The 144,179-nt window shown below is 39.4% G+C and overlaps 6 protein-coding genes across 6 annotated transcripts; 4 read left to right on the top strand and 2 right to left on the bottom strand.

The window, feature by feature from the left end:
• Positions 1-676: 676 nt before the first annotated feature.
• LOC139722467 (enoyl-CoA delta isomerase 1, mitochondrial-like) lies at positions 677-15,909 on the bottom strand. Its single transcript, XM_071633759.1, has 8 exons — positions 15,836-15,909; positions 14,753-14,884; positions 11,932-12,059; positions 11,120-11,266; positions 8,134-8,232; positions 6,223-6,304; positions 1,732-1,848; positions 677-953 (listed from the first exon to the last, which is right to left on the bottom strand). The coding sequence occupies exons 1-8, from the start codon at positions 15,858-15,860 to the stop codon at positions 793-795; spliced, it is 891 nt and encodes a 296-aa protein (XP_071489860.1). The 5' UTR covers positions 15,861-15,909; the 3' UTR covers positions 677-792.
• Positions 15,910-20,023: 4,114 nt separating this feature from the next.
• Positions 20,024-24,307, top strand: LOC139722491 (alpha-2A adrenergic receptor-like). The gene is made up of 3 exons (XM_071633779.1): positions 20,024-20,398; positions 21,561-22,269; positions 24,039-24,307. The coding sequence occupies exons 1-3, from the start codon at positions 20,024-20,026 to the stop codon at positions 24,305-24,307; spliced, it is 1,353 nt and encodes a 450-aa protein (XP_071489880.1).
• Positions 24,308-36,026: 11,719 nt separating this feature from the next.
• LOC139722486 (centrosomal protein of 131 kDa-like) lies at positions 36,027-68,790 on the bottom strand. The gene is made up of 21 exons (XM_071633776.1): positions 68,638-68,790; positions 65,837-66,099; positions 65,088-65,160; positions 57,981-58,065; positions 57,287-57,389; positions 55,591-56,310; positions 54,173-54,460; positions 52,025-52,220; positions 51,031-51,259; positions 49,243-49,309; positions 48,068-48,253; positions 47,489-47,614; positions 46,733-46,839; positions 46,154-46,250; positions 44,069-44,286; positions 42,285-42,510; positions 40,813-40,887; positions 39,760-39,908; positions 38,440-38,611; positions 37,679-37,875; positions 36,027-36,162 (listed from the first exon to the last, which is right to left on the bottom strand). The coding sequence occupies exons 2-21, from the start codon at positions 66,074-66,076 to the stop codon at positions 36,027-36,029; spliced, it is 3,690 nt and encodes a 1,229-aa protein (XP_071489877.1). The 5' UTR covers positions 66,077-66,099; positions 68,638-68,790.
• A 318-nt stretch (positions 68,791-69,108) lies between these two features.
• LOC139722485 (CCR4-NOT transcription complex subunit 3-like) lies at positions 69,109-98,114 on the top strand. Its single transcript, XM_071633775.1, has 17 exons — positions 69,109-69,252; positions 73,530-73,597; positions 74,697-74,771; positions 77,254-77,343; positions 78,267-78,491; positions 79,949-80,062; positions 81,050-81,158; positions 81,621-81,785; positions 82,081-82,303; positions 83,372-83,469; positions 84,362-84,526; positions 86,167-86,417; positions 89,481-89,583; positions 90,726-90,939; positions 92,436-92,568; positions 93,425-93,550; positions 96,151-98,114. The coding sequence occupies exons 1-17, from the start codon at positions 69,228-69,230 to the stop codon at positions 96,244-96,246; spliced, it is 2,280 nt and encodes a 759-aa protein (XP_071489876.1). The 5' UTR covers positions 69,109-69,227; the 3' UTR covers positions 96,247-98,114.
• Positions 98,115-108,739: 10,625 nt separating this feature from the next.
• Positions 108,740-124,081, top strand: LOC139722466 (actin-1-like). Its single transcript, XM_071633758.1, has 6 exons — positions 108,740-108,850; positions 118,175-118,359; positions 119,009-119,191; positions 120,972-121,211; positions 121,942-122,188; positions 122,629-124,081. Exons 3-6 carry the CDS (start codon positions 119,066-119,068, stop codon positions 123,144-123,146), a joined length of 1,131 nt encoding a protein of 376 aa, XP_071489859.1. The 5' UTR covers positions 108,740-108,850; positions 118,175-118,359; positions 119,009-119,065; the 3' UTR covers positions 123,147-124,081.
• A 6,234-nt stretch (positions 124,082-130,315) lies between these two features.
• Positions 130,316-142,848, top strand: LOC139722465 (mpv17-like protein). The gene is made up of 4 exons (XM_071633757.1): positions 130,316-130,738; positions 133,183-133,283; positions 137,221-137,319; positions 142,448-142,848. The coding sequence occupies exons 1-4, from the start codon at positions 130,393-130,395 to the stop codon at positions 142,469-142,471; spliced, it is 570 nt and encodes a 189-aa protein (XP_071489858.1). The 5' UTR covers positions 130,316-130,392; the 3' UTR covers positions 142,472-142,848.
• The last annotated feature ends 1,331 nt before the right edge of the window (positions 142,849-144,179 follow it).

Genomic DNA, 144,179 nt, shown 5'->3' with positions numbered 1-144,179 from the left:
GATAATGTTTGCAATTGCTTGAGCACTGCAGGAATGCCTTTTTACCTCTGCGTAGAAAGACCTTTCTTTGTCACTTTTGGGCATCAGCAGTGAAAACACTTATGCATGATACAGTCGCAGGAACAAGCATATCATATTTCATCTGTGAAATATCAGGCATCAGTGGAACATTTAAATTCTAGAGGACAATTCATCATTACTGTCTCTCGTGAGAAGCAACATCAATCCGCCCTACCTGAGTTTGGTCGATAAAAAGAAAAAAAAAAATATTCCCACATTTCTCCACTTTTCTCTTACAATAATGAGTGTTGTGTGTCAGTGCAGTTACATTAGAGTATCATTTGAATATTCAGGCAAACTATTGTCAGCAAAGGTATTACTTATCTCCCTGATAATAAGATTATCATCTCTTTCCTCAGCCATTCTCCGAGGAAAAATGGTCTTTTTTGCTCCTTTACCTTGCATGTCTCATCTGATCACACTTTAAAATAAAAATTTGTGAAGCAGCAACTGGCACATTTTTCGAATGATGACTAACCATGCACAGCTAACATACTATTCGAAAATGCTTCATAAAACAAACACAGATTGATTGAAACGAAATAGACTAAAACAACAACATAGCTATAGTTTTAGCCCATTCACTAGCCACTTAAAACAATAATACATGTAATGAAACTGAACTGTTACAATTAATGGCACCCAGTGTTCATCATTCCCTGGCAACTTTTTTCTTGACGGATGAAAGATGTGGAGACTGTGCTCTTTGAGGGTGTGGCCTTGATATATAACCTATTTCTTCTTGAGACTGGCAAGATACCGCCCAAGGTGCTTCTGAGTCGCGTCCATCTGGATGAAGTTGGTGAACATGTTGATGTCGTCCTCCCGTACCTCGGAGAGCTTCTGCATGTTAGCATCCCGGATGAGGCGCTTGGTCGTCATCCGGGCAAAGCCTGAAACAGAAATGGGCGGGTCAGCAAGGGACGGGGAGGGCAGCAAGGGATAGGTGGCGCAGCAAGGGACAGCCAGGCAGCAAAGGATGGGCAGAGTAGCAAGGAATGGGTGGAGCAGCACGGGACGGGCAGGGCAGCAAGGGATGGGTGGGGCAGCAAGGGACGGGCGGGGCAGCAAGGAATGGGCGGGGCAGCAAAGGGACGTGTGGGGCAGCAGCAGGGAGGAAACAAAAAATACCACTGTGTCAATGCTTCCATCAATTTTAATATGAATGCATGAATTTTTGCTTTAGTTTTCCTCTTTTTACGATGTTTTTCACTTGCTCTATCCATCCCCTTTCCTATCTATCCACATAATTTTTTTTTTTCAGTTTTCCAAATTCTTTCTGTAGGCTGCCTATTGACAGATCTTAACCAATTGAGGATGAGCTGATATTACTATCTATATATAAATCCAACGGACACCTGCTTGAGTCTGGTAAGGAGTAGTCTTCAATGGGTTAGGTTGTTTCAATTACACCAATGTATAACAACGTCCTGCCTTGTACATAATGTGAGAAAGTTAACCTCTTTTGTTAACTACACATACTTAACTGTCTTAACCTCTTGAAGACAGGTCCCGAGTATACTCAGGCAGGTGTCTATGGGAAATGCATGTTATAGCAAAATCGGTCTGTCTCAAACAGGTTGAAAATGTGCATAGTGCCTCATTTTATTATTTCTTTCTTCTATCTTTCTGTTGTTGTTTTTTTCACTCAATAATGAAAGTATACCTCACCTGGTATCTTGGTCCACTTCAGTAATTGCTCTTTGGCCCGGTCAAGGATCTCATCCTCGGGGGAGATCTCATCGATGAGACCAATGTCCAGTGCCTCCTGGGGCTTGTAGAGGAGACCTGACAGACGAGAGAAAGATTCTTTACATAGCACAGCACTAAGCTACCTTCAGGAACTACTCCATACGGACAAACCAACTAGATTTCTTCGTTCATCCACTGCTCATACCCTTCGAGTTCCCTGCACCCATCATTTATGGGGCAACAGAGCTTTTACCCAGTCTGGCTCTTCTCTCTGGAACTCATTGCCTTTGAAACTGAGAATGGAGACCTCATTCCCTCTGTTCAAGATGGAACTCAAAACCTTTTTGTTTCAGTAACTGTGTGCTTTCTTTCAATTGGGATCTTTTCCTGAATGAAGCAATGTAAGAGGAGGTCTTACCTTTCTGGGCCAGGAGTGCCACTGTGTGACAGACATGGCACATTAAAAAACTCCAGTATTATTATTAAATAGCCGTACAGTATGTACCAAAAGAATTACAATCCGTCTTTCCGCAACAATAACTTTAAAAAGAGTGAATCGATGCAAATGCAATTTCAAGGTAAGAAACAATAACTTATTACCTTCATCTTATGGAAACCCCAATCAGATTTGCTTTAGTGGTCAAAGAGAAATGAAGATCTTTGCAGAGCATTTCAGGAATCCCTTCCCTACAAGTTCTGTCCCTTGTGTTCACAGTTCCAAGAGCATCCAAGTGCTGAACTTGGAAGAAATGGACTTATGACATGTTTTACAATGATCCACATTTCTTTGTGACCACTTAAAGGGGATGGCTAGTAACTGATCAGTGGGAATAAGTGGGAATGCTGGAGTATGATTGTTACAATCCTTGTGGGATTCATTTAAGAGTACATTATATATCTATTGTTGTGTGAACATTATTTGCTTCAGAATGGTCTCATATTCAAGTAATGTGCAGTTTAATGTTTCCAGATTAGCGTACCTGGTCAGTGATGGGGTATTAATCTGCACATTACTTGAATATGAGACCGTTCTGAAGCAACTAATTTTCACACAAGAGTAGATATATAATGTACTCTTAAATGAATCCCACAAGGATTGTAACAATCATACTCCAGCATTCCCACTTATTCCCACTGATCAGTTACTAGCCATCCCTCAGCATTCCCACTGATTCCCATTGATCGGTTACTAGCCATCCCCTTTAACCAAATTGAATGGGGTTTTTCTGCAAAGAGTAGATAAGAAGTTATACAGTGCACTCCCGTTATAACGAACACGGTTATAACGAAATTTCGTTATAACGAAGTAAATCTTCTGGTCCCAAAATTATCACCATTAAAGTCTATGGTAAAAAATTCGCTTATAACGAACACGGTTATAGCGAAATTTCCATTATAATGAAGTCTTTTCCGAGCGCCACAGACAAAGAAAAACAAAAGAAAAAAGCTCCATTATAACGAAATGCGAATTGCTTTCGAAAATACGTAGCGGAACAAGCATTTATAGCGTCTCTACATGGGTGAACGCTTCACACCACTGTGTGTTCGTTCCACAGTTTCTGAGGGGAACTTGCGTTTGTTATTGTGATACAGTTATCCCATCACATTTCACATAGCTTTCCAGTGTATGATGAGTATTCAGCAAACAGAATATGATATATACAGTGTATATATGTGGTTTCCTTGTTTTCGTTATATACTGTATTTGTTCGGTTATAACGAAATTTTGTTATAACGAAAGAAAACTGCCGGTCCCGAGCATTTCGTTATAACGGGAGTGCACTGTAGTTTCATTCCCTGAAATAGCATTCAGATTGTTTAATCATTTTGGAAGTTATCAATGCAGAAAGCCGATCATAATTTCTTTTTGGGGACATACTGTAACGCCTCCACCATTACATTAACCCTAACTAGGCCGGGCTATTTAGGTAGTTGATAGAGCCGGGGGGAGGGGGGGGGGGGGGGGGGGGGGGGGCCTCCCAGGCCCCCCCCCCCCCCCTCCAGATCTTGGCCGTCGACCGCGTGATCGCGACGAAAATTGGCACACACATTGCCTCACACATTGCCTATGATGTAATCTAAAATACCATGAAGTTACTTTTTCAACAAATTATCATTTATGCTAAATTATGCTAATTTATGCATAATGATGCATGAAATCAGACTATTTGGTATAAATCACAAAATAAAGCTCAAAACACGCACATTTTTTGTGTAAATATTCTTTTTAGTGTCCTTAGCAAATGTAATGAAAAAAAATTGTGATATCAGACAAAATTCTGAAGTATTTTATTGTTTTTTTAATTTCTTATGTATTTCTTTGTTTTTCGACTTTATGTTTTTCATTGTTTTTTCGATGAAATTTGTTCGTGACATCGCTCCAAACAAGAAAATATGTTATTCATTGATTTTAATCAATAAAACACCAAAATAATTATGCTTTAATGAAATTTGCCTGCAAGCACAGTTGGCATTGAAATTGTACACGAATTCACGTTTTCGAGCAATTTTTGGTCTGACATGCATGTACATATTTATGCGTAACTTCGGAACCGCGCGCCCGGGCGTCGCAAATTTGGTGTCAAAAGATGCGCGAGACTCGAAAGAAAAAAGTCATGAAACGTCGCAGCGATAGCTTTTTGCGATTGCGATACATCGCGCGGAACGTCGAGGGGGGGCCTCGGAGGCCCCCCCCCCCCCCGGCCTAGTTAGGGTTAAGTAGGGCATACTGTATTTGCATATAATGCATAAACATTAGAACGGAGTCCCCTGATCAAATAAAAAAAAAAACATTCGAATGCACAGTAAGTAACATGTTACGAGGGCTGTCAGAATTATTCTAGTTTAACAATTTGAAAACTTACGGTGCCTGCAAGTTGTATTTTTCGATCAAAAAGAACCACATTAAACTGCACAAAAATATGCATGTAATTGGTAGCTCTACTGTAGGGCCTCTGTACTATAGATCACATTGTACAGCTGTACCTCCTGTGTTAAAATACATTACATAATGAAAGGAATCAGCCTGAGATTTGAACCCAGCACCTTCTGCTTCCTACGCAGCCACACCAGCAATGAACAGAAGCCAGTTTGTGAGAGTGACATTATAAACTTCAAATGAATTCCTCAGGTCTCCACTTCTCTTCTCTCTTTTCTGATCCAAATACTAATTCATGAGTTCTTACGAAGACATCCAAGACATAAGAATGAAGAGATGTGAACAGCTACAAATTAATCACGATCAGGAAAGGAAATTTACACCACATCTTTCAGTTAAAAGCCAAACATAATCCAAAATGGCAAAAGTCTCTTGTCTGAGAAGAATTAGAAATAAACTAGAAAAGTACTCCGAGAGTGCAGACCTCTACCAAGCAGTTACTTTCCACCGATGATCTTGCTCTTCCGTAGAGATCAGTGATTTCCACCCACTGAAAAATCACCCGATTTCCCGATTAAAAGCCTTTGTTATGTCATAAACCCTCAGATGCACGGAGCGCCTCGCCAAAACAGAAACTAGAGCACGCAAAATTAGTGCGCGCATATATTAGCACATGAAAACTTTAATAATGCACAGCTTGAACTCCCAAGTTCATTGACCCTACATGGCAAAATATCGAAAATCCTTCATAAAACCCATAAAACATTCCGGATCACTACCAAAATTCAGTCATCTGTTTCTTGCATCATTCGTAACCTTTCCAGCAAGTTTCCTCCAAATCCGTGCACAATTTTTTTGAGTTATCATGCACACGGACAAACAAACAAACTACCTAAACTAACAAACAAACCAACGGTAACGAAAACATAACCTCCTCCCTTGGCGGAGGTGATAATGATGATAATGATGAAGATGATAATGATAACTAGAGAAGCACTCTGAGAGCGCAGACCTCCGCCAAGCATGCAGCTCATTTCCACCACTGATCTTGTTCTTCCATAGAGATATCAATGATTACCACCAATACATACTTATAGCATTGTGTGCTGAAAGTCGCCAGATTTCCCAATATAGAAGCCTTTGTTACGTCATAAATCCTCAGCCGCACGGCATGCCTCGCCCTAGCAGAAACTAGAGCATGCACTTTAGTGTGTGCATGCAAACCTCAAATACGCGTAGTCTGAACTCCCAAGTTCATTGACCCTACCTGCAAAAATATCAAAAATCCTTCATAAATTCCACCAAAATTCTCGGATCACTACCAAAAGTTAATCGTTTGTCACTTGTGTCATTCTAAACCTTTCCTGCAAGTTTCATCCAAATCCATTAACTTCTTTTTGAGTTATTTTGCACACGGACAAACAAACAAACAAAGTAACTAACTACATTTTGTAACTAACTAACTAACTAATGAACAAACAAACAAACAAACAAACAAACAAACAAACAAACAAACAAACCAACGGTAACGAAAACATAACCTCCTCCCTTGGCGGAGGTAAATAAAGAGGATTAGGATAAGGTTGGCTCACCGAGTCCCAGGGCTCGTTCTGTTTCCCTCTGACCTACGGTACTTAGCATTATATCTTTAAACCAGAATGGAGCCACGATTCCCTGAAGAAGAGATCCAAATAATTTGATTCAATTCATTTTCCATGCAACAACAAAAAAAAGTAAAACAGAATACAAAGCATGCATGAAATGATCATATTGTTTGATCAATGAAAAAAAAAAAATAATGGAATGTGAATCACAGAGTATACAGGGGCGGATCCAGGAATTCTATAAAGGGGAGGTGCCTTTGCAAAATTAAAGGGGGGGCACATGCCGCTCCCCCATTTTTCTTTTTATTTCTTTTGTTCTAACAAAAAATAGAGGAGGAGGCGCATGCCCGGTACCATGGACTCCCATCATAACGAAGTCCTCGGGACCGGCAGTGTTCTTTCTTTATATCGAAATTTCGTTATAACCGAATGAATAAACAATAAAAATACATAGAGTTGATAATGTTGCGGCCCTAAATTTTACTTCGTTGTAACCGGAATTTCATTATAACCATGTTCGTTATTACAGGAGTGCACTGTACACCCCCTCTGGATCCACTACTGGTATATAGCATCTATGCAAGCTTTGAAGGTTGACAGGAAAGAAAGTATGGAAAAGAGTGGTCCATTCAAAAGCGAGGCTTGTAATGTATGGATCATTCAAAAACACAATTGATAACTATACATCATCTTTAAAAACAGTTATTATTTTACAGTAAACAAAATGCAAATTCAGGCTATCAAAGTTAAGAACAACTGACTAAAAATGGCCACTACAATTCCACTGAAATGATAAAGATACAAATATAATAAATAATGCAAGATGATATCAAGATGCTTTAAGCCTTACAATGTGCACCACCGCTGGTACATCCTATGCACCGTTTGCCTACTTTAGATACCAGAATTCTACTGTCATTGGGAATACTCCCAGTTTGTAACCAGCAGGTCTGGCACCATGTATGCATTCTGACTACTAACCATGAGATTTGTTGTTGTTGTTGTCGTTGTAGCTGGGATTTTACGTCGTTTGTTCATGAAATATTTTTATATCGCTACTTAGATAGAGACTCATAATCAAACATAATTTTGTTGTTGTTGTTGTTGTTGTTGTTGTTTGATTGGGTAGAGATGCATGTACATTCTTTTTTTTCCAGCTCATAGGAAGATAAGATGGCTATGATGGAGTTTGATACAGCTCTGAAATGTGATGTCAGCACATTTAAGTGTTTAATCAATTTGTACTTCCACCTACCAGCAGATCCCATGATGAGTTCTACACTAGTGAATTTTTCAATACAGGTGAATATGACCTTATATTATGTGTGTGTTAATGACTGTCACGCAGGGGTCGCACTTAACTTTTTTTTTAACTAGCCAGGCGGACTACTTAGAATCAATTTTGACACTGAAGCAATATTTGGGCTAGCCAGACGGACTAGTTACTTCAGAATTTTATGATTTTTAGCTAGTCCGACATGATTTTGGGTGGCCAATGGCCAGCAGACCATCGCCAATTTCGAACCCTGCTGTGGGTGTTCATGAATTGCATATATGACAAGTTACAGTACCCTTCTGTAGGTACCTGATTCTACAATCTCACTAAAAGCTACAGCCAAACGAGAAAACACACCCCCCCCCCCCCCCCCCCCCCCCCAAAAAAAAAAAAGCATAAGAAGGTCAAACATTTCCATAAATTCAACTATTTGAAGGACTAACATTTCTACATAAAAAAAAAACTATCTCACAATGCACCAATATAATTTGGCCATTCTCTTGTCATTCGTGAATGCAATTGATTTATGTTTATTTGTGTGGTTGTTTGTTGTTGTTTTTTCAATTTCCTATTGGAGTGCTTGTCACTTTGTTACTTTACACTTTCCCTGAAGTTCATCTTACCAGATGGACTTCGTTGAGACCGATGGTGTAGGCACCGTCCGCCATGATGCGATAGTCACATGATGTTGCCATCAAACAACCACCAGCAGGCGAATGACCCTGTGGAGTTGAAGAAGAAGGGGGTGGGGAAGTATTCCATGAGCAGTAAATGTTTCTTGAACCTGGACTAGATCTGAGCTGGAATCCTAGCCTGATTGGTCCTGGGAAGTTTGCCCTTTGCAATGCTCTTTTTTTCTTTACAAAGAATCACTATTTTCAAACATTTCTGATGTAAATACTGCATACAACAACATGAAATAACTAGGCCTAATTTTTAGTGCTGAAATTTGCTGTATCTGGCTATAGATTCAAAGGGGATGTTTCCCTGTCAAAGTCTGTGAGTATGGATGCTGAGCGATAAGTGAAACTGTGAAACACTCACTGAAAGCTTAAGGAAATTTGGACTTGTAATCCAATTAAAAGTAAGGAAGTTTAAAGTTTCATTGAAATCTATGATATTCTGTCTAGATGGGCACCTGTATAACAATTGAAATGACATGATAGTGGAATAATACAGATAATATTTAAAGGGAAGCTCAATAAAATTCATTTTCAAGATCATCAAAAGAGTATGTATTTGACCTTGCTCCTCACAAAGGCATGTAAACTGTTTCCTAAATTTTTGGGATTTTAAACAAATTGTCTGATTTTGCTAGAATGTCCACAAAGTTGTCACTAATCTTTCTGCATTCTTTTAATCCACATGTCGGGGAAACTTTCCATTTCAGAAAAGATTTACTTTGGGGCAGTCATACATGTCATAAATTCTGATGCTGACAAATCAAAATAGCAGGCAACACTGTCAACTATTGAACCTGTATGCCGCAGATGAAAATGGCAGAATGCATTGCACAAGCACAAGGATCTCAACTGACTTAAAATGAGGACATCATCTCACAAACTAATACAAAAAACATGGAATTCTGCACACACACACACACAGATCTTGGCCAACCTTTAGAACAACACACTTGATTTTCTGTTAGTTGCACCAAGTTGCATTTACATCCTAAATGACTCTTGGGTATTTGGGAAAGTAATTTTGAATGGCCCTAGCTGAAATTAATAAACTATGATCAGAAATTGAAGGTAATGGAAGTTTATGTCTGAACAAGACACATCAATTTGTTGTGATAATGTAGTAGTATGAGGGGAAAAAAATGGCAAAACTAAGACAGTCTCACATGAACAGTGGTGTCTGCATAAATCAAATCAAGTTAAACCTTCAAGGGACTTTGGACAGGGTGTACAACAATGCTATGAAGCTTTCTGTACCTATCAGCATTCAAAGTACACACAGAATTATGTGACGTGCTTCAGATAAGGTCAGCGATACAGACAGGCAAGGCACATACGAGTTTTGAGACTCCACCCCAAGCACCTTTTCATCTGAAGATTCTCCCACCTGAAACCCCTGGCAAGCTGGAGATTCCAACTTGATGTGCACAAAGTGCACATCACGGGTGCAAAGTGTGAAGTCCTTGCGTCTGGGGTCCAAAGCCCGCTTGGGCCCTGGAAGCTCTAGGGTTCTAGATGCTCTCTCGTGCTATCTCAGGCTTTTTTCAACATACCATGGCACAGAGTAAGGAATAATTCAATGATTCATATCATATATTTTGGCTTAATAAAACTTCACTTCACATATCATATGCATTGCAGCATTGACACTCGACCTTGGATATATGAAAACTTAACCCTATTCCGACTGGGGGGGGGGTCAACACGACATTTGGCGCCATGATTCTGCAACGCTCAAAGATTTTGCAGCGTCGTTTCATGACTATTTTCATTGAAGTCTCCCGCATATTTTGAGATCAAATTTGCGACGTCCGGGTACACCGTTCTGAAGTTATGTAATGATATGCATAGCGTCGCTGGGGCGATAAGACCTCGTATCTACAAGATGTCCAATGTTCAGGAGAGCCAACAAACATGGCGGCCAAAGCACTATACCGAATGGGATAGCCTTTCCTTTGACATGCTTTGGTGGCTTCATTTTTGGAGTAAGACAATTGGGATTTGGACAGGACATCACTTAACCCATTATTTGACCATTAATCCAAAAAAGTCATTTTCACCAAAATTGCAGATACAAGGTCTTGTCACCCCAGCGACGATATGCATGTCAACCCGAAAACAGCTCAAATTCATGAAATCGTTTGCAAATAGTGTTTTTTTTTGTTAAATTGGTATAAATTAGATTATTTCAACTTTTAACCACTGAAATAAATCAATACTAATGTATATAAGCTTGAAAAAGTGCCTGCAACAAATTTTGGCAAAAAACAATAGAAAACAAAAGGTCAAAAAACAAGAAAATACATAAGAAATTAACAAAACAGTAAAAAACAAAAGAAACTAATCTTGATTGTGCTATTTTTTTGCATGAAAATTGTTGGATGTGTCTTGAGGAACTCTGACATAAAAATCTAGCAATCCTTCAGTCTTTTTAATGGAGTTATAGGTGAAAATATGATTTCATGCATAAATTTGCATTTGTAATCAATTCACTAAAAATAGAAAGCGGTTATTTTTAAATTGTATGACCATGTACTCTTGTAGTTGACATCCAGCTCTATCATCAGGCAAATTTTGCGGCGATCGTGCGATCTGCAGCCGAGATCTGAAGGGGGGGGGTTCAAATTGAACCCCCCCCCCCCCCCCCCCCCGTAAAAACTTGGTCTCAAATAGCCCAGTCAATTCCAGATTTTAAAAAGGTGTTTGGGTGGGAGAATGATCATTACAAGTGAGAGAAAATACATCTTAAGCGGGAGACACAGAGCCAGGGTGGGAGAACAAGAGATTTTGTGAAAATGGACTTTCGGCAGGGGATTTCCCATAGAAAGCCATAGAGTTGGAGTCTCTGGGAGTTGGAAGGGGGGGAGGGGGGTAAAAGAGGGGGGATAAGGTGATGGGGGAGGCAGATTATGATGTGGAGCTGACATACATTCACTGCTGCAACGGTGGCCAATCGGGTGCCATAGAGGGTCAGCCACATATCCTGGAGGCTCCTCCAGAATCTGTCAGTGGACTCACTGCTCTTCTGATACATCTCCGTGATGTCTAGGCCAGCCGAGAAGATTTTTGGGCAGGCCTGAGGAGGAGATAGTTGGCAGTGGGAGAACATGAAAATGAAACCTTAGAAAGATAAACACCATCATTTTTATCAATGTTCAAAAGGTTTCCAACATATCCGGGCAATTACCCCCCGAGGGCAATTGCCCACAAGTTAAATACTGGTTAGTGGTAAGGTTAGAGTAAAAATTAGGGTGTGGGTTAGGTTCAGGATTAGGAGATCGGCTTAGGGTTGGGATTAGGTTCAGGATTAGGATTAGGATTAGGGCCATGGGAAGGGTCCGGGGTAATTGCCCAGGGAGTAATTGCCCTAGACCCGTTTTACAAGCATACTTTACTTCCTCGAGCATTCTCACTTGGTAAGGTTATGATTGCATGAAAGTGAAACTAAAATCTGTGAAAATATGTGCTATGGAGAAAGATAGAGGGAGAGAGAAATAAAATAAAAAACACACACACACAGACACACACACCAATTGTAGATCATAAAGTGAAAGTAAACAAACTAGCTACATGTTTAATATCGTTGGAATGAATATCAATTATTGTTCCAATTAAGCCAGATTCTCCATGTTGGGATGAATAATGATTACAAAAAGTATCATTGTTGATGAATATTATTGTTATTTGGAGACATTCTTCTCGTTTCCCTGAGAGAGATCAAGAGGACTTTGATGAACTCACCGAGGTAAGGATGAGACCCTGCATGCGATTATCATCTTCCAGGTCTTGAATGGTTTCCGTGATCGCCTGAAGCATTGGTGTGTTGAGACTGTTGACTGGCGGACTGTTCAGGTGCATCACAGCATAGCCTTAATTGGAGGACATGAGACACAATGTTTATTTATTTGTTTGTTTTTAAATCCCCATTAAATCATTACCATAACACCATCAATGCTGGTTAAGGTAGAGTGTATTACATTGTACATTATTATCATCATCATAATCATCATCATCATCATATCATCATCATCACATGATTGATGATGATACTTGTTTGCTTGTTTGTTTTTAAATCCCTATTAAGTCATTACCATAATACACGCTATACTGGTACAGTGTATTTTACTTCAGATTTTTTTTTTTTTAACCCGTTCCTTACGGGAATCTGGTATACCAGGTTCCCGTGAGAGCAACTGATATACGGGAACCTGGTATACCAGATTCCTAAAATGAAGACAAGAGTGCCTGCTTTCATGGCCTAAATTCATGTTTCTTTGTGTTAAAATGCCAAGAAAAGTGGGTTTGATAAAAAGATCAGAGTTTATGCTATCAGCATTTGTTCTCCTTCTGTTTGAAAAATGCATATTTCACACTATTATTTACCTTTTTCCTGATTTATTTTTTGCTTGTTCTGCTGTAAACTCGTAAGAACATGTACACAGTGATCAAGGCTGAGATCAGTTAGATTTCTGCGTTCGCTAACCCAAGTCACCCTCGTCAGGTGCCTGGTTTTGTGTAGAACAAAAGATTCTGGGAGCTCATCAGCGCACGCTCTATTCATACCTCGCACCCGCTCAATATTTCCATTGTTCACTGGCACATGTAGTTGACCTTGGAAAGGGGGATACACTGTACCGCTCGACTGCCTTCACACAGGTGGATTACCAACCTGTCTGCCCCTCTGTCGACGGGCAAAAAGAATCTCGTTTGGGGGTATTAAAGGCACTCAAAGAATTGCGGAAGGAACAGGTTAAATCTATAATTATTATCTTTTTTTACTATTTATTTATTCATTGACATGATATACACACCAATGCCTGTATTACGGGTTGACTGAGAACATGTAACATAACAATACCAGTAATAGTGATGGTCATTATAATGATGATGATAATGATAATGATTGTGATAATAATACTAATTACAGTCATACAAGATAATCATCATCATCATCATCATCATCACAAGGTTTTATTCTACCCTTAGCTCGTTGAAGACCGGCTAATTCTGCTTTAACACACATTTCCCAAAGACACCTGTCCGAGTATTCTCAGAACTCGTCTTCAACAGGTTAAGATTGATACCCTTCAACAGGGTTTTGCCATTGTTATTACCCCAGTATGCACCTCTTACTATTAAATGATCCACTTGTGATTTTTTTTTTCCTGATTGTCTTTCTACAGGGATGCCAGTGGCAAATTGCTCTTGGGCCGGAAATTTTTTTTGTGAACGAAACTGATGTGCGAAGCGCGAAGTTCCTTTCGGCCGGGGTCCAGGGCCCGCTCAAGGGCCCTGGAAGCTCTGGGGTTCTTAGATGCTCTCTGGTGCAATCTGAGCATTTCTGAGGGCTCTTCTTCCCTCAAATCTAATCCAGAGAAATGAATTTGTAGCAAAAATACAGAAGTCCTAGTGCCGTAACTCCGTAGTTTTGCTTCGTTCAGCTGACTCGATCGACTCACCATACTCTCTCAGCGCTGTACAGCGCTGTAGCTCTAGCGAGAGCGCAGTATGATCCATGCACCGCACATAATAGTACATCGCCTAGAAACACCACACGTTGTTCGAGCGCGATCGCACGTGCTGGTATAACGCTTTCCAGACAATAATGTGGTCGTATTCTAGAAAAAAAAAGGAATTTGTAGCAAAAATAAAGAAGTCCTAGTGCCGTAAAATCCGTAGTTTTGCTTCGTTCAGCTGACTCAATCGACTCACCACACCGTCTCAGCCCTATAGCGAGAGCGCAGTATGATTCATGCACCGCGATCGCACATACTGTAGTACATCGCATAGAAACACCACACACTGTTCGATCGCTATCATCGCACGTGTTGCATGTCCCAGCTAGCAGCAGCAACATCGCGCTAGTTTTGCATGACAGTCGTTTTGTGATATTCTCATGCCCAAGTATGTGCGAAACATACTACGGAAATCGTGAAAGTGAATGTCCCGTAAGTTTAGATGATTATATGTTTTCGTTTTTCTTTCTTTCTTTCTTTGTTTCTTTCTCGTGTTTTCCGGCTTTCCCACACAGACGGAAATATCACGAAGCCGGAAATTGGACACCAAAATATGAAAAAGCCGGAATTCCGGCTATTGCCGGAAAACTGGCATCCCTGTTTCTATACAATGAGCTGTGGTGTTTTCCCTCTTTTCAGAAACACACAAATATTGAGAGGTCAGGACCAAAAAGAAATGTTTATTAACTTGTAAGACAGAGATTTAGTTTTTTTTTCTTTCTTGAGAAGACTGCCAACATAAGATAGCTTAAGACACAGACAACTTTACCATGGTTTTGAATTTCTTTTTAGAGTACCAATCTGCATTACAAGCCTTTGGGTTAAAAGTACATTACTGGTATTGTATAAGAGAACATAACAATCATAGCTTGTCATAAGATTCAAGTCCACATGTCTTCTTCTTTCCTTACAACTTCTAGACACAAAACCAATGAAACCACTGAAATTGCTGCCACACAAATGCAAAGCTCATGCCATTCAAAAGATTAAATTCACATTCAGTATGACGATAAAGAAGAATGTGAAAAAGAATGAAATAGAATTACCTTCCTCCTTATCCACCTTCACAAGTCCGGCGCCATCACTGAAAAGCCGAGAGAATGCTTGAGTTGCTGGCAGCACCCTCTGGGTAGCAGGGATAGTTGCTGTGCAACTCTTTGCATGCTGAACACACGGTCCTAGTATTGCAGAGGGACAGAAGATGTTTATTCATTGAAGCAAGCATAAACATTTCCCTGTCCACACATCAGTAGTCTTGTCCTTAAAAAAGTACTGCTCTAAATTTGGTACACCACATGCATGTAACTCATTTGGCATGCTGAAGTTTCATTAATTACTAATTGATGGCACATACAATACAACAATCATATCATGACATGACATGAATCAACAACAGCACAGACAGGACATAAGGAATATGTCTTTTCCAGGTAAGTGATAGGATTCAAAATCTAATTTATATTAGTCTAAAATGCAAATGTCATTAATTAGTACAATTAATTAGGCCTACTCTTTCTTTAAGTATCTGAATATTTCCTTTAGCACTTTCACTGATTCTCTTTGAGTGCATACTACAATAAAATGTGTCTGTCAGGAGAATGGTCTCTTTCTTCTTCGCCTTCTTTGGCACTGTCCAACACCCCTTAGTAGGGGCCAACCGGACAGCGGGTGCGCCGGTGTTTATTGCGCGGATGAGAGAAGTATCAATCTAGACTTACACTGTCTGTATGAATGAACAAGCAAAACTTCCATGAAGCCACAGCAGAGGCCAGAGGCAGAGTGACTGAAAACAGAGATACTAAAATGGGAATACCAGGGGAATGCGATTCATCCTTTTCCGGACCTACTAGGAAAATTTAGTAATTTTAAATGGAACTTAGAAGGATCGTTGCGAGCAAATTGCACATGCATGCATGTATGTGCATGCACGCTACACCGATAGCAGTCACAAACACAAAAACTAACACATGGGGCCAAGGTGTTTCTTTGCCTCGCGTTGCACAACAGTCATACTTCACCTTGCGAAACAATCTGTCAGATACAGGATGAGAAAGACACAGGCAAAAATCCTGTAGGATAGTATGTGACTACATACATAAAAAGACATATATCAAAGACTGCAAACTTACTTAAAAAACGAAGAATGCGCGACATATTTGGCCCCTTGATTCTTTCACACCACACTACGTACTAGTACCCGGTGATCTTTCTTCCTATCTCGCGAAATTGGATGTATCAAAACTGAATATTCAGTAGTTAGCTAGCCCCGCCCCCAGTCAGCTGTGTTCGGTGCGAAAAGGTGCGAAAGACAAGGGGGGGGGGGGATCTCAGCCATTTGAAAACCAATTTTCATCAAATAAACGTTGAATCCTTCTTAAAATTACATGCTCTTTCACATTTCATAAGATGTTTCTCATTAAGAAGGATTCTACGTTTATTTTATGAAAATTGGTTTTCAAATGGCTGAGATATCAAAAAAAGGGGGGAGTTGGGTGCCTATATTATATCCTTGAATTTTCCTTGGTTTCCCATCAGATTGGGTAAAATTAATGGATGTATTCCTTTAAATTTATATGCACTCAAATGGCCTATCAACATTATTAATTCTTTTCTCTAAACTGTTTCCCCTATTTAAGTATATAAATAAATGATCAGTCATGGTTCCATTCTTTTTGTCACAACAGTTGAGTCTGTATTACTGTATGGAGCAGAGACGTGGACACTTACAGCCAGACAAGAGAAAGCATTGGACGGAGTGTATACACGCATGCTCAGGATAGCCCTTAAAGGGACTGTACACTGGTGGAGGTGGGGATTCATGTTTTGAACATTCCTAAGTGAGATAATGAGGAACCTCTTATGAAATGTGAAAGAGCATGTAATTTTAAGAAGGATTCAACGTTTATTTACAGACTTTCATGTCTTTTTTTTCTGCTTCTTCATCTTCTTCTATTACGGTGATGTACATATCTTCAGTCTGTTTGCTTTGATGTACAATTGTAAAGCGCCTTGAGCATTTAATCAAAGTGGAGAACGGCGCTATAGAAATTGTATGTATTATTATTTATTATTATTATTATTATTTGATGAAAATTGGTTTTCAAATGGCTGAGATATATCAAAAAAGTGATAATAATGAAAGGCGACAAACCACGTCTTTTATTAGGATCTCTTTGTTTCACATTGTTTTTGGATATCTCAGCCATTTCAAAACCAATTTTCATCAAATAAACATTTGATACCCCTTAGAATTGCATGCTCTTTGACATCTCATAGAGCGGTTTCTGAATATCTTGCAAAATGTTAAAAGCTAAATCCTCACCTCGACCAGAACTGTACACACCATTTAATGTGTCACGGAGTGACTACGTTAGAAATGATGACTTGTATGGTACATTGCCAAAGGTGTCTGACAAAGTGCGTGAGAGAAGGATGAGATTAGCGGGACACTGTGCGCGACACTCTGCCAATTCATCTCGTTCTCTGGGAGCCCAAACAGGGAATTGCAAAAAGAGGAAGAAATAGGGCCACTTTCATCAGTGTATAGAAGAAGGACGCAGGCCTTGATAGTAATGAACTATACGGACAGTTATGTTAGATAGACAGGTTTAGAGGTGCAACTTTGTTTATGGAACCCGAGTTGGCATAGGCTGAAGCTAATACATGCTCTCGAATTAGTAGTATAATTATAGTAGTAGTAGTAGTGATCAGTCAAGCTGAAGATAGGACTGGCCTATCACGATGTAGCTCATCAAAATAAATGATGATTGTTAACTTAAACAATCATCATGATGCTGACTGTAGCGATTGATATGACCCAATGAATATGAGCTTCACTAGTAAATGAAACATTCGGCCAGTTGGTATTAAATGTCTCTATCGTCCGTCGTCAACCTTCGATATCATTGTTGTCTTCATCATCACCAGCATTGACAGCGCCTTCTACATTGTCGTCGTCTTTGTGGTCTCGACATAGTCGTGGTCATGCGGCGTGACATTGAATACAGCAGGGATTCACTTGTCAAACAAAGAAGCAAGTAAGAATGCCTCGAAATCACCGGCAACACCTAGTTGGAGCAGGGAGATTCTACGTACAGTGCCTCCCGGCCCGAGCTGGAGCGAGCGCTACCGAAACTACCAGCTAGTATGCATATGCATTTCGTGACGTCACGACTTTCAGCGATCTTGCGTCGTAGGAAATTATCAAGCAGAAACAGGGTACCCGTATATCATTTTCAATAATGACACAGCTTTGAGCTCAGGGTAGTAACCTTCATGTATCCTTCAAAAGACAAAATGATTCATCCATAACGAGATAAAGCACTGCAGCCTAACTCGTCACAACCAGGGCGGTGTCACAACCAAAATCGTCTTTGGACTTCAGAATCATCATTCGGATCTTTGCACGTAGGTAGCCTAATGTTGATCAACAAGAGATGGTCATTAATTTTGTATTGATGCGTAAGACCCCCCCCCCCCCCCCTCCCCTTTCTTCTCCCTCGCGATCCCTTCCTCTCCCGTAGTGGGTCATTGTAAAAAAACAAAAACAAAACAAAAAAAATAATAAAAACAAATGTATTTTTTCATTTTTGTTTGTTTGTTTGCTTGCTTGTTTTCGGTTGTTGGGGTTCTTTTTGTTTTTTGTTTTTGTTTTTGTTTGTTTTTTTGTGGGTTTTTTGTTGTTGTTTTTTTTTTTATTTTTGTTTGTTTGTTTGTTTGTTTGTTTGTTTTTGTTTTTTTTTGGGGGGGGGGTTTGGGGCTTGATGTCCGATGTCCTATTATTTGTCTTATTCACTCACTTTTATTTTGAGAGAAGTTGATATAATCATGCTATCACAAAGTTTCTTCTCTCCCCCTTCTCCTTTATCAGCGTCATCATTCTTCCGCTTCGCTTTCTTCTTCTTCCTCCTCCTCCTCCTTGTCATCATCATCATCATCATCTCCTCCTTGTCATCATCATCATCTTCTTCTTCTTCTTCTTTAATTCTTCTTCGTCTTATTCCTATTCTTATTCTTATTCTTCCTCTTCTTTGAGCTCCTCGAGCTCCTTCTGATATTCATCTTTTCTCTCCTTCATCATCGCCTTCTTCATATTCTTCAGTTTCTATTTCTTTTCATCCCATCCGCCGTCTTAATTCTATTCCACACATTCTGTTCCACACCCTATGCTAATTCTTATCTACCTTTCCCTGTCGCTTTAAGTTTTCATCTTATTTCAAACCGTACTCTGTATTAGGGGCTTTGGATATAGAAACGAATGATATAACATAATTTTGATCATGCGTATACAAATGCTGATTGTAGTTGGGAGAGAGCAAATAACATTTTAAAACTGCTTCTGGCTGTCTTGGGGCTTCTGGCTCCTCCATGAAAATAAGTTGTTTTTTTTTTTCTTTTCTTTTAATTGTCAAGTCAGTATTGAAACACGACGACACGAGAATGATGCTACTGTTTTTAAAGAGAGATAAACGTTCTTTGCGGTGAGTTATGATTCATATTTATCAGTCAGGTCTAAGCCTTTATGATGTACGTCAAAGGTGGCGGCGCTAGACAGTCACAAGTTATGATTACTGATTCATTGCAGTTAAGTGGAATCGAGAGTAACTGTCAAAGTATATAGCGCCCTCGCGCAAGAAGGGCAAAAACATGTTATTAAAACGAAATTATACGACTCGATCTTGTAAATCATTACCACAGTGATGATAATGATGGCTCATCTGTAAAAATTTACGGCACAACCACAATCACTATATTTATAATTCGACATAGCTCTTCCGTGAGCAGAGGACTCGGTGTTTTGGACGCAGTACGCTCATCGTACATTTCACGTTTTGGTGCCAGAAACGTATAACTCTCAAACATTTTGTGTTTTTCCTGCATGTGAGTGCAACAACATAGCATTTGTAGGATGAGTCATAGCAGTTCACATCCAGACCTTACTAATCTGCTAATGACGCTCAATCGCTTGAATCTCGTACGTCTCTTCCTTTCTACAATAAGTGATAGGAAGAGAAGTTCCCTTTTTATCTCACTGGGAGGAACAGTGTTGTTTTCAAGTATTTAGCCAATCAGCACAAACTCCTTATCACTCAATTATTGTTATCCTTGACATATGGGAGTGTGAATTTCCAGCGTATACACCTCATTCTGTGATTAGTAACTATAGTGAAAAATCTGTATAATCATATGTCTGTTAGTGATATCCATGTGCTGAAAAGAAAAGGAAACCACATTGAAATTTAAGAAAACAAGATGTGATGTTCTTGCTTTAATGTTTGTGTTTCTTTTCCGCAGCCTCGAACTATAAACCCATGACGATGTCTCTTAGCTCACACGTGGAAAACATGTCAGTGGCATCTGCAGCAACGACATCGGACTTCATCACCACCTCCAATACGTCAACATCGTTATGCTTGTCGGCACTATTTGACGATGACCACGACCCGACGTCCCTCTCCGTCATGGTAGACGGTGTGGCTCTGGCCATCATATTCGTCGGTGCTTTCTTCGCCAATCTCATGGCGATGACTACTATCCTGGGAGACAGGGGACTGAGATCCAACTGCCATAACCTCCTCATCTTGAACCTGACGATCATGGACATGGGCGTGACGATCTCGAGTATGCCTTTCTCCATCTGGTCTATCTACGACAACGGTATCCTCCTATCGAATAACCAAATCTTGTGCAAAGTAAGATGTTCACTGTGGACACAGTCTTGTTTGTTTGGGTTTTTTTTCTATGAATGGTGTGCTCGTATCTGATTACATCATCTAAACAAAAACCCTTTGTTTATTTCAAAATCTCACCAATTATGTGTTCGTCAGGTTTGGTAATATGCCTTGTATCGTTGATTTATATTTCATGTCAGTGCATCTTTCTTAAAGGACAAGTTCACCTTCATAAACATAAGGATTGAGAGAATGTAGCAATATTAGTAGAACACATCAGTGAAAGTTTGAGGAAAATCAGACAAGCCGTTCAAAAGTTATGAATTTTTGAAGTTTTTGTGCAGTACCCGCTGGATGAGAAGACTACTGCAGTGTATGAATAACTTAGATGTCATATGGGTACAACAATACAAGGAAAATATAAAGAGAATTTCACAAAATTCCATCTTTTGAAAAAAGTACACATTCCCCTGACTCGTTACCGATAAATGTTATGGGTAATATTATTCCCCCTGCCTTTAGAAAGAGGCAAGTCAATTGCTCTTTTATCATGCGAAAAAAGTGAAAATATGTTGAAGTTTCTTTTACATTTTCTTTATGCTGTTGTACGCATATGACTCACAAGCTTTAGTAGTCTCCTCATCCAGCGGTTCCAACACAAACATTTGAAAAATTCATAACTTTTGCATCGATTGTCCAATTTTCCTCAAACTTTCACTGATGTGTTCTACTGATATTGTTGCATTTTCTCAATCCTTATGTTTATGAAGGTGAACTTGTCCTTTAAACATCTTTGAACAGTTCTTTGAACATATCTTTCCGATATGATTTTAATGGGCAAGGACGACCACGACCCGTCGTGAAGTAATAGTTACAATGAAAGGATGCCAGTGTAATATCTACGGATGATAGAAACATCAAGAAATCATGATTGAATAGGAAATCAAAGAAAGGGAGGATTAAAAACAAAATCAATAATCAACGGGGCCTTGCTTATCAAGGCAAGTGGAACATCCAAGTTAAACGATCGCCTACATGATTTTTTTTTTTTTTTTGGGGGGGGGGGGGAATAAAGTTCATTATGCAATCATATAAGCTACCAATGAGTGATGTTCATTACTAAATATGCCTTATTATTTTTCTTTTTTTGATGCATTTTCATACATTTTGCTTGATATATCAGATAAACGGTTCAGGCGCGCTATTCTTCACTTTCGGAAACTTCACGACTATAATGGTGATTTCGTTCGATCGCTTTCTGACCGTCGTGCACTCCACGCGGTTTCCTTCCTCTCGACGTCGCATTATTGGCTTCATCGTCTTCTGCTGGGTTGTCCCGGCTCTCTACGTAGCCCCGGCAACCTTCGACCTCGTGTCCGGGTTCGAGTTCAGTTACATCACTCACCACTGTTCGCCCGACTGGGGCCACTGTGTCTATTTCCTCGTTTGGTTCGTATTCATCTTCTGTATCACAATCCCCATAATGACGATGTGCTACGTCTGCGTCATTCGCGCTATTAGACAGAGGGAGGCTCAGCTCAATCGCTACGTCGGGGATGCTAACGACAAGGGCCTCGGTTCCGCGTCCGCTGCGGGCAGGCGGATGTCGCTCGGCGGAATCATCAACCTCGCCATGTCCGACGGGGTGGGCTTTTCGAAAAGGACGACTGCTAAAACTCCCACCCAAACAAGCAGCTACACTCCAGACGGAGTCTGGATCGGTGGCTGCAGTTTGTCGCAGAACCCTCCGGCGGAGGAAGAAGCGACCGTAAAGGCGAAAAAGAAGAGCATTGGCGAGAGGGTCAACAGTCGGCGGAAGAGCGAGAGGAGGTCGAAGCTGTCGTCGACGAGTATTGACCGGCTGAGCGCGGAGAAGAGAGTCACGCTCATTGGTAAGATGGTTATACATTCATTTCAAATATTGATTTTGGCTTTAAGTAGAAATGGGGGGGGGGGGGATCTGAAATGCTGTGACGTGCATAACATCTCATGTCATTTGGTATTCCGCTCCGCAAGGTTCTCTGCCTGCCCTTCAAAAACCCCAGACATGCCAGAATAGAGCGGGCCTATTATCATGAAAATTGTACCTCTGATGATATTTCTCGAAAAACCTTAAATCATTTAGCGCCCCACCTATACTTCGTTCTAACCAAATCTTAATCTACTTTTACTAAATTCTAATGATTGTAAAGGAACCTTTGTCTATATGGGAATATCAATTACTAATCTATTATCCAATGAAATTCGTAATGCACCAACTCTAAGATCCTTTCAAATCTTATTATTTGATTATTCAGATTGACTATTGTATTCCAAATTTCATACACAAGAACGTACAAAACGTAACATGCAAAGCTTTCTTTTCCTTTATTAATATTATTTTCTAGGTTCATTTTTTTATTTGATTATTGCAATTTATCTCATTGTAATTGTAAATGTTTTTATTGTGAGTATTTTTTTAAAATAACATACTTGTTGTATCGCAAATGTAGAATCCGAGGGAAGAGCAGCTGTATTTTGTACATAGGCAGTCTCTGTCTTTCGCTGTATCTCCCTTTATTTATTTTCTATCATGTCTGTACCCAACTATTGGTTCACATGCCTATATGGGCAATCAAAGTAAATGTCTTTACTTCTGTGTGCCCTGACCAACTTGTTGTCACTACCTTTACCTCTATCATTTTGTGTTACATGTACAGTAAAAAATTCTACAGTGTACAGTTGGCTCATCCTTTTGTAAAGTTCGCTCTAGTTTTTGTTTTCTGTTTGTATAAGCTCTTCATCTGATCAAATAATGATAATAATAATAATGATTTATTGTGTGTGTGTCTGTTTTTTTGTTTTTGTTTAATACATTATTTCTGTATCCATGCATATATTGTATCTGCATGTATTTAGGAATATTTTATCGTATATACTATATGTGCTTTGTTAGAAGAGAATAAAGAGTATAATAATAATAATAATAGTAATAATAATAATAATGATAATGATTGTAATAATAATAATAATAATGATAATGATAATAATAATTGTAATAATAACTTTCTTAAACACATCGTAGACTCTCACACACGCACATGCACACACACTGTTACATAATAACGATACTGAAGATTAAAGGGGAAATTTCATCCTGAATTTATGTTGCTTTGTATGAAATCAGAAAAATCAGAGAAGGCAAATTCAGACACATAAAAAGCCAGGAATTATGAATGTCTATCAGAGCAAGACGAATTGGCAGCACTGTGTAATATAGGTGATGAGCAGCTTTACCGTCCTGTACACAAAATTGCAATATTTTCATTAAAAATCTCAAGTATTTTGGCACGGACAAAACTCATCCTCCCAGACAGAAGTTACATTGCTAGTATACTTATAAACCAAGAACAGGTTTAAAGAAAACTTTTCTCTGAAGAAAAATTAAAATTAGTAAATTCTGTGTACAAACGGAAAGAAGAGCTGCTCGGCACCGAAATCACACAGAGTTGCTAATTTTTCTTACTCTATAAACCTTTAATTGATTTTATTTCATGTATCCAATATGTTTTATTGTCACTGATCCACCTCTCAGATTTTTCTGTTTTCGTACACAAGCAGAATGATATCAGGATTCCATTTTTCTTTAAAGTCGCGCATATTTCTCCAATTCCCTTTGCAGGACTTCTGCTGGTGATGACGACCATCGTATGCTGGGCACCGTACTCCATCATCCACTCGTGTTTCATCACCATCTGCATCCCGCACTGGTTGGGCGTGGCGAGCATGTGGTTAGGCTACGTCGACTCCCTCCTCGACCCGCTCATCTACTCCTTCATGAATCGCCAGGTCCGCGCCCGTTACCGCGCTCTCATCGGCTGCTGCCGCATGGACTGCACTTCACGTCCACCCAGTCGGCTCATGGTTTCCAGTGATAGATCCACCAACTGAGAACTGAGCCCACAAACCACGAGGCTGTTTCCTTGCGATGAATCCGCCAAATAAGAACTGAAACTCATAATCTCATCTCATTCCTTTATACTTTGGATTGAAAAGATTTCATTTTTGTGAATGGTTATGATCATCATCAATGCACAAAGTTGTGTGAATCTGTTTCGGATGTATGTCTCTGGCTAGAAAGTATACTTTCTGCCCGTGAACGTGTTTGCTGTGTTTTTTTCTTTGTTTGTTCGTTTGTTTGCTTGTTTGTTTGTTGTTGTTTTTATTTATTTTTTTTTGGGGGGGGATGGTCACAAGCAACGCGTCTCATTCATCATAGTTCATAAAACGTGTAAGAGAAGAAAGTAATCATTATTTCAAATTATAATTAAAGGAATAACAGTTTATAGAAACGATGATGATTATTATTCTACCTGGGCTGAGATTATTGCTGTCGGTATGTGCTTATAATACCAGTGGCGGATCCAGGGACGACCGCAACCGGCGCACGCCCCCCCCCCCCCTTATTTTTTGTTGAAACAAAAAAAAAATAGAAAGAAAAAACGGGGGAGGGGTGCGTGTGCCCCCCCCCTTTAATTTTGTAAACGCGCCCCCTCTTTACGGAATTCCTGGATCCGCCCCTGAATACTTATATTGCGTAAGCATTGTTTGGAATTGTAAATATTAAGATAGTGAAATATAGGTATAAGTGCATATAAAATGTATATCTGCAAATTTATGTTGATTTTATATACGAATATGTTGATAATAACTATGTACTTATATTGTTTTAACTTTTTTAATGTGCAAATACGTACCATCTTAATACGTTGTACATAGGTATGACGGTATTATATTTACTGTGAGTATAACTGGAATTTAAAGATATGGCATGCCGTTTGTGTCAGCCCTTTATGGAGACTAGCTTTGGTTTGGTTTCATTTCGAATCTTTTTCTTTCTCTCTTCGAGATTTAGAGTTCATTTTCTTCAAGTTTGTCCTATGTTTAGGGTGATGACATTAATCTGCATTTTTGCTTTTGTTGTTGCTGTTGTTTCTGTCTGTTTTAATGCCTCTGGAGTCCCCACCCCATCGATATCTTTCGATGTTGCATAACTATTACTCCAGACAGGTTACCTATAATAGAAATGACAGCACTAATTTAATGCTTGGCACAATAACTTGTTTGATGTCGATGAGTATTCTATTTGGGTTCAAGTTTATTTATTTGTTTTTACTTGATGAAAAGAGTTGCTGTTTCCCGCGGTTCCTTTTTTTTTCCATTAAAAAAATAAAATGTATTGTGAATTGAACGTTCTCAGCTCAGCGCCTATGCCATGGTCAAAAGTATGAGTAATTTGTTTCTAGTACGCTTATTGACACGGCTTTGCAGCATTTGATGATTTGATAAAGAAACGACTTGCGACCACAGGTGATAGCAGGGCAGGGATGATAGGGAAGGAAGTGTTACACTGATTTTCAGTAAACGAGATATCAATGGAACGTTGCTGCCAATGAGGTGTCCACTTTCACCTGTCGTTTTTGTTACAATGCTTAGCTCAAAGCCTTATCAAAATTAATGGCTACCTTATGTAGTCAAAAGCTTCAAGTTTATGCGGAATCTTTATGAAAGCTATACGCTCTTTCGAAGATTTTGGTCATCTCAGAATTCCCTTGAAGAAGTTGAAAATAAAATTTTTATCGTAAGTCCATATTGCTGGGGTTTTTTTTTTCTTCCTATTGCGTTTCTTTTTAAGAGTAAGGGCAAAAAAAACCCCATCGTCGGTGATGATGATTATGGTATGAAATACAATGTTTTGACGACGAAATAGCTTGTTTACCTGATAGTCTTTCAATAAATCACATACAGGTATACATCCTCCATCATGCAGAATAACGGAATACATTTGCATCGTATCTTCTTTTTATTTTTGTTGATGTTGCTCTCTTGGAAATCACTACCTTTATATGTATATATATATATATATATATATATATATATATATATATATATATATATATATACATATACATATATAGTGAGTGTGACAGGTGTGTTTTCAGTTGCTAAACCCCCTGGACCGTCGCATCTTAGTAGTGTGTAGGTGAGAGTAAAGAAGAGGCGGTAGACGTAGCTTTTGAGATAAAGGGCAGGTCCCGAAAGCTCGAGAAATAAAATCAAATTGTGAGGATTCAAAAGCTACGTCTACCGCCTCTTCCTTACTCTCATCTTTATATGTATAATATATATATATATATATATATATATATATATATATATATATATATACATATATATATAATATATATATATATATATTTATATATATATATACATACATAGATACATATAACGTGAAATTGTTTTTGCCAACGTGATGGGTGCTGCATTGTATACAAGTAGTCGTGAAGGAAAAGCTAGCGGTCTTTGCAGTATTTCACTTACTGCCTTTAACGATACCGAGCTTTCGACGTCTTTACGGGTTTCGTCAGGTGTCTGTGTCCACAGACTCCAGAAACCTCACAGGCACACTTCCTTAACCCGTTGAAGACGAGTCCGGAGTATACTCGGGCAAGTGTCTATGAGAAATGCGTGTTGTAGCAAAATTTGCCTGTTCTCAATGGGTTAAGCAAGCCCTGACGAAGACCCGTAAAAAGATCGAAAGCTCGGCATCATTAAAGACATTAAGTGAACGACTGCAACGTCTGCTAGTTCTTCCTCCCTGCACAACTATATATATATATATATGAAATGTAATGAAGTGAAATAAGATTTATTTACCAAACAATAACACAATGATAAACATTGTCAATATAGTCAAAATATTCCACAGTTAAAGAGCACTGTTAGTAAACAAGAACCACGGTATATATATATATATATATATATATATATATATATATATATATACAAGCGTGTATATATATATATATATATATATATATATATATATATATATATATATACACTACGAATTAATGCGACGAAAGTGTATGAAAACCATACAGATTTCGGAAGATAAGAATAGAAATTCCCGAAGTAACATAATCCGCGCATTTATGCATCGTGATCATAAACATAGGGCCTACTAGTAATAATGATAGCTCTTGCAGAGCATAAGGTTATATAATGCCATATACGAGCATACGAATTTAATAAACATTGCTTATGTCATTGTATTGTATTGTCAGGAACAAAAACGAAATGCAGCCGTAAAAGAATTGTACTTCCATTTGTTCTTTATCTAAAAAAAAAAGAAAAAAAATAAGAGAATCAGTATTAATTGAATTGAACCGATGAGAGTCATGATGATATTTGGTTTTATTAACTCCACCAACACCAACTATTTTTACTTTCATGTCATTTCATTACAGGGTGTAATATCCCATTGCCTAGCGTATTTTGGTCATCGTAATGTAATTATTTTGAGAAAGGAAACCAACCAAAACGAACCTTATGTAGGAAACATTCACATACATCCACTTTACAATCACACACACATACGAAGGCGCATTTTTTTTCTTACCTTTAAAATTTCGATGTTTGATAGACGCCAGCTAGCCTATTTTGGTCATCGTAGTGTAATTATTTTGAGAAAGGAAACCAACCAAAACGAACCTTATGTAGGAAACATTCATATACACCCACTTTACAATCACACACACATACGAAGGCGCATTTTTTTTCTTACCTTTAAAATTTCGATGTTTGATAGACCCCAGCTGAGCCCTATAAATCGCATAGTTGTCAACATTCAAATTTCAGTACAGCTGTAGTTTGTATGACGTCAATTACAGTAAATTTTCATTTCATCGACTGTGTTGCTACGAATAAGAAGTGGTAATTTATGGCGTTGTTTAGACAAATCCTATTCCACGTTACAGCTATGGCGTGAAGTGTAATTTGCACTCTAATTGCGATATAACATGAAAACGCAAATGCAATAGAATGATTTTGTTTTCAACAGTACTATGGCAACATAACCAGCTGAAACTTTGCCTGGTGTTGAAGATGTATCGGAACTTTGCTTAAATCAATCACCTCATTGTTAATGATTAAATCGGTGTCTCATGTTCGTGCCTTGATAAGCCAGTTGTTTTACAGTGTTTTTTTATGGCTCACGCGTCTGCTCTTTATAACTAATGTCGGAAGCACGCACGTGCGTCGTCGCAGTCTAGAAAAAAAAAAGTCATACCCTCCTCGAGGGATAATGTATACATCACCTGGTCCGTGGGAAAACATTTAGAGCACGTTCTTCTTACTAGCTGATGAGTGTCTCAATTCCATATCTCTACCACAGAACACGACTTGAAACCTTGTGCGACGTATACAGTCTCCAGTATATGTCCGATGATTTATGGACAAAAAAAAGACTATGAATGCATTGATAACCCATCTATTAAACAAACAAACAAACCACACACACACACACACACACACACACATACGCACACATATAAGAGTGTACGGAAACATTCGAGTGAAAATTTATATCTAAACGTTGACAAGGATTTTGCTCTTCAAATGCAAGCACATCATGGGTCGGCACAGGATGATTGATGTAAATGTTGCACACGTTCAAAACAGGAGAATACGTTGTACTGTACTAGTATACTGTATTACCATGAATACGAAAAACTTAGTTCAAACGGGACGGACGGGGAGAATTTAGGAAGCACAACGCAAATAGGAGGAACATGAGTATAGAGCAAGCAAGAGGAGGGGGAGAGGTAGGGGGTGGTGGGGCGGAGGAGGGGAGGGGAAGGGGTGGTGGTGGTGGCTGACGAGGTATACAAGTGGGGTTGTTAAAAAAAGGAAAAAGAAGATAGAAACGCCATCATGACAACTGCCGCGTTCAGGAATGTTTTGTCACACTTCAAGCATGATTCCTGCTGATTTCCGCATCGCATAACTTCATCATTATTTGTGGGAGATCATAAATGTGTCGAAAGTAAAAAACCTATTTGGCCTACTTATCGTGCCTTCGTCAAAGTACTTCCTGCTCATGTTTAATTTGACGATTTAAGGAATGTCAGTCGACGCCGGAATTTATTAGCCAGTCAGGATAATCACAATGAGAAAATGTGCTTAAGGTACAACCACAAACATAAGAAAAAGCTTTTGGTGAGTTTGATTTTTAAAGGATTGTCAACAGTTTTTGAAGATGACACACTAAACTTGGTGTGTTATGAAGAAAATTAAAATAGTGATGTATGTACAGAGTGTATACATGCCTTCTGTGTGGCCATGTATTCATTTCTACTCCCTTCAACACAAGCACGTGTATACATCCACACTAACATACACACACCAGTCCTCTCCCATACATCGCACATACATACACACAAACACACATCAACGACCGAGTCTGAGCCTGAACATTGCGCTATTTCCAGAGACAAAAGAATTCCCCCAGTCTTACACAATGACGAGAGAAGTAGCATGTTTATTACATTGCAGTACACTGAATTGTCTTTGCAACTGTTGTTACACATACTAAAGTACAAATATACACAAACTGCAAAGTAGATTATGTACAGAAATCCACATTCTGAAACTGTAGCTACATTATCATGTAGTGTACTGTTGCACATTCTATCACATCAGAATAAATCTATAGTACAGTACTGTACAATAGAATACAAAATGTAAAACTTTGTGTATGACACAATGATCATAATTTATAAACACACACAAACTATTCATTAGGTAAGAATACAGTGTTTCTGTAATAGGTTTACAACAATGTTAGGAGTTAGCACACAAATTTTAGGAGATAAAAAGCATCCGATCAAACAATGAAATGAAATGAATCTGCTCAAGATAGGACCCTTGATTTACAACTGTCCTCCAAACATTTACATGCATTTAGCAATTACAGATTGTATCTTAGTTTATCAACATTAGCTTTAAATGATTGTGGTCACTTGTACATAGGAATACATCACTCTTCTTTGAGATTTTATGGATACTAACAGCCATTCGACACCCTGGCAGGCACATTGAGAAACTTGCTCTGAAGTGACAGTGCTTGAAAACTATGAAAGACACAGCATAATTTTGGTAGTTGGTAATTTTGGTAGTTTGGCGGTTGAATACACTAATTTTCATGCACTCTTGAAATACATGGAGAGGAATAACATTTAAATTACACCTATACCTAAATACTACAAGTGCAGTGAGCAACATATACGTAACAAGTTCAAACACAGACTTCGCATAGCTGAAAAAGATCTTACTTTTCTCACAAATACTTTGTCACCACTTTGATTGCCTTCAGTTTGCGCTTAGAGTGAGTTTCTAGTCATATAAACTTGTGACATAATTTCTTTTTTCAGGTATCATTCATATTTTAGCAGTTTAGATTCAAGGAGTTCTCCAAGACTAGTCAGACTATTTTTTCACTTTATTTTCTGCAGTTACAGTAACACTAACATTATCCTGAACAAACACAGAAAATCTGAATTCCTATTAAAACTAGATATATCGCTACGGCTACTGATATGCCTCCGCCATAATGCATGGTTCTCCTAATAGGTCTATAGTACAATGTCTTGACAATGTGTGATGACAGTTTCACACAATTGGCAAAATATCAAAATGACAGGTTTGACACAAATGTGCTGAATGTTCACTTTCCTAGAACTAGGTTCAATTGGATGAATGATTAAAATGTTAGAGTGCAGGTATTTGGGGAACTGATGATTTTTACTTGACTTTTGACCCTTTTATAAGTTTATGCATTGAGTAATTTTCAAGGTATTGAGAAAAAGTATAATTTCAGTATCAAATGGGAAAATAGCATTATCTAAACCTGGCCTTTGACCTTTGACCTCACAGTTCCAAAGAGAATCACTGTTAGGTTGAACATGCAGACTGTAAATATGTAAGTTTCATGATGATACCTTGAGTTACTTTCGAGATACGGAGGAAAAAGTGCAATTTAGTACTTTCACTTGACCTTTGACCTTTTGACCTTTGACCTTTTGGCAAGAAACTTCCCCAAAAATATATATTGGGTAATACATGCCATACATCAAGTTAAAAAAAAAAAAAAACCTTCAGGCATATTGCATTTTAAGGAAAGTAGTGATATTTTGAGGAGTTGACCTTGACCTTTGACCCCTGACCTTTGACCCATGACCCCCAACTTCCCTAGATAATCACTGCCCATCGGTACAAGCATATATACTAAGTTCCATGAAGATACCTTAAACCATTTGCGAGATATGGAGAAAAACATGAAATTTCAATTTTTTTTTCACAAAATAACCTGTGACCTTTGACCTTTGACCCTGTGACCCTAAAATCCACACAAAGTATTATCCCCCAAGGATATACCCTCATACCAAGTTTGATGTAAAACCACCACACGGTTCTTGAGATATCGACAAAAACAAAACGGGACAGACGGACGTACGGACGTACGGACGGACGGACGGACGACCCGAAAACATAATGCCTCCGGCCACTTCGTTGCGGAGGCATAAAAAGAAAAATAGGACTTCCATCCCTAAATATTTAACAAAATGTTTCATACAATTTGCAACCTTTCAAGGAATTTATTTCAAAAATTCAAGCATATTTTCAACATTTTTTCAAGGACGAGTAAAAAGCAAGGTCTTTTGAAGTGCATACAATTATGTTGGGACATGCCTCCTGATATCTTCTTTTACACATCAATCCACCACTCTGAGCACAACAAAAGCTGTATAAAATATCTCTTTGAAACCACCATATGTTATATTAATTTTTGGACATGCCTCTAGCCCAGATACTGGCCGATTTTAATCATCCACATTCCCCACACTAATACATGCATACACGCATGTACTCCACACTCAATGCACCAGACCGCTGATCATGACACTCCGGGCCTGTATTCAGAATTCGTCATTTTGTGTAATTCAGGCGCCACCAACTTCCATGGTAGGCACACTGCATGCATACAGTCCAGAAAGTGAACTACTGTTTACGCCGAATATTTAGTTGGGTTTTTTTTCAAATCAGGTGCTATACACAAGAAAATAATGACTCTGATGATCCTGATATGAATGTAACGCACACCTTATACATTTCTCCATTTAGTACAGCACTCCATGATCGCGAATTTAACCACTCGCAAAATTGTCGGGAAGTCCCGATTCGCAAAAATTTAGACTCGCTAAATATATGGCGGATACAGTAACATGCCTCCTGAAGGCAGGACTGGTTAACAATGGGCAGTAGAGATTGATCAACCAAAGACTGGATTGTCAAAAAAATATATATATATTTAGAAACTCCCTTCTCAAAGATTATTCACATAAATATGTCAGATTTATTTGGTATCCACCTCACAATACTCCATTGTTAAAGGCAGAGAAAAAGTAACAATCACTTAGGTCACAGCTGTGTAATAATTTAAGTATCAAGGTGAATTTTCTGGGACGGCTTGAATGCTAATCAAGGTTAGTGGATCTGAGGTGCATGGTTTGCATCTTCCATATCAATATCTACATCACTCTTTTGACAATTACTGAACCGAAACACAAAATAGATCTTTACACCACTTACAAAGAATTAAATTGAACACATTGTTTATGAAATATCTATAACAATAAAAAGCATTTCCAAACAAGTGTGACCTAAAGAAAAACAAAGATTTAAAAAAAATGCAAATGCACATGAACAACTTTACAGAAATTTTGTGGAAATACAATTTGTATGTATGAAAGAAAAGGAAAACAAGATTACCCGTACTAAGCAGTAATATGTATGTAATGCTTCTGGTACTTACAGAAACATGCAGCTAATAATTGATGCTAATAGTTGACACCAAACAACTTTGCTGCTGATTGAAAATCTGACGCAGTACATCATCAAACATACAGAAAGGTGGAACAAAAGTTTGCTGAGAAAGAAAAAGAGCTATTCGTGGGATATCATTGATAATCCCAAGCTGTCATCCTTTTAGGTTTATCCGCAAAAGACTCTACAGAACATGAATATTTCAGTATTTACACTTCAATCTCAATGTCACCAGGTAACCACACTTTACGAAATCCTCATGGAGTCCAAAGAATACAACTGTCCTTCCACATAGTTATGTCATAGATGGATGTATCTTGTTAAAATTCTTTATCTTTATCATGGCATTCTGGTTGAGTGTGTTACAGACCCATGCAAAGTGCTCCCTTTGGGCTAGTAACACATCTATTCATGATTTTCCTCTAATCCAACACAGATTATGCAATGGATACCCTCTGTTCTGCTGCTGCATATTGCTTGGCCAATGTGGTCTCGGGGAACACACTTGTCAAATTAAACCCACTGCATATGAAAACCTGGTGGAGCCTGTACAGTGTCTATGGAGACTGCAGAATATTGTAGGTAACAGGTTAATACACAGATGCAGCGCATTTGTAATAACATCACTCTTGCATTAAACCATGGCAACAGAAAACTTTTGTTCACGTGACCAACTAGAGTGACACACGTATATAAAACCAGGCGATGCCCAGTTTTCTTTTATTTATTTATATATGGCATCATTATTGAGCTCTCCAGTTTAAACTAAATGTCCCCTAAAAAATTACATCTAGTGAAAAAGCATGTGTCACATTTCCAAAAATAAACTGATCAATTATAGAAGAAGAGAGAAATGATAGATTGCACAAGTAGGCTCTATTTTCATTCAATAGTATCTGTGCCTTTGTTGCCTCAGAATGAATCTTTTAACCCTAGCTAGGCCGGGCTATTTAGGTAGATGATAGAGCAAGGGGGGGCCTCCCAGGCCCCCCCTCCAGATCTCGGCCGTTGACCGCACAATCGCGACGAAATTTGGCACACACATTGCCTATGATGTAATTTAAAGTACCATGAAGTTGATTTTTTTTTTTATTATCATTTTTGCTAAATTATGCTAATTTATGCATAATGACGCATGAAATCAAACAATTTGGTATAAATCACTAAATAAAGCTCAAAAGAGGCACATTTTTTGGTGTAAATATTCTTTTTAGTGTCCTGAGCAAATATAAGAGAAAAAAATTGTATAATCAGACAAAATTTCTTAAGTATTGTTTTTTTTTTTAATTTCTTATGTATTTCTTTGTTTTTTCGACTTTATGTTTTTCATTGTTTTTTCTATGAAATTTGTCCACAACATTGTTCCGAACAAGAAAATATGTTTTGAATTGATTTTAATCGATAAAACCCCAAAATAATCATGCTTTTATGAAATTTGCCTGAAAGCACAGTTTGCATTGTAATTGTACACGAATTCACATTTTTGAGCAATTTTTGGTCTGACATGCACGCACATATTTATTCGAAACTTCGGAACCCCGCGCCCGGGCATCGCATATTTGGTGTCAAAAGATGCGGGAGACTCAAAAGAAAAAAGTCATGAAACGTCGCGGCAATAGCTTTTCGCAATGGCGAGACATCGCGCGAAACGTCGAGCCCCCCCCCCCCCTCGGCCTAGTTAGGGTTAAAATATTTAGCTAAATGATACTTTCTGACTACAAGTGTGAACACATGTTACACTTACACTCACTTTTTTTCCTTGCAAAATCATCATAGGCTGTCCACTACAAATACATTACTTGCATCTTTACATGCAAAATGAATGCTTAAAACTGTAAGCTTGCTCTGCTTCAATAGCACAAACTGAACCATGCCATGTGCACAATGTATGCCGATTTAAAGTGCTTTTACCACACTACATGTAAAAAATGCCCCAAAAATATAAAATGGAAAGGACTGACAGAGAATTGCAGGTAAGATTTTCAAATGATGGGAATATTTCAAGCATGAACTGCTGCAATACACAATGAGCAAATGACATTTGACTATTAGAGACATCTTACAATTGTCATCAATTACAATTACTGACCAATCAACAGCTTCATTCCATATATGTCTTCTCTAGGGCTAATTTTCCAAATTCTCTTGAAATACAGTACCGACAGCGAATGATTTTCCACGCGAACATTCAGGAATTTTTCTGAATATTCGCGAATCGCACATTCGCAAATATTTACGAATATTCGGAAATAATTGGCGCTTGATATCCGAAGTGAAATATAGTACATAGGGCATTGCTACGCGTGCGTGAATATTCGCAATATATGTGAATCTTTGATGCGTGAATATGCGTGCACATGCGCGCAATGCGCAAAAATTCGCAAAAATTCGCGAATATGTGGAAAATAATTCGCTGTCGATACTGTAGATAACTAAATACGAACATTAGCATGCCAAGGCAAAGAAACTGACAGATTTTCATCTGGCATTAGTTAAATTAGCACACAGGAACTGCTACATTTATAAAATGCAAGCAAGAAAACATTTCTGATCACTAACTCCCAACAAGACATTGCAAGTAAGGATGTTACCTAATCTGGAATTGGTTCCTGATTTGTTTTTTTTTTACCAAATGCTTTTCATTCCAATGAAGGGACCTTCTCTGATTAAAAGCGCCCAAGGAACATAGCACATAATATAACTGTCTCTTTTTGGGGGTCAGTGTATGTCTTCCTGTGACTAGTTACCTTGATGAAGAAAGGGCCTTTTTCTGATGACAGTTGCATGAGATATTTACCAGATGTAGGCTTCTACCTCTTGGGGATCGTTTCTTCTTTGCAAGTAGCTGCTCCAAGTGCTGACTTGGGGCACTTTTCCGATCGAATTTGCCCGAGACACTCTGCGAAACACAAGAGTTCATAACTCTCCAAGAATCGGCCGCTCACTTCTTCTTCACCAGCTGCTTCCGTTGCTGCTCCAGAAGGGACTCCAAGTGGTCCGCCCTCTTCACGGCCGCTGCGTGCTGCTGCCTCAGCTGGCTCACAGACTCCTCCTTCTTGGCTATCGCTTGCTTCACCCTGGAAATTGTTGGAGGATCGATGAGCATGTTCTGTTGTGAATGGTGGACTGGTAACTTAACCACATTCAAATCTTACAATCCCATTCGTACAAAGGCTTCCCTGAAGCTTGCTAGACATAGCAACAACTAATGCATGCTAACTGGGATCCAAGTATAGGAATGCATTTGGTGGAACACGATTGAATTGTAAAGCTGACTAAATGTGTTTTCACAAGTGTTGTCTATGTGATGCAATATATCTTTATGAGCAAATGTATTGTGTACTCATATTCAAAGTGTCAAGATCAAAAACATTGAGAAGAAAATAGGGCAAGTATGATATTATAATTGCTCTTGATATTGAGGATGCATGCGCCTGATGAGAGAAAGATCTGTCCCTTTTATCACAGAAAGACTTTTTTTTAATCATATCATGGTCTACCGCCCCTCCTTGGAAATTTATCTTGATTGTGCATGACACACATCTGCATGTGTTGATGTATCTTCTATCAATCTCATGCATTCAAAAAGGATAGCAAAGACCAGTAGATAAAGTGACATCTTAATTAATATGAGAGCCTTGCATACAATAAATAATTTTTTTTTTCTATGTTTGGTCACTCGATGAAGGGCTTGCCCTCTCCCCGACACTACCCAGGGTGTGATGACCTCCCTCCCCCCCCCCCCACTCTCATTAAAGATAATATAATGCAATAATGGTTTCGTAAAATACGTGTATATTGATTGTCGCGGTACCGCGTCGAGTCAAACTAATGGCTCGTTCGAATTTTTCAGAGCCTGCTCTGCTCTGGTACGAAACCATTATTGCATGATTACTAAGACATGAGAGTACTTTGGGGCGAGTAAGTCTCACAGTGTTAGTTATATGAAAGGTACTTTAACCTGAAACACAAACTAAGACAAGGAAACTCAGGCTAACTTTTGAGGTACCAAAACTTTATATTATCTTTAATGAAGGGAGCAGCCAAGTGTCACATTTGTCAGTTCCACAGCCTTGCAAATGACAAATCAAGTTCTGCATCTCATGGCAACTACTCAACAACAACAACAGAAGCAGCAGCAACAACAACAGACACAAAAACACTTACAGGGATGGTACAGTATTGGTGGAGATTGAAATTGGGCTTTTAACTTTTTGCGAGATACCAAGAAAACACTTATGATATAGTACAGAGCATACCATTTTAAGAGGAATTCAAAGTTTATTTGATGAAAATTGGGTTTGGAATGACTGAAACATCCAAAAACAAAGTAAAACAAGGTGATCGTAATAAAGTGTGGGTCCAACACTTTATTACAATTGCTCTTTTTTTAATATCTCAGCCATTTCAAAACCAATTTTCATCAAATAAATGTTGAATTCCTCATAGAATTACATGCTCTTTCATATTTCATAAGAGATTTCTCATTATCTCATCAAAAAATGTTAGAAACCTGAAATTAGGTCTCAACCAAAACTACATGATCCCTTTAACCTCTCCCCTTGTCACCACAGAGGGCACCATCATCCTCACCTCTTGTGCACCTCCTCCATCTCCTCCTCCTTGCTCTCCTGGATGCGGGCCAGCTCCAGCTTGTGCCTCGCCCTCATCTCCGAGATCTCGTTCTTGACTCGCTTGTTCTCATCCTCCACCGCCACCACCCGGTCAGCGAACTCCTGCCGGATGACCTCCTCCACGTTGTTGCGCTCTTTGGTCAGGCGGTCGCACACCTGTGGTCACACACAGACGGACAGTAAAAGTGTGGCACGGGTCAGAGCATTCTCAGAGGCAATGGACTCTTCCGCACGGTGGTCCCAGACTATTGCTTTTCTGATGAAGCATATATATCACTGTGCATCCATGGCTGATTCATTTCTGCACATTTTGCAGCACTTATTCATGGGTTTCCATTCAATGTGTAAAAGGAAACACACGTGTTGGTATGTCTCCATGTTATAATATAATGCATGTGACATGTCATCTGACACCTTACCAGTCATATCACCTGACACATCTGCTGACACATCACCTGGCTAGGATGGAAAGACCTTTACACAACAAGGAGTTCTATGGTGATTCACCGCGAATCATATCTGGCATGAGTGAATTTTCACAAAAGATAGCACTCTATTATCAATTTGTTTCAGATAACTCTACATCAATACGAAATGATCTGAATAGGCCTACCAGGGACCAACAACATCAAGCAAAACAAAACAAATATGCCTTTTCATGGATAAAAAGGGAACGAGAAAAAGGGTAAATTTCTATGAACAGGTTCGAAATTGTCTAACCTTACGGACTTCAGCCACTTCATGCTCCTTTTGTTTGAGTAGACCCTGTATCCTGAGGTTCTCTCCCTCCACCTCAGCTAGTTGACCTTTCAACTCATTGTGCTTTTCTTGGGTCCGCTTCTCTGAACTCTCCACTTCCCGCAGCTCGCTCTCATACTTGTCCCTGATTCGCCTGGGGGGGGAAGAAGCATTATTACCAACAGATGTATAGTTATATTAAAATTGTTTGCAAAAATATATACTGTGACCACCACAGAATTTCAATCAAATATACTGTGAAACCAGAAATTTTCACGTGCATGAAACTTTTGCGAAATTTGCCCGGAGCAAAGATTCATGAAAGAAAATTGCATGCTAGAGTGTTTATCTACACAGTGCATTGAATGCCAGTGGTGATTTGCAAGTTTCATTCCGCAAAAAAAGGCCAACAGTTCCAATTCATGAAAGTGTCATGCCACAAACTGTTTTGGTTTTATTATACATATGTCAGGGCTCGACACTAACGGTGGCCCGGTGGCCCGGGCCACCAAAAATGAAAGTCGGGCCACCAAATTTCAGAAAAGGGCAAATTTGGTGGCGCACCTCGGGCCACCAAAATTTTTGAAAAGTGTGTCAAGAAATTCGTAAATTTTTGCGCCGGAAATGCATAAATGCATGCAGTGAGTGTGCGACTTAATAAAAAAAAGTGACTTTTATCAATGTTTTTTTTTTTCGGGCCACCAAATTTTTCTCTCGGGCCACCAAAAATTTGAAATTGATGATTTTGGTGGCCCCATCAGGCCATCGAAAAATAAAGTTAGTGTCGAGCCCTGCATATGTATATACTTAGTCTTTTTTGTGGCTAGACTATCTTCAAAGGCTGTGATATTCTCGACAAAATGTAGTGAAAATACATAACACCTTACAACAAAAAATCTTCGAAACAGTTAGGTGTCTTACCTGCTTTTCTGATTATTCCTAAGTTGTATGACATTTTCGTGTTCATATGGAAGGAAGAAAAGGAACAGGACTGTGAAGTAGAAATAGAAAAAGGACAAGAAGAGAAGGAGGAAGAGGAGAAGGAGAAGAAAAAGAAGAAGAAGAGGAGGAGCAGATGAAGGAAGAAGGAGGAGCAGGACTAGGGGAGGAGGAGGGGAAATGGATGGAAGAGGAAAAGGAGGAGGAAAAAGAGATGAAGAGAAAGAAGAAAGGAAAGAAAGGTGAAATATAGAAGGAGCAGGAGGAAAGGAGAGGGAGGATGAAAAGGAGAAAGGAAAAGATGAAGAGGACAAGGAAGAGAAGGAAAAGAAAAAGAAAAGAAGAAGAGGAAAGATCCCTTACTTGATCCTATTTTCAGCTGCTCTTTCTAGTTCCTCCCTAGAGGACTGGGCATCATCCTCCAGTCTAGTGATGACCATTTCTATCTCTTTGTCTCGATCCTTCCTTACTTGCTCTTTCAACTCACGCTCCTTGGAGAGCAACCACGTTTCCTGTCCAAGAAGAATAGACACATAGCCATCATTTCAGCATTCCGATAGCAAGCAATGCACATTCATTCAATGAAAGGTGGACATTTAGAAGGAATGTATCCCTCCTTTAACATCTAGGTGGCTATTTCATTTTCATTCTTGTTTCTCAGCAAATGGACATGATCATTTTTTATTACTACCTGATCCCATTCACACTGATTTCAATCTTTTCCACTCATTTTCACACACATATTTTACTCTTCATTATCACGGATATCAGAATAGCAGGTGAAAGGAAATAAATATATTGCCCATATTCTTACTACAGGCAACTGCAATTCTAATTATGAATGCTATCATTATGAGTCTTTACATGGCTCTGACTTACAAGTAGGTCTAATAGCCCACAGCACCATACCTTGTGTTTCATCTGTGCTGATAATTCTGGCACGGTAAAGCATTATTAAAAATATGATACCTTCTATGAGAAACACTAAACTGAAATTTAATTGACAAAATCTAGAAAACGACACCCGAATGTTTTTGTGCTATGTTATCTTAGTAAATTGTCAACCTTAATAAAATCAATTTGTAAGATCGCAACTGCTGATCTACATTTTCAACAAAAATGTTGGAAAAAAGAACCAGTGGGACTCAAACCTGTCGTCTACACGATATACTGCTTTCCAGGCAGTGACACTACCACCAGGCTATCCCTGGTTGCTGGCAATGACACAATGGACTTGGAACCAATACCTGGCATATTTTTTCAAACATGTTTGTTAATACGTAGATGAGCAGTTCTGATCTTACAAATACATTTGTACAGAGGGTGAAAATCGATGGAATCTATCATAGCACATCTTCACCCCTCTGCATCAATATTCTCTTGGACTCTCTTTATTTCTAAATTTTGACCACAAACCTGTTTCTTCATGTAGTTTTCCTCCCACGCCTCCTTCTCTATCCTCAGCCTCTCCTCCAAGTCTTTCACTTCAGCCTGGAAAGAAATGAGACAGAAAATGAGAAGACATGAAGACTTAACCTTCTCCTCATCTTGTACCCAGGCTCCAAAACAGAAAGAAAAAACACAAATAAAAGTCAATGTTATAATTCATAAATCACACATAATTTAATTGTTCCTCGATATATAAAAATTGGCCACCAATTAAAAAGTCCCTGCCCAACTCCTGGATCTATGATGAATAACCCTGAAAGTACATTCACTAATTTTATTTTCATTTTTTTTTTTTTTCGTACTCAAAGTATTTCTGGTTTTAAATATTTGTTTGTTTTGTTTTGTTTTTTTACTTTTTTTACTTTTTGTATTGTTACTGTTTTTAGATTCTGTAATGGGGGTTCTGGAGTCTTTGTACTAAATATGTATTGTCCCCTAGTCAAAATGCCTGTCAAGTTTGATGACAAATTTAACCATGTGTTTTCAACAAGAAAATGTGAAAATTAGGCTTCTATTTAGTCGCTTCCATAGGGCCCAACCCCAGAAATACCATGAACAGAGTATACTGAATTAAAACTGCAGTCACCAATCTACATCTGTACTTACTCCTATCACTAACTTATCATATCCCTTCTGGGTCTAAAGAATATTTGAAAAGATTCAATACATTTGGGGGATTTGTTCCTCCCCTCCCCCCAAGTGGGGAACTGTGCCTATTTGTACAAATATATTTTCTACGCTCTAGCAATTACACCTGTCAAGTTGATGAAAATCTGACCATTGATGCATTTTCAAGAGTTACAGATTTCATCGAACAAATAAAAAATTGTGTATGTAGATTTTGAACTTTAAAATAGTCACATTTTAAAAAATAAATTGATGAACATATGTTCATTTGTTTTTTTGTGTGTGTGGTTTTTTTTTTTTTTTTTGGTATACTCTGTATCATCAGAGGCTTAAGATGAGTACCTTGGAGGAAAGGGGGAGGGGTTGTTTTGAGGGATTGTTTTGTGATACAATATATGATTGTAAAAGATGTTTGGTATGAATTGAAGACATGTTAGCTATTATATAGATTTATAAATCTAGGTCCCCATGGACAAACACACCTACATCACAAAGATAGATCTGAAATGGGCCGTGAACCATTACATATATTATTATCATTGTCAAATATCAATTTGTTTTCATTGTGTATTGATACTTCAACCATGATTCATGTTTCAATTATGTCATGTTCAACACTGTATATATTGTATCTGATTTTACTGTTTTATTTGTTGATTCATGTTTCAATTTTGCCACGTTCAACACCGTTTATTTTGTATACGATTACACTGTTTTGGAAAAAACAAACTAACAAACAAACGAGAAGAAGATGAAAATGTGAAAATTGGGTCCCAACTGGAGAGAGCGTGTTTACGACAAGACGGACTCACTCTGTGCCTTCTCTCCTGTTCATCCCTGGCCTTCTCATACTCCTCCTTCATGGCGCTGATAGCCTTGTGGCTGTTGGATTCCATCTGCTGCTGGAGCCGGTCCACCTCCTGCCGCTGCCGCCGAGCCTGCTCGTTGATGCGGTCCTTCTCCTCCTGCACCTCGCCGTACATCCTCCGCCGCTGCTGCTGGTAGGCCGCCTCCTCCTGCTCCAGCTGTTTCTCGTACCTGCGGAGTTCGCATTGCCAATTTTGTGAACAAGTTTCTCATTCAACATGCTCTATCCAGTATTGGTAATGCTAATACAGTACTCTCTGCTTAAAGGGGTACCACTCAATTGGGTACTCCACTTAATTGGGTGAAAATGCTCTGCCAGACTCTGCCCGATTAAGCAGAAACTACTGTAGCTGTGTCTCTAGCCTTTTTCTACTCTCTCTCTCTCTCTCTCTGCTCAAAGGAGAATGAAACCCAAATATATAACATGTGAAATGAGTCAATGCAGCAACATGAGTAAAAATACATCAGTAAAAGTTTGAGGAAAATTGGACAATCCATTCAAAAGTTAAGAATTTTTTTTGAATTTGGGTGCCATTGTTGGTGAATAAGAAGACTACAACATTTTGTGACTCAAGTATGGACAATGATAAAAAATATATATATAGAAAATTCAACAAATATACACTTTTCTGCAATAATGAAAGAGCAGTTGACTTGCCTTTCAGAACACAGAGGGAATACTATTATCCTTGACATACATGTATGCCAGCAACAAGTCAAAGGAATGTTTACTTTTCATTAAAAAATGAAAGTTTGTGGAATTCTCTTAATATTTTCTTTATATCACTTTCCACACATGTGACATCACAAACTGCAGTAACCTCACCCAGCAATGGCTGAAACTTAAAAACGATAACTTTTGAGTGGAATGTCAAATTTTGTCAAAATTTCACTGACATGTTCTACAAATATTGCTGCATTCACTCAATGCACATGTATAGTTGGGTTTCATTCCCCATAAACTGTAATGATTGTCACTAATTTTGCCAAAAGGTTTCATTACCGGTAGGCTGCATTCAATCAAAACTGCCATAAAATGTTATAAACATTTAGAATCCTCTTTCACTCTATCAATTAAACTCAACTGACTTTCTCACATTATGAAGTAACCTCTAACAAGCTAATAGTCCACATTCTGATCAAAGTCTGATTTAACATTTGTCCCCATCTCTCTCCTTCCATTTCAAACTCCCATGTTATGTCCTCATTATTGTGTACTTCACTACTTGTTCGCACCGATCACTGTACACCATGATCCATCCAGCTACACAGTAAACCAAAGTCTACTTGGCTACCAAACTGACATCACACCAATTGGTTTCCACAAAAAAACTGCACGCCTGATTGATATAATACCTGCAGGATAAATGTGTACAAGCACAATTCAATATTAGAGAACAAATCCTGCCAGAGAACAAATCCTGCCACAAGAGGGCAGCATACCATAATGGTGTATGAAAAACAATGAGTGGTGAGTGACTACATACTGTATAGTGCAAAGCCAGAAACATTCGTGGCATGAGAGTTTTGAGAATTGAAGCTGACGGCCTTTTTCGCGTCATTAATCTTTCACGAACTGCCACTGGCATTTCATGCATTGTGTAGTCAAACACTTTCGCATTCATTTTACTCTTGCGATTCTTGGCTCCTCGCAAAATTTGCGAAAGTTTCCTTCACGCACACAAAAATTTCTGGTCTTACAGTATTCTTAGGATACTACGCCCCATACCTCTGCTTGGCTAGTTCCCTCTCCCTGCCACAGGCAGCCTCCTTCTCCTCGGCCAGCTGCTCCCGCACCTCCTCGATGTGCTTGATATACTTCTGGCCGGCCCGCTCCTCCGCTTGCAGCATCTCCGCCTCGTGGATTGTCTTCAGCTTCTTGATCTCAGCCTTGTGGCTGGCGATGAGGCGCTGGATCTCCGGCTCAAGTCCCTTCACCGTGATCTCCTGCAATTTCAATCATGATAATTTACTGAAAGGATAAGGCAGCGAATGAGAAACTGCTGAACTTCAGTCTACCAATGAAAAGTTTTATTGCAAAATGAGCTAAGCACCATTTTTAAACATTTAAAGGCAGCCGATTGCCATTCCTAATGGTACGTAAACTCCGAACGACCGAAGTTTGTGCATGCAATTGCGCAATGCCAGACTCGGTGCTATATCCATAAACGTGTGGGACAATGCTGCCACTGAGACACGTGTGTGTGTGTGTGCATGTGTGTGTGTACGCATCATACACAAACATTGTCACCGCGAGCTGCGGTGATTGGAGGAGAGAGGCCAGAAGACGCGCGTGTGTGTGTGTGTGCATGTGTGTGTACGCATCATACACAAATATTGTCACCGCGAGCTGCGGTGATTGGAGGAGAGAGGCCAGAAGACGCGAGGCTCTTTTGGCCTCTCTTCATGCGCATGCGCACTGAGTGTGTGCGTCCATTCGGAAGCTCACGTGGCTCGCTCGGACAGCCATTTTGGGTTAGGAGATTAGCACAGAGAGCGCTCTTGTAGCCTACGCGTTTTGTTCGCTGACCCATTGAGCCAGCGCTATTCTCATTCGGGGTCACTACATTTGATACAGAATGGGGGAGGCAGCGTGTTGTGTTCGTCTCCGTGCCGCACAAACCACTCGCCACGACTGAGTGCCTTTAAAAGTAAGTCCGTCATCAGACACAGCGAAATTAAACCTTTCCAGTAATACCTCAATCACATGACAAGGAATATTCTAGAAAGTATGATTGAAAATACCCTTTATTTTCTTATTATTTTCTTTGCTTTTTTAGCAGCTTTAATCACAAATATCTCAACTTAACAATAATGGAGTTAGACGCATCCTCTCCCTGTGTAGGTTTATCCAACCACCTCCCATGCAAATGGAGACCTTTACTTCCTGAATCTCACGTGACCATACTGGCTTTCCCTAAAATTCAGTAAAGAGGAATAACTGGGAGAAAATAAGCAAAACTAGGACATTGCACCCATCCCACATACTTCACTATTAGTAGGAGTTGACTAAGATAAGAACACAAGGCTGAATGAAGCTTCTTCTTTCCTTTAGAAATAAGGAATGTTTCTATTAAAGGAAACCAAAGCCCAAACATAAATGTGAACTGAGTGAAAGCAGCAACATTAACAGAACACATCAGTGAAAGTTTGAGGAAAATCGGACAATCCGTTCAAAAGTTACGAACTTTTTAAGTTTCTGCTCCGTCATCGCTGGATAAGAAGACTACTATATAAATTTCATGACATCATTGTGGACAACAATATAAAGAAAATATAAGGAGAATTCCACAAAATTTCATTTTTCATGAAAAGATATTATTATTATTATATTATTACTGATATATGTCAAGGGTAATATTATTCCCCAGCTTTCTGAAAGAGGTAAGTCAAGTGCTCTTTCATTATGCTGGAAAAGTGAAAAGATGTTAAATTTTCTCTGTATTCTCTTTATATTGTTGTCCATAATGACGTCATGACGTACACGTATAGCAGTCTCCCTATCCTGCGATGACAGCACCGAAACTTTAAAAATTCATAACTTTTGAATTGATTGTCAGATTTTCCTCAAATTTTCACTGATGTGTTCTGCTAACTTTGCTACTTTCACTCAATCCACATTCATATTTGGGTTTTGGTTTCCTTTAAATGGGTACAGTTGGCAGGTAGGCATATCACTTTACTTACAGTTTATGCTTTTTACTTTCTTGATGAATTGCATCATGCATGGTTCATCTGGATATAAATTCTGTTTGATACTTCTGCAGCCACTGCAAACAAAATGTACTACTGCTGGTAGGTGTCCTCCCAATACCTTTATCTTCTTCGTTTTCTCATCAATCCACTTCTCTCGGCGCATCTTCTCGGCGGCCGCCTGCACATCTTTGATTTTGGTCAGCTCTCGTCCATGGCTGTCACACAAACAAGAGAAACACTGCCTCATTCATTGTTTATTCCTAACATTACTCTTTGAGAAATCTAACATTTAAAACATCAACTTCCAAATGAAGGACAAACCATTTTCCATAGCTACTCAAAATAGAATTCTCCACATGCCTGTAGATGCCAACCAGTGTAATGTGCAATCAATGAAAAAAATACAATTTATCATGTCTTCTTCAGAAATCCCCAGAGTGCTAGTTTCACATTTCGCCCTCATTTGTTTCAGGAACATTACAGGGAGAGACATTGTAATATCATGTGAGGGCAGACTTATACTAATCCATTACTTGAAGAAAGAAGCACAACCACACACATGGAATAGTTTGTAATGAGTGAACAACCTCTCTCAAATGTAAGTACTGAAGTTGAGAGGTGGGAAGTCTTTTCATCAACTTACTTCAAATGCACAGACACATCAAACAATACTTTTGAAGCGTTTGAATTGTCTCACCCTTCCTCCAAATTCTTGATTTTGACCTGGTATTTCTTGTCCACCTGCTTCAGCTCGGTGACGACTGAATCATACTTCTCACTCAGAGCCTTTTTGTCATCTATCAACTGAGGAGGAAGACGAGGAAATAGAAAGATAAGCAAACATGGTCCTCTTTAGAGGGTAGCACAGGTTCGCAGGAATACTTTATCCTAGAGTACAATGACAGGAAATATCTCGGCAGGATTCATGGACATTTACCTAAACTATGTATTGTGAGCTTTGAAACAACTTGATGAGATTCATTCCAGAATTGGCCAAGTATGGGATTGGTTTTATTTCAGTACAAACTTTCTGGTGTTGCTTGGGGCTACTGTCTGGTGTCATCGCCGAAAGCTCTAACCCTGCAAATTGCTTGGTATGACTGTCTGACACTTCTGCCTGAAACTACTGCTTTGAGCCATTTCTGCAGAGTTTTGTGCATGAAGTTTCTGTTTGAAGCTATTGCTTTTTGTTATTGCCTTTTGCTATTGCCTTGGATGTTGCTATTGCACTGGAGCTATTGCCTGACTATCAGAGGCAAGAGCTTTTCCTGTTTGCTATTTGGCTTGATGCTATTGCATATAGTAACTGCCCTGGGCCTATTGCCTGGAGCTTTGCCCAGCTTTTTTTGACAAATACTATTCCCTGACACTATATACTGCCTGACAGCACTATAGCCCCGGCACTATTCCCTGAAGCTTTAACCCTGGAACCACTGCCTGGAGCCAGGATTACCTGATCAATGAAGGAGAGATGTCTCTTGATCGTTGACTCATACTCTTCTTTCTGGAGCTGGAGGCGCTTCTTCGTCTCCTTCTCCTGTTCCTTGGCGTGGCGGACAGTCAACTCCCTCTGCTGGTTCTGCATTCACAGCGAGACAAACTCATATAAAGGAGATGTTGTGGCTCAGGGGATATGAACATAAGACTACAAATCACAAGGTCCCTGATTCAAGTCCCCTAGCTGCAGGGAGTTGTGCCCCTAGGCAAGGCTCTTTGTGCTTATTGCCTAGTACTCTGGAGGGGACAAAAAGTACTTGTTCCCTTCGTTGGTCGCTTGCTTACAAGCATTCACTGCTCCCTACGCAACCACCTAAAATAAATCACAATACAATAATACAAAAATACAAAGAGTGAGAAGCTACCTGTGAGGTGTACATACTGCCCTGCACCTAGGGATGCCCACCCTCCCCCTCCCCCATAAACTTAAGTTTGCTAGGTTATTCATTTCTTTTCCACATGCCCCATCACAAAGTAACATGATGCATATCAGGGCAATTACCTCCCGAGGACAATTACCCACCCCCAGACTCACCAGAGCTTTCTGCAGCATCTTAACGCTGCGCTCCTTCTCCTCCAGCTGCAGCCTCTGCGAGAGGACGGTGTTGGTGACCTCCGAGGCGGCCGCTGACGCCTCCTCCAGCTTCTGGATCTCCTCGGCAGAGGGGACCAAGGCAACGGGAGGGACGCTGCGGGATGTGGGAGCATCAACATCGATGGCCTGGTGTAGGACAAAGAAGAGAGCATACATTGATAATGATCAACATCAGGTCAACTCTTTGTTTTGTTTTGGTTTTGTTTGTTTGTTTGTTTGTTTTTTTGTCTGATGTCAGCCAGTGGAGCAGTACATCTTTTTGCAACTTTATATGACTTAGGATGTAGACACTTATTTTGCTTCTTGTTTTGTTCTTTTCTTCCAACATGATGATGGTTAACCCTAATCAGACTGTGCTTTTTTGGCTATGCTAAATCCACCCCCACCCCCACCCCCCTCCCCCCCCCCCCCCCCCACCTGCCCTTTTAGGGTTAAATCTGGGCAAGTCAACGATTGGAATGGTAAACAAGGAATGTTCACGTGCATTTTAATTTCGCGAATTTTGCGAGCAGCAACATTCGCGAAATTAAAATACACGCCAAAGTTCTTGCCTACACAATATGCATTGGATGCCAGTGGTAAGTCGTGAAAATTTCATGCTGCGAGAAAGGCCGTCGGCTCTAATTCACGAAATTTTCATGCCACAAATATATTGTGTTTTACAATACTTCCACTGCTTGACATTAGAGAGTCAACAACCTTCTAATCTCAGTAGATGATTTACTGAGAATAACAATCATGAACACAACCACATCCAATGCTTGACATCTTTTTCCTCCATTGCAGCTGTCGTTTTTCAGGCCTTGTAGATTTGTTTCCATTTTTTTTCCTACTTCAACTTTACATATTCAACTAACAGCAAGATAATTAGTAAAATATCAGTCTAGAAAAGCCAATGAAAATCTCATAATTTTGTCAATAATCAACCGTTCACATCCCAACATCACTAACAACTCTTCAGTGCCTGCTCCATTTACTGACAGGAGGGTGATATATTTCTACAGCATGTTACAAAGGAGCTTCATTGCAGGGCTACGTGATACCACCATCATCTAAACAAGGATTCATCCCGGATAAAACTGCCACAGGACATTAACACAGATTTCAGTACCAACCTGTGAATATTCGCTGACAGTATCCTGCTCTGCTTTGTCCACTTCATCCAGGAAAGACATGATGTTCCTGAGGACAAACAAACAAGAAACTACAATTTTTTTTTCATTTTACTCCAGTGGTTTCAATTCATGTCAAAGCTATATGAAAAGCATGCAATAAGAAAATCATTAGGAGGACCATATCACTGTATCACACACATTTTCTTTAAACCACACACACAAAAGAAAAAGTATGTAAAGAAAATAACTTTCCTCCAAGTAGTAAAAAGTTCCAGCATGATTTCCTCCAGATGTGCGAGGAGAAGACTGTAAACAGATCTCAGGCAACACAGGAACTACAAGAAACTACAATAGGCCCGTGGATATCATCAAAGGTTGCACTTACAAAACTAGAAATATCACTTAAGGTGATTAATACCCCCGCCCCGTGACGACAGTCTTACCCAAGGAATGATCTTTCCTTGATCTTCTGCCATTTAAATGCCGTTACCATGGCAATGCAGCTTCCGACACGTCCGAAAAATATGTCTTGCACATCTTCCCACCAAGACTATTGTGTGTGCCACATTTCATAAGCTTTTGTCAAAAACTGAGGAAGTAGTTCAATCCACAAGATCTTTCCTTGATCTTCCGCCATTAATATGCCGTTACCATGGCAACGCAGCTTTCGACACGTCCAAAAAATATGTCTTGCACATCTTCCCACCAAGACCAATGTGTGTGCCACATTTCATGAGCTTCAGTTGAATACAGAGGAAGTAGTTCAATCCGCAAGATCTTTCCTTGATCTTCTGCCAGTTATATGCCGTTACCATGGCAACGCAGCTTCCGACACGTCCGAAAAATATGTCTTCCACATCTTCCCACCAAGATCAAGGTGTGAGCCACATTTCATAAGCTTTGGTCAAAAAACTGAGGAAGTAGTTAAATCCGCAAGATCTTTCCTTGATCTTCTGCCATTAATATGCCGTTACCATGGCAACGTACTTTCAGGTACTGTCAAAAAATGCGTCTTGCACATCTACAACCAAAGGCACACATGTGTACCAAGTTTCATGGAAATTGGGCAAAAACTGAGGAAGTAGTTTGCAACACAAAATTTTCCATCATTTTGGCTCATAATATGTGAGCTGTTACCATGGCAACATACTTTTTGTCACTGTCAAGAAATGTGTCATGCTGACCTATATCCTAAGACAAACATTCAATATGAATTCCATGAGAATTGGAAGAACACTGATGAAGCAGTTTTGCCATGAAGCATTTTGCCCTATATTTTACCAATAACATGCCGTTACCATGGCAACGCACTTTTTGCCACTGCGGAAATATGTGTCTTGCACATTAACATATTCAGATGAACATCTGTACCTAATTTCATAAAAATTGATCAAAAACTGTGGGAGGAGTTCGCGACGCAAGATTTGTACCCATTTTTGCCCATAATATGCCGTTACCATGGCAACGTACTTTTGGGTACTGTCAAAAAATATGTCTTGCACATCTACAACCCAAGGCACACATCTGTGCCAAGTTTCATGGGAATCGGTTGAAAACTGAGGAAGTAGTTCGCGACGCAAGATTTGCAACAGACCGACCGCCCGACCGCCCGACCGCCCGACCGCCCGCTGATTCCTATATGATATACCCCCTTCAAACTTCGTTTGGCGGGGGTATAAAAAATAGAAATTTAACAGTGAACAATGTAAGGGTGAAGATGTCTGAAGAGCTGGAAAGATATAGATAAATAGATGAGGATGCAACGACAGAGGGGCCTACACTCCCTACCTCAGCTTCTCGTCAGTAAGCAAGGCGTGGCTAGCTGAGGCCCTGGGAGGGGGGATGTCCTTACTGTCGCCCCCTCCCATACTCTTCCTCACCACCTCGTGAATGTTCTCCTCAGAGAGGTACGACTTCACCTCGCCCCGGGATGCGTTCACACTCCCTGATAAGTGGCGACTGCTTGCTTGGGGCTCTGGCTCCTCATCCTCTTCTTCCTTGTCATCGAAAATGTCCACTGTGACAGGGAAAGAAAATTTGTCTCTCAGGTTTTCCCTTTCAAAATTTGTTGGAGGCAAATTTGTTTAATACATAGGTCAAACAGGCTGCACTTTGCAGAAAAAAAAACAAAAACAAAAGCTGCATACAACTGTATATCTTTTATGACAATAATTTCTCTGCAGGCTTATGAACATGGCAAACTCTTGTTCAAAGTGCTGAAATTTAAGAAATCTCAAATGCAGTCTTCAATCATTGTGGTAACAAGGAATAGTCACATACAGACAACTTGCGTACATGTTGCCAGGACCACCTGTTCCTTTATGAAATGCATCTAGTGAAGGGAAGAACAAACTAAAACTTTAAACAAAACAGCACATGAGATGTTAATCATCATAGTGAGTAGATGAAAGATAGTCAAGTTAATTCACTGTCTCATGATGCATGGCAAATGAGAGGATTACAACATTTCAGCTGCAAGACTCGCTAGTCTTTGCCAGGCTATGTAAAACAAGTGTTGCTGCAAGCATGTATCACAGCAATGACATAGGATCATTGAACGCGGAGGCACGCTATTTTTTCGATTCGCTGAAGGGGAGGCCATGTTACTATTGGGTCAATGAGGTAATATCTGGCTAATTAGTGCATTCAAGCCGGATGGGCTTGCTCTGTTCATCAAACAAAACAACATTTCATGAATTTTTTTTCTTCAAATTTTGAGAGCACCCCTTTCAGAGGGAGGTACTAATTGCAGCTAATTCACAAAAGAATGTTGTCGCCTTACGCCATGCCGGTCCTTTCTTCTTCTCGGTCGGGCTCGGTATATTGACCGGTTCCTCAAGGAGCTTCAGGGTGTCCAGGAGGTCATTCAAGGTGGTCTTGGTGTGGGTGTTGCTGGTGGTGTCCTGCTGGACCTCACTGTCCGTGTCACCCGTGTAGCCATTGTCTGTACCACCTGTCCGATGAGTTGCTGGCTCACTCTGTTATGAAATGACCACATGATATTCATCATAACTATTATCAACTAACACCTATGGAATAAAGAAGAAGAAGAAACTAGATATATCGCTACGGCTACTGATATGCCTCCGCCATAATGCATGGTTCTCCTAATAGGTCTATAGTACAATGTCTTGACAATGTGTGATGACAGTTTCACACAATTGGCAAAATATTAAAATGACAGGTTTGCCACAAATGTGCTGAATGTTCACTTTCCTAGAACTAGGTTCAATTGGATGAATGATTAAAATGTCAGAGTGCAGGTATTTGGGGGAACTTATGATTTTTACTTGACTTTTGACCCTTTTATAAGTTTATGTATTGAGTAATTTTCAAGGTATTGAGAAAAAGTATAATTTCAGTATCAAATGGGAAAATAGCATTATCTAAACCTGGCCTTTGACCTTTGACCTCACAGTTCCAAAGAGAATCACTGTTAGGTTGAACATGCATAAATATGTAAGTTTCATGATGATACCTTGAGTTACTTTCGAGATATGGAGGAAAAAGTGCAATTTAGCACTTTCACTTGACCTTTTACCTTTTGACCTTTGACCTTTTGGCAAGAAACTTCCCCCAAAATATATATTGGGTATTACATGCCATACACCAATTTTAAAAAAAAAACCTTCAGACATATTGCATTTTAAGGAAAGTAGTGATATTTTTAGGAGTTGACCTTGACCTTTGACCCCCCTGACCTTTGACCCATGACCCCCAACTTCCCTAGATAATCACTGCCCATCGGTACAAGCATATATACTAAGTTCAATGAAGATACCTTGAACCATTTGCGAGATATGGAGAAAAACATGAAATTTCACATTTTTTTTGCACAAAATAACCTGTGACCTTTGACCTTTGACCCTGTGACCCTAAAATCCACACAAAGTATTATCCCCCAAGGATATACCCTCATACCAAGTTTGATGTAAAACCACCACACGGTTCTTGAGATATCGACAAAAACAAAACGGGACGGACGGACGTACGGACGGACGTACAGACGTACGGACGTATGGACGTACGGACGTACGGACGTACGGACGTACGGACGGACGGACAGACGGACGGACGACCCGAAAACATAATGCCTCCGGCCACTTCGTTGCGGAGGCATAAAAAAGAAACCTGGCAAGAAGCACTGAGAAATATCTCCTCATCAAAGTATTTTCTTGTTCATTTGCTTGTGTTCTTCTGGCAATTCATACAAGGCAAAACTATCACAACAAAAGCTATACGCCCATTCCTGCCAACCAGCCTGTCTGTGTCAGTCACACCCCCTAATCCCACATCTAGCTCCAGAAGTGGGTCCACTGAGAAACACATTCAGGCTGCCTATAAGGAGATAGCAGCAAAGATCATGATGACAGTGATCATCTTGCAGAAACAAACTGAAAAACAAAATCCCAAATACTTTCGAACTCTGTGGTCCTATATATTTGCAAAAAGCGCTTATAAATCAGAAATGCCTGTTTCCCTTCTCAAATGTTGTAATTACCACAGACAACCATGGACAATCTAAAAAGTGGAAGACATTTAGCTAGTGAGATAGTAATGATTTTGCAGACTTACCTGGTCTACCACACAGCATTACTTTTGGTGGACATTTGCCCGCATTACAACATGAACATTGCCCTTCACATATTATGAATATTATGAATAATATGAGTTTTGTCATTAATTACATTACACTGTACTTGATAGCATAGTCCTTTGTGGCAGATAGATGTTTAGGCAGTGTTAGGGACAGATAAGTGCATTTGCACACCCTCAACCCCAAGCATAGAAAATTATAACTTGGACAAACGCAGGGTCACTAAGAAATATACAAGAAAATGCTGTAAACGCAATGTCATGATATCATTCTACAGGGACTGTCGGTTGAAAATCTAAAATGGAAAAAACTTCACCAAATCGATGCGCTCACTTCAAAAATCTCATCTACTTTTCTCCCCACACTGCTTGCAGTTCCCGGCCTCTGTTGTGCACTTGATCCCGGCCTTGACTGGTTGGGGCTATTTGTAGTCCCACTTGCTGATTTTCTTGTAGTGTCCTGTGCGGGGCTTGGACCAGAGCCTGTTGATTGTTTCTTCACAGCTCCTTTTCTATTGCTTGGTTTCTTGCCGACTTTGCCACTTGCTTTTAGGTATCTCAGCTCTTCTTCCGCCTTCTCCTTGATTTCTCGCTTCTTCTCTTCTCTTGATCTCTGCAGGTCCTATTTATCAAGAAATATTACAGCATTTCCTTCAGCACATATTAATGAATAATTTTTACCTCTCCTGCACTAGGCATTCATGTGTACACTTTGGGAAACACAGCATTTTACATGAAACCTGGGGTAATGGGGGGGGGGGAATACAAAAATACTGCAAGAAAAAAATAAGAGTAACAGTTGGCATCTCTGACTTCTTTGAATGAGAGCAACACAAAAAAAATGACTTAAGGACAATCTTGTGTCCAGAAATGGCATTCATCAATGCTGCCAAATGAACTAGTGACTTTTTGTGACTAAAACAAACAGAGAATAAAACAGTTGGAGGACAAAATACCAGCAACTAGCAATACTGGGTCACACATCTGTTTGAATATTGGCCATCCCTGGTAATCAAAACATTTGAATTTCTTGACAGTATCAAATACAACAAACACACATCTGTTGTCATTGTGGGCATTTCAATTACGTATACGCTATAATTTTCGCGTACATAAATTTTCGCGAATTGCCACTGTCACACATTTTCGCGAGTGGTTAAATTCGCGATTGGGGGACCAGAGAAATTATGAAGTGGCAAAGAAAGTGTGAATTTTCAACTTACTAGCAAATAAGAATGATACTAGTTATACACTGCATGAAAAAAACTTACCAAACTCTGCGAACTAGTAAGTTAGAAATCAACATTTTGAAGTGGTTAAGTCCATCGCGCTAGATTTCTGACGAGTGGTCCCCTTGCGATAATGGATTGGCTCTCTGCAGTATTCGTAAGTAGACGTGAACGTGCTCAGCCGGCATGGTCTGTTCGGTAAGCCGTGATGTTTGTATCATCAAGGCAAGGGATTCATTTTGGAAGGTAATATTTTCGCGTGTTGTTAATTTCGCGAATAGCTCCCGACTCGCGAAATTCGCGAAAATAAAACCCCCGCCAAATATATAGCGTATACAGTATGTACAACAGCAAATCTCTCACTGGAAATTTGCCACTAGATTTATAGCCAGTCAGAAAGTTCTGCATGTACTTACCACTACAACGCATTCAAAGTTACAGTTACATTATATTTTTGATACTTTATTGTCAACCATCAGAGCAGCACAGCTTTCTTTTCAAAGAGAAAATGAATGGCTTTTACCTGGATTGCAGCTTGTCTTGCTTGCCGCAGCTTTTCCTCTCGTATCCGTCTACGGTCCTTCTCCTGCTGCTCCTTGGTCCTCTCCGATTCCTGTTCCTTCTGCAGCAGCTCTGACCTCTCCTTGCGCTTCTGACTCAAGATCTTCCTTATTTCATCCTCTCCCTCTTTCTGCCTGCCCTCAAGGTGGCCCCTGTACCACTTCTGAATCTTACCGGCAGCCGCATTGACAGACTCGATGTACTCCTCTGCCACGGGGTGGTCCGACGACGAGTTAGTCCTTGCCAGAGCCTTGGGGGCACTGTAAGTAGTATTGTAGGTTGGTGTCTGAGGAGGAACTGGGCTATGCCTTGGTGCACTTCCAGCGGTCGCAGCGTGGAGCCTCGAATCATCGTTCAAATTGAATTCATTCTTGCCCGTCTTATTGGGGCTGGGGGGCCGGATATTCTTGTCCGAACCATCCCGCATTGAGACGGTCCCATTCCTGAGCGCAAGACCGGTGTAGTCCGTCTCCGGCTGACGGTACGAGTTGCGGGCGATGTGGTTGGAGTCGATGTCCTTTTCCAGCTGCTGCGTGAGGGACCGCAGCGGGGACGATGGCACAGCTGCCTGGTTCTCGTCAGCCACCTCGCTTGCAGCTGATCGCGAGCTGTTCAGACGATACGAGTCCAGAGTGCTCGTGGTTCTGGCACTGATGGGGATTGCAAAAGCTCGGCCTGGCACCTGCAGAACACAAACAAAGAGACATCATTACCAACCTATTGCTTCCAACAATGTGCAGAATTTAATATTGGTTCGATGAGTGTAGTCCAGAGAAGAAACCAAACCACAAATGAACTAGAGCACTAGCAATCGAGCACATGTATTCCCCGAACCCATCTCCCATACCCCATCTGGATTACTTATTAGGCCAGAATGTTGTATAATATGGCAACTGTCGCAGGATACAATAAAATCCAACGAGAAATGAGGCTAGTATATATAGCACATACAAGGAATATGACATGTCATCCTATAAAAGTTTGAACAATGAGAGCGCTGGCAATGAAAACTTTTGTTACCTAGAATAACTCCCCATAAACCTCCATAGCAAGTTTGAATGGAATCCGACAAGAAATGCGGCTTATAGAGCATATACAAGAAATGTGACATGGCCTCCAAGTCAGAACACTGAGGGCACCGTCATCACAAACTGTTGTGTCCTTCATGTTGAATGACCACCCATACACCTGTTTAGCAAGTCTGAGTATTAAAAAATCCAGTAACAATTAAGTTATTGCCTAAAATAGGCGGACGCGGCGCAAACGAGGCCAAATCGCTAGTATCCTCCGAACTCTGTTCAGGGGATACAATAGACAAATAAACAAACACCCAAACAGTGTCATGGTCAATATGGCACAGTGCACTCCAGCTACTGTATAACCCACACGTTTATACTGAAATCCTGTTATGAAAAAGTAAAAATTCAAGTCCCGATTCCATCATTATCACCATCAGCTATCCTCACCACCATAAATATTTCATTATCAATATTCACAAAATGCACAACATGAAAATACAGCAAATGTTAGAATGTGGACATCAGGACAGCAATCTCGACATCAGGCAAAGTGGTCACGTTTTCTTCTTTTCCTGGTAATCCCACTTTGTACAAAAAATATAAATACTGGTAATTAAAAGAAAAAGAAACAGAACTCACTGTTTCCTGAGTTTTCTTCTGTGTTTTCCTCGACTTTCCTCCAGATCTGTTCTTGATGACCGGTTGATGATCAGTGTCAAACAGAGCCAGGAAGTCAGAGGAGCTATTCAAATCAAATCGTACATACTGGATTTAGTAGATGGAAATACATTGTTTTCTCTTCAACAGAAGTACATATTGTATGCAATTACACTGAGTCAACTTATTACAATCTTTAATTGCTAGGTTTATACTCCAAGAGTTGTATATTTTTGGTAGTAAAGCAATTACTATAGAACCTGAATGATACAAGTAGATGATTATTCATAGAAAATTCAGCTTAGGATATTTAGCCACTTGATTTTCTGTCATGAATACACGACAAGGTAATTTTGATAAAAACGATGGTTTGAAACCTTAAACTATAATGATTATAGTAACCTTCTAATTTGAATGAATAAACAACAAGCTCATTTTGATGTTTTTTAAAAAAGATGATGGTATGAAACCTTGAACTTGAATGATTACAGTAACATTCTCATTGAAAATGTTGACATGACAATATCGTGGTTAATGACATATACTGCACTGCCACACAATTCTGCACTCAACATTCGAGCACAAAATAATTATACAATTGTATGTATGTGTGTGTCCGTGTGTCAGCATGCTTACAAATTATGGCCGCAACAGATAACAGTGTACGTGAGCTTACGGTGGATTTTCCATGGCTTGAAGAACGGAGTCTGATTCATCTGTTGTATTACTGCGAGCTGTTGCCTCTGCATTGTAACTCCCAGCTTCAGTGGAGAGGCGTTTAGAAAAGAGTGACAAAGTAAATACGAATAATACTTGATGGAACATGATAGAACATCATGATCATAGGAAAATAAATATTTGTCAATGCATGTGCATCCTAATAACAATATTTATTCTTTAACCTTTGAGTGTTGCTTTCAGTACAGTGCACTCCCGTTATAACGAAATGCTCGGGACCGGCAGTTTTCTTTCGTTGTAACGAAATTTCGTTAACCGAACAAATACAATATATAACGAAAACAAGGAAACCACGAATATATGTCATATTCCGTATGCTGAATACTCATCATGCACCGGAAAGCTAGGAAATGTGATGGGATTACTGTATCACAACAATAAACGCAAGTTCCCCTCAGAAACTGTGCGTGACACAAAGAGCGAACACACAGTGGTGTGAAGCATTCACCCATGCAGAGACGCTATAAATACTTGTTCCGCTAGGTATTTTCGAAAGCAATTCGCAAATTTTGTTATATCGGAGCACATTTCTTTTCTTTTTCTTTGTCTGTGGCGCTTGGAAAAGACTTCGTTATAATGGAAATTTCGCTATAACCGTGTTCGTTATAAGCGAATTTTTTACAATAGACTTTAATGGTGATAATTTTGGGACCAGAAGATTTACTTTGTTAATAACGAAATTTCGTTATAACCGTGTTTGTTATAACGGGAGTGCACTGTATTGTAAATTATCATTCATCTCTGTTTTTCTACAACAAAGAGAAGGTGACATTGAAGAAGATTTAGCATTTAAAATAACATAGCTCTAACATTTATTTAACATTTCTTGCCTGGAACTGCTCAATTGCTTTAAATAGTTAGATGTATGTGCATCTAGACCCAAAGATGAAGTTCAGTCAAATCTTTGTACAGGAGTTGATCATTTGTAAGCATGCGTAAGACTGTGAAGCCCTTGTTATAGACATGTATGCTATGCAGAATCATGAGAGAAACGTAACTTTCAAAACAGGAGATTCCCATAGTAGTGGGGTGGCTTAGTGAAATTATCGTGACACGGCGGACAAAAGCATGATTTTTTCACCAAAGGTACTTCATGATGTACCTTCTCAAAAAATAGGGTGCTCCAAGAAAATTGATGCTGGGAAGGAGGTCAGAGGTCAAAGGTCAATGACCTTTATTTGTGAAATAGGTTTTTGGGCTATTTCTCAGGTCAGGAATATCCAATCTGGATAAAACTTGGCAGGAAGAATATTGAGAACAAGTAAAATATTTTGATTGAATTTGGGGTGAATTTTCCAAAGGTCAAAGGTCAAAGGTCAATGAACTTTTTCTAAAAATCATGTTTTTGTTTATTTCTCCAGGTAGGAAGATTCAATTTTCACAAAATTTGATATGAACGTTGTATAGAAGGTACCAAGAGTATAAACCAGGGGTCAAATATAATTGTTGATTTGTGCGTTGCCATGGCAACCCAAAACTAGGGTTTTTAATTGAAGTTAGTTACAGGAGGCTATTTTCCAGTTTGGAAGAGATTCCATTTGAATAGGTACAACTGATCAACGGGATGTATAGAGGTTTGAAATACTTTTCATTAGTGTTAAGTGGTATGTTGCCATGGCAACTACATATATAGATTTTGGTTAAACTTAAAGGAGACTTCAGAACTTATGAATTTGAAGAGATTTCCATCAGGGTTGGTATAATTGATCAACAAAAAAGTCGCCAGACAAAGATTTGTCACCTTTATAGCATGTGGGTTGAGTGAATGCAGCAACAATAGTAGAACACATCAGTGAGAGTTTGAGGAAAATTGGACAATCTGTTCTAAAGTTATGAATTTTTGAAGTTTCTGCTCATGCAGTCGAGGCTGGATGAGAAGACTACTATACCTTGTAATGTCACATGTGTACAACGATATAAAGAATGAATAAAGAAAATTCAACATAAATTATTTTCGCTTACAAAAGGATACTCGACTTCTCTTTCAGAAGGCAGGGGGAATAATATTACCCTTGACATATGTCAGTAGCAAGTCAAAGAAACTATGTGAACTTTATTCAAAAAGTATGGTTTTGTGAAATTCTCATTTCATTTTCCTTAGAATGTGCGCATGTGACATCATACACTGTGGTAGTCTTTTCATCCAGCCGCGACTGTGCAGATACCTTAAAGGGATAGTACAGTTTTGGTGGAGATGAGAATTGGGTTTTTAACTTGTTTCGAGATACCAAGAAAACACTTATGATATAGTACAGAACATACCATTTTAAGAGGAATTCAAAGTTTATTTGACGAAGATCGGGTTTGGAATGACTGAAACATGAAAAAACAAAGTAAAACAAAGCGATCGTAATAAAGTGTGGGTCCCACACTTTATTAGAATCGCTCTTTTTTGATATCTCAGCCATTTCAAAACCAATTTTCATCAAATAAACGTTGAATTCCTCATAGAATTACATGCTCTTTCACATTTTACGAGAGGTTTCTCATTATCTCACCAAAAAATGTTAAAAACCTGAAATTAGGTCTCAACCATAACTGTACAATCCCTTTAAAAAAATCATAACTTTTGAACGGATTGTATGATTTTTTCCAAGCTTTCTGTGATGTGTCCTACTAATATTGTTGTATTCACTGAATCCACGTGCGCATGAAGGTGGACTTGTCCTTTAAGGACAGATTCTGAAAGAGCAGACTGTAAGCTTGAAAATGACATATCACACAATTCAAAGAGATTCCCCTAACCTATCTAAATAATAATACCGGTACTGGAAAGAAAGCACACACTCTGGATAAGTATGAACTGAGAAAAGAGGCTGCATTGTCTATTTTAGCGTTTAATCTTTACCAAGCTGTCTCATGTCATTATGTTCATCTTTTCTTCCCCCCCTCCAATTTTCATTTGAGTTTGTCATTATCAATTTTTGATGATAAGAACGATGCCACAAGGCATTGTTTCTTAAAAATGCTTCAACTGCTCCTTCAGGTCCAAAATCTACATTTATATTATTTTCCTGATCTCCTCAACATTTTCCAAAAATAAAGCATACACCTTTTATGCATTGAGTCCTCCTTTTTGTGGATAATTAAAGGCAAAAACCCAAAATTAGTGCTTAAAAATTATTCTTAAGTGTGAGTTACGGATAGAAAGAACCTCTGTAAAAAATGAATCTGTATAATCAATGTTAAGTATTGTTAATAACACAAAATGTGAACAATATTTCTATGATAACATGTTTCCAGACTAAACCGTCCGCATTTATGCTTTAATGAGAAAAATACTGATATCTCTTTATATGTTTGCTTTGATTGCAAAAACTGTATATGGTAGGATGTCTTGTGATACAACAGGGGGGCATTTCATGAAGCAGTTTGGTCAGATATTTTTCTGACAAACTGTTTCAAACTACAGAAATCCTTGCATCTGATTGGCAGAGAGCAAATTTGTCCGACAACTTGTCGGACAAAATGCTTCATGAAATGCCCCCAGACCTACACATATTATGCATAAAATGTGATATCCTGAACATTTTTTCAAGTCACTCTCCCAAAAGTGTATATATAGGACCTTTAAGTTTTTCTTGTGTTTGTTCCTGGCAGATTACTAGTACACAAATGCTCCAATCCATGATGACCTAACGGAAATTAAGGAAATTAAAATGAATATACTGAAAACCAAAACTACAGATACTAATAACTTACTTCATTCTTCTCTCCCCACCCCACCCCTTCTTTTTGGTTTCTTGATATACTAGTAGATCTAGCTGACTTTGATAATTGCCATTATGTAACATCATCTTCAATTGACAAGGCGATAAAACTTAACAATCATTTCATTATGCTGCTGGACTAATGGGGTTAGTTGAACTATATTGTTTTTAATGTACTATACTTTTTCCTCCTATCAATCACATGTATTTTGGGTGGAATGTATTTTGACATAAAGCATCATAGAATCAACCGCCTTTGGGTCGGGAATTTTGTCATATTATATTGTGATTTAGATTCTGCTCTATGCCGATTTTGTTTTATTTCTATCAACTTTTTAAACTTCCCCATAGACTTTGTTCACCAGCCAACTACATCCCACCCTCTTTGGATAATGTGAACCAATCAAACATTGCTTTTACTTTTTAATAACATGTCTATACATAGCTATCAGACCAAAAATATTCAAACCGCTTTAAGTCTTTATGAGTGAAATTACAAATATCAATATATTTTTAAAAATATTCAAATTGTCTAAATTCAACTTCATCTATGAAAACAGACTTTTAACCTTTTTAAACATTTGAATACCCCCCATAAGAAATAAGAAACATATAAAGAGGGGAGGTGCGGACTATAAACATTGCTTACGGGAACCAGGTAATCCCTGCGCTAAACCTATGGAATTCACACAATCTTGGAGGAAACGGGTTAAATTTGTTAGGAAATATGTAGGGCAATACCCAAAACCTTAAGTTCTCAATGGAATATGCAGCTCTTCTACTGGTAAACTAGTAGTTCTGGGAGAAAAAATGAACTGTGACATAGTCCTACACCTGGCTCAGTCATTGCCCAAGATTTAAAGTATCTGAGCCAGAGTCACATGTCACTCTTTGCCATTTCTCTACAGGAGGTAGACAGTACTAAAAAAATCCTTTACCAGAAGTTATATGAAATTATTTAATGAAAAGGTGCTTAAGAAAACTGGACTATTCCAACACACCTCCCTCAGGTCCGCAGCACAGACTAACCACCTGTTACCATAGGAAAACCAGTAAAAATGGTGTATTACTGTAAACATGCACATAATATGTCGTATTATGGGTCTGAATTTTAAGACTAGCAACCATGTACATTGCATTGCATTGTACAGAAACCTGGCGAATGCCCTGTGTATAGTCTTTGAATTCAGACATTATTGTTATGTACAAATTAAGGGCATTTTCTCATTTTTTCTGTTAGCGGATTTCTTGGAGCACCCCCTAATTTTGATCCTCATATATATACAAATGTCTGAGGAAAAAATGACACTTTTGTCCGGCGTGTCACGATTATCAGTATATTTGTCACTAAGCCACCCCACTATAGTGACTTTCTGTACATGCAAGTACATGGTATATGCAAGTAACATTACACAACAGTCAAAGGACAAAAACAGTATTTTACCTTCAACAAGGTGTGTTACATCACATTACAATAGGCCATATTTGACTGACAACTTAAACTCTCTCAAGATTTATTAGGTATTGCTAGATAACTTTTGGATCTGCCGCTTTGGATTCCACTCCCTTCTTGCTGTGATAGCTTTTATGTTCTCAGGGTAAGTACAATCTCTCTTAGAGGACATGTCTACTAAAATTGTCACTACATTGTAATTTGAAATGTCTTAGGCTGCGTTTATCAACTTTCCCCTGTTTAAACGACTTTCGAAAGCCCTTTCGATAGCCCTTTCGATAGCCCTTTCCATAGCCCTTTCGAAAGCCCTTTCCATAGCCCTTTCGAAAGCCCTGTCCACTCCCTGTACTATTAATGTGCCGCTTGTTTTCGTCGGCTGCGTTTATCAACTTTCGATAGCCCTTTCCATAGCCCTTTCCATAGCCCTTTCGAGAGCCCTTTCCAAAGCCCTGACTGCCTGTACTGTTAATGTGCCGCTTGTTTGCTAAGAAGGGACGGCGAAAAGCAATTACCATCATAAAGACATATCTTCCTTTGAGAGTGAGGTGTCACGATACAATGCCACATGAATCAATTGTCTTCCTACTCCTATCTGTGAGGCAGCTCCAGTTTAGCACATACGTCAAATATTTCTGAGTAGCGGCATGAGACATGGGATCAAAGGGAATGAGACTGTTGTTACTTTATTTCTCAAACCTTGTTGGTGAGAGAAACACCTCCTTGTTCCAAGCATATGCGTGCATTACACACAGCTGTGTGTATACACCTGTGTACACGTACTCGTGTGCACTTTACGTGGCGCGCGTCTTTTCAGAAACTGGAAACGCATGGTTGCGCAACCGCAGTATAGGGCGACCTAAAGGGCTTTCAAAACAGCTTTGCGTTTATCAACTTCGAAAGGCTTTTACAAACAGGTTTCTGATAACCTGTTTAGGAAACCTGTTTGGATCGTCACAAATTTCGGGCTTTCGAAAAGGCTTTCCTAAAGGGCTTTCAAAACAGCTTTGCGTTTATCAACTCGTGAAAATTCCTTGAAAGCTGTTTGGATAACCTGTTTCTGCCGAGAAAGGAGAGTTGATAAACGCACCCTTTCGTAAAAGGCTTTCCTAAAGGGCTATCAAAACAGCTTTGCGTTTATCAACTCGTAAAAATTCCTTGAAAGCTGTTTGGATAACCTGTTTCTGCCGAGAAAAGGAGTTGATAAACGCACCCTTAATCTCCCAGCTAGGGGAAAAAATACATAGATAATATTTACTTCCCTGTTGAATATGAGTCTTATCTCTAATTAAGCTGGGTAGCACAGTATTGTCATTCTAATTGCTTGAATAGCGGATCAGAATTTTTGTAATATATGTGGTCCAATCCTTTACACATCCCTTGAACTACTAGTACAAGACGCTTGATTCATCAGTGCCCATTCAAAGACTTTGCTATCTTTTTATGCTGAATAAGATTTTAAAGGGATGGTACAGTATTGGTGGAGATGAAAATTGGGCTTTTAAATTTTTGCGAGATACCAAGAAAACACTTATGATATAGTACAGAGCATACCATTTTAAGAGGAATTCAAAGTTTACTTGATGAAAATCGGGTTTGGAATGACTGAAACATCCAAAAACAAAGTAAAACAAAGTGATCGTAATAAAGTGTGGGTCCCACACTTATTAGAATTGCTCTTTTTTTGGATATCTCAGCCATTTCAAAACCAATTTTCACCAAATAAACATTGAATTCCTCATAGAATTACATGCTCTTTCATGTTTCATAAGAGGTTTCTCATTATCTCACCAAAAAATGTTAGAAACTTGAAATTAGGTCTCAACCAAAACTATACGATCCCTTTAACACTGAGAGAAAGAAGCAAGATTTGGTCTGTTCTCACCTCTTTTGTGTCTGGAGTCAGAACTGCCAATACCGGAACTACTTGAACTTCTTGTTAGGCCATTTGCAGTGCCCTACAGTAACAAAATGTGAAAAGAGGGACACACATATAAAAAACACACATGCACACCAAAAACACAACACAAAACACACACACAATGTGGAATGCTTACTCTAGACAATGAATGTGAAACAAAAAAGGAATCAAACACTGATACAAACTCAGAGTTAAAATTGCATCACTGTAAATACTGTATGTAATTTTTTAATTTGTGAGTAAAATGTACATTGTCAAAAGCCCAGAATATGTCATGTGAAATCTGGCACTTGGTAAACCCAAGGTCTCATAGCAGTAAATCTCTACCATTTTTTTTTAATCATCAATCTAACTGATTTATAAAATTATAAATTTGTTAGTGATCCTGCCTATCTGTTTGACTTCTTGAACCATATCATATTGGATGAGTAAACGTGTTATAGCTGAAACATCATTTTGTTGATCAGCATTTTATCATAACAAGCTGTTTACACTGGATTGATTAGTCTGCTAAATCAAGACTTTCTGTCAGAAAAAACATTCTGATCACAAACAATTACAATATGGAGATTCAAGATGAATGAATTCACATATGTGGCCAGATGTTTCAACTTGTCTAATGGCACAGTTTCAAGAGCTTTCAGCATAAGCAAGATCTGAATATCAGAATCAACTTGAATTTTAAAAAGCTAAAAGGGGGTACAGTTTCTCACCTTGCTGTTTGTAAGCTTCGACCTGACGTTTGCCCCAAGTTCTCCCCTCCCGGGCGACCTCCCCCTGGCGGTGGACCTGCCCGAATTCGGCCTGCTGCTGCCGGCTGTGCTGGGTCTACCCGTGGTGGGCCGACTGCTCCCCGGTCTGCCTGGCGTGGTGCCTCCACTGGCCCCAGTCTTCTTCATAGAGGAGATCTGAGAGCCGCTGAGACTGAGGCTCAGTTGCCTGGACTGAGACATGGTTGACAGTATGAGTCACTCACCTATGGGAGACAGAAATAGATAGAGAGAAAATGTATTTGATGCTCACTGTGGTCTAGGAGTCTCTTAGAGGACACTTGTGGTAAATAGTCACATTTAAGATAACAGTAGGTGAATTGACTGCAAATTTAATGAGGAATATTTATAATCAACGAAACTGTTTGCAAGCAAACACAGATTTTTCTTTCTTTACGAAAATACATTTGACAGAGCCGAGAAGTATATCACCTGCTAGGCCATCCCTCCCTCGAGTATACATGTGTAAATATACAAGAAGCTCATAACAACGATACTCTGATAGAAATCGATGCAATTGCTCTTCAAAATAAATGTACACATATATTGGAGATAATATGATCTAAAAAAAGAAATGTTTGCATTAAAAGTTATTGCAAGTATTGTAATGACAGAGAATTTGATGGAAGCTGAAATTACATATTTCTCTACGAGATCTAACCCCGTGGGGTGCTCCACTGTGTACACTCTTCGCGTTTGGGCTGCGGTCACAGTTACACTGTATGTGAGATCTGAAGGTGAATACAAATTTTGAAAAGGGAAAGTTCTTGTGCAGAACGATGTGCCATGCCACCAATTGTGACTGATGTGGTTGACGTCGCTTACAGACATTCACTGCTCCCTTGGCAGGGCTCCATGGAATACAAATTTTTTTAGAATTTAATTCCATTAAATATACCATTTAGTCCATACATGATGATTTTTTTTTTTCTAGGGCAGGCCATTGGAAAGTACTGACAATAATTTGTCCTAATGGTTTTTGCTGAACAAATAAATTAGTGTATATCTCAATTAAGTAGGCCTAACAGTGTCTTCATTCTCCCCTAGTATCAGATATCACACCAGCAGAAATTGTGAAGTGCTGCTGTGGGTATAGAGGAGTGTCTACACTGTATACTGGAGGATCCAATAGCACATCATCCAATTCCAGCCAACTTCCTATTGCATTGCATCATCAGCATCATAATTATGTAAAGTCTTCAAATTGCTCAAGTTTAGCCAGATTATCCCTCAGTCTAGACAACAAATCTGATGATCTGAAGGGGAAAGGCATAAATTCAATTGATTGCACCTGTCTTCGCTCTGTTTGGAAAAAAAAAATACAGATAGGGCCCTAGGCCAAAGTAATTGAGTATCTGAATATATTACCCCAGTCCATGGAAGGCCATTTCGAGTAAACTTAAAAAAACTTCATATCTTTTTTATTTGTCCAATAATATTCTATTTAACTGTGATGGAAAGGCAACATTGTACATACAAATTAGAACAAATATTATTATGACAATTAACATTTACATTAATTGTGGAGAGGCCATTTTGTGTGATGGACTTAGGTTGTTCTTTGAATCATATGGACTTGGGTCGTTCTTTGAATCATATAGAAACGTCTACAGGATAGGCTGCTATATGAGATGAGAGAAGCGATGAGAGAGGGTGCTATAATATGAATGTAAAAATGATCCAAGTCCTGGACTTGGGTCATTCTTACATTCATATAAGATTTTACTCATGCATTTCAGGCACTTCGGGGGTAATTACGATTTATCGTTTATACACAAGATGAGTCCCCATGCATAAGCTACAATTTCCCATGTCAATCTAAATTTGGCAAAAAATTGGACTTGGGTCATTCTTATATTCAGGTCTTCAATTTTCTGAGTGTTAATGCGACCTTAAAATTTTAAAAGAACTTGTAAAATGTATATGTCAGACTGTGAAGGATAAAATTTACAGTCACATTTTGACCAAAAGATCGGTCTGTATCTTGTCGTTGTGGATATGTTCTGCGGAGACTGAGTCCGGCTCCATGGGAGAGCCATTCGCCATTAAATCTTTTTTTTTTTTTTTTTTTAATGATATGAGACTCCTCCGCAGCTCCGGACAGACAGATTTTTCTGCTCAAGTCACATTATGTTTAATATATTAGACTGACATATTTAAAGAATTTACAACTCTAGCCCTAATTAGTAAAAGAGGTGTAAAATTTTATGTAAGCCCTACATTAGACAAGAATTTTAATACAATAGTATACAAATATTTACCAACACAAGTTAGACTAATACTTAAATAGAGATTAACCTTGTTAAGTTTGTAAGACAATTTCAAACTCGAATCAAAAAATTTCACAGAATGAATGTGATATTGACAGAGATGAAGAATAAATTTTTCAGGGATCATCATGCTTGGTGTGGACTAGCAAAATTCGCAGCCAAGCTGACAAAGGCAAAGCCAAAGAGCCAGCCCATGGATTGAATGCTGAATGCGCAACGGCCACTGCACTGGATGTCGTTGTCGCTCGCAGCCAGCCAGCCCTATGGGCCCTAGTCCGGAGCCGAAGCCTATGGAACTGCCCGCCGAAGCTCTGCAGTGCTGTACATTGGTGAGGGGAACATACAAGCAAACGTGAACACCGGCATTCGACGACGTTAAAAGTGTGCTAATGATACTACTTCTCTCCTACCAGAACACTGATATTTTCCGATGGAATATATGAAGTAGAAGAGTTGAGTAAATAAACAACTTACACCATATTACAGCGAACATGAGACTTGAGAGGTGAAAATCGCCCACCAAGAGATTAGAGATTAGTAAATATGTGGGACTACAGAAAGCTCTCGCTGTGAACCTGTGTGTCACCATACAGCCAGTAGATAGTGACGCTATGCCTTTGCACTGTGTAGTAGAACAGCAGCAGCAAGTGCTACCTGCGACCAAAATATTGAATGAATGCAAGTAGACGATATCAATCCGCCAAGTCACTGTCCTGTATGTGGAGATTCAGATAATAGCCCAGACAACATTTATTACCTTTTTATGCCTAATACCCTCATGTAATACTCAGTGGAACAAAAGTGAAGAATTTTAAGGTAATATTATGGCAAAAAAATCTTTCCAGTTGTCCAGATTATAATTAACTACATTAATACGCGGACGCATACAAATCTGAAAGATGTAAATGCAGCGGGCAGCCATATTGAGAAAGGGGGCTATATTTTGTGTGTATCGGGACAGAGTGTAAACGAAGAAGGTTCCTGGAAAGTCACTATCTTCTGCCCTGGGATATCCGTTCCTCTCTATGTCTCATTCAGCTCAAGTGCATAAATAGAGGTTTAAAATGGGTGACAAAAGGAAACTTCAAGGTGAGATGAAAGACGCGAGGCAGCTTTTCAATTTTTATCGAACCCTGAATGCTGAATGAATTTAGCATCTCGAGGTGGTGCGTAGGTTATTGTATTTCGCACTGCACTGCACACACAGACCATGACCAGGAGCATACAGCAGGGGCTAGTGTGTGCATGAGAGTGTGTTGAGTGAATGGGCAGAAGTTAGAAACCCTGAATGTTGCTTGTTTACCAATAATATATAAGTTGTAGATTTAAGTGTGTAATATATTCTCCTGAAACAAAGATAATGTAGAGGAATTCTGTAATATTTCATTGTCGCAATCTAGTCTAGTTAAATTTTACAAAGTTTTACAAATTTCTCTTCTTCTTTTTTTTTTAGGACCCACCGCCAAATTCATTCTTTCTCTTGTTTCTGGAACCATCACCAGATCACAGCATGCAGCGGCAGACATGGTCCAAGTGCAGAAGTGCAAAATGGCTGTTCATAAGCTAAATTTCTAATAGAAATATTGGCTTAACTGCAGAATTCCCTGTCGTCACTTTCCAAATGTGCGTGTGTGCATCCATCCGCGTATCCATGCATAAGTTTAAGTAAGGTAACAAAACATTTTAGACAAAGGTAGCGTGCGCGTGGTGGGTATTACAACCCTGTTCCAGCACAGAAGTTGCGACAGGGCTGTAGCAATCATATGATCTGAAACATACAGTAGGTTCCAACCCTATTCCAATTGACAAATCCCATCAAAGTAGATTTTGAATTCATCAAATTGCGTTTGTTACTAATTACTCAGACCCATTTCTAGAGCTGTAGGGTCTATTTACTATCTTGATAAATTTGCAATTTAGCTTCCTATTGGTGTTATCGATTAAATTGACATGTAGAACTAGAAATCTACACAATTTACAACTAACCAAAAACGAAAATTTAGATATCGTATGCACACTGAATTCACATTTTTCTGCACAGTGTAGACCACGATTTTGCACGATTGTTGCTTCTCGCTTGCAAGAGGTTGCTTCCATTGCGATCGAAAGGGTTGTCAAAATGGCCGCCTTGCATGCAGCGGTACAAGCACTTATCTCTACAGAACAGTACACATAGGTTTGTCCGGCTCTTTTTAACGCACATGCTGCCCTCGTTATACAGAGCACTTCCATTTTTGTAGTAAGTGTCTTTGGTCAAAGCTGTTGCGATATATTTTGAATTGCTGTAAAAGTGGATATTTTCGCGCGACTAATTTTTCATGCTCGGCCAGTTAAGAAGAGTTTCGTGTGTCTTAAATTCCTTGGAATCAAGACATCAACTACTGGAACATATGGCAAGCAAAAATATTTGTGTGCTTTTATTTTCACGCTAGCTTCTGGTTGGGCGAAAATGCGCGAAATGAGCGAAAATTTCAACACAGCGAAAATTTCCACTTTTACAGTAATGCATACAGCTGTAATGGTCAGGCTTTGCTGTTAGAAATTCAAATTTTGCTCCATAGATATTGCGCAAGGGCTCACTACATATGGAATGATATATTTATACCATTTTCTAACTCCACATGAGCCTAACGTAAAATTTGTGCTAGAATGTAGAAATTTTGAACAGTTTTCTAGCTGGGCGAGGGGTCTAGCTCAGTAGGTGTGTGGTGGCTAACTGTTCACTGGGTAGTAGTGCACCTCTGGCCCTATACACCTGCACTGCTTGCATTTTATAACTGCTGGGAATACCTGTACCTACCTGCACATGACCAATGGAGATTTTCTCTAGGAATCACTACAGAACAGTTTTGTGTGTTGTATGTTGGCTATCATTGAAACTGAAGATAGTCATCATAGGCAGGGCTCGACACTAACGGTGGCCCGGTGGCCCGGGACCACCAAAATTGAAAGTCGGGCCACCAAATTTTAAAAAAGGGTAAATTTGGTGGCCCGCCTCGGGCCACCATTTTTGTTTTTTTTTTGAAAAGTACGTCAATTAATTCGTAACTTTTTGTGCCGGAAATTAGCAGTTATATTTGTTTAAAGGATGGATGAAAAGGACTGAATGAGTGCCTGAGAGTGAGTGTTGCGAGTTTGTTGAGGTTTATTTATGAGTAGAGTTATGTCCAACTTCCAATTCTTACTATGACTGGATAAAATTTAGATATTTGACTCATTAAAAAAAAAAACAGGACTTTTAATGTTTTTTATTGTTTTTTTTGGGGGGGGGGGGCACCAAATTTTTCTCTCGGGCCACCAAAAATTTGAAATTGAGGATTTTGGTGGCCCCATCAGGCCACCAAACAAAAAAGTTAGTGTCGAGCCCTGTCATAGGGCGATTTCTTCGGGGGGACTTCGGTTTGTCCCCCTACCCCTTCCCATTAATTTTGCCATGCCTCTCTACACTACCGTTGTTAGTTTATGCAAGTACATGTACGGCAAGTGATGAGGTGTTACTATAGCAGGGGGACAGCTAGCCCCGGAGACTGCGGCGGGGTCCTGGCGGCTACCCCGCAGTTTCGTTCAAGTGAGAATCACGAACAACTCCCTATTGCCGCATATACGGCAACTTCACAAATAAACCATGGCTAAATGTCCATCATAAACACAGTGACAATATAAAATGAAATATACACTACCCCACTGCCTTGGTCCTTCTCACCAATTTATCTGGAAACTGCATAATTTTCCACAGTTTTTAGGAGTAGGCGGTCTGCCCTAGTGGAGAGCTTTGCTGCTATTTTGAACGTGTATATCCATCAATACGCATCTACGCATGCGTAAACAATGACGTCAACGTTACGGACGCAAAAGGATATGAATAATGCATCATCGCACGGTGAATATGCATCATGTAGCGAGTAATACAGCTGTCAATGCACTGCACTGAATGCATTGTGTGCGCATGTGCAAGTGATTGTGAGTTTTAGTGAGCATCGGTGAGCTGAAGATATTTGCCTTATAAGACAGCATTTTCTGCATCATAAGCAATGAAATGCATCAAACAGTCGCCGATGTGAATCATTTAGGTTTAGTCGACCCATGTAAGTATTCCCAGTAGTTTTTGTTGAAAAATTAAGGAAATACAGCGCCGGAACGGCACCCGTTTGGTACAACATTAAAATATCGATGCCAAAACGGCGCAGCCCCAACACTGTACGTTGTACGTTGGGGCTGCTGGTCGCAGTTAGGGGACAGCGTGTGTCTGTGCGTAAGCTAACAAGGGCAGGGTAGTGCAGAGTGGTATGGCAAATTATTTGGGGGGGGGGGGGACTTTTCGATGTCTTCGCCATGTGGATGTACATGTGTTTGTACTGTATGGAGTTTTTCTGTGGCATCTGCTGCCTTGCATACTTAACCTAGCCAAGCGTCATGTGTAGTGTGCACAGTATGTGTGGTGCTGCCCATACATGCTGTCATTTTCTCTTTTTTTCTCATTTGATAATTAGATAACATGGTTTATGATTGTTTCAAATGCAAGTGCCAATTAAAAGTCCCTTTCATTCATAACGTGTCAAATTTGCATAAAAGTCCAGAAATGTGTCATTGAAAACGGAACTGAAAACATATTTCATGTATATGTTTGGTGGAAGTGAATGAATCTTGCCGTATGTATCACTGATATGATTAGTGATGAGATACTGTGAATATGACTGAATACAATGTATATGTAGGATTAATACCATGCCTAATCAAAATTTACATTGCAACCAAAATTTGGTGTTTTCTCATCATATCTTTTTTCTTCTTTTCTTTTTGATCAAAAAAAAAAAATGTACAGATAGATCCTTCAATTCCATATGAAACTTGTATGGCACATGTTCATCTTCAAGTAAGAACAAGCAAATAATATACATGAACCGTCAGCAATGACTTTGTAGAAGGATACTTTTTGGCCCCGTGTTTGACAAGGGAGTTACAATGTACCTCAAACAGTTCTTACAAAGGGACCACAGTACTGGCAAGTTTCTGCAATCAGCATGGTAATACAATTTACAGTTACCCTGGTGTACATTCTAAGTTCTGCCCTTTGTCTGCATCACAAGGATCACAAGACTTTTTAACCCATTGACTCTGAGGACGAGTCCTGAGTATACTCGGGCGTGTGTCTATGGGAAATGCATGTTGTAGCAAAATCGGCCCGTCCTCAATGGGTTAAGGGGGGTGATTGCTTATTCTTCCAGGTGAGATGGAAGGTTTCTGTGCTTCATGTGTCGTGTGATATTCGGGATGTTTCTTAATTCAAGATATGAAAGGATTAAGGTATTTTGTAGCATGCGTTTAAATATCTATATTCTTTTTTTCATCCTTTTTTACCATTCTAGGGGAAATAGAGAGATGTCTCAAGAAAGTCAGTGAAGGAGTGGAAACATTTGAAGACATATGGCAGAAGGTAATATGCCGAGGTTGGCTTCTGTATTATGTGCATTCAGAGAATAGTAAATGTCGTTCACAAAAGTATGTTTTCACTGTATACATTGGACAAGTAGTCCTGTAGGTACAATTTCTTTTGTGTAAAACAGTATGATACAGTTGAAAAGTGAGATATTTTTCTTGTGAATTAGTGTTGCAGCAATACTGTACAAGCTGATCAGCCAGTAAGTGCCCTCCATAAAGCATCATGTGTGAAACTGTTCAAGTGTTGTGGATGTTATGTGGATGCAATACCTTGAAAGCAAAAAGAATTTGCATGGAAATAAGATTTAATGACATTCCACAGGACTGAGCTTAAAGATAATACAAAGTTTTGGTACCTCAAAAGTTTCCCTGAATTTCCTTGTCTTGGTTTGTGTTTCATGTTAAAGTACGTTGTCTGTGAGAATTACTCGCCCCAAAGTGCTCTCATGTCTCATGTCACAAACATCTTATCCGTTGATGGATTTGAAATTTGTGCGCTTGTGATGTGTTCGCATGCACTGGCTGTAGTATTCAGCGTATGTAGCTCTCCCAAGGTCCTCTCGACCGAGTCACATTCAGTCATCAATTCGAACAGAAAGGGACTGTAGGCAGAACCAAACGTTGCCCAAAGCCTGTTTTCAATACTTCACCTTAATTGGTAAGTCTTCAAATTGAAGAATTGTTGGGATTTTAAGTTGACATTTATCCTGCGATACTAAATCTGTCATGATCCTGAATGCTACAGTGCGAAGCCCGATTACGCTATGCGTATGGGACTGCTGGTTGCTATGCGTGTGGGGCTGCTGGTCGCAGTTAACTGCATGATTACTAAGACATGAGAGCACTTTGGGGCGAGTAAGTCTCACAGTGTTAGTTATATGAAAGGTACTTTAACCTTAAAGAGAAACTAAGACAAGGAAATTCAAGGAAACGTTTGAGGTACCAAAACTTTTTATTATCTTTAAAAGTACTTTATTTGTAAATACTGTTAAATAATATAGGAAAATTGAAAAAGAGGGGAAGAATAATCTGGCTTTACATCTTGCCTTCCATGTTGGAGTGTCTAATACCTTTTTCTTTCTGTTCTGTTAAAGGTACACAATGCTACCAACAGCAATCAGAAGGAAAAGTATGAGGCAGATCTGAAGAAAGAAATCAAGAAACTCCAGGTAACGTTTGAATGATGATGAATAACACTTTCATAGCACTTAATACTGATGTTTCTAAGCGCATGTAAAAAAAAAATAAAAGATAAGTTTTAGGACTACTCAGCTATGTAGGAAAGAGACAAATAAGAGCAGCTCTTGAATAATGAACCTTGGAATAAAATAAAAAAACTGTACTGGATATTCCTTCAGCTATTGTTACTGATGCATAGCTCTTAATTAATTTTACCACATTCAGAAGTGTGATTCAATGTGTCATTGTATGTCTACTTATGTTTGGTTTACTCTAAGGTGGATGACTTAACCCGTTGAGGACGAGTCCGGAGTACAAGCGTCTATGGGAAATGTGTGTTGTAGCAAAATCAAACCGTCCTCATGGGGTTAAATTAATAAAGACAGATATTTAAAGGGGAAGGCTAGTAACTGATCAGTGGGAATCAGTGGAAATGCTGGGAGATGATTGTTCCAATTCTTATGGGATTCATTCAAGAGTTCATTGTATATCTATTGTTGTGTGAAAATGATTTGCTTCAGAATGGTCTCATGTTCAAGTAATGTGCAGTTTAATGCTTCCAGGTTAGCGTCCCTGGTCAGTGACGGAGCATTAATCTGCACATTACTTGAATATGAGATCGTTCTGAAACAAATCATTTTCACACAACAATAGATATACAATGAACTCTTGAATGAATCCCATAAGGATTGGAACAATCATCTCCCAGCATTTCCACTGATTCCCACTGATCAGTTACTAGCCTTCCCCTTTAACACAGACCTGGATGATTAGCAAAAGGAAGAAAAGCAGGGTGGAGAGTTTTGAACCACTATGCTGTCAAAGAATGATGAGATTATTATGGACCAAAAGGAAATCACATGCAGAAGTGCTGCAGATGGTATTGCCAGAAGGCGAGCTACTCGTGATCGTCATAAAATGGCATGTGCAATTTCTAGAACATGCTGTGTTGAAAAAGCAGAACAAAGTGAATCATCTAGCCTTGTCTGGATGTGTATAAAATGGGAAAAGAGCATGCGGCCGACAGTGTCTCACTGTCCTGTCTGCAGTGGCTGAGATAAATGGCAAAAGGCCATCCACAATGCTGCAATGTGCCATGACTGAAAAGGCTGGATAAAGATCACTGCATCAGTGATCGCCAACGGGCTGTGATGTCCATGCAGAGAAGAGAGGATATTCAGTATCACTAGCAAAGGCTCGAGTTTCGCCAGAGTAGAACATTTCAGTAGTATACATTCGAGAGAAATTCTTAATGATTTGAGTCTTATCATTAAAGTATCTCAGGCTATTAGACAAGACAGGTATACAACAAGCAGTCATTTGCATTAATAAGTGTTCTTGAATGTGTCATCTTAGGTATACAACAAGCAGTCATTTGCATTAATAAGTGTTCTTGAATGTGTCATCTTGGGGAACACACAAAACACATAAATTTATAGTAGATGTGTGTGCTTATAAATACTGACACGTCTAAATTTAACATCAGAAATTTCTGGCTATCTGTCAAGTTGAAAGGATGTTGTGACATATGAGACAGTTGGCTCAGCAGGATACATTATAGTTAAATGTTGTGTGTTTGCCAAGAAATCAATCAGGTTAGGCTTATATAGTGTACGTCTGTGCCCTGTTCCACCAGAGGTAGCAATTGTCTGTACAACAATAGTTCAGATAGGAACTTTCCATTGATATGAATTGCATATATAGTGTGTTTCTGAAACTGACAGTGCTTGCACAGACCATGACACTTCCGTGGTTGTGTGTTCCAGCTTTTATGATCACTGCAGATGGTTCAAATGCATCCATTTACATTGTCATTTCTTGGAACACCTAGCATAATCATCTTAAGGTACCATTGAGGTGACAGTTTCTAATGTTTGAACTGAGTGATTTATTAAGCTGAAATACTAAGATGGACATGTAGAGGATTTTGCAGATGAGCTCAATGTTTAATTTGTAACAACAACAAAAAGATAAGCAAAGATGCCATAGTAATGCTTCTTAGGGAGATGTTGGCACTTTTTGTATTACTGTATGTATTATTCACATAAAATAAGTGTGTGTGTTTTTAATCTCTCTTTGCATAATTCTCTCTCTGAACGTACAATATCTTTCATGCATGTGTTGTAGAATTTCTTCTGAAATGTTACTGCCATATTTTGCAGATGTTATCCAGAGCCTAAAAGTAAGCTACCAAAGATGAGTATCAGGTAGAAAATATCAGTTGGTGGAACAACAGTGAAACAAAAGCAATCATATGAGCTCATTAAAAATTCAAGCAAGATTTATTGAGAACTTTTTACACATGTTCTCAGAATTTTCTTTTCAATATTTGTTGTGCAGAGCAAAGTCTGAAGTACTGAGATACGATTAATTTGTCTGATTTTATGGTCTGCTGCTATGATTTGTATTGCTTTCATTCGAAGAGAATGAATTTTGTGTGAATAATGTATTTGTTCTTCATTCCCTGTGCAGAGGTTAAGAGACCAGATAAAATCATGGGCTGCATCGAACGAAATCAAGGACAAGCGGATTCTGTTAGAGAACAGGAAGTTAATAGAAACGGTAAGCCACATTTCTTCTATGTCATTTTGATTCAGAGATGTAACTTTATAAGACTAACACACATTGATATATGTCTAGATGTAAGCTGGTAAGGTACAATACCTACTCCAATGAGAATAGTATCTTTTTGTTACCTTTGTCAGTAAACAAATTAAAGAAAATTGAAAGGGAGGTCAGTAGATGCTTATTTATCTTCATCCAGATATTGAAAATTGTTCAGACTTTCTTTGTACAAAGTGGTACACAAAAGCTTTAATTACAGCCGTTTTTGTCTTTCGTCCATGATCTTGTTTAGATGGGGAGAGGGTTTGTGCTTGCGCTCACTGTAATCAGGCTCTTTCATCCATAATTTGGAATGATATGGGCGGTGAGTTGGCTCAGTCAGTAGCGCGTCTGCCTCACGATCCTCAGGGCCCGGGTTTGAACCCGAGTCTGGACTTAGCAATGTTGCGTGTCATCGTACTGTCCCCTCTAGCAAGAGGCAAAACACTTTGTCCCTCGGATAGGACATAAAATGGAGGTCGCGTGTATGAGAGAGTCACAACTCATGCACGTAAAAAATCCCGTTTCATTCATTCATTGCAAAGAGCAGGGTGTTTAACCCAGTGAAGTGTTCCCACCTCACATCCAACTGGACCCCATGGAAGACCAGCTTAACATAGCTGAATATGCGCTATCCAGCCATCATCTCTGATGGAAATGAATAAACAAACAAACAAACTTTTCCTAATGTCTTAAATTTCAGGCTGATGGAAACTCCAGGAATTCTACACAATTGATATATCTTTATTGCATGCTTGTAATATATGATGTGTTGCTGATAATTTCATTCCATTTCATACTATATTGCTGGTAGGGTGAATTGTCATTTGTAAAGTGTACAAATGCCAATTATTAATGCTCTGTTTCTTGTGCATGCACAGCAAATGGAGAGGTTCAAAGTGGTGGAGAGAGAAACGAAAACGAAAGCTTACTCCAAGGAAGGTTTGGGGCTTGCTGCGAAAGTTGATCCCATCCAGAAGGAGAAGGATGACATCTCAACGTGGATGAGGGGCAGCATCGACAAGCTCAATCTCCAAATCGACCAGTTTGAGCTGGAGGTGGAGAACATCACGTCGTCATCAAAGAAGAGGAAAATCCCAACGGATGTGAGTAATAGCTTTACTTGTGTGCTTTCCTTTATTTTCTCATTCTTTGCTCTAGTTATGTTATTGGCTACCACATTAGTTGACAGATTTTCTCCAGTCCGTAGCCTGTTGGCTTTAATATGCAATGTTTATCGCATTAAAACCAAAGCATACTGTATACGCCATACATTTCGCGAGTCTAAATTTCGCGAATCGGGAATTCCCGATGATTTCGCGAGTGGTTAAATTCGCGATCCTGTAGTCCTGTACTGAACGGAGAAATGTACACGCATACATAACATTCAGGGGATCAGAGTCAATATTTTCGCGTGTCTTTAATTTCGCGAATAGCACCCAACTCGCGAAATTCGCGAAAATAAAAACCTCGCGAAATATTTGGCGTATACATTAAAGGGAAGATAAACCGTAAGAGCAATGTGGATTGAGTGAAAGCAGCAACATTAGTAGAACGCATTACTGAAAGTTTGAAGAAAATTGGACAATCGATGCAGAAGTTATGAATTTTTAAAGTTTTGGCGTTGGAACCGCTGGATGAGGAGACTACTAGAAGTTATGACGTATGAGTGGACAACTATACAAAGAAAATATAAAGAAAAATCTACAAAAATCCATTTTTCATGAAAATTCCAAATGCCATCAACTTGATACTGACATATGTTAAGGGTAGCAATTCTTCCCCCTGCTTTCTGAAAGCGGTCAAGTGCTCTTTCATAATGCTTGAAAAATGAATTTTTGTTGAATTTCCTTTATATTTCCTTTGACGTGTAGTCCTCTCATACGTCATAACCCCTAGTAGTCTCCTCATCCAGCGGTTCCAACACCAAAACGTTAAAAATTCATAACTTTTGCACCGATTGTCCGATTTTCCTCAAACTTTCACTGATGTGTTCTACTAATGTTGTCGCTTTCACTCAATCCTCATTGCTCTTAGGGTTTATCTTCCCTTTAAGTTGGTATTAGTACATGGAGAAGATGATTTGTTCACATTTATGCGTGTGTGTCTGTTTGTATGTGTGTGTGCTGCACACATACTTTACTTTGTGTGGATGTTTATATTTATCACCATTTGATACCCGTGCCTTCAGGTTTTGATTTGCTGGCTCATGGGTTTATTGCCAGCACCAGAAATGGAGTTTCTGTCAGTTGATATTTATGTGTAGATATGTTTTAGCTGGTTGTTTTGGTTGTACTGGTTGTATGAGTCCATGCAATAATTTCTTTGTTTCAGTGTTTGATTCACATCCCTTGAATGATTTCACAAGATATTTTGCTGGTAATTTACATTAAAGACAATAAAATACTGTTTGACACACACTATAAAAAAAAATTGTGTTTGTGTGTGTGTGTGTGTGTGTGTGTGTTAGGATGGAGTTGGGATGTAATCTGGGTCGATGTACTGTTTTCCATTGTCTTAGCATTCTGTGCACATTGATGTTATGTATACACTCCTCCTACAGAGACAAGAGAGACTAGATCAGCTGCAAACGTGGTTGGAGAAACACAGGTTCCACATCAGGCAGCTAGAAATGCTGATGAGAATGCTGGACAACAGCACGATAGAGGTTGACCAGGTACGCTGCACACTTGACAGAGGGACTTGTGTGTATGTAGTGCAGTCTGGTGTTCAGACCATTGTGTGCCAAGTACAAAACTTTTAGGCAGCTTCCAAATCTCCATGATCCTGCAGAAGGCATTCTGCCAGCTTTAATTTCTCCTCATGTCCTTACAAGCGAATAAACAGGTGTGTAATTCCACTTTACGCATGAGCAGAAAAGGGTTATTTGGACCAACAGGCATTTTGGTTTGTTAATTCACTGAGATAAGCATCTGTTAAGTGATGATTAGTCATGTGATCCTTATCTAAATGGTGCTTGGTGGCACATCCACCTAACAGCAAGCTTGGTATTTGGCAGTTTCAAAAGAAAAAGGTTGTTATTGCATTCAGTACAAAACAATGAAGTGGACACCTGCTGAAATGTCAGCTAACGGATTATTCTGGTCACCTGGTCTAAACGCAAGTTCCTTCTTTGTTTGAACGTGAATTCCATAAATTGTTACGTCGGGCAAGCTTATGCATTATGCCATTTTGAAAATGAGTGAAGCACCTAACCAACTGAGAAAAGTAAAGGTTATTTGTACCAATGTATACATAAGCTAATAACGAACTGGCTTATACAGAAGTGTCCCAGATTTGAGAATCGTGTTCGCCAAGTAACGCGCAAGTCTCTCCCTGATTGCCTTTAAAATACACATTGATGTCGATGTTGAAAAATGCAGCCCTGAAACTCCTCGACTGTCCTATAATGCAGTACATTGAAATAATAAACCTTAGATAACTTGAGATTTAGATATTATAGATATGTACGGCTTGGCATGTACTCCCAAAATATATGTACTTGTAGTCTACCTTAAGACCAGATTGAGACCTGTCTCATTACCCAAGCTTCAGCTTGCATATCCTTGGGACTAGGGAGGGAAGGCTTATATACATGAATAGACGTGTATCGTCACATTGATTCTGTGGCTAATTTCCTCTGATGACCTGCTTTTGACTCCAGATAAAGAAGATCCAGGATGACCTAGAGTACTACCTCGACTACTCGCAAGAACCGGACTTTGAGGAGAACGAGTTCATGTACGACGAGTTAGACATTGACGAGAGTGAGGGTGAGTAACGGGATATGAGTTTGTGGCAGCACCTCCGCTCTTTTTGATTGAGGGTAGCCAACAAAGCACTGTATTCAGTATAATTCAGGGATATAGCCAGGTTCCAGATTTGCATTTGCTTTGTGGACCTGCAGGCCTAGATGAGAGTGTGAAATTCTTGTGATCAGTAGAAATGAAAGTCATATACATTTTGAAATGGAAAAACAAAGAAACAGAAGGGGGGTGGAATATAGGGTATATTTTACTTGATATATCAAAATGAAATATAGAAATGTACACGACCATGAGGACATACTGGAAAAAGCTCTAGTTTTGGTGCATTTTTGAAGGTTATGTGAAGGTTGTAATGTCTTCATCCCACAGGGTTTTTGTTCTTGATTTATTTGCTCGCTGGATTCTTCTTCAGATTTTTTTTTTTCTTTAATCTGTTAAAATCTCTTCGCCACTCTGCAACATTTTCAGTTGGTCCTGGTCATCTAGCCACTTCGCCGGACGACGACGTGCTAACGAGTTTGAGTGACACCCCGCTGAGCAGCTCGCCTGTTGTCAGTACCAGTCTGCCCTCCTCAACTAACCATTCCAAAGACAAGTCGGAAGATGAGAAGAAAACGAGAACGAAATCCGTTGATGCTGACGTGAGTGGCACTTTGCAAACATGCCTCGAAATTCTATATTTCCAAGTCTCTTTAGATTGGGTTGCAGGTATGCGACTCCTTCACACTTCATTATCATGCTCTACTGTCTTTCCAAGTCAGTGAAATTACAGTCAATGTGACTTTTTGTATCTGGGAACAACTGGTCACAACCAAACCTTTGTTGTTTCAGTGAGAAGTATGTCTAATCTTCTTTATGGTATTCGGTAGAAGGAAGAGTCAAAGTCAACAAACGAAAAAGTTTATGATTGATCAGTGGTGATAAGTACATTCATTCACTTGTCAACAGCAATCATCGCCAAGGAAAGGATCGGGTAAGAGTGCAAATAGCTTATCATCGTCAACATCATCAACGACAGCATCCACGAGTCAAAACAGACCAACCATCACGAGGGTTTCATCATCGCCCGGTGCGTCAACAACGAATACGACGGCGGCAGCATTCGGAAACTTATCGCAATCCTCCAAGAACAGCCTTAGCAAAGCAAACAGGTGTGTAGGGATACATCCAGCAAGGGCTGGAAGTGTTGTGAGCCATTACTTTGTCGTGATTCCTTGTCAAGAAGAATTCTAGGGTGCATTCTAGTGCTCTCCTAAAGCGAACTGAACCAAGCCAAAAGGGGACCATTTCCCAATGTGCTCCAAAAGGGTACCAAAAGCATACCAAAAGTTCGCATGTGAAGAATGTGCATATCATGCACATACGTCATAATGCAAAGAGTTTATTCTCTTTGTTCAGGACAGCTGTAAGTAGTTAAAGCACGCCGGGTGAATGACACTCTTGCTACAAAATGCACGATCCCCTCTAAAAATAACTTGTGAGGTATGCTTTCACATGTGAAGAATGTGCATATCATACTCATACGTCATAATGCAAAGAGTTCATTCTCTTTGTTTGGGTCAGCTGTAAGTAGTTAAAGCACGCCGGGTGAATGACACTCTTGCTACAAAATGCACGATCCCCTCTAAAAATAACTCATGAGGTATGCTTTCGCTTGTGAAGAATGCGTATATCATACACATACGTCATAATGCAAAGAGTTCTTTCTCTCGTTCAGGACAGCTGTAAGTAGTTGAAGAACGCCACAAGTGGTTGAACTTATGATCATGGAGTACAGTATTATCATGCACCTTGTTCTTGTACTGTGTACTGTGCACCAATGTATGAAGGACACGTTCATGTTGGGTTCTGACTTAATATTTTTACTTGTTTTAAATTCAGCTATAGCATCCAACTTCCAAAATTTTGGAAAATGAATACTCGCAGCAGTATATTACATGTGCTGTTGGCTTTCCTTGTATTTCATTGTGCTTCTGAGATTTGAGAAAATAGATGAGTTGAGTGACGATGTCAAGTTTTTAAAATGCTCTACCGATTAGAATAATTGAGTTGAGTCCTACATTCTCTTGCTTGCAAGTTGATAGAATTGTTTTGGAGATGCACACGCCCAATGACATAAATGCGTGATAAGTACGTTTTTAATGAGAGTGAGACATTCCAAAAGCATCTTTGTTTTATGCTGTAACGAGACACCTTATTGTGTGTCTGTGTTTGCGCAGTGTACCGTCAGTGACAACACCGCACACAATAGCACAGCCCCCATCAGGACCTGCCTATGCAGTGGCAGCCGGCGGCCAGACGCACAGCAGTACGCAAGGTGAGAGCCCTGTGCTCATAGTTTTGCCCCCTTTGTAGTACGTATGCGCTTAACAAGCGTAGATGTGTTTAATTTTACAAACCTACTAAGTATGTGCCTTATTGTGAACAGTCTTTTAACAAGTGATGAACGGCTCAAGTTTCTCGTAGCCAAGTGAAATTTATGTTTTCCCATAGTGAGATGGCTTAGTACCTGTAAGATAGCACTTGTGTCGGGGTTTTGAAATGTCCAGAAATTTCCAGCTGAAGTTTTTCCTTGGGTTTGGTCTGAGACAATTGTCACATTGACTCACATCCTCTGATTTTTTAGTCAGTCAGACACTCTGATCCTGTTAGATATTCAACAAGAAATATGTGTGGTATCATGAAAAACCTGTGAAGTCCTAAACAAAGATCGTAAAAGTGGTATGCTTATGTGATAGGCTGGATAATATTTTATAATAACATTCAACAGAAGAAAGTAATGTACTGTTCAAATAATGTTTTTCTGTGTTTGACAGCAATTGTTCTATAGGTTTAACTGTTCGTATGATGTGATATAACTGTTGGTATGATGTGATATAGTTATTTAATGTTAAAGAAAAATGTTTCTCTATGTGTGACAGCTCAGTTGGTCTATAAGGTGAACAATTAATATGATGCAATGTATTAATGTAATGTTAGTTCACCCCCTGATGACAATAACAGGATTGTGATTATTAGCGCAAAGCACGTATGGAAAAATTCCCTTGTCTCCCTTTTTTTTTTCTTTCTTTTTTGCTTGCTTGCTTGCTTGTGAACTATTAAGAAGTATGTAGTAGTAGGGCATAGAGTTGTGGCTGTACAGTACAGGATGTCCCCTCTCCAGTGGTAACATAGCAAAGTTGTGCTTTGTCCTTTGATACGTTTCCCAGGATCGCACCCCACCAGTCGGGTAGCGGCGCAACCGCCCGCAGCGTCGCAACACATGATGTCCAACAGTCTGTCTTCGAGTAGCGCGTCCATGGCGCAGTCAACGACAAGCGTTCAACACACCAACACCCAGCAGCCCAGACCAGACATGAACGGTCCCCACCAAGGTCAGTGGTCCCTCAATATTTGTGGGTTATGAGGAGCCCAATGGATAACATGGCAGACTATCATTCCTGAGGCCCCCTGTTCAAGTTCCTTTGAAATCATGGCTGTACCCCTTGGCAAATCACTTAAGCCCCATCACCTAGTCCTTCAGAGGGAACTTACAGTCATCAGTCGTGCGATTGCATGCTAAGAAGCATCCATTGCTTTCTCAACTGCTGCTTAGAACAGATTATCGTTCTATTAAAGTATTCAGTTAAAGGGATGGTACAGTATTGGTGGAGATGAGAATTGGGCTTTTAACTTTTTGCGAGATACCAAGAAAACACTTATGATATAGTACAGAGCATACCATTTTAAGTGGAATTCAAAGTTTATTTGATGAAAATCGCATTTTGAATGACTGAAACATCCAAAAACAAAGTAAAACAAAGTGATCGCAAGAAAGTGTGGGTCCCACACTTTATTAGAATCGCTCTTTTTTTGGTATCTCGGCCATTTTAAAACCAATTTTCATCAAATAATCGTTGAATTCCTCATAGAATTACATGCTCTTTCATATTTCATAAGAGCTTTCTCATTATCTCACCAAAAATGTTAGAAACCTGAAATTAGGTCTCAACCAAAACTGTATAATCCCTTTAAAGGGAAGTTGAGCTGCAAAAGACATTTTATGAAATCATCATGCATTATTTTCTGTTAATTGTGCATGTGACCTGTTGATTGTGGCAGTACTGGCTGTATTGGAAGTCTGTTGTCAACCCTTATGTTGCTCTTATGAGTGTAGATCCAAGATGGCATATCTTCAAACCTTTTCATGGGATGCAATTAAGTGAGAATGAGCAAGAATAACTTTCATTATGAAAGACATTTGAGATTTACACATCATCCACCACTTTGAGCTGAATTATTGCTTAGTCATAAGACTCGAGAGGATGTAATTGAACATAGCGAGTACTGTAGTGTTATTTTGTGATATTCCCCATGCACATGCTCTACTCTTCTTCTTCTGATTAAGTCTGCCTCCTTCAATAGACTGAAGATTCTTGCAGACTGGTGCTATTTACATTATAATACAATTTATTTACAGATATTTACAAGCACATAGAAAATTTGACGAAAACAACTAGCCACTGTGATCAACCGTTAGACGGTTTCGAAATGATCCCACAGATGGCGCTGAAACAATGTCTGACGACAGGGAATTCCAGTTCCTTACAGTTCTTGGGAAGAACGAATGGCGATGCGATTCAGTTCTCGAATATGGTACCTGATAGGAGTGTGGTTGCGAGGCTCTCGTTAACTGAGTAGCCTGTTTGATAATATAGTCCTGTGCTGAAAGAGGAGTAAGATTATTGTGTAATTTGTACATCATAATCAGCCTGTCATTTTCTCTGCGCTGTTCCAGAGTGATCCAATCAAGTTCTTGTAGCATTTTGGTGACACTCGAGGTGTTATGGTAGCGATTTACTCCTGTGTGACAATGTTAGTACACAGTTTTGCTTTGGCACTGTCATGTAGGTATATGATATTGTGATATGCTCATCAGAACAAGATAGTGTGGAATTCAGTGTGGTGATGAATGTTGAATTGACCGTTTTCTGTACATGTGACCCTCTAGGAGGATTCAGCATGTCATCGATAGAAAACTCTGTGGACCATATCACCAGCAGCGTGGCCAACATGTCAACCAACAGCACCTCCTTCTCCCACGCGTCCCATAGCGCGCCGCCGGCAGCCTCCACCGCCTCGTCTGTCCCTTTCATCTCGCAGCCCAAGCCCACCTCTGTGGTGGACTCGGTCGCAGCGGCGACGGCGTTAACGACCAGCGTGACTGCACCGACGAAAATTTCTGACATGATGGGCAACGGTCCAGTCAGCCCGGAAGACAAGCAGGTGAGCCCCGAGTCCACAAAGAACGACAAGATTGCTGGAATATGAAACCTCTCATGTGCTACACAAGACTTGTTTTGTCAGCACCTCCCTTGTGCATATTCATGGATTATCTTTAGAAATGAATATCAATTTCCATTGTTGTTTTGCCAGGAATGTGTATATGTCATAAAGAACATTGTAATGCTTAACATTCATGTAGAAGAAAAAATGAAAATTTGTTCATAAAGTTTTATCCTTCCACTGCAAGCAAAAGAGTTACTCTGATGCATGCACTATATACAAAAAGTTCAAGAATGGAGATAACCAGGGTGTAATGTTCGTGTTTATATTGTATTGGATGGCTATGAATGGGTTACCAGGAATTATCATCTATATAGGACGTTTTAGCGGCGCATTAAAAACGTGTATTATAGTCTGCTCAATTTTTACCGTTAAATATCAGAGCTTATTGAACGAATCGCATAGACCAACGTATTAATTCCCCATAGGCTACCGTTGTTACTTGCCGTTCAAGATCACACGATATTCAATAATTCTGTCTCATTTATTGCGTGAGCGCTTGCTGAATGCGCAAACGCTTGCTACTATAGTGCGCGTCATTTTGTTACATTTTTCACAAGCGCGCAAACATCTTGCTAGTTGGTTGTTTCATACGCAGTTTTAGGGGCTTCCCCTTTTCAGCGCTGGGATGGGACTGCCGAGTCAACTTCAAAGACGAGTAGAAGCCGGGTAATTTTGTGCAGTTTATGCTTGCTCTGCTTGATTGTATAGATGATAATAATTATATTGGATGGCCTTGATTCATGGAAAACCAGGGAATATTGCACTCGTTAGGGTCAATATTGCACTCATCTTCAATTCGTGCAATATTGGCCCTAACTCGTGCAATATCCCCTGGTATCCCATTCATAGCCATCCAATATAACATAGATATTGCACGAGTTAGGGCCAATATTGCACGAATCGAAGATGAGTGCAATATTGACCCTAACGAGTGCAATATTCCCTGTTATACAACACCTCAGAATGATGTCGAATTGTGATTGGCCAAGAACATGTCACATGACATTCAATAGAAAATACCTATCAAACTCATTGAGAGTGACAGCCATACAATAGGCCCCTGGCATGGGCCTATAGCACGGCTCGAAGGTACTATAGCACGGCTTCGCGGGGGGCTACTAATGCATGGCCGCTCACAGAGTTCTGTGGCTCACACCCGTAGCAAAGCGCCAGCAAACTACATTGTACAGTGTACGTGCTGGCCGGCTGCGCTGCGCTGCCGGTAAGTCTCACAGACCAGGCGCGGCGCCGGCGGAGTACTGCAACGTTAACGTGTACGTGCAGTTACTTTACCTAGCTAGTTGCATGTATCGCGGCCTTTACACCTAGCAGTACTGCTGTGTTTTTACTTTTGACTCTGATCTGCTACGTGGACCACAGTGATCCCAACATCAAGACTTCATTTCAAGTTGATCGAAACCGTAATTTGATTATTTTTCTGTGTTTTTATACAAAATCATTTTCGGAAATAGACAAAGTCTAGACCTACTACTAGATCTACCGACATCTCAGATCGACCTAACAGTCAGGCCTAACTCGATCTAACGTTAGCGTAGAATGGGTATAGACCCTGCGGAGTTCGTGATTCCTGTGACTGTGTGGTCGAATCATGACGAGTGTTTGAAAGCAGTACACAGGGTGGTTTACAATTCTCTGCCTAATTGTTACATTTATTTTTGGGCCTTCCTGAGTTGGCGGTCACTAATTTTGTATTGTGATTGTGGACAAGGTGTTGTATAAAACGAATAATTTATGATTTTGTTCGTGCATTGGGGCACGTAATACCGCACTCGGCGCGAGATTCGCCACTGGTCTATTCAACGCGGCGCTACGCGCCTTGTTGAATAGACCAGTGGCTCATCTCGCGCCTCGTGCGATATTCGTGCCCTATGCACTCACAACTCATAAATTATTCGTATAGTATTCCATGAATCAAGGCCATCCAATATAATTATTATCATCTATACAATCAAGTAAAGCAAGCATAAACTGCACAAAATTACCCGGCTTCTACTCGTCTTGGAAGTTGACTCGGCAGTCACATCCCAGCGCTGAAAAGGGGAAGCCCCTAAAACTGCGTATGAAACAAACAACTAGCAAGATGTTTGCGTGCTTGTGAATTGTAACAAACTGACGCGCACTAGTAGCAAGCGATTGCGCATTCAGCAAGCGCTCGCGCATTAGACGAGACAGAATTGATTATGGTGTGATCTTGAACGGCAAATAACAACGGTAGCCTACGGGGAATTAATACGTTGGCCTATGCGTTTCGTTCAATATGCTCTGATATTGAATGGTAAAAATTGAGCGGACTGCAATACGCGATTTTAATGCGCCGTTAAAACATCCTATGTAGATGATAGTTTTGGTTATTGAACATGTAAGACCAGGTTATGTCAACAATAGAACCTGCCATTGTGATGAAATCCATCAGAAGCTTATTACCTTCACTTTATTGTGTTTACCTCCACTAGCAAATATACTCATCAAGGCTCAACATTTAACTTTTTTTTCTCTGGTAGACCATTTGGGCCACTAAAAGCTGTGAATTTGAAAATTTTGGTGGTCTGAAAAAGAAATGTAGTATCCCGAATCAAAAGAAACGATTTATTTTGAATTTTACCTGCCTGATCGAGCCTCCAAAAGAGAACCTTTGGGAAATTTGGTGGCCAGATATCAATTTTTAGTGGCCCTGTCAAACGGGGCCACCACTACTGTCTAACCCCGTAATGATACCTGAAAGTAGCTTTTCATGCCATGCAAAAGTCATCATGCACACATGTAACACACACACAATTTCTTATTTTGAGCCAAATGATGTAGCAATCACTTTGTAGAGGGAGGAACTGAGAGAGAATATATTTGGGTAGGTTTTTTTTTTTCAGTTTGTTTCATGTATGGACTGTAGCGATCCAGGGTTTGATTCATTTGGCTTTTTTGTTCCTTTGTTCCTTTTCCTGCCTGAATCTGCTCCCGATGTCTCTCATCGTACCTCAGGAGGATGACAGCAGCTCGATGTCCACGCTGAAAATCATGGCCCAGAAGGTCATCATGAGCTCGGGGCTCGAGAATTTCCAGTCGGATCTCATTTCAGAGAATAGGGGTGAGATATTCCTAACTGCTCACGCACAATTGTGAGTGGTGTAAACCTCACATATCTTCCCTGCAAGATAGGCGAGATGTGTGTTGACTTGTAGTGGCAGCAACAAATGGCAAAAGTACATTTTGATGCTGCCATTTGAAAGGGCGTCGGAGGCATTTTTTTTTTTTTGGGGGGGGGGGATTGTTTGTCAATCCATCTGTCCAGAATTTCTTTATTGTGATTAAAGACAAAATGCTAAGAATAAATTGTCTTAGTACCTTGCCCAGGGGTGTCGGTAAGTGGATAAGATTTTTGGCAAAATCCCTGAAGGTCAAAGGGCAATTAAAGGTCACTCAACTTTTGCCAAACCTGTCATGTTTCAGTTTCAGCTATCAATGTCCAGTAGCAGTGTGATTGATTTAAAGAAAGTATAAAGAAAATTCAACATATTTTTACTTTTCTTGCATAATAAAGAGCTCTTGACTTGCCTCCTCCAGAAGGCACTGGGAATGATATAATCCTTAACATATGCTGGCAACATGTGGAGGGGAATGTGTTCTCTTTCAAATAATGAAATTTTGTGGAATTCTCATTCTATGCATATGACATCATACAATGTAGTAGTTTTCTCATCCAGCAGTGACTGCACAGAAGCTTGAAAAATTCATAACTTTTGAATGGCTTACCTGATTTTCTTCAAACTTTCACTGATGTGTTCGACTGATACTGCTGCATTCACTCAATCCGCATGTTTATGAAAGGTGCACTCGTCCTTTAGGACTTAAGTGCCACTCAGTGCATATGGAATCAGCACCTGTACCTGTGTCTGGATGTGCATATAAGCTGTTTGCAGTCTCATCATTCTTAGGTTGGCTAGTCTCTTACACAAAGACTACCTGATGGACGGTATTCATAGAAGTCATCTGTAACGCACAGGTGTGGTTCAAAGAATGATTAGATTTGTTTCCAGATGTGAATGAATTCCTTTGTGGTGTTTCTTCAGCAGAGGGAACTCGCATGCATTCCCAAACTTTTAAAAACTTCTGAAATATACTATACTCATGGAGCAGGAACATGGTTGTTTCATCCATTTAGGATATAAGTTGAGTGTCAGTCTTTCCTCGGGTAACTAACCTCTGCGTCTCCTCCTTTTCATTTGTCAGCAGTATACAACAGTACTTCCAGGAGTGAGAACCAGGGCCAATCCATGTCGCCGGCGAGTAGCACGCCCCAGTATCAGGAGACCACCATCCCGCCGTTACTGGGCGTGGCACCCCTGGGACCAGTCACCCTCACCAAGGAGCAGATGCTGCAGCAGAGTGTGATGGAGAGCTGCTACCACCACCTACCGCACCCCTCAGACTCAGAGAGGCAAAGGTAAAGCAGAGATGGCAGGCGCAGTGACTTGAGGTCTGGATATTGTTATGAATATGCATATATATGCTAATTTACATACTCATGAATAACCCACATGGTGACAAGTTTTGAGAGATCGGACAGATTGCACTCGAGGAATAAAGTTAGGTCTTCCTGTTTGCTCCTAACAATATCGGTGATGATGTGACCTCATTATTGTCCTGTGCTACAGTAATGATGCATTTGCAGTCAATTGTCATCTCCTCCTTGAGGTCTTAACAATATGTTTGATGTCAGCATGGAAACAGTTAATTCATGTATTCATACTCTTCCCTGTAAAAAAAAAAAAAAAAAAAAAAACACTCAAACAAGAAAAATTAAAAAATAAAAAGATACCTAATCAGAGAAGACTGAAAGAAAGAGACTTTTGTTGTTATTTGTGTTGAGGTACACTGGCAGCTTCTGCTAGATCCAGATGACACTATTACCGCCAGGCCCTAGACTGGTACTTTCTATTCTAAATCAAGATTATTTTCCATATTTTCAAGGATCTCGGGCATACATTTAAAATGTTTCAAAGGAAGCAGATAAAATGGCTTCTAACATGTAAAATCTTACTTTTTTGGGCCGTAGAAATGCATCGAGAGTTAGATGGCAAGCATTATATCATGTGGAAATACTGCTTATTTTTGTAAAGCATCATGATTATTATTTTCTATTGGAGCAGTAGTAGTATTACTGATAGTAGTAGAAGTAATATTACTGATACAGACCTCCCAACCATTCTGAATTTGGAGGAAAGAATCTGAATTTTGACCATTCCCAGCTCTTGTTTCAATAGGATTTTCTTATTTTTCTTGATAACTCTACTACACACTCCTCTGGGAACTGCTCTTTCTTTCCTAATTGTGAGCCAAATCATCCCGATTTTTCAGTAGGAAAGGTTGGGAGGTCTGCTGATAGTAGCAGAAGTAGTTATTAGTAGACATAGAGTGAAATTGATACAATTTTGAGTATTGATGATGCCAACATTTGAATTTGAATGGGAAACATTCATCTGTCTTGATATCAACAATGAGTGTAAAATAAGTTTCACTTTAAAAGAAAACACACAAAGTCTCATATTTAAAAACTGTGTTCCAGTGTCTGAAATCACTCTTTGTAGTTTGATGCTGATCTGTTGAGGAGTTTCTTTTCCAATGTATTAACTTTTCCAATGTATTAAGAATCTGTGGAAATCACCTTATACAATATAAGTCACTGTTGTGAAAAAAACATAAATAAATGAATAAAAAATCTGATGAGCAGTGATTCTGGACTGCAAGATTCAGCTGCAATCAGCAGTTCTTGGGATTTTTTTTTTTTTTTGCAACCTTTCAATGGAAAATAAAAGTCTGAAGTAAATCTGCCACTTTTGTCGTATACAGCTGTCCTTATCAGATCAACCATCTGCACTGCGGCTCTGAGGTCTGTCATTGTTTGACTGTTGTTTTTGTTTTTTTATTGCGCTTGGACAGAAATTACCTGCCAAGGAATCCGTGCCCAACTCCCATCTACCACTGTCAAACAATGCCCCTGAAAATGGGAAATTTGGAATTCTTCATGCGCCTCTCAACGGAGACGTTATTCTTCATCTTCTACTACCAAGAAGTAAGGGCTCTGGCTTTGAGAGGGACAGCTGTAGGTCAAAATCTGCTGGTGGTTGATATAACTCAGAACATTTTAGTATGGACATTATGCAAAATTAAGAATCAGGTTTGACAAAACCATTATCAAAATATGAATGCTAAAAAAAAATTTACAACTGTGTTGTGTATAATCTGAGTACATGAGACATTTATCATTGCTGAATTATAATTTAGAATTTGTCTTTTATACTTTAATGTCCAGTACTGTGAATACTGCCCAAAGCATCTCAAGAGTCAAGTGATATCATTTTGTACCCTGACAAATGTTGTGAGAGAGATGAGAGAATGAACGCTCCTAGGCATCAGGACTGAGTGGCTTGGATTGAGCGGAACTCTGGCGTTGAATGTTTGCTGTTCACATTTCTATCATTGTGACACCAGTTCTCTGCTTAATAGATATAGTAATAATAATAGTAATTATACAATACATATATTAGGTGCTTGATACGAATGTTTCAAAGCACATGGTCCATTGGAAAATTAAGATTTAATCCAAAATAATACAAAAGTACAAAAAATTGGAAACCTTATGTAATATAAGCAATAGATACAGTGTATATGTATGATAAATAGGGTAGAACACAGAATGTACTGTAAAATTAGACATTCTCTTGCCATTGTATTTTTACATTCGGTCACGAAAGAGGGACTTGACATGTTTTTGAGTAAGAAATTGCTGTTGACAAAAGAATTTTAAAAAAGATACATTAACAAATCACTGTGTGGAGGGGGGGGGGAGAGAAAAAAAATATTCTCTGAAGACTTCGTAATTTTGTATGCTTGTATTTTTGCCCTGCTTGTATCACCACTCCCCAAAGGGAACCAAGGCTCAATACCTGGCAGCCAAGGCACTGAAGAGGCAGTCATGGAGATTTCACACCAAGTACATGATGTGGTTCCAGAGGCACGAGGAGCCCAAGACAATTACAGAGGAATTTGAGCAGGTGAGCTTTGTGTGCAGCAAACTAAGCTAAACTAAATTAAACAAAGCTAAACTAAACCAAACTAAACTAAGCTAAACTAAGCTGAACTAAACTAAACTAAACTAAACTAAACTAAACTAAACTAAACTAAGCTAAGCTAAGCTAAACTAAATTAAACAAAGCTAAACTAAACCAAACTAAACTAAGCTAAACTAAGCTGAACTAAACTAAACTAAACTAAACTAAACTAAACTAAACTAAACTAAACTAAAACTAAAACTAAAACACCTCCAGAGGCATGTGACACAGCATGATGAAGAGCCGTAGTGGCTATATTATTATAGATTATGTTACAGTAACAGTATTACATTTATACACAACAATGCAATACTGCTCCTACATACGAAGAAAGGCAGCACATACAGTATTACATCGCTGTGTATAATCAGTATAATGAATATCATGATGGTCACATTACTGTAATTTTCATCATCATCATCATAACCATTATTACCGTTATCAGCGTACCATTGTTATTGTCCCCGCCGAACGAGTTCGAGCAGGGACTATGAAACGGGCTCCGTACGTGTGTGTGTCCGTGTGTCCGTCCGTGTGTCCGTCCGTCCGTCCGTCCGTGTGTCCGTGTGTGCGTCCATGTGTGATCAAAATCTTCAATTTGCTACTTCTCTGTCATTTATGAGCCAATTTTGATTCTGTTTGCTTTATATGATAGCACTACATGGGAGCTTTGAAACTTCTACACAGAATTTCAGTCGTGACCTTTGACCTTGACCTTTGACCTATATTGTACATTTTGCTACAAAATGCTACTCCTTCGCCATTTCTAACCCGATTTCGATTCCGTTTGCTTTATGTGATGGCACTAGGTGAGGGCTTCAAAACTTCTACACAGAATTTTGACCTTTGACTTCTTTGACCTTTGACCTTGATTTTTGACCTGTATTGTACATTTTGCTACAAAATGCTACTCCTTCGCCATTTGTAACCCGATTTCGATTCCGTTTGCTTTATGTGATGGCACTAGGTGAGGGCTTCAAAACTTCTACACAGAATTTTGACCTTTGACTTCTTTGACCTTTGACCTTGATTTTTTTGACCTGTATTGTACATTTTGCTACAAAATGCTACTCCTTCGCCATTTGTAACCCGATTTCGATTCCGTTTGCTTTATGTGATGGCACTAGGTGAGGGCTTCAAAACTTCTACACAGAATTTTGACCTTTGACTTCTTTGACCTTTGACCTTGATTTTTGACCTATATTGTACATTTTGCTACGAAATGCTACTCCTTCGCCATTTTTAACCCGATTTCGATTCCGTTTGCTTTATATGATGGCACTAGTTGAGGGCTTCAAAACTTCTACACAGAATTTTGACCTTTGACTTCTTTGACCTTTGACCTTGATTTTTGACCTATATTGTGCATTTTGCTACAGAATGCTACTCCTTCGCCATTTCTAACCCGATTTCGATTCCGTTTGCTTTATGTGATAGCACTAGGTGAGGGCTTCAAAACTTCTACACAGAATTTTGACCTTTGTCTTCTTTGACCTTTGACCTTGATTTTTGACCTATATTGTACATTGGCTACAAAATGCTACTCCTTCGCCATTTCTAACCCAATTTCGATTCCATTTGCTTTATGTGATGGCACTAGGTGAGGGCTTCAAAACTTCTACACAGAATTTTGACCTTTGACTTCTTTGACCTTTGACCTTGATTTTTTACCTATATTGCACATTTTGTTACAAAATGCTACTTCCGGCGGGGACATATGTTACGCACCGCGTAATTTCTACTTTTCCTTGTTGCCATTGTTACAGGATGTACAATTATGTGTAAGTGTACCAGGTGCTTGTAACAATGCTTCCAACCGTGCAACTGTGATTTTGGTGTCACATACTTTTTGTCATTTTTTGCCCATTTTCTGGTGATTGCACCTCTGGAGTTGGTGATAGTACTGACGTGCAAAATATTATTAGTTACCCCCTGCTTGTTCACGAAATACGGGCAAATATCTATGGTCTGGTGCCATATTCCATGAGGCCGGAGGCCGAATGGAATATGGCACCAGACCGTAGATATTTCCCGTATTTCGTAAGAACAAGCACGGGGTAGCGATTTTATCTTTTTATGTGTAAAGAGCTAACCTTCTTCTCGCTGATTTCCTCTCGTGAATGATGTTGAAATCACCGGCTGTCAGTCATGTTGACTTACGTCTCACAAGCTGATTACTGTATGCGCGCATCGTACACGCGCAGCTAGCTGTAAGACTCAGGCAAAGACGCACATCACCTGAGACACGCTGTCTTTGAAGTTGTTGTTGTTGTTTATCAAGCGCCTTTGAGTGGTCTCAGGTGATGTGCGTAATACGCTTGAGGACCGCGCACTGTCCATTTGTTTTGTACAGGATTAGTGCGCACTTTCCCGTCTTCTCATTTAAGCGTCTTTGCTGCGTAACCTGGAATGTCATGACGTCATATCACGGAATACAGAAAATATTCAGTGGTTGGTCTGAGTGTGATTGACCAATGAGATTACAGACTTCACGATCACTAAAAGATAAATATATATATTTTTGTCTCCCCATTTTCCTGCAGGGCACATACATTTACTTTGACTACGAGAAGTGGGGACAACGGAAGAAGGAAGGGTTCACATTTGAGTACCGGTACCTTGAGGACAGAGAACTCTGAGTGTTGCTTGGGAAGGACCCTCCTTGCCTAACCCCCCGCACCTCCCCTTGATGGCGCACGCTACCTCAAGGACGAGTGGTGTGTGTCGTGTGAAAAACTCTCTATTCAAAAAAACATTGCTCGGCAATCTTCTCTGGGAGTTGGGCCGCGCCGTGCTCAAGCCCAACCTGTGGTCTACTCGTCGTCGTTTTTTTGTCAACGTGTACAGTTTGTGAATGAAGAACAGCAAAGTGAGAAGAAGAAGAAAACAAAGTATGTCTCGGGAGTAAGAATTCCAGACACGTTTTATCTATCTTGGCATAATTTTACAAGGATATGATGAAAAAAATGATAAAAAAGATGAACTTTTTTCTAAAAACTTTTAGCCAAGCAGTATCGTCAAGCTCTTTGGTCATGTAAGTTGCCCACTTTATTCTTCCTCTATCATCTTGTCTCATTACCAAAGTTCCAGTATTCTGTTTTACTTCTCTCTATTTTTTTTAACTTTATTCACTGATATTTTTTTCCATGAAAAGTGATTTGTACGGTAATCACTCATTGCTAAATCCTGTGAGTTCAGTTCTGTGTGTATCTTTCGCAGGGAATTCTCTTTCAGTCTCTGTGGACTCGACCTGCTCAGACGCGAACTTTTTGTGGTATTATCTCGAATGTTGCCTGCTACTTTCCTGCTATTCTGGGAAGTGGCTAACTGTTTTCCCTCCTGCTGTTGTCACATTCCAAAAATAGCTCCTGGCCTGGGAGGATAATCGTAGACTGCAGTGGACGGAATGATTAATGCTGCACCTAACATGTATAATCCACTATGACTGGGTCTGTCGGTACATCTCTTTGTTATTATTCACCGTTGTCCTTCCGCAGATTGAGTATGTATCACACAATAATCGGGGACAGCAAAAGTTGAGAAGCGTATGTAAAATTGCCAATTACACAAAGTGCAATCATAGTGTATAGCCTGTAAATCTCTTGTGTTCACCAAAGTGCATGCATTTCACCCAGCTTCCTCTCTACGGCAATCAGTCTACCTTACCAGGAGTTTTCTCGCGCATGCCAGTGTGCTAGACATAAGCGTTTACGTGGAGTACATATGTCACAAAGAAGGCTGATGTTTTCTAGAATCACTTATATTGCTCTGTTCTGAAGGAGGTTGAGGTACCTTTGTGTTCATCAATGTTTGCGTATGTTCATGATATTTGTTTTTTTCGGTTTATTTGATGTGCAGATTATTTGTATCATTATTCATTTTTTTTTTTTTGAAAGTAAAATGGGACTCTTAGAGTTATGGAATGGTATCATGACGTTTTCACTTTACAGTACTACTACAAGCCAGTCGCAGGAGTATTGGTTATCCAGAAGTATTTATCATTATCTTTTGGGGATGGTGGCCATAAGCCAAGTTCAAGGGAAGGCATTCCTGCGTGGAAAAGTACACATTTCTGGAGAAGTACTTGTGCTGATTTTTGAGACATGAACTGTACAGTGTAGCAGTGAGAGTCGAGCAGACGCAGGAGTTTGCTATGCACTATTTGCCTTAGGTTAAATGGTGTGGCTTTTTACTGCTGTGGGTATCAGTGCGGAGTATGGGCTGAAAAATTCAATAAATGCAAGCAAGCTTTAGAGGAGTCCAAAACTATATACAGAAGAAATACCCCCAGCGTACATCGGAGACACAGTAAGCCTGATCTAGTCAGGTATGTAAATTTACCCAACACTTTCGAGTTCTCTGTTGCTTACTGCAACAATTCGACCATGGACTGTGATAAGTCTGATATGTTGTTACACAGCCACGGAGGATGCATTTCTTGTCAACCTAAGATAAAAATGGTCTTTTGCATAATCCCATGATAAATATTCAAACATGGGAGTTCTAGAGAGAGGGGTCACCATGTCAGTCAGAGATGTAAAGCGTGCCGACAGTGTTTGCTGCCTTTCCAAGAAAACGTGCAATAAGTCTTCATCTCTACCAGTCAGCCTTTTTGTTTCCAGTATTGCTACAATAAGTTCATGCCCAGTGAACTTACTGCGTTGGGATGATATTGCAGTGTTTCGCTGAACCAATTCTCAGTGCACCATTTTAGTAAACGTCTTTCCGTACCCATACACACACACACACCCTGCTATAGCTTCTGACCACATGAGCATTGAGAATTAAGGGTTTCTGGGACGAACGCTGTACTAGAGCTTTCTATAGCACAGTCGGTAGAGCACCGGGCTACCAATCCGGAGGTCCTGGGTCCAAATCCCGATGGAATCCCATTTTCTTTGCTCATTTTTCCACCAATGAATTATATTCATTTCTGGTCAGTTTCCCTCTGTTTACATTTGTTACATACTCAAAAAGCTGCATCACTTTGGTGTTCCCTCGCATTTATTCCCAAGTTGATTTATCCTTCGGGTTTGTGTCAGGTTTAAGTGTGTGCATGTGTGTCACACACACACGCACACACACACACTGCTATAGCTTCTGACCACACAAGCATTGAGAATTAAGGGTTTTGGGGACAAACACTGTACTGGGGCTTTCTATAGCGCAGTTGGTAGAGCACCTGGCTAGCAATTTGGAGGTCTCAGGTTCAAATCCTGATGAAATCCCATTTTCTTGGCTCATTTAAAAAAAAAAAGATAAGAGGAACCAAAAGAAAAAGAACAGGAAGCAATTTCATGTGTCACAAGTAGACAAAAGAGCAGTGGAGTTCCCCCCCCCCCACCTTTTCAAACATGTAAACATATATGCATACACAATTTGAGGTAAATTTCCTGCATAGTTTTCTGCGCCACATTTCGTGTAATGTCAGGGATTTGAAAGAAGAAAAATCACCAAATAGTATCCTTTGATTTATTGAAAATGAGATAGAGATATCCAAAGAAATCCATCAGGAAGATTTAGGTTATGTGTGAGTAGAGCTCCCCAACCCCACTAACTATCGTATCAATAAGAATACTTCTTGCCGAGTGAATCAAGGCTATTCGAATGCCTATGCAGGCTTGTAAAGTGTGTGGAAAGATTGCTTCATGTATTTGAAGTGTACACAGTGCCAGAGACTGCCTTGTGGGTATGATAATGCAGGGCTCAACATGAGTGGCCAGGGGCCACTAAAAAGTATGTCGGCCCACCAAACTTGGTAAAAGAGTATCTTGTGGTGCCTCGATCAGGTTACTGAGATTCAAAATGGATTGTTATGTTTCCTTATATTTTCAGACCACCAAAATTTCAGATGTAAAGAATTTAGAGGCCCTAGCAGGCCTCCACAAAAACAAAGTGAGTGTCGAGCCCTGCTACCATAAAAACAAAAATTTTTTCGTTCATTTTAATTTCGCAAATTTAGCAGGAGCAAAGATTCGCGAAATTAAAATGCACGCGAAAGTTCTTGTCTGCGCGATATTTATTGAATGCCAGTGGCAATTCATAAAACTTTCATGCCACGAAAAAGGCCATCAGCTCCAATTCGTGAAAATTTCATGCCACGAATATATCTTGCTTTACAGTGTACTCTATGTATAATCTGTTCTGACGGCGAAACCTCATTATCTTCTCACCAGCTTACCAAGCATTGGTGGACATAACACATCAAAGTCTCCCATGTTTGTAAGCCCCTTCCACAGGAATTTAACAAGCATGATTTCTAAATTCCGATTTGCAGGGTAATGGAACAATTGCAAAAAAAAAAGTCTTGCATCTTTCTATGAATGTCGGAGAAAAACCTATTTAGAGAAAATTTTAAAAAACAAAAGAGAAACTCCAGGAACAGGAAATTTCTGTCACTGGCCTTTGCCAACTCACAAAGTAGCTTGAGCTAACATTTCACATTTTACCTTCCATATTGAGAACAAAGGGGTATGTGTGCACGTATGCATGTATCGTTATATGAGATTTGGTCGATAGTTTACGTTCGTGCAGAATGGGGGCAATACCTGGATCACAGATGCCAACCACTCGTTCATACCTGGATTACGGTCATTCACTCGTACATACATGACAAAAGTTTTAGAACTTGCCAATCTTCATCATTTCCCAAGTATTACTGGTCAGAGTCTTTTGCTACCCTCCACACAAGAGGCTTGATTGTACTCATCTGTAAGGTGAGATGGAGTTACAGATCTTGCCTGGTTGTTCCAAACCATGCATGCGAGAGCAGGTCAAGAAATCGGACACAAGTCCCCGATATCACATGCAACTCTGCAGTTAATGCAAGTCGGCCACTTCCATTCTGGGAAACACTCTATTAAGTTGGTACATCAGGACGAGTTCTAACATAGAGAACACAGTGCTGTGTTACACAGCTGAGCTGAGTTGTCCACGATGATGCTTTGTTTGAAGGAAAGAAAGTGTATGTAGACCCCCAAAAAAGTGTAGAAGGTTAGTGTCAACCAAAGAGGTTATATACTTGCTACTGATAGAAGGCAGACTTCTGTGATCACAATGAGATGTAGAAGTGCCTTCTTAGTGATGGTGGACTTCGCCTCAGGTGCGTGTGCTCTGCGCTTGCAAAACAATTGGACAGGGCGTGCTGTAAGTCCACACTCCTTTCCTGCTCCTTGTGCACAGCTATGAGTCTACTAGCAAGGAGTGCTGTCTACCAAAAGTGGCAAGTCTAGCGCCTCGCTCTGTGTGCTCACAGAGCAATTGTACAAGGCATATGACGAGTAGCCGGTAGGCACTCTAGTAACTAGTATATAACCTCTTTGGTGTGAGCACACGGCCCAAGCCCGCACCATTTCCAAGTTGCATGAATTGTGTGTATCAGTGTGTGTATGGTTTCATTTCATCCACAGTTTACAGATGAAGTGTTGTGAAGTGTATCTACTTCACAACACTGCTGCTGTATCTTCACTAGCTTCGTGATACCCAAGACATTGAAATAGACCGCAAGATGTGGATGTCTGGATATGGATCCACCGATAAAAGATTGTGAAAGTTGATGTCGTGGTACAGTTGTACAGACCTGGAGAGAATATGCCCAGTCAACTCAGCGAGAAGATTGATCTGGGTTGGGTTGAGAAGAAAGCAGTACTCTTCAAGTGGCCTTGTCTGCTGTTTGATTTTTATTCCCATTATGGCAGTCATACTTTTCTCTTTTTGTCCTCTGTTTTTCTTGTAAAACTGTACCATTCTTGGATTCAGCATAAATCATCTCCATGTCACAGGCTGCATTGATGTGTGAATGTAACTTCAGAACCATCATATTCTGTTAATGAAATTGACCTTTACTCTTTTTTTTTATAAATTGTAAAACCAAATACAAATTTGGATCCCATGATGCAATGTATTCATGTATTAGAGTATAAGTACATGTGATTGTTAAAATACGAATTAATGGAGACATTTGTGTAATGTAAAAGCAATCATTGAAATAACAGTGTTCTTTACAGATTTCTAGTCTGTGGACGTAATGGTAAGATTGTGTCTATTTAAGCAAATATGGACTCTTTTTGTCACAAATATGAACAAAAAAATTCAAATGAGATTTTGTATTTACAGTTGACGATCAGAATGCTTTTTTAAGCTAGGAATATGGCTGTGGTATTTGGAAACATTGAACAAGAAGTTTACCATAAGAAGAATATTTGAAATTTAGTTAACACAGTGAAGCAAATGCAGAAAACGAGTGGGGAAACAAAATTGAAGAAAATCTGACAGACCTATGAGTTCTCACAGAACTGCCTCGTGTCAATGTCGAAGGCATGTTTCAATTATATAATTTTTCCTTGGTGAGGATGTTGTATGTATGTGTAATAAATTATCCAAGTCAGTTCCCAAGTGCAGGTTGATCTGCATGGTATTTCAGAAATGACGTGTGACACTCGGCACTGAACCAACCTTCCTTTGCTCATGCTCACCATGCAACATCTAAATTGTATTGTTTGCCTCCCGAGTATATCCACCTCATCACGCACTTCATTATGTTGCTTGGAAACATGCCATATATTCACCTATCTCACAATTCATGTTACAGGGATGTGGTGAAGGTTGGTAGTATGTGAGCAACAGTGTGGATCCGAGTCCAAATATGGCACAGATATGTTGCACCTTGTGTTACATATTTTGTTTGTGCTTTGGGGTTTTTTCAAAGGAATTTTTCTGCCACTTTATGGGTTTCATGAAAGATTTGCGTCTTAATGAGTGTTTTTTATTTGGTGATAGTTTTCTCTCTCTTTCTGTTTGTGTTTTTTGTGTAAGCATGACATGACGGTCTTTGTTCAAAGTACATTGTATTCCAAACTCTTCCTCTTCCACTGGATTTGGTCAGCATGTAGCTCTGTATAATATCTTGTTTCCAGCTTTGATGTATGGATTCTGGGTGTGGTCAAGCATTTCCTCTTGAAATCATTGGATGATGCGTTGCCAGGGCAACTAGCCTTTGGTTCTCAATCCATGCATCGTGTCTTTTAAAGTAAGGGGCCCCATAAGGGAGGAAGGTGGGAGGGGGTGGAGCACGTTACATTTTGCATGGGAATTCAAAATGTAGTAATAATGTTTGCTTTGGATATCAGTCATAAAATGTGGTGTGATACGCAAAAGATGCTCTCGAATGCACACAATATTGTCAAGTGCACATTTCGTCAGATATTAATCACCTCACATCAAGACTCCTATGCAGTTCCATGGTACTCTTTTTTTTTTTTTTTCATCTGGAGAAAAATTCATGGTGCAATCATTGTGTCTTCACAGGTTTTGTTGACTCGTTTGTAAAGAGGGAAGCTTTTTTTTATTGCGAACTATTTTCAGTGCCTCCGCGATCACCTGAGCAAGTATTCCAGCTAGTCGAAAGGCCAATTTGTTGCCATGTAGTGTTCTGTTTAAGAAGAACCGTTGATGTACTTCTTTCTAAATGTTGTTCCTGCGACAAACATGTTGGTCATAGTATGATATATGTATTATATAGTGGTGAACATCTTGCTATTTTAAGACCACAGAGTTTTATGTTCATTGATACTCATAATCCAACCCTCGACAAGTCACAGTGTTTACTCGTGAATGAAGGAATTCTGTCACTCACATGTTCAAGTGTAACAGTGCTTCTTACAGGTGACCTGAGTAATGCCACTCATACTATAACTTTCATGAATGCTTTTCTATAACTGGAGTCTAATACATCATGCATTTATTACCTGTTTCAAGGTAGGACAATTTTAGATTATGCAAGTGTTTTAGGTTGCTATGGATTTTTGCCCCTTGGGTTCACAGAATTTCAATATGGAACTGGTACGATGCCTTGCCTATCCCTCCCCCCCCCCCCCCAAAAACAAAAAACAAAAAGAAAAGAAAGAAAGAAAGAAAGAAAACACACACATCACACAAACAGAAGCAAACTTAATGCACTGTCCCCTTTGCTTTTCAGGGAGAGGAGTTTACCTTTTGCAAGAGGGAAGTTGATTTAATTTGATCCAACTCCAGTGGATCAATGAACACTGCTCCAAAGACATGTCAGATTCCAATGTTTTAATTTTGAACTGCCCAAATGTAGACACCAACATTATCATCAACTGATGTGATATTGACTGAAATAAAGAAGACAGTGTCTTCTGTTTACATTGAATGCATTCTGACATTTCAATAATTTTCAGACATCTGGGGTTTTTTTTTTTTCCTCTCTCTTTTGTTTTTAAGGGGATATGCTGATTCTGTGTTTGTGTAATGTGTTGTATCTGTGTAGTTTTGACTTTTCTTGAATGACTCTGCAATTGAAGCAAAACCCATTTTCCAGGTTCACCATTTGTCTTCAGACAAGTACGTCTAAATCTGTCACCGAATTCCCTCATGTTCTATGTATGAATGAGCATCAAATTTGAAACAAAGAGAGAGAGAAAATATATATATATATATATACATATATGAAAAACATGATGATTTGTGAATTGGTCCCTCGTCCAGCACCGGATCCGAACTTGAGCATCATATTTGTGAAACTTCTTCATCAAGTGAGAGTTCTTGTATTTTTTTTTTCTTTCCTGTCGTTCATTATGATCAACCTCTTCATTTTCCTATATTCCTGTTTTTTGTTCTTCACAAAGTGGCAACGATATGAGAGATGTATTTTCCTTCCATTGAGCGGAGTGAGAAACACGTTGACGGTAATAAATCTTTGCTGGCAAATACACGGGTGTCCATTTTAGTTAATCCTTTGTCTTTTTATTTAAGTCATATACGTGTATTTCTTGTGTTTTTCTTTAGTTCCAATTATGCTGATGCATGCACGGTAAGATGATAAAACCTGTGATGTAATTATATATTTGGTTTGTGTGTGTGTGTGCGCGTGCGTGCGTGTGTGTGTGTGTAAAGTCATTTGGATGTTCTTTTGCTGTGAAAGGCAGAGACATTGCAGCAAGGCGGGAAATGGTGTGCTGCTCAGATATATTATACTTGTACCTCGCGCTTAATTGCATCGCTACGCATTATTCAGGTTGGCTTTAACGAATTGAGTAAAATCAGATCAATGAAATGGTTGAGAGTTCATCAAATCTATAGGTCTGATTAATCAGAATACATGTATATAAAATTATGGAATTTTGACATACCCTATGCTTTCACAAACTAAGTCAGCCTACGTGACAGACGGGAGTTTCAACCGCATACATGTGTTGCGATTGGCAGAGGTGAATAGTGTCATCCCCTCGACTTGCCCAGTGAAGTTGTCACATAGCTTCACTCAATTTTTCGTCAAGACATGGAATCGTGAAGTACAAAATGGATTCTGTGCATCAAGTTAATGTATAGTTTTGTATAACAACGGGACCTTGCAACAGAGGCTTTTAGGAGGAAAGGGCCAACAGTTGGTAAATAAGTATCGACCACGAATAGCTTGTATAGTTTACAAACCAGTAATAGTTTGCGATGACTTCATTGTCCCGCTAACGGGCCGTTAACGATCGCCCCGTCACTGTACAGGCATGCTAACCTGGAAACATTAAACTGCACATTACTTGAATATGAGACCATTCTGAAGCAAATAATTTTCACACAACAATAGATATATTATGTACTCTTTAATGAATCCCATAAGGATTGGAACAATCATCCCCCAGCATTCCCACTGATTCCCACTGATCAGTTACTTGCCATCCCCTTTAAGCGTGTGTCAGGATGAAACGTGAAATTTAAAATCCACCTCAAAATTACACTATCATAAGGGAGAGAACATTATTCCATGTAGAACAGTGCAAAAATGATCAAAATCAGAAGTAATAAGGAAGTTATGACATTCTGAAATTTCAAAACTTTTCGGAAAACACTTCTTGACAAGTCTTTATGAATAGGCACGTTGATGTAGTCATGCTCTCACAATTTTTATCTAAATATATCATATTTTCATATTTCACATACAACATAAATGAAAAATTGTGAGGGCTTTACACCATCAACTCGCTCATTTAAATATTCATAAGGACTGGTCAAGACATTGCCTGTGAAACTGAAATTTCAAAATGTCATATCTTCCTTATTTCTTATCCGATTTTTGTCATTTCTAGAACGTTCTGTAGGAACACGAGAGTATAGTATCTCCCATGATTAGCACATACCATGTAATTTCTGCTCGTTGTAATGCACGTAACACATCCGCAGCCGCAGTATCTCCCTGCTCGTTTTTTTAGAATCTCTCAAATTTGGATGTGTGGAATGTTGTTTACCACTTCACACTCGTGATCTCTTGTATTTGACTGAAATACTGTAGTTACGAGAGCAGTGTGCAATGGCAGATATGAATATGGGGGCGCTATGGCATAGTGGATAAGACTCCCGACTCCCGATCGGAGGACCCGAGGTCGATTCCCACCCAGTGCTTACGTCCTTGGACAAGATGTTTTGCCCACCATGTCCCTCTCGACCCAGCTGTATAAATGGGTACCTGGCAACGCTGGGGTAATAATAATAGCAAGGCCCTCTGGTAGAGCAGTGGCAACACTGAAAAGGCTTCCCTGGGTAAATGAGACCTTATCATCATCATCATCATCATCATCATCATCATCATCATCATCATCATCATCATCATCAATAAGGTAAAAAATCATTCAACGTCTCCTCTGCGGCCAAACTTATTATGTCCTTGAGGAACACCATGATCACACAGGGATTTTACGGAAAGACATATTTACGTGTAATGATGGTGACACGACATTTGCTCCTGCGACAGTTTCTTCGGAGTTATTTTCTCGTAAGACTTAGGGTTATCATAGGGTTAGGGTTAGGGTTATGATAGGGTTTTTATAGGCTTAGTTTGATGTGATGATTAGGAACGTGGTGAGGGTTTCTGAGTAGAATTTATGTTTGGCTTAGCGTGCAGGTATTTCATAGGAGCAGTTGTCACAGGAACAAATGTCATGGTGTGTGTTCGTATTAGTATTTCACATTCACGTTTGTACACACGCCAGGCCGTTCTCCCAATGAGCCGTCATTTGAGATTGTCGACTTTTCAGAGACTACTAGGTTCAGGGTTTTTCCAGCCGTCTCTAAACAAAAGTGTTCCTCATGCATGTCTGAAAGGTACACAGATGATCGTTTGTGTTGGTTGGTGTACTTTGGACCTGTAAGTGAGTATTCGTCATCGAAAATCTACGCATGGTGCTGACGACTATAAACGCCCACATTTGATTTTTTTTTCCACAAAGCTTCTGTTTGACTTGTTTCAGTTTGATCCGGCGGCTTTTGCTTTGACATTCTGCGTTTGCATGACCTTTACATCATATCAGTATAATGGAGGCTAAAGACTTTTACCGTCTTCTGCAGATTTAACACAACATGTTGCAGTGTGTACTTCTTGATGAGAAGAATAGCGCCGGAACAAATAAAAAAAGGCATGTCATTGTATATTATGCAGGAAATCTGCGGGGTGGGGTCACAGATTGTCGCTAAATCTTCTACGCTCTAAATTTTCCGTGTCATAACATTTAATTTCAAATCAGTAGGGATAAGAGGCTTTTAAAAAATATTTTGCTGCACTTCATTTTGACAGAGGGTGTATCTCTGTCACACACAAATGTATCCCATCTATTGTGGGATCGGGTGGGGTGCCAAGGGAGCAGTGAATGTCCTTCATTTTGCCCCCCCCCCCCCCCTTGCGTATAGCCCTTTGGTCAAGAGGTATACAGATTGAAGGAGTGGGGAGGGGAGCGTGGAGGGACGGATGGACAGATAGTGAGAGATGGAGAGATAGAAAAAATGAAGAACGACATAGTGAAATGTACAGACGGAGAAATTAGAGGGATGATGTAGTTTTGGTAAAGATGGGGCTTCAGGTTTGTAACTTTTTTGTGAGATAATGAGAAACCTCTTAATATGAAATGTGAAAGAGCATACAATTGATTTGAGGAATTCAAAATTCATTTGATGAAAATTGGTTTGAAATGGCTGAAATATCCAGAAACAGAGAGGTCGTAATAAAAGATGGGACCCACCTTTCATTACGACCACTTTGTTTCACTTTGTTCTCTGATAGCTCAAAGAGAGAGAGAGGGGGGGGGGGGAGAGGAAGGGAAGCGATAAGGAGTAGGGAATACCCTAAAAATGCACTTTGATATTAATACACACTCGAGCAAGCAAACTAAATCTCGATAGATTATTGTGTTCTCACTTTGTGTTTGCCCCTACGCCATTGAACGTTTGATGAGGTATTGACATACAAAACTTCAATTCAATATTGTGTAGATTTTTCTTCAAAATGGCCTGACGTAAAGATTGCAAACACTGTACCTCCCGGCGCACCCTTTAAAAATCGTATATAAGCAAACAGATGCACTACACCCAGAGAAGATTTTATTTGAGTTGATAAAAAAAGTGAACATAGATTGTTGTTTTTGTCACATTCACATCTAGTTTGCCGGCAGACTATAAGAGGAAAGATGAATTGCCAGCACACTGGAAACAGTTGTATTCGCATAATACACACGTTGTACAAAAGACATTGCATTATATGTAAGAAATAACTGTCAGAAGGGGGAGTTTCAGGTCATGGAACTAACCCTTTTACCTACCAGACTATTATAGCCTACCTTTTTTTTCCTCTCAATTACAGTCATACGCATAATATCTGAGACGTATCCTCCTTATATACCCACTCCTCTCTTAATGTGATTTACAGTTGAGCATACATGTGTCTGTATAGTGTCTTGCACTGGTAATTTCTCAACTGTTATATTTCTTTCTGCATAAAAGTGTTGGTGATATAGTTGCTGTCATTGTTGTTTGTGTGTGTGTTTTGCTGAAAATGCCGAAGATACCACACTCGCCTTGAAAACAAAACCACACAATGAAGTCCCCATATTAGAAAAAAAAAAGAAAGGTCAGAGGAATGCTTGCAAATTTAGTTGAGTTGTAGCCAAGATAGTAAACAAATAAGAAAGAGACAAAAAGAATGAGAAAGGACGACACATTGATCGTACACCTCACAATATGTGATATACCATGGAGCAACAACCTCCATGGTAATACCGAAAGCCCGACATGTATTTTCCCGCGCGTGCGCCAAGGTCGCATCAGTGAGCAGACAGTTCACACGCTCCACAGAACGTCACCTTATCACCCCACGTTCTATAGTCGGTTAGCAATTTATTTCCCAGCTCGCCGCCGGAGTAGGCGCCGCACACTATCGAGCAGCAGCCGTCAGACGAAAAGGTAAGTCACTTTCCCGTTGCTTTGGGTAGCATGTTTTTAAGCGGTTCTTTGGATCAGGGTTCCCACCTCCCTGGGAACCACCTCCCTGTTTGGACGGTTAGATATTGTGATGGTCACGTAGATGGTAGCCAGTTATTGGCCGTCAGGGGCGTCAGTGATTTCTGCTAACACATTTCTTCCAATCCAGCTGTGATGCCCAGGACAACATGTTGAAAACAAGATCATTACGTATAGGCCTATACGTTTATGCCATAAAATATATATTTAACAGACAACTCCATCCATAATAAGGTACTTTCAGTTTCCAACAAACTATTGTTGACTCGGCTGAAATCGGGAGAGCATTATTGGTCCCTGATAGTATGTGCTATTGGGTTTTCATAGACCTTACCACCTTTCATAATAGTTGGTATAATTGTGAAAGAATCGATGCCGATGTGTTAGGGGATTGTCCAGTCATGCTGCTATAGATACCGTTAGAGCAGTCAGCATGAGATATGCTATAGACATGATAGAACAGACATAAGTTTATGCTGTGTAATAGAACAGACATTTCACTATCTTTTCCTCACCGACACTCGTCGTTGGGCCTATACAGGCTGTAAATTGCAGTGGACTGAATTATGTGATTGGTCTCACTTTTTGGTAGCATGAGTTCTAAGTTGAGACTGACATCAGGCCCAGATGGCAATAATCCGCACCATTTAACCTTATAACGAACAGAAGGGTTAATGTCATGGCAACATTAAGCCCGTTGAGTGAGTGAGTGTGTCTCTAGAGACGAGGCCGTTGCTTCGCGGGGAGACTTAGATTCGTGTTCAAATTGTAAGGGTTTGATGTGGGACATTCGTAGACGGCTCTGAGCGACACGCATGGACAAACACTTGCCCTAAAGGAGTTTATTGTGTTGGCAATCTCGATTGCAATCAATGGACCAATCAGTAAACAATTACATGCAAGTAAAAAACTGCATAATTATTATTAATGGACAAGATGTACATCAAAAGATATGAGAAACCCCTTGACAAGGAATATCAGATCTATAAAGTAGTAATTTTATAATAATCTGACTCTTTCACACTTAAACCCTGTCGGGGTTTAATGCAAAGAAAGAAAAATAAAGAGTATCATTCATATTTTAATATATTAGTATAAGCATATATATATATATATATATATATATATATATATATATATATATATAATATATCTATAAAACACATTCGCAACATACAGGCATAACGCATATAAGTATGCAAGTAAGATAATTACATAATAGAAGTATAGGGCTTATCATATAATATGATACATTCTCGCCTACTACCTCCGTGATCATACTTTCAGTCTACAGAGTTTTCGAGCAAAAACAAAAACAAAAAAACAAAACAAACAAACGGCGGGAATGCTATTCACTCGCTTATGATATACATTACGTGTGTATATTCAAACTGCAAAAACTCGGTGGATAGCAATCCTTATATATACCCGGTAAGTCGGAGATTGAAATGAACACCTGTTGAATGAACTTTGAGCCTGTCGACTCTCGACGTACGTGCTCGACGATAATCGCTTTGTAGTAGAACCACAGCATGATGACTTGCTACAAAAGGTCACGGGGACGGGACACCAATATACATCTAACAATCCTGGGATGCATCTGGGATATATCTCCCACTGCCTTATATCTATGGGTGCATGGTGCTACTTTATTATGGTGTGTCTTCAATGTGCCACTGATGTATCCTTAAAGGCATAATGTCATATTTGCAGATAAGGCAAAAACCCCTCATTTAGTGCGCTTCAAAATAGTTCTAAAAATACACGTGCGTTAGGGATAGAAACAACCAATGTAAAAATGTTAATCAGTATAATCAATGTTAAGCATTGTTGAATAAGCAAAATGTGAATAATAATTTAATTGTTTCTAGGATAAACCGTCTACAGTTATGGTTTATTGAGAAAATTTATATGTGCTTGGTGATATCTCCTCATATCTTAGGCATTATTGCGAAATTTGTATACGGTAGGATGTTTTGTGATACAACTGACCTACACATATGCATAAAATATGACAACTCGAACATTTTTGTTCTTGTTGAATCACTGCTCTCAAAGGTAAAGAAAAAAATACCTTAAATTTACCCTTTCTGAGCAAATGTGTTACCAATTTACGTGGTGTTATCGTTTGCGTGCGTATTCTGCACTCCAGCGTATCCTCATTATCTCATTTCTGTAATAGGCCGATCCCGATTATCAAAACAATTTGCTAATCTGATACCAATACACCTGCTTCGCTAAAATTATCATGCATATTTCATCATATCACAGGGACCCCGGAAGAGGGGGAGGGGGTCGTGTCGACGCTCTGGGCTACAAAAGTACATTAAATAATAATATACCAGTTATAGTTTATGTGCATTTGTGTCAAAAGGCCAGAGGGAGCCGTGGGTTGCAGCATGCACGCCTAATATGTTGATTCTGAATCCATTTAAGTCGATATTCGGAGAATGGCTGTCCAAGGATTCCATTATTCGCTGAATAATGGGGTGCAATGGGTATTAGTTGGCTTATTCACTCTTAGTGCAAAGAAGCAAATCAAAGCCCCATAATACAAAATAGAAGTTTGAACATGTTACTATGGTGTTGCCCGATATATTACCTTATAATCTGCCAAACTATTCGGCTTTTTTTTTTTGTCTTGAATTATATTTTCCGATCTGTTTTGTTCTTTCTTCTTTGTCATTTACCTAAAGTACCTTTTCTTCAGTGTCAACCTTGTTTGCTTTTAGACGAGTATATTCTTCTACATTTAAGTCAATCGCCTCAATAATAAGAATTATTGTGTCGATGTCCGATTTACACTTTCCTGAAAATAATGATTTCCTACACAATAATTATTCAGGTCTTGTAAAAATTGTAAAAATCCGTAAAGGAGAAAAGAGATAAGAAAAAAATATAATAGTTACAATAAATGTCATGACCTGATGGCTGAACGGAGCGATTAGCAATGTAAAAGGATAGATACTAGTAATTATAAAAGTATATAATTCCGACATTCCGTTCATTTAAGTGCTGTTTTCTTCAACACAAGCAACGAAAACAAGCAAGCAAACTATATTTAAACTCTGGATGTTGACGCGATACAATTTTCCATCATTGTTGATCATTATTCCGTTGCAAAGGGAATTCAGGATGGAATCACTAATGCCAACAGGTCCGATCTAGCCTCATGAAAACATCTAGCTATTAAAAGCGATAAATGAGGTTTTTTTTTAATCATTATCAACAAGAACTGGGAAAACAACGTTTGTTTTCACCTATCACTATAGCAGACAGTATAGTCCATGGGCCAAGACCCGAAAAATGGGTTGTTGGTACCATCTGAGGTGGCACAACCTTTTTGGTGTCATTTTGTTTGTCGGGCATAGATATGCTTATCAAGCTATGATAGCATTTCCAAATGAGTAGCTTAGTCATAATAAATGAATTTTTAACCAATTTGGTCTCGTATTTATATCCCTATACTTCTGAATCGAAACTAAACCGCTATACAAAGAAGAGCACTGCCTTCTGTATGTCCACAGGTGTTCTGTTGTAAACGCGGTGCGCTTAGTCTTTATTCAAGGCAGCGAAGGGAATATCCAAAGGGTTATGATGCCCACAGGTGTCACGCGGTGCGCTTAGTTCTTTATCTAGACCAATGTACCGTTATCATATCTAAAGTTCCTCATGAAAGGGATTATCTATACTGTTTTTATACTACCCTATCAACAAATACATCAGTTTCAAACAAAAATCACTCTGTTCATTTAAAATATCATTCATTATAATGTATCGTAGTGTACCGGTACATTGTTTTTGCATTAATTTATATTGTTGGAGGGAAATAAAGCGACATTGGCGTGGTATCAGCATTTTCACCGTAGCGTTTTCACAGGAAAATGATAAATGATTGAAAAATACGGTAAAATTCACTAGGAATTGCTTTTGTTGTTGTTGTTGTTTTTAGATAAAAGGATATACACTGTATCATACGCTTTGGATATTCCCTTCGCCGTCTAGAATAAGGACTAAGCGCTGTGGACATCATAACCCTTTGGATATTCCCTTCGCTGCCTTGAATAAAGACTAAGCGCACCGCGTTTACAACAGAACACCTGTGAACATACCATAGAGCTGCATTTTACAGCTCTATGGAACATACAGAAGACTGTGCTCTTCTTTGTATGGCGGTTAGTTTCGATTCAGAAGTATAGGGATATAACAACGAAACCAAATTGGTTAAAAATTCATTTACTATGACTAAGCTACTCATTTGGATATGCTATCATAGCTTGATAAGCATATCTATGCCCGACAAACAAAATGACACCAAAAAGGTTTTGCCACCTCAGATGGTACCAATATCTGGCCTGGCCCATGGACTAGTAGGCCGATATAGCGCCAGTGATGCAAGAGAATACCAAGAACAAAATCAGCGATGAACGACAGTTCATGATAATGGTATAAATGTATCAATAGACTCGGAAACCATCAGTCTTTTATATTTGTGGGACTGAAAACAATAGACTTGTTTTCCCAGGTGGTGTGTGAAATGTGGGCAGCAGGTACTAGATGGGAACAAGCAGGAATTGTGTCAACACGGCGCACCAAGCAAACGAAAAAAAAAATGCAAACTATGTGACAAGGCGATAAAAACTCGCTTCTGTGCAAATACTCTGAGGCTGGTGTTCTATCAGAAGTGCTCGTAAGGATGCGAAAATTAACGTTGGTAAATATGTACAATAAGATAGCACAGTCAGGAGACATGCCATAAAAGGTTATAACCCTTCGATTTTCAGTGTAGGTGCCACGCACAGAACTGTATCATTCTATCTCTTTCATAGACACCACTCGCGTAATGGTCGCTGGGTATTCATGTCGGAAACCGATTTGCATAAACAATTTTTAATTCACTCCTGAATTATTTGCAGGCATTTCGATGGCATGATATTGTTCCTGTGTCATCTGAAGGCTTTTAGTCACGGTAAACATATTTTGAGTAAACACAGGAAGAATACCTTTTGTCTTGTTTTATTTTCACTTTTTAGCCGATTCTGTGCTTGAGTGATACAGGTCGAACTGATATATGCACTTTTGCGAATGCTGATATTGTATTGTATATGGCACTCGGCTTAAAACTGTCAAAGAGTATATTTTCTAAGGCCATTACAATTAAGTTGTCATTAGGTACATGAGGATCGCATGAAGATTTGCACTTAGTGTCCCACTTGAATGACGTAAAATGCAAATGAGTAAAATATCTGTACAATGAATGTTTACGTTGCGAATGTCGCACATGATTTCTAAACGTTTCAAAATGAAAGGAGAAAGAAACTGCATTTTAATAAACGAAAACACACTTATAAAAACAATAATTTTAGCACACAAAAACCCTTTCAGGCAAGACTAACTCTTGAATTGATCTGTTTTAGTCGCACATTCATCCACATCACAATAGTGACATCTATACATGAGATCGTTGTGTTAGAAGTGTGTTAGAACGCAATTTAGCCTACTTCCACATTTTATGCCCTATAATGACCGATGCTCGCAATTCGGAGGTGTGTAAATACAGACTCAAATTTTTCCATTTTTTGTGTTTCTCCATTCAAATTCTCTCGAAATATTCGGGGAACTGCTCAGATATAACAATTATGAATATCTTTTTTTTTCGGCAGCACTTGTAGCAAACATTATATGTGAAGGGATTTATTGCAACAATGATATGACAAGGTTGTATTTTCGATAAACAGTGGCGGATCCCGAGGGGGCGCAACCGGCGCACGCCCCCCCCCCCCTTTGTTTTTCGTTAAACAGAAAAGAAATAAAAAGAAAAAAAGTGAAATGAAACCCGGAAGTGGCACCAGAAATATTAGTCACGCCCCCCTCCCCCTTTACAGAATTCCTGGATCCGTCCCTGGATAAAGACTTAGGATTTGTTCATTTCTATATGACCAGGGCATCAAATACTTTTGATAGAGAGAGTATAGGGCCTAATAAAAAAAAAAAAAGAAAAACGAAGTCCAACCCAAAACTCATACAATTTGATAACGCAGAACATGAGATGCTCAGCCAACGCTGGAGTCTGACATGCTCACAATATCTTGTATATAATATAATCATCTTAATAAGCCAAGAATGATCCTGGTTTCCACAAAATCGTAATATCTTAGGCTATCTACCGAAGATAACAACATGGCATTACAAAATATGACTCAAACACTTTACCACATCAGTGATGGAACCAAGCACCCACCGGGTAATGAAATCTCTACATAAAGCATGACACACTGAATTGCATCGGATCTTTGTGAGCGCCAATTACAAACACGTGTTTTCAGTATAGTATTCCTTGTTGATCTCCATTCTAGTTATTCCTCATGTGGTCTTTGGGTGTAACTTACACAAAATAATGTCAAACAACTTAATCCTAAACCAAAGTACCTCCCCGGTTAATGCATAGGTCATCAAGTACGGGGAACTAAGTCGGCGATTTTTTTTTTTGTTTTGTTTTGTTAAGCTTCAAGATCGACCAATGCCTTCGCAAAGATGTAAATTGATTTCTGCATGTTTGTGTGATTATAAAATAATATGTCCCCTCTCTTTCTTAATTACTTTCCTTTCTTTCTTTCTTTCTTTCTTTCTTTCTTTTTTTTTGGGGGGTTGTACAAGACAGCAGCAAGAGCATCGTTGCTCTTGGGGTAAAGGGAGTTTAGTAGTTATTGTTTTCATGTATGCTGACAAAAATGATAGCACTACAGGAGACATGGGAGACAGTCGCGTGGGATCTACCTGCTACGTTTAATGATTTGTTCACATTGGCGGAATAATCCCCTCCATTCAATCTTTCACTGAGAGTTTCGTCCCATACCGATCTCTGTACCCAGCATATTAGTTTATCAAGGACGGTGCTTTGAATCAATGCACTATTTATAGAAGGTATCTCGCCTTGAATACGTCTTCATTCCGTGACGAGTATTTGCACACTCTTCATCTTTTTCTCAAACGCACTTATAAGATCTCGTTGTAAAACCAAGACTTTGCTATGAGCTTGAGCAAGTAGATATACGCAGAAGATAATCACATGAGCATACATGTCTTACATAGTTGAGAGGATGTGTGTAGGAAATCCTGTAGTGACGCGAAGCATTTTTATATACGTTTAAATAGGCTCTTAATGCCATGTACAACGCTTCCACATCGACAGGGCGACGGCATTAGACGTACAGATCGTAGATAGTGAAATAGTATAATGCCATTATGCCATTCGTCATGATAAGTTCAGGGAAGGACGGTTATAGATAGAGTGTCCATGTCATCGATCCAGGCTCTTTATTTTGATGTAGGTTTGTAAAGTCTTTAATCTTCCAAAAACTGATCCGCAGGTCTGTCAGTGTCGAATGCACACTCGGCATTTTATTTTAGCAGAATATGCAAGCGTTCCGGATCATGTAAAACCAGTTTCAGGGCATGTCTCGAGGGAGGCCGAAACAACCTTCCATTCTCCATGATGCAAATTAATTCGACGATTTTTTTAAATATAAATCATGCTTTTCCAATCTCCAATTCTTCTTGTTGCAATCTATATCCTGTTATCAAATCCTATTATGTTCCTGTCTGTTTGTATGTATGCATAAATACATGTGTGTATGCATGTATATCTGTTTTCTATTATGTTTCTCTTCCTGCCTTACCCCTTCTCTCTCTCTCTCTCTCTCTCTCTCTCTCTCTCTCTCTCCCTGTCATTCCTAACTACATACCCTTCTACCTGTGAAGGATTATATACATCGGCGCCTCCTTCAATGGTACCATTGTTCTTTTCTGGTTTCTTGTGAATGCTCTGGTGAATATCTTGTGGAATGTGACCGGATTTTCACGATTAGAGTTTAGTGAGTGATATAACGCTCTCATACCCCACAGCACTCAAAAAGAAGAAACTCGACTGAAGAAGTGCTTCGTCAGGGATTATATCCACTCCTTTCTCAATTCTTCATTTTAGGAAAGTAAAATCAATTGAACGGAAGAATGGCAGATTCAGTACTACACTCAAACGAAGAAAGAAAAATAGAAAATTGTGAAGACTCTTCTTATCGAATTCATATACTTCAGAAATAGAGGCATTTAGATTTGTGTTCGTTTATTGTTTGTTTGATTTCACGCTTTGTCAATGGCAAAACTTGAGCATGGTGTGGTGCTTCCCTTTAAGATATTCAGATAAAGCTTTTAATGGACATGCTGACATACTTCTGTGTTATCTACCTCATGATTCTTGGATTCTTGAAAAACACTTCGACCAAACATGACATTCGATCCGTGCACACCTTTCCGCCACTGACTTCACCAAGTATGGCATTTTGAGGGCAGAATATGCCAGAGAGACATTTTCTGTATATATGACTCACTTTACCCGAAAGTAGGATCCTATATATATAGTAAAGAAATTCTGAACAAACAAACAAACAAAAAAAACCAACAACCTGATATCAAGTATGGAGATAATTGATTGAATAAGTAATATAAACTAAGTAATCATAATAAGTTATAGAAATCTAACTTGAGTTCTTAAAATACCCATAATGGAAAGTGTGTGGCAGTTGCGGTGTTTGGATGTTGACTACTGTAATACTTTTGACTTTCGGTTGTATTTCTGCAGCTACTGGACATGGTCAGGTACGCTTGCTGCAAAGATGACATTATTTGACTTGTACTCATCAATTTGCAAGCTAATACTATTATGGTTGCATTTCGACGCCATAGACACATCATATTATAAATTTAATGATTACAAAAGATGTCTATATATTTTATGCTGATAGCACAAACCTTGATAAATGTGAGTACGTCAACAAAACGTGTTTGTTTGGAGGACCTGTGTATATTGGCGTGCATGACTGTGTCTAATTGTTTGGGTGCAGACAAGTATTATTAGTCTACTCGTGCGTCAAATAACCGACACCCTTGCAACACTCAGTAGATGATCTCGGAGGTGATTTTCTTTCTATTCTCATTTTCTTTCTTTGCTACCTGTCTTCCTTCCTTTCAAGCTCAGCGTGTTGCTTTCAGAAACACACACGCAACAATTGAATTCAAAGAGTCGATGCAAGTGTGAAATGCGATTCATTTTGGGAATCATCGGAACAATGCCGGGACACTTTACGCCAAGTCTCGGCGAAGCGACGCTCGAGTGCACTTCTGCAAAACCAGACTCGGCTTTTACATCGACTGTGATAAAAAGTCTCTTTATTGCGCTCACAATGACATTTCTTTGTTTGTTAACCCCAGGGTAGCACTGTTGTACATCGGCCGTGCTGTAGGCCTATATCTGTGAAAGAAGTCTGCATCTTTGAGCACAGCGGTTTGTAATTGTTTGGCAGATCGAATTTGGAGAAGAGAGTGCATGTTGTCTACCAGCAGGATTACCGTCGTTCCAGTAAGGATCTTATTCACACGGATTGTCGCCGATCAAGGTGAGTTGAGTTTGAATCCTCTTGCTTCGTAACGACATGACAGTAAATGCGAAAGATGCAGACTGTGTGTGGATTTTCTACCTGTCACTGCTGGTGTTGATGATATGAAATCATGTAACCAAATAGCAGTCTCATGCACGCCAAAAGCGTATGTCTTCTTACAATACATGAACACCAGTTGATTGAGTTTTGATATACTGTACTAGGCATGCGTTGAGTGATGAACCGCGATTAAGGTATTCAAGTTTTACATACAGTGAAAGTGAACTGAAAGTGGGAGGGCACTACAAGATTATCATATTTTTTCCAGGGGCCCGACAAGACAGGTTGATATAATTTTTCACGTGTAATGGTGGGGTTCTGGGCGCTTCGTTATAGGCAGATTTCAAAAGTTTTATGCAGGATGATATTATGTATGTGGGCCTATATGTATTTCATGTCTGTGTAGTACGCGTATAAGCACTGATTTGCCCCGTCCACTCACACATTAGCATGTGCAATGTATGCTTTCATAATACCAGGATACATACCAAATATATATCATATTTTATGTATTGTGTTACCCCAGAGTGTAAAGCAGTGCTGTCAGATGTCGCATATATACTGTATACTTTTCTCTATTTTTGTCCCATCATGGTTCTCTCTTAAGGAAGATAACAACCATGACTGACATGCACGTCATCGAGGGTCTTTGATCGAAGTCGTCATGGACCTCGATGAGGTGGAACCGATCGTCATCGACAATGGCTCGGGGATCTGCAAGGCGGGCTTCGCTGGGGACGAAAGCCCGCGATCGGCGTTCCCATCCATTGTCGGCCGACCTCGACACATGGTGAGAAGATAACTCCGTTCGATCCATTCAACTGCAGACCGATGTGGCTCACTGGTTTATTTATGATAAAGGGATGATACAGTTTTGGTTTAGATGGGGCTGCATGTTTAAAACTTTTTTCTGTGTGTGTGTGTGTGTGTGTGTGTGTGTGTGTGTGTGTGTGTGTGTGTGTGTGTGTTTGTAATAAACCTCTTATGAAATATGAAAGGACATGCAATTCATCAGAGGAATTCAAAGTTTATTCGATGAAAATTGGTCTTGAAATGGCTAAGATATACAAAGCAATCCTATATATTAACATGCGACAGGCCACAACTTTTGTTAGGATCGCTTTGTTTCCCCTTGTTTTGGGATATCTGAGTCATTTCAAAACCGATTTCCATCAAATAAACGTTCGGTTCCCCTTAGAATTGTATACTCTTTAACATCAAGATTTTCATAGAGTGTTTTTTGAATATTTCGTAAATGTTAAAAGCTGAATCCTCACCTCAGCCAATACTATACCATCCCCTGATACTGAAGAATATAAATTTCCCTCGTGAATCTGACTTACAATGCATGCGTCATTGATTTTGTTTGTGCCTATAATTCAATAGTATTGGAGTAGGTGGATCCGATTTACTTGTAATGGTGTGATGTCTTATTTGTGCCATAAAAGGCCCATAATATATGTCGCCTTAAGCTTCAAGCAAGCTTTCTGTTGTTAAAAAGAAACAGCCCGTCATAAATGAATTTAGGAGTGCACGATTTTTGGTACTTTACATGATCAAAAAAAAAATGGTATATGAGAGATCAAGGGACTGGTTTTCTGGCATATTTCAGTTCTGTTCGTTTCAATTATGTTATTACAACAAAAACTGTTCCCAACAATCGGCAAGTTTGCCCGAGGTAGATAGCAACCATGGCAACAATCAACACCAGGAAACAATACCCCATGTATTGACATGTATGTATGAGACAGATCAGATATCATTTTGTGAATTGAATACTAGCGTGACTAGTAGCTCAGTTCTGGCTAAACGAGGGGCGGGTGAAATAAATATATACATTTGAATAGCGATACAGTCAATTGGTTCTGTAATGTATTTACCCTTCGGTTATTCCACAATTGCATGCTGTAATAGGGAGCGCACAGGGATTAGGGTCAAGGTCATCTTACATTTATCATATCGTACGCTGCTTAGAAAATCAATTTCTAGTATCGAATACACGTTAATGTGGTCGTCCTCTAAACGTGAGCTCTTGTATTTCTCGTTCTTTTATGTTTCTGCAACTTTTCCATAATTTACAGAGAATTTGTACTGATTGAATTCACAGATTTAGAAATTTACAAATTTAGAACAAAGTATGATATACACACACCGTTGTTGAATATTGGAATTGGCATGACATTTTTTCTTATTTTTCGTGACCATGTGCTGTAGTTAGGAATCATTGCACCGTGAATAAATTTGATAGATGTTAAAACACTGATTGCACACTCTTGTCATGATATTCATATTGCACTCTACTAGGATTTCAGAGGGTCTCAGTGAAAGACCATGGGCTGATCTTAAAAATAAACGTTGTTCTTTTATTCAACATCATGCTATTTAGTCATACGAATAACTGAATTTTAATTGACTTTCCCCGTGGGTATATAATTATCTTATATCACGTATTCTTGGACGGTATAGCTTTGGTGCCTTTTCTGTGTAGCTCATCCAATAATTAAGATGTCATGAGCCAGAGTATTAACCTACTTTACACCTCCCCTGACTCGCAAACTATCCATATCTAGAATGTCATGACTGGCACGGCGCTCCAATCGACGTTCGTAGGCTCTGCGGCTCAGGAGAAGCGCGGCATCCTCGCCCTCCGCTACCCGATCGAGCACGGCGTCATCATTCACTGGGACGACATGGAGAAGATCTGGTCCCACATGTACTACAACGACCTCCGTGCCGTGCCCGAGGATCACCCGGTGTTGATGACGGAGGCGCCGCTGAACCCGAAGGCCAACAGGGAGATCATGCTTTCCGTAAGCTCAGCTTGAGATGTTCTTCATGATTTTATAACGATTTATACTGAATCATCAGGTCATACTTTTATTTTGTAAGGCTTCTTACCATATTTCCAGATGACAAGTTTTCATAAGGCTTTAGATGCCAATTTCTTAGTGTTGGCAACTACCTGTAACTTATTTACGATGCAAACGTTCACTTGTCCAATTTTGATGTACAGTGTATTAGGTATTCTTATCGCAAGTGTGACTTTCTCTCATTGTATCATTATCACAATTGATCACATTCTTCGTCGATCAAGTCATAGTCATGGAATTGTTCCTTTCATTGTTCGACATCAATGTTTACACACCAAGACATAGTCACTTTGACCAGTGTAGTGTCATCTAAGGTGCAACGAAATCGCCATTCCATCTCCCTTCTCCACTTCATTGAACAAGAACTCGTCAACCTCGACTTTGCCGTCATTGTAAACCTGGAATGCCGAGTTTTTCTTTTGTTTGTTTGTTTGTTTGTTTGTTTGTTTGTTTGGATTTTTATTTTTGCTTGCTTGAAACGCCATACCAAGCCATGACTTGCGATATTCACACTAACTGAAGATCTACTGTCCACTTTTATACACTGTTAAGACGGTTTGTTTGGAGTCGACATGCGCGGTCGACGCATGCACACGCATAAGTCCGTATTGCCACTGGACTGACATTTGAGATCTTTGTAATCTTTGACCATTGCTCCCGTTATGCTCAGACGTTATTCGAGAAGTTCAACGTTCCCGCCATGTACGTCAGCATCCAGGCGGTGCTATCCCTCTATGCCTCGGGCCGTACCTCGGGCGTGGTGTTCGACTCTGGTGCTGGCGTCACTCACACCGTGCCTGTCTACGAAGGTTATTGTCTGCCGCACGCAGTGGGTCGGTTCGACGTGGCGGGAAGGGACCTCACGCAGTACCTGGCCAAAATTCTCACCGAGAGGGGGCATTTCTTCACTTCATCAGGTACTAAACCATGACCTTGTTCTCACTTCAACCGCCTCTATTCCTGGCTCACTCCATCCTGCATACGACTCTGTACGTGGATGTTCCATGCGATCTTTAAGATGCCCGTCATTTTCACACAACCGCTGTCCACATTGTTAATAACTGTTGATTGATTTTAATGTTTAACTTATGCACTCTCTAGCATCTGATTAATACGATAGGAACACACGCACACACACACACACACACACACACACACACACTCACAAACACGGAAATAAAGGGCAATGTTATCGTATTGTATTGAATATTGATGATGCTCTTACAACAGAAGTGCAACATAATCATAGCAAGATCTTTCAGATGAACCATTGAGATCACTTTTGACAAATCGGGAATTTGTCAATTCTACTGCATAGTTTAAACTACTTGTTTCCGAATGTTCTCTTTCTGTCCAGCCGAGCAGGAGGTCGTGCGAGAGGTCAAGGAACGGCTGTGTTACGTCGCCATGGACTTCGACACCGAGATGGAGCGATCGAGTCGCAACATCAAGTGCGAGACTCACTACGTGCTGCCCGACGGCGAGCATCTAACCATCAACGACGAACGCTTCCGCGCCCCCGAGGCACTCTTTAAACCCACCCTACTGGGCAGGGAGAACGTGGGTATACAGCATTACCTGTATGGAAGCGTGGCTGCTTGCGACTTGGACATCCGCAAACAGTTATATGGGAACATTGTGCTCTCGGGTGGGAACACCATGTTTCCGGGCATCGCCAACCGATTGGAGCTAGAGATGAAACGGCTGTCGCCCTCGCAGTGCCCGGTCAAAATCGTCGCTTCGAAGGACAGGCAGAACTTGGTGTGGGTTGGCGGATCCGTGCTGTCTTCACTCCACACGTTCGCCACGATGTGGATTACGAGGAAGGAGTACAACGAATGCGGAGCGAGCATCGTGCATCAGAAGTGCTTTTGATCATCGAAGTTGGAAAGCACTGGTGGCGCCCTATCGTTTGAAAGAATGTCTCTTTGTATACAACTCACTATAAGAGGCTGACTGGGATTGATTTTGCATGGTTGATTGCTTTTGTCGCATGTAAACCATCAGAAAGGTTTTCACTTAAGAGTATATAATTATATAAAGGGACAACGGAACCTCGTTATACCAAGGACATTAGGACCATGCATCAAAATAACAAGGTAAAACAAACAGTCGAGGTAAAACAAACATAATACAGATAATGATACAGGTTTTAGAACAGCCAAATGACTTTATTACAACAGGGTTTTTACTGTGCCAACAGCGAGAATTAGCTGAAATATTGCCAGTTGAGATGTTGAGCTATGAAAGTTTCAATTGTTATTTTCGTCGCATTAAATCAGAGCCTAGGTCTGTGGTCTGCATCGGTTGAACTGGAGTTCGTGTCTCAGTCTTATTTCTCTCAAACGTGCAACGTAAAGCAACCGGAGTGCCTATTGGTTCAGAAAATCATGTGGTGTTGTATGCACTGTTTAAAGAACACTGGCCCAAAAAGGAATAAGCCACAAAGCTTGAAAAGGAACACTTGTAGCCAGATTGTCGAAGATCCGTGACGACTACTCCAAGCCTAGGGTCACAAAACTCTTGTAAGCAAAGTAATAACTACAATCGACAACGTACATAAGAAAGTCTCTGTTCCTTGATAGCTGCTGTAGGCCTACATGTCAAACTAAAGGATATAAGTTTGTTTTTCCCTAACAAATCAAAGCTCGAGAGTAGCCTACTTGGGGGTACATGTGTTAAGTTTGATGACTAAGAAAGAATCGCCGATATTTTGTCACCACCTTCTGAAAGTTAATCAAATTTAAAGTGATTGTGTACTTAATCTGTGTTCTTGTTACTGATCGTGCTTGTATCTATATGTATGTGTGCGTGAGTTTCAGAGATATATGCTCGGCTTATAGCAAACAGTGTGGCGCTCTTTTTATCTTTTCAGAAGACATTCCTGTCATCTTGACTGTTTCGATTTTCTTTTCTATTTTTTTTTTCTGGGGGGGGGGTGGGATGGGGGTGGCGGAGTCAATATTTATGTTGCTATTGGTTACTGATAGTGTCATAAAATTATATCGTATGATCAATAGTGATGAAGTAACGTTCCATCGAGGCCAGTATACCATCACATTCTTCGGACTTTCTCTTTCGCTTTGGTGATATGAATACATAAGTACATTTCATACCAATGAATGTCACAGTATTTTAAGGCTATCATACTAGCATGAATCGTTGATGCCAAGTGTACGGTAATATCAAATTATGTACCTTTTGTTTGATTCTGCCTCGTGTAATTTCACTCAAATATCCAGTACTTTTGCATCCGATACGCATGATGGAGTAAATTTCCGTTCAATCTTTCGACAAAAATGCTTTAGAGAAAAACACCAATCTGTTGTGGGAAAAATATATATATATGTTTCGTTGTCATCTTTTTAGTCATTATATCTAAATATTCCTGATGGTTTGTGTTGTGTTTCTCGGAGACGAGCCGCATTGTCTCGGACGTTTTCTTGTCAACACCAGTAATAAACATGTTGGTTTGTTGTTGGCGGTGTTTACGAACAGGGCATATATTATACTTCATATCTTTTTTTAAAGTATTCGTTTATTTGTAGATTGTTTCTCTCTGTCAAACACGTGAAATCCAGAATTGTTAAAGAAATTTCGGAATACACTTCTCGATACATAATCATTTAGGGTGTGAGTATGCAAGCGATGTTTTGAATATTAATTGCTGAACGCCTTAGCATCAAATTATCCTTCAAATGTGATTTAATGAAGATTTCTTGATTTGTATATGCTTGATTGCCTTTTATCACATTCCTTCTATGTCATATATCTTTATGATTATGCTTTGTGTATTCATCTGTCATACTGTCAGATAAACCCATAAACTACGGGATGTGGGAGTGCCATATCATATCAGTTCTATGGAATAATATACTTCTTATAGAATCAATGGTTAAAACAAAGCGATTATAATCGAATGAGGTATAGGTTGATATCATGCAATAAAGATGATTTCGGAAATCTTCAAGGAATATGATCCTTTTCCACTCTTGTCTGCACTTTGCATGCATTACTTGTTGCTATATCGGTCAAGTCTATGACCAGGGCCCTGTTTTATGAAGAATTAAAGGTGATTATAATAGTTAATTTTTATCATAAGTATGGCTGCCTGTGTGGTAAGGAAATTTATAATCGATTATATATTTTGATAAAACGGGGGCCTGATCGGACAACTATCTGACCAGACCTGAACAAGCTTTCAGGTTGCCGGCAGAAATTTTTGTTAGAAGGTATGCGTACAATACGAACATGTTAGTAAATTGGTCTATAGATTCAAACCGTAGACGTATTAGATACTGTATAACACTGTACAGTTGTATATGCTCTAGGATTCAAACCAGTGCGCCTTATATTCACGGGTCTATCGCGGCGGTTTGGAAGCGGCACAATGTAATTCTTCGTACGTTTGAGGGCGCCTTTCACAATTTGCGAAAGTCAGATTGTACGTCACAAGTAATGCAAAATCGACCCTATGGAGTAAATAGAATGATATTATTGTTTCCGCTGCTTTAATTCTTACAATACGACATTTCCGATACATGTTATACTTGACTTTTTTTTTCAAGAGTGAAATCAGATAAACAAACTGACGGAGATTCCATCAACTCTGCCCTTATATGAAAAACAAAAACAGCATTAGTGTAAAGAGTCACGAATTTGTGATATCATTTACAACCACACACTGATCATGGTTGAAGCGATCATGTCGTCACTTCCCAAGTCTCCTAGAATTCATTAAAAGTCCTTTTCTGACATGAATTCACTGGTAGATAAAATGTATCCTATACTGTAGTCTTGTAATAGCCCATGCAGTAGCTGTGAGTTCTAGGCGAAATGGCGAACTTGTGAAGTGATGAAATCATAATTGCCTCTTCCTGATCTCATTTATATCACGTCTCGAGTTAAAACATATCCAGATAAAAACTTTAAATGCCAAAACTGTCCTATTTTGTGTGCGATTTCAATCCAACTTCTGTCAGATATAATATGTGCGCCTGATTCTTTTCCAATTCATTCAATCAAAATTGGATGCGGTGTGGTATTGCACTTTGAATTGTAATACTATAAACATGATTAGATTTAAAAAAAAACACAAACACACACACACACGCACACACACACACAGGTAATTCACATTCACAGCAATGAAATCTTGACTGATAAGAACAGGGAGTTATGAAAAGTGAAAGATTAGCCAATTTTTAAAAATGGTCCTCGATCAATTGATATGAATATGCAAATGTATACAAATATGCAAAACATATGCTGTTAAATCTTTGTTGACAAACTTTAAAATAACGATCAGTGAAATATATGAGGATATTCGAGATTTGCGTTTGACCCTCCCTTAATAAGATTACCAAAAATAAGATAAAATAGATATGGTGTACAAACTATGTGGCTAGTTGTGAGGCGATGACATCGTCTACTCACTCATTTGCATATTCACATTGGCTGTACAAAACTTTTGTGAAAATTAGTGAAACTTAACAATTTCTTATATTTCCCTAAAGTTCATCGATTTTTATCAAATTTTCACTATTGTGCTTGTAAAACTGGACCCTTTCTTTTCAGACTAAAGATTGTCTTTCATCTCTGATTCTATTCTCTCTATCCATTTATCACACGAAAAATAAACTTTTGAATGTGGTATATGGGATTGTATATTTTAACCCCTTATCGGCTGAAGATTCCGTACATAATGGCCAATGGTTCCTTGGACGGTACAGCAATATCTCTCTTATTTCAACGATTTTCTTAATCATGTAAAAAAAGCTCACTGGATGTTTATTTTTGTCTATTATAGATATGTCTATTTAAAAGACCATGAAGACTTTATCAAGAGAACGGTGTGTCACAAATAATTCTTACATACTTTTGTTGACTTTTGACCTCTTTCAAAATACATGATTATTTCATATTCTATATGAATACGAAAAATAATAAAGCATAATAAAACTATTCGACGGGTGGTTTCGCGCGGTTTCTGGCGTTTTAGTTACCGATGGGTTAACACTGAGGAACCGAATATTATGAAACCCAAATTGAGGGAACAACTCGGGCGACTTTTGCCCTCCAAGTACCTTCCCATCCCTTCCTCTCTGAACATTTACTTTCAGTCGGAGTGGAAGTTTACCTCATTATGAAATCGCCAATTGTGTTATTATCAAAGACAAGGTCATGAACGAGTCATGTATGTTAGCAATCGCTATAATTCGTAACTTTTCAGCAGGCCTTCTCGTGTAATTGAAAAATAAGGCGTCAGCAAAAGTCCTCGCGAAAAAAAAAAAATCAGATTACAACAGACACCTGTAACAGACTACTTCAGAAAACACACTCACACACACAGACACAAACAGACACACACTCACACACACCCATACACACACATACACACACACACCACACACACATACACACCACACACACATACACATGCACAATATAAATGAATGTATGTAGGGCCTATAAATATATAATACTTTGTAATTAGGCCTTCATTTCGTGTACATACACAAGCACGTTGACTGGGCGCTTTGTGGTTTTGCCCATGTTATTGAATTAGACTGAAAAAGTTTTCCGTGTACAAAACAACGCGGAAATATAAATGGGGGGGGGGGGGGTGCTAACCGGTCTGCTTGTGTTGAATCACGTTGACATTATTCTCCACTGCGATGGGTTCGTGCGGGAATTTTCTGATTGATATAATAACGTTTAATTATGTTTTCAGCATTCTCACTACAGGCACCCCCTCTCATCTCATGCAAGCTGTCACTGCAGTATACCGTATGAGAGATTTTTCAAAATGTTTCAGAATGTTCATAATGGGACCTCAGAACTCAAAAGAAATCAAATAAAAAAGAAAATTTCACAGAAAGTTTACGAATTTCATGACAAAAATGTTCAAGATATCTCTCAGAATGTTTCAGACATTATCACAACCACATTTTTGACTTTCTCAGGGGTCCAAAGGGAAAGTTAGATCCAACTTTTTAAAAGAAATTTCCCAGTGAAAAGTTCAATGCACTCTCATTTTGTAACAATTCTCGGGCCGGATTTCGTCGCGTGAAAAATACCCCTTTATCGGAGGTTTAGGGAACATGCATGTGATGGCCCCCGGGAGCGGGGATCGAGGGGGCGGGGTGACGATACTGTATTAGAACAGCGCATCCATTTTAGAAACCGCCTACACTAAATTGTCAGGAAGTATATTTATTATTACATGTATATGGTAATGATCTGCTCAGCATCCAACCCTAGACTTTGACTTCGACCCACTTGTGAAATTATTCACACATTAAAATCATTTGTTGAAATTATTTTATGTCTCTGTGTTTTATGACCATATCTTATGTTTACCCTGCTCCTATGATATACATTTATATACAGATCGTCACTTTATATTATGTTGACATTTTATGCGCTGCCTTCCAACAAAGGTGTTTCCCGACAAAACACTAACCAATGCATGCACAGCATATTCCACACACTGCAATATCTAGACCAGAACAGGTTACTGTGTACCCGAAATACATCTGATTGGTAAGTTCTCGATCGTATTTATGCAGTTGAATAAATCAGAAAGGACCTGCAACTTGGCTCAATGGTATATAATTAGTAAGCTAACCCATCAGCTCGTGAAAGGATGTGTTTCCTATGTCGGACAGGAGGGTTGGATCAGGGAGGTGGGACCACCTGCCAGGACCCGGGATAGGTTTGGCGAGACGCCACGCCTGCTATGCTCAGAAAACCACAGTTTAGCCTACGTACTGGTCCATGCAGTTCAACCATGGACATGAGTCTCTCGCAGTGTGCAGGTTCAACCAACTGATATTCGTACTGGTTAATTCCAGTAAGAAAACCGGTTTCAATATGCAAATAGTAATACTGGAATCAACTGGAGTCCAGTTGACAAAAATAAATAGTAAAAGTTGCCAACTAATCGGAAATTAATTGAAATGTTTAAAGGGACTGTCTGGTTGAGGTGGGGATTCACGTTTTGAACATTCCTAAGTGAGATATTGAGAAACCACTTTTGAAATATGAAAGAGCGTGTAATTTTAAGGATTCAACGTTTATTTGATGAAAATTGGTTTTCAAATGGCTGAGATATCCCAAAAAGTGATAATAATAAAAGGCGACAGGCCACGCCTTTTATTAGGATCTCTTTATTTCACCTTGTTTATGGATATCTCAGCCATTTTAAAACTGATTTTCATCAAATAAACTTTTGATATCCCGTAGAATTGCGCGCTCTTTGACATCTCATATAGTGGTTTCTGAATATCTTGCAAAACGTTAAGTGCTAAATCCTCACCTCAACCAGAACTGTACACATCCTTTAATTGTGATGTGGGTGTCTCAGTGGGACATATGCTCGAGGAACAAAATACATGTATATGAGACATTACAGGTGCAATACGCCCAGGCAATAAGATACGCACTAGCTCTCGTCGACGATCAGGGATGAAACGCTAATTGTATGGGGTGGGGGAGGGGAGAGGGGATGGAAATCCTGCCTGGTTGAATGGAGACATTCAGAGAAAAAACATTCAAATACTTTTTTTTTTGTCTCCTACTCCATCTCTTTGATCCTGTCTGTAAATATAGAAACGTGTCATCCCAAAGGACCCAAAGGTCATCAGGTGCCCATGTTCCACGTAAACATTCAATCCGTGCGGGCGTAGTTAGAAGCCTTGATCACAACCAGCTAGGGTTAATTTGAAAGACCAGTGTCAACACAGTGGTTTGGGGGTTGTGTTTCATTTCTATAATGTGTGTTGTCGGTTTTTGTCTCACATTTTCGAAAAAGTCTCTCATCTTGCGCGGCTGAACATCCATATGACATTTGATAAGACACTGCGCGCGCAACATACACACTCATACAATGTGCTCGCTGCCAAAAGAGTACGCCGGTAAATTTCCGTTATGTATTTTTCCATTCATCAGCCATCAAGACGAGCCAAGCGGACTGATGTGCTTTGTTTGCCGTGTGAGTTGAAGAGTTAGCTGCTTGAGTGAGTGAATGAGCTGCACGAGGTAACATGCATCGCACGGGCTTTCAGCAATGTCGTGATTCTTGTCCTTGATTTTGGGATTTGACCGCGTGGATGTCGCAATGGCGTCGACATCGCTGCTTGTCGCCTTACGGACCAAAGTCAAGCCGATCACGGTTTTCGCGCGCAAGAATCCTATGCTGGCGAACACCATCACTTACGCCGGACTCGGGGGGCTGGCAGAATTCACTCAGCAGGTCATCAACCGGCGCCCGGGAGAAGACTTCGAATGGAGGAGGATATGGCATTTTACAGTGATAGGCGTGTGCTTCAATGGACCTGTAGGACATATTTGGTATCGATGGCTAGATCGATTTATAGCGACAGGGACCAAGATGGCTCTCGGGAAGAAATTGCTCCTGGATCAGTCGATATGTGCCCCGACATTTATTGTTGCCTTCTACACAGGTGAATTCCCCACGCTTTGATGTTGATACTCGTATGTTTGATCCGTTGTATCAACGGTCGAGGAAGGTTTCGGTTGTGTGTATAATTTGTACACATAATGACTTCCGCAATGAGATATAATGATATCCCGATCAAAACTATATCCTCATGCCGAGCTTTCTCTTTCTGTAAAGTTTCTGCAAATCTTTTAAGGCTGCAAGAGCACGATGTACGTGGAGATATTACATTATTACCAGAAAAGTATACTACTAATACTATCCAGCACGTCGACTACCGGCGTCTGTTGTGCATGCATTGTTTTATATTATCGCTTTATTTAATTCTTTTTTTTATTCGTTTCTGTCAAGTACACACCCGATATGCGAAATTGTAAGTGGTGATCGATTCGTTATTGACGATCGAATTTCAGTTTAGCTAGTGCTTCATCCATGATCTTCGCATTGACAAAGTCGCACATATTAGGTTAGGTACCTGCATGCAGTAAGTTAATATATATTTCCACCCCATGTTCAAAATAGCATACAAAAAAGTCATTTAATACTCATTATATAATGTGCTTATATGTCATGATTAGATTTCAAGGCTCGACCACTGAAAATGAATGATGTCCACTTGCCACCAAAATTTTATATCAAGAGATTTTATGGCCAGAACGAAAAAAAAAAAGTTAGTGTCGAGCCTGATATATGTAATTATATACATATATATATATATATATATATAAACTATATGAGTATATACGCTTATAATTATGTCTGTGTGTGTGTAATTGAGAAGCAAGTGTGTCAGCTATATCTATGAAAGGCTAAATTATCTTGCATTTTACACGAAGTATACTGATTCCATGTTATTACGTAATTGTATTACCTTCGACATTTTCAAACATCTAACATTTTCCTTCTGACCAATTTAATCCCTTTTTCTTTACTTCAACTCTTTACTTCCGACTTTTTTTTAACTCTGACATTTTTATCTCTGCTATATTTTTTTACCTCTGACGTTATGTCATACACACACACACACACACACTATTCTATATATATATATATATATATATATATATACAAACATACGTATAAATATGTGTGTGAGTGTGTATGTGTGGGTATGTCTGTGTGTTTGTAATTATGTATTTTTAAGTTTTAACCACTGACATGATGGTCTCTGCCTGGCCAAGAAAATACGCATCACATGCACGCGTCGTATAAACGTGCTTTTAGTCATTGCTTGCACTCGACGTCAGTCTTTTACGTTGCAACATCAACATGACGGCATAACAGTTCGTACTCCTGTTAATAATTCACAAGAGCCTATAATTACCGGCGCTATGACAATTAGTGAGCATGCCTTGTTCGTATCAAAACGGCTTACCACAAATATTGTTTGGTAAACGAACTGCTTTTACAAGTTGTATCTACTTCGACATTTTTTATGTGCGTCGATGTGTGTACGTGTGTGTGTGTGGGTGTGTAGTAATGTAGGCACAATCATTGACGGCAGCCGACGACGGTGCTTTCAAGTTAAATCATAGTTTTCTGTGTAGCAACTGATGTAAGCAAGTTTCTGTACTCCTGTTTTATGTTTTAACGCATGTTAATATTGTTGAGATATAAAAGTCTAATATTAGAAACCACAATAGAGAGGGTTTCTTAAAAGTAAAGTGTATGATTTTTATATCATTGAACCGAAGTCCGTATGAGAGAGTTTCCTTGCTGTTCATCTAAGATTTTCTTGGTTTACCCATTTTTGTCATTCAATGGTTTATCTGTCTAGTTACTTTTTTGTTTCCATTTCCCATCTTACCCATCATCGGTTACCATTTAAAGTCGTATACTCTAAAAAAAATCCGGGTCAGAACTGACCCGGAACTGGGTCCGTTGGGGTCACACACCGTTCCAGGTCAGAAATGACAAGGAATGGGATTAGATATGACCCCATCCAGAGTCATGAATTGGGTCAGGGTGACCCCATTCCGGGTCTTCATGACCAAATTCCAAGTCATTTTTGACCCGGAACGGTGTGTGACCCCAACGGACCCAGTTCCGGGTCAGTTCTGACCCGGATTTTTTAGAGTGTAAATCAACATTTTCACTGCAAGCTAACTCTGTCTGTCGATCAGTCTCAATTTGCAGTGATAAAATGCTTGACAACAACTATATTAATAAAGACTATGCTTGTATATTATCATCATTACCTTGGTGATTTTTTTTTCTCTTTCTCTTTGCTTTTGTGCATCCGCAATATCAGTATGTATAATGTCCGTACACTTTTGTACTGTTTTAGTGAGGTATATTTGTGTTAAGTACCACAAAGTAGTGTTTATTTTTTGAGAAATAGATGAAAATAAACTGAACTGAAACTGAAAGCTGAATGCATTGCGAATTCAAACCCACCACTCTCTCACACTCTCTCTTTGTTTCGTTACAATCCTCGTCATTTCGCAGGAATGAGTGTACTGGAGGGACAAAAGGACATCCTACGAGAGCTCAGGTCCAAATTTGTGCCCACCTACAAGGCGAGCTGTTGCTTCTGGAGCGTCGCTCAGGTATCATTGGGTATTGACCGGTATCTGACGTCACCATTGCCATCCTTTATACTTGCTCCTCCTCTAGTTGCTTTGCTCTTGGATATAGTGGAGGGTTGTTGTTGTATGAAGACATAATGTATTCATGTGTGCCGATTCCTTTCTGTCATACAATCAATGACGAGAAAACCTGAATACCGTTGACACAATATAACGCATCGACAGTCGACGAAACATCAAAACAGGATGAACAGAATGTTTCGTCGACTGTCGATGCGTTATATTGTGCCAACGGTATTCAGGATTTCTCGTCATCGATTATATGCAGAAACGAATCGACACACATGAATACATTATGTCTTCTTACAACAGCAACCCTCCACTATATCAAGAGCAAAGCAACTAGGGGCGGATCCAGGAACTCCGTAAATGGGCGGCGCCTTTACAAAATTAAAGGGGGTGCACATGCCCCCCCCCCCCCCATTTTTTTTTTCATTTCTTGATCCGCCACTGATATAGCTTCTATTCTAAGCTTCTCTCTCCGCGCTGCCAACATCAGCGCACACACTGGCCGGTTGGCCCCTGCGTAGGGGTGTTGGACAGTACCGAAGAAGAAGAAGAAGAAGAAGAAGAAGAAGAAGAAGAAGAAGAAGAAGACGAAGATGAGAGTTTGTAAGATCAATCTACAAGCGAGAGCCTTAACTGCTCGCTGTTCTCAGCTTCAGCTTTCTTCCGTCGCTATTCGGCGATACAAACAGCATGAAGATCAGTGAAAAAAAAAGCTATGATTATAAAGGAGCAATTAAGGCAAGGGCAAGGACAAAAGTTTCCAATAAAGCTGACCAGTATTCAGACCGATATTCATGTAATACGGATAACAACCTTTCTCCGTTATTGGCCTGTTATCATGGTTATGTAATCGTACTGTACTGGTCTTGTTGGTAAAGGGGATAAACAAGATTTATGTTGTGATAAGACATCCAAGATATGTATAGTTTTTTATGTATCTTTGCTGTCATGGGTATTCATGTCTCTTTTAGTAGGTCCTATTTCGTCAATACATGCAGAAAAACACTTTTGTGTTAGCCCGTATAGTGGGTGTATCGTAAGGTTCGTATATATACAATGTATTTCACTTTCTTGGCTTTCGCATGGACAATACGGACTGTATTCGAATATGCCAACTTTGTGAATAGATGTGGCTGTATCATTATTAAATGAAAGACGCTAGCTTTGATAGTTCACCTCCGGCATTTTTTTGCCACAAGGTTTTAACTAAAATTGAGCAAAATCGAGCGTTGATGTATCCACAAAGCAGAAACACCCTTCAATCGTATGCCAAGAACAATGTAAGTCACCTCTTGTGATCCAGAGCGAAGCGTACATATTTACACGTCTGCTTAACCATGTTAAAGGGATGGTACAGTATTAGTAGAGGTGAGAATTGGGCTTTTAACTTTTTGCGAGATATCAAGAAACCGTTGGTAAAATCGAACAGAGCGTAGCTTTCTAAGAGGAATTCAAAGTTTGTTTGATGAAAATCAGTTTTGGAATGGCTGAGACATCCAAAAATAAAGTAAAACAAAGCGATCGTAATAAAAGCTGGGTCCCATATTTTATTAGAATTGCTCTTTTTGGGGTATCTCAGCCATTTCAAAACAAATTTTCATCAAATAGATGTTGAATTCCTTTTGGAATTACATGCTCTTTCATATTTCATACAAGGTTTTTCATAATCTCACCCCAAAATGTTAGAAACCCGAGGTTAGGTCTCAACCAAAACTATACGATCCCTTTAACTATTTTATCACCATTATGTAGGCACGCTACTTCCTTGTGCAATTGTTGCAAATATATAGGGGTGGTATTAACACTCTTAGCCAGATTTTCAAAATGTAGGCTTATGAGATGCTGGAATTTATCTCCCCTCCACGAAAATTATGATTAGCACATCTGACGAATATACGTTGTACTGAGTTCCGATCTTTTCTTTGTGAGATGCGGCACCTGGTGTGGAAATGGAAACCGTTTGATACTGATAGGCACAACTTACTTATCACCATTTATGGCGATGGCGACGAATACTTCATAAAACGCGTCAGTCACTGCTAGTGGTCTTTCAATGTATATAAAGTGGTCCTGAAAAGGTTAATGCACTTTTATCTCGCTTAATCGCTTGTGTGTGTCTGCGTACTCTGTACGTGTCAGAACTGTTTACAATCATCAGTTTGAATGTTATACCAAGGAGGTATCACCTTTTTGCATAGTAGGACCTATTATATTATAAACACATGCACACGCATTGTTAGGTCTACATTCATATACACGTGGGTACATACATACATGCGCACATAAAGATATACGTAAGGCCTATACATAATTATGCACTATACATATATTATTATACTAAACATATACATACATGATGTATGTGGTTGATGGGAGTGTTTACTTGTGGTCGGTTCTACCCTCATTATTGTATGACCTAAAACTTGAGAAAGCTAATCGGCATGCAGGCTGTAGCTGTTATCATGCTCCGCCATTTCTTCCGTGTTGCCTGGCCTAGGCCTGTAGAATTGATCGTGCCCATAAACACGGCGGTCAGTGCTTCGTTTTTTCTCGTTTGTTTTGTTTTGTCTTGTTTTGGAATGCCAAACGGTGCCCTTCAGCAAACTGAGTGGACACTATCGGTTATGTAATGTACCTTGGACTTAGTAGGCCCTATGTTGATAGACACTTAAAACTAAAAACACTTACCTTTGGGCTTACCAGCAATGTTTACACAAAAGGCCCGTCCACAAAGCCAATGTTAATGGTTTGTGAAAATCAAGTTTATGCAACGCCCGATATCTCCTCTGTGTGAATGCCTCTTTCTCATTAGCCGCATTCACACACACGTTCACACACGGCACAAGAAATAAAGAAAAACAAAACACGCTCTTCTGTCGATACCTAAGCGCTTTGTTCCGTCTGAAGTGACCCAACCGCCCAGGAACTGAAATGCGTTCATGTTTTGTTCTACATTATAGTAGGCCTACATACATTGCCCTTGACACCAATTTTGCTGTGTGAGTTATCTGTTTTCTTTGAAAATACCACCACAAACGATTTCCCTTTGTTCATGTTTATATGCTCTTCTCACCATACTTTTCTACACTATATAGGGCCTATTATATTCAACATCCAAGACTTTGTATAATATCTGCTCTTGAAAATGAATTTTATTCAATTCATTTCAATTTTATTTATTTCCATCAACAGAAGTCATACATAATACACGGTATGCGTTTGTCAGTTATTATTCTATTCAGTGAATATCTTATTAAGATGGCTGCATCATCTGCATGTCGAAGAATATCTATGTTCACCCCACCGACAGAAAACCTCTCGATTCTCTTTGATATTTCTTATAATCAGTTAACTGCATAAACTTATTTTCACGTACAATGAATGTTTTCGCGAATGAGGAGATCGCGGACATTTTCGCGAGACGTTGTTTGCGCGAATTGACACCGCGAGGCTATCGTAAGCGCACTAATACTTTAGTGGATGGCAACATTTTCGCGTGTTGTTAGATTCGTGGTCCAACAGCAATTCGCGAAAGTCGCGAAAATCAAACACTCGGGATAATGAGCTTATAAACAGATCCAGCGTTTATTATGATGCAGCTTAATGTCTTAACCGGCACCCTTCTTCTTCAACGATACGCGCATTATACGTATATTGCCTGATCACTCTTCCATTTATCTGACAACTGCATGTGTGCACATTATTGTAAGTTTTTTATACTGAAGAAAAAATAATAGTGATGACGTTACGCAAAGCCTTGTCAGTTATTAAAAAAAAAAAAAATATATATATATATATATATATATATATATATATATATATATATGCGCTTGTCATCCTTTTTAATCGGAACGAATATCTTTCTTATCGTCATTTTACTCCCCCACAGGTATTCAACTTCCTCCTGATTCCCACCTCACTGAGGATTGTTTACATCGCTTCCCTCAGCTTTCTCTGGACCAACTTCCTGGCGATCATGAAACGAAGGGTGAGTAGAGGAGGCCGGAAGAGGCAGTATGTACGATGAATGATAAAACAAAAAGAAACTAAACAAAACTAAATAAAAGCAAGACCAAACCAAAACGAGACAAAACAATATAGTATGCACTGGAGACTTAAAGGTTTGATACGGCCGGTGGGTTAGCTTAGTCTGCATATAGCGCGTCTGCCATAGGGTGGGATTTCACGGAGCACGCGAACGATTTGCGAAGGACGCGAATGACAAAATCCAACATTCGGAAAAGTTTTCTCCGAATGTTTTCCGACAATGAAGCCGAAAACTATTCTTGCGCAATTTGTGCGAAGTTTCCACGACGTATGTGCGAATGTCGTGTGTATCATTGCTAAAGTACAGCATGTTACGTACACGAAGAACACGCGACGGAAATGCGAACAACGAAAAATTTTCAATAATCATGGGAGAAAGTGTACCCAAGGATAGGTGGAAGCTGTCTTGAGTTGAATTTTTTTATTTCCTCTATTTCTTCTTTCTTTTTCTCTCATTTTTCTATTGTGTGCTTGCCTACATTTTTTTCCAGGACGTATCTCCCTAGTAAAGCATATGATCTTTTTTTTTTTCTGCAGTTCCTCCAACACATAATCTCTATACTTCAAATAAAATTGTACATACTTTAGATTAATTTTAACTGTATTCTGCGATTTTTTTTTGTATATCAAATATTTCTTTCTCTTTGCTAGTCTTTAATTTCTTTTGTTACTATAGTTGTTAATAATTGTTTGATGTTTAGGTGTATGCTACGATTTTTATTTGTAGAAAACGTATAGGTCATACATCCCCCAAACGTGCGCTAAACGTTCGCGAGAATGTCTCAAAAGGTACGCGAACAGTTTGCGATTACGTCGTAAAATGATCGGAAAAACTTCGCAGATTTCGCGTAACATACGCGAGACATTCTCCAAAGTTTCGGTGTCTGTTTGGGGTTTCACGAACATTTTGCGAACATCGCGCGTGTCTTGCGAAGGTCTTGCGCATATGACGAGGCTTTAAAGACACTTTCGAGAACAATCCATGAGCAAATCACGACCAAGTATGCGGAAAAGGTTCGCAGAAAATTTCAAACTTTTTTGAAATTCTCGCCGAAGTAAAAACGACATTCGCGAACAATTGACGACGCTTCCGAACCCTCACGTTCGTTTGGCGATCTTTTGCAGACCAAAATGCGAATGCTGGATTTTGCCATTCGCGTCCTTCGCAAATCCTTCGCAAAATGTTCGTGAAACCCCAAACAGACTCCGAAACTTTGGAGAATGTCTCGCGTATGTTACGCGAAATATGCGAAGTTTTTCCGATCATTTTACGACGTAATCGCAAACTGCTCGCGTTCCTTTTGAGACATTCTCGCGAACGTTTAGCGCACGTTTGGGGGATGTATGACTTATACGTTTTCTACAGATAAAAATCGTAGCATACATCTAAACATCAAAGAATTATTAACAACTATAGTAACAAAAGAAATCAAAGACTATAGCAAAGAGAAAGAAATGTTTGATATACAAAAAAAAAATCGCAGAATACACTTAAAACTAATCTTAAGTATGTAAAATTTCATTTGAACTATAGAGATTATGTGTTGGAGGAACTGAAAAAAAATCAAATGCTTTACTAGTGGAGATAGGTATCAGGAAAAAGAATGTAGGCAAGCACACGATAGAGAAATGAGAGAAAACGAAAGGAGAAATAGAGGAAAGAAAAAAAAATCAACTCAAGACAGCTTCCACCTCTCCTTGGGTACATTTTCTCCCATGATTATTGGAAATTTTTCGTTGTTCGCATTTCCGTCGCGTGTTCTTCGTGTACGTAACATGCTGTACTTTAGCAATGATACACACGACATTCGCACAAACGTCGTGGAAACTTCGCACAAATTACGCAACAATAGTTTTCGGCTTCATTGTCGGAACACATTCGGAGAAAACTTTTCCGAATGTTGGATTTTGTCATTCGCGTCCTTCGCAAATCGTTCGCGTGCTCCGTGAAATCCCACCCTTACGATCCAAAGGTTCGGTTCCCGAGTCCCACTGAGCAATGTTGTGCGTACTGAAATGAAAACAAAAACAAAAACAAAAACAAAAAACAAATAAAAAAAAAACACGCAAGGCTAGTAAATTTTATTTGTATGTAAAAATGATTTTCCACTCTGGGCCACAGGTCGATATCTCTGTGCTACGTGAGTCATCACTTCTTCCAATGAACTGATGATTATTTTGTTTTGTTTTGTTTTGTTTGTTTGTTTGTTTGTTTGTTTGTTTGTTTGTTTCATTTTTCCATCTGATGAGATGGCTGGATAGCCCATCACTAGCTGGTCTTCCGAGGGGTCCAGGTACCTGTCGATGCGAGGCGGGACCACTTCACCGGGTTATACACCCTGCTCTTTGCGATGAATGAATGAAGCGGGATCTCACGTGCTTGAGTTGTCACTCTATCACACTCGGGACCTCCATTTTCATATGTCCTTTCCGAGGGACAGTTATAGAACTATTTTCATTATGTCAGCACTTCTCTTGTCTCGACTATTAATCTTGCTGATAGGTTCGCAGAATAAATAAGTTCGAGTGTACCATGTCAGTGCGTGTTAACTCTGCGCAGATAATTGACCTGATTGAATAGATTATGGGCAGCACACGATAAGATGTACAATACTTTCAGAATATTGTCGACGCAGGTACATTTTAAATCAATTGTACAGTATACACGGTGACTCTTTCTAATGTTTTCTGCTGCTTTCTGAACTATCTGGTATATATTTGATACAAAGAGATGTGAACGTGTTTCATACAAGCCTATTCTTTCTGGGCAATCGAGTGCAACCTTATTATCTACAGTGTATTATAGTTCCAAACAGAATGACGCATTCATCGTTCTTTTATCCGTGTATAGGCAGCACCCACACATTACTAAGTTGCACACGTTATTCCCCCGTCGGATAGAGGATGCAGCCTTTTGTGCTACATGAGTATATAAATAAAATATTAAAACCATCCATTCAGTGGATACGTTAGCATCACTCCCATTAATCCCAGCCAGAGTCCTCTTTGGTCGCACTTTGCTCCAAAGCTTGTAAACACTATAATTGCTGGTTCTGACGTGAAAAATAAGCAAACAGGTCTTCGTTGGTGCATATAAATCGTCCTGTTACTTTTGTTGTTGTTTTTTTTTTCTGAACCATACACCGTATAGCTTTATTCTATTTGAACGAGAAGAAAAGCAATCATGCAGCTTTTGAAATCATTGCGTGGTATCTTCAGTGCCATAATTGCGCGGTGATAATCTTTGGTTCTTTCAGATATTTTAATTTGAAGAACGGGTCATAGGTCAAGCGCACTTGTCAGTATCTGCTGGATAGCCGTGAATTTTCATTATCCTAGATAGATAAAGACAGTTACACCTGTTCTTTGCCCTCATAAAAGCCACCATTATGAGGAAAGAGAAGTGTGGGTATCATCACTTTTAACTTTTATCAGTCGAGTCCGGTGCAATCGATAAGGTTGCCCATTCTTATCTGCAGTATCATCCCAATTATCATGTTGTGTCAATTGTACGAACGACACCCACTTATTGACAAAATGAATGAAACAACATCTGTAGTAATAGAGTCGACAAACTATTTAAAATAACGATATTGTAAGTTACATACGGAATGGTATAACGGGTGTTCCTTTGGTTTAGTAACCAACAGCGATAGCATAGCACAGTGGTTTCATTTGCTTCAGTGACAATTGCTCCCACGAAATACGAGCAACACATAAAACCTATAATCACAAACATAACCCTAACCCTTATCCTATCCTCACATCAAACCTAAAATCCTATTACAACCCTAATCCTAAGTCATGGCTAAGTCCTAGGAGAAGGTAAGACCGGAGCATTTGTCGCAGGAGCAAATGTCGTGTCACCAGCATAGTAATAAATAATGTGCATTTACCCAAAGATAGATACGAGATGAGAACAACTTATTGGCATGACATTGGAGAGTATGAGTTCTGCAGACCTGCATGCTCACAGCAACTGGTCATCTAAATACGGAAGAGCTACTATTGAGATGAGAATGATTTCTTGCCTTGTCAACATTTTTTCAGTCCGAGAAGATGAGAGGGCTGAATAGAATTGAGATCTCGTCCCTTTAAGTCTTTGGATCCGAAATGACCGAAATGAAGAAATCGAGATAGGAATTCTCTCCGTCTGGCTTTTTTTGATCCTATCTCGTCTTCTTGATAGCTTGGGTCCAGAAACTCGAGTTGTATGACTCGTATATAGGCTGTATAATTCGTGGGTTGTATGACTCGTGTAGGCTGTATTACTCGTGGGTTGAATGACTCGTAGGCTGTGTAACTCGTGGGCTGTATGACTCGTGGGCTGTGTGACTCGTGGCTGTATGACTCGTAGGCTGTAACTCGTGGGCTGTATGACTCGTAGGCTGTGTAACTCGTGGGCTGTATGACTCGTTGGCTGTGTAACTCGTGGGCTTTATGTCTCGTAGGCTGTAACTCGTGGGCTGTATGACTCGTAGGCTGTGTAACTCGTGGGCTGTATGACTCATGGGTGTCGAGCTCGTGACGTGCACCCGCGTAATCTCGACTTCTTGAGGTCTGATAGGGCGAGAACGCGAGAAACGAGATCTTGTCTTCTTTGACTTCCTTGATCTAAGAAGTCGAGGAGATAGATCTAGATCTCATATCTAATCGTTTCTCCTATAGGAGCCAAGATCTCTGATCCTGTGTTCTCGATGAACCCTGTCGTCTTCCATAAACAAGTCTGCGCGAACAGGTCCGATTCAACTCGGAGCTTTAAGGGGACATACACCTCTTTGTAAAAACTTGTTTGAGTGAATATGAGAGAGAAAGGAAATCAATTAAGCATTTGTCTTGAATAGCATCGCATTCGATACGCTTGATACACTCTGAAGAGGATTGTAGCGATACACAGAGCAAAATTATGATCTGATATCCTGCCTATTAATAGGGTAGTGCTCCTGTCTTCATCTTGAATATTTGCCTGAGTTAATCATGTGGCGATTTGAAGAGTTCATGGAGATATACATGTACATACACTTCGATGCGTGTTTTTTTTCTTTTCATCTCGTTTTGTGTATGTTCAGGAGTTTCCGAACGACGAGACATAAAGCAACCAAGTTGACCAATTACCCGTACAGACTTGGCAGACTCATGCGGCCTCGTCGTAGCTTCATCGCAGCCTCATCGCGGACTCGTCACAAAACACATCACAGCTTATCTTATTCATTATACGACATCATCGCAACCTCATCACAGCTTCATCACAGAGTTAGCGCAGTCTTATCGGCATCTGTATACAGCCACATCGCAACAACAACGCACTTAGGACCACTATCTTATAGTGTATTGCCTCTGAAAATGTACCACCTCAGCCGTTTGGGGGTTTCGTTTTGGTATTTAGATACATTGTTTCACGGAAATGGTTCAGCAACAATATATTATTTGGTTTCTTTTCTTATTGCACATCTTCAATACATTACACGTCTCCTGGTGGTTTGGCTAGACCGTCCTGTAGCTCGTTGTCGAAACGTGTATAGTACATAGAGCATGATATATTTTAGATGTGCGCATTTTTACAGAGATAAGAAAAATTCATCCGATCCACATTTATTACACACCTTTTTACACAGTACACAGTGTGGAAAGGTGGATTTTATCATGTACATTAAAGGTAGGGAATCCCATTTGCATGCCTTAAACGAAGAGTTGTATAAATACAGTGGTATGTTGAAAGAGTATCATTTTAGAAACTCCCATAAAGTATTGAAAGTGGAAGGTAACATTTAGTACATTTTTATTAACCGTTAGATTTTAAATTGAATTTTTTTCGGGGCTCACCGTAAATTCCAGTACATTACTAGGCTACCTTTGCAGACCCATGCACTGCATGTGTGTCCATCATGTATATTTTGTGAAGAAAGTTCATCAAAACTTACAAACATTTCTATATACATTCTTGCCACACACTCTATATGTTATTACATCAGCTCTTATACTTTTAGATTTGTGTTTATAGATAAAAAAATACAGAAGACTGCAACAAAAAGGCTTAAGTGTGGCTGACACACAGAACTACTGAGTAGTTGAGTTTTGTGCATTATTCAAATTGTAGATAACTGTTAACTTCAAAATTTCTCAGCAGTGGCCTAAATAAGTCCCCTGAGGTTCATATTTAATGTTTTGCTGCATTTTGGGAGGTCTGTAAAAGGTATCCCCTACCTTTAATAGGCAGACTCAGAAGAGTCAAATAACACAGTTTAGACGACCTTCTATACTGCACTATTATTAACTCTGTGTACTCGAAAACTTATCGCATTAACCTGGATCGCGGTAAGTTTTTATCGTAGAGTTACATAATCTGCGATAAGCGTTACTTTTATTCTGGTTTAAGTTTGTTGAGCTATCTACGACGAACCAGTAAATTAGTACGTTATCATCCATACTTATCAAAATTCCGCAGTATTTTTTTTTTTAATGGGCATTATCTTTATCAAAATTTGACTGATCTCACTTGAGGTTCAAGAATGAATGTTTGTATCACCACATTTTGTGCCAAAAGACCAAATGAAGCAAAGAATGATTGAATAAGTTGTTATCTTTGTTTTTTTGCATTGCTCTTTTTTTCAGTCAAATTTTTCTGGGGGTTATCATTAGGTTTATAATTATGCAATTTGAAGTTGTTCAAGTGGTACTCATTGCTCTCTGGATTTTAGGGGATGGGGTCCTATGGCAGTATCAGTGATTACTGTTCTCTCTCTCTCTATATATATATATATGTATATATATCTGTCTCATTCTTTCTTGTGTGTGATTGTC

This window comes from Diadema antillarum, unplaced genomic scaffold (assembly GCF_040938485.1).
Source record: "Diadema antillarum isolate AM-2024a unplaced genomic scaffold, OU_Dant_1.0 scf00000166, whole genome shotgun sequence".
NCBI classification, from domain to species: domain Eukaryota; kingdom Metazoa; phylum Echinodermata; class Echinoidea; order Diadematoida; family Diadematidae; genus Diadema; species Diadema antillarum.
This window is presented reverse-complemented; position numbering and strand designations above follow the sequence as displayed.

Excerpts from the sequence above, each read along its gene's own strand:
- LOC139722467 (XM_071633759.1), bottom strand. The coding sequence starts at position 15,860 with ATGTCGCGCATTCTTCGTTTTTTAA. Across the intron at positions 12,060-14,752 it reads GAAGGTGGATAAGGAGGAAG|GCTATGCTGTGATGCACCTG; the intron begins GTAATTCTATTT and ends CCTCCAATTAAG. Across the intron at positions 6,305-8,133 it reads GTCTCAACGAAGTCCATCTG|GGAATCGTGGCTCCATTCTG; the intron begins GTAAGATGAACT and ends TCTCTTCTTCAG.
- LOC139722491 (XM_071633779.1), top strand. The coding sequence starts at position 20,024 with ATGTCTCTTAGCTCACACGTGGAAAACATGTCAGTGGCATCTGCAGCA. Across the intron at positions 20,399-21,560 it reads ATAACCAAATCTTGTGCAAA|ATAAACGGTTCAGGCGCGCT; the intron begins GTAAGATGTTCA and ends TTGATATATCAG. Across the intron at positions 22,270-24,038 it reads GAAGAGAGTCACGCTCATTG|GACTTCTGCTGGTGATGACG; the intron begins GTAAGATGGTTA and ends TTCCCTTTGCAG.
- LOC139722486 (XM_071633776.1), bottom strand. The coding sequence starts at position 66,076 with ATGTCTCAGTCCAGGCAACTGAGCCTCAGTCTCAGCGGCTCTCAGATC. Across the intron at positions 58,066-65,087 it reads TGACTCCAGACACAAAAGAG|CTGGGAGTTACAATGCAGAG; the intron begins GTGAGAACAGAC and ends TCTCCACTGAAG. Across the intron at positions 48,254-49,242 it reads CTGTCAGCGAATATTCACAG|GCCATCGATGTTGATGCTCC; the intron begins GTTGGTACTGAA and ends GTCCTACACCAG.
- LOC139722485 (XM_071633775.1), top strand. The coding sequence starts at position 69,228 with ATGGGTGACAAAAGGAAACTTCAAG. Across the intron at positions 69,253-73,529 it reads TGACAAAAGGAAACTTCAAG|GGGAAATAGAGAGATGTCTC; the intron begins GTGAGATGAAAG and ends TTACCATTCTAG. Across the intron at positions 83,470-84,361 it reads GACGCACAGCAGTACGCAAG|GATCGCACCCCACCAGTCGG; the intron begins GTGAGAGCCCTG and ends TACGTTTCCCAG.
- LOC139722466 (XM_071633758.1), top strand. The coding sequence starts at position 119,066 with ATGGACCTCGATGAGGTGGAACCGATCGTCATCGACAATGGCTCGGGG. Across the intron at positions 121,212-121,941 it reads ACAGGGAGATCATGCTTTCC|ACGTTATTCGAGAAGTTCAA; the intron begins GTAAGCTCAGCT and ends CGTTATGCTCAG. Across the intron at positions 122,189-122,628 it reads GCATTTCTTCACTTCATCAG|CCGAGCAGGAGGTCGTGCGA; the intron begins GTACTAAACCAT and ends CTTTCTGTCCAG.
- LOC139722465 (XM_071633757.1), top strand. The coding sequence starts at position 130,393 with ATGGCGTCGACATCGCTGCTTGTCGCCTTACGGACCAAAGTCAAGCCG. Across the intron at positions 130,739-133,182 it reads TATTGTTGCCTTCTACACAG|GAATGAGTGTACTGGAGGGA; the intron begins GTGAATTCCCCA and ends GTCATTTCGCAG. Across the intron at positions 133,284-137,220 it reads GCTTCTGGAGCGTCGCTCAG|GTATTCAACTTCCTCCTGAT; the intron begins GTATCATTGGGT and ends ACTCCCCCACAG.